This window comes from Pituophis catenifer, unplaced genomic scaffold (genome assembly GCF_029215685.1).
Source record: "Pituophis catenifer annectens isolate HBS135680 unplaced genomic scaffold, rPitCat1.0.hap2 SCAF_4, whole genome shotgun sequence".
NCBI lineage: Eukaryota > Metazoa > Chordata > Lepidosauria > Squamata > Colubridae > Pituophis > Pituophis catenifer.
Window position 1 is genome coordinate 118,910,149 of NW_027256884.1, and position 133,250 is coordinate 119,043,398.

The 133,250-nt window shown below is 41.2% G+C and overlaps 4 protein-coding genes across 4 annotated transcripts in view; all 4 read right to left on the minus strand.

Moving 5' to 3' along the window:
* Nucleotides 1–18,789: 18,789 nt before the first annotated feature.
* PIWIL4 (piwi like RNA-mediated gene silencing 4) lies at nt 18,790–61,589 on the minus strand. The gene is made up of 21 exons (XM_070942900.1): nt 61,510–61,589; nt 58,348–58,449; nt 56,482–56,563; nt 54,578–54,703; nt 51,324–51,538; nt 47,102–47,223; nt 44,938–45,018; nt 44,354–44,551; nt 42,093–42,204; nt 40,320–40,443; nt 37,220–37,337; nt 34,759–34,870; nt 34,339–34,523; nt 32,358–32,430; nt 31,433–31,633; nt 28,248–28,351; nt 26,373–26,443; nt 25,338–25,491; nt 24,213–24,338; nt 21,315–21,462; nt 18,790–19,151 (listed from the first exon to the last, which is right to left on the minus strand). The coding sequence occupies exons 2-21, from the start codon at nt 58,429–58,431 to the stop codon at nt 19,035–19,037; spliced, it is 2,553 nt and encodes an 850-aa protein (XP_070799001.1). The 5' UTR covers nt 58,432–58,449; nt 61,510–61,589; the 3' UTR covers nt 18,790–19,034.
* A 26,547-nt stretch (nt 61,590–88,136) lies between these two features.
* On the minus strand, nt 88,137–89,507 carry LOC139317071 (4-galactosyl-N-acetylglucosaminide 3-alpha-L-fucosyltransferase 9-like). The gene has a single exon (XM_070943995.1). The coding sequence runs from the start codon at nt 89,505–89,507 to the stop codon at nt 88,137–88,139; it is 1,371 nt and encodes a 456-aa protein (XP_070800096.1).
* Nucleotides 89,508–116,862: 27,355 nt separating this feature from the next.
* On the minus strand, nt 116,863–117,967 carry LOC139317072 (alpha-(1,3)-fucosyltransferase 4-like). Its single transcript, XM_070943997.1, is given in 2 exon segments — nt 116,863–117,279; nt 117,281–117,967. Coding segments are annotated over 2 exon segments (1,104 nt in total).
* Nucleotides 117,968–125,020: 7,053 nt separating this feature from the next.
* Nucleotides 125,021–133,250, minus strand: part of CUNH11orf97 (chromosome unknown C11orf97 homolog) — a 10,459-nt gene continuing 2,229 nt past the window's right edge. The window contains exons 2-4 of the mRNA XM_070943998.1: nt 130,983–131,087; nt 128,607–128,729; nt 125,021–125,100 (exon numbers count right to left, since the gene is read on the minus strand). Coding sequence (XP_070800099.1) covers nt 125,096–125,100; nt 128,607–128,729; nt 130,983–131,087 — 233 coding nt within the window. The 3' untranslated portion in view covers nt 125,021–125,095. The remainder of the gene's footprint in view (nt 125,101–128,606; nt 128,730–130,982; nt 131,088–133,250) is intronic.

Consider the following 133,250-nt stretch of genomic DNA (forward strand, 5'->3'; position numbering starts at 1 on the left):
CCCGCCCACTGCCCCGGATGTCATCATCAGCGATCTGCGCATGTGCAGAAGCTTCTGCGCATGTGCAGAAGCAAACTCGCATGCACAATCCTATTGCAAACCAGTAGTAAAGGTAAGTAGAACCCACCCCTGGTTCAGTCATGTCCGATTCTTGGAGACTGCCTGAATATTGTCTCATTCTTAGGGCTGAGAGAAAGTGACTGGCTCAAGATTACTCGCAGCTAGCAATGTGCTTAAGATGGAGGTAGACCTCATGGTCTCCTAGTTTCTAGCCTGATGCCTTAATCAAACTGGTTCATTCTCATTCTCTCTCTCTTTCTCTCTCTCTCTCTCCTTCCCTCCCTTGTTGTGGGCAGAGCATGCAGCAGTGGGTTTAAGATTATGTTATTACCGGTTCACCGCACACATGCACACTCGCTTCGTGTGCACGCAGGCTCGATTCGCATGGGCGCCTGCCTTCTGCGCATGCACCCAGCCTTCTGCACATGCGCTCTGCTCACACACGCACCTTCTGCGCATACGACTGGCCTCAAAAATGTGCCTAAATAGGATGGCATAGAGCCAGGGCGGGTGGGCAGGTAGGCAGGCCCACCTGCGATTTCTGCTACCGGTTCGGGAGAACCAGTATGAACCGGCTGAATACCACTTTTGATAGCATGATGCTGTTGCCACAGAAAACTATATATTATCTCTCTGCTGCCATTTAATGGTGAATCAGAGGTCTCCCCCCTCACAACATATGTTATTCTTGATTCTTTGGGCCTGGCTTTAACTGACCAATAGAGGTAATCTCCCCACCCCCAAAATAGCCACCTAATCAGAGTCCAGCGTCTGAGCCCCATTGGGTCAAGGATTATCAACATTCTCTAAGCCCAAATAATATGAAGCAATATTATACCCCCAATATAATAGATTATATTAGTTTTGGGGGAGGAAAATAAGGGGGAAAAATTCTGCTTACCAGGTATTCATCTGGCTAGGCCTTAGCCTGGTCAGCTTCAGCATATTAGTTCGCTCACTGGTTTTGAGGTTAGGGCTGGTTGGGGCTAAAAAACAGCTTCTAAAGCACAGCTGATTGTTGGAGGGAGCAGCAATTAGAAAAGCAGGCAAAGCACGGAAGATCGCTTTGCTTGCGTTGGGGCTGAAAAACAGCTTCAAAAGCACAGCTGATCCTCGGAGGGAGCTCCAGTGACTAAAGCAGGCAAAGCACGGAGGGGGTAAGAGAAGGCAGCAGCTGTTCCAGGTAGCCATCTTGGGCACCGCATGCGGTTACATTCGGAGTATAAGACGCACCCAAATTTTCAGCCTCTTTTAGGAGAGAAAAGTGTGTCTTATACGCCGAAAAATACGATAATCTACTTCAGCCACTAATGATGTTAGATCCTGGGAAGGAAGATTATAGAAGCTGCCTTCATCCCCTGAACACAAACTCCATCTAAATTAAGAGCCCAGAAATGATTAATCTCTGCAAAGAAGGTGACGCGGCCAAAATTTCTACACAGCGCACGACAACAAAGGATCCCTTCATTGTTGATACCATGGCTCTGATTAATTCAACATTTCCAGGCAGTTAATGAGAAACTAGTTAAGTCACAACTGAAGAGAATGGACGCCAAAATTGTTGTACAGAAATTCTGGGTGTAATTAAGGTCAGATAGATTGTTCTAAGTCAGAAGTTTTGGTTTTTCTCTTTTAATGTTTTAGTTTGTCACGAGCTCGCTCTCTGGTGTTTTATGCAGAATTTTGGCCTGCATAACCAGAATTAAAATTTCTTACATTTTCTTAAAACCTAAAGTAATTTTTTAAAAAATCTTTAATCTTTGTCTTTGATGTCTTTTCTTTTCTCACTTTATATTAGTTTGTTTTTCTCTTTTAAAAGAAAATCTTTAATAAAAATTTAGCGCAAAAAAAAAGAAAAGAAAAGAAAGCAGCTGGATTCCTGCAAAATTCCATCAATTTCAGCTTACTGCTGAAATGGTCTGGAAACCAAAGCACAGCAATCTTTTCTTCCTTTCCTTTTAAACGACTTTCCTGTAATTTCTTGCCGCCTGCTGAGATTTGGTTTTAATACATTTTTGTTGCAAGAGGGCGAGGGGAAACCGGTTTGTCGATTCCTGGCAGGCATCTCACACACAGCAACCAAGCCAGAGGCATTTGTGGCCGCACTTGAAATACTCCGCTAGAGAAGGACCAGTGATTTCATGCCCGTAGGATTTAGGACAGGGAGAGACTGACAGATGGTAAGTCGGTCACAGAACATGCCTGCTGATTTGAGTAGAGAAATTTTGGGTAAGGGAACTTTTTTTAACTCAGAGCAACTGGAAATACCCTATTCTAGATAACAGAATAACAAAGTTGGAAGGGACCTTGGAGGTTCGCAGGGGTTCAGGAGAACCTCTAGCTAAGATTCTATGCAGTTCAAAGAACCCAAAAATCCCACTTCTGGCTGGCCCTGCCCACCCCACCCCACCCCTCCCAGGAGACCCCACACGGCCTGTTTTGGATGCAGGTAAGTGCAGGGCACTCACAGAGGCTCAGGGAGGGTGAAAAACGGGCTTACCGGAAGTTCGGGAAGACCGGATCAGAGGGCCTCTGGAGCCTGTGGAGGCCTTTTTCGCCCTCCCAGAGGCTCGATGAAAACCTCCAAAGCCCGGGGAGGGCAAAGATGCCCCCCCCATGGTGCAGGAGGCCGACAAGGCCACGCCCACCATGGCCACGCCTACCCAGAAACCGGGCAGAGAACCCCTTGCTAAATTTTTTGAAGTCCACCCCTGCTTGGAGGTCTTCTAGTCCAACCCCCTGCTCGGGCAGTAAACCCTACACCACTTCAGACAAATGGTTGTCCAATCTCTTCTTAAAAACCTCCAGTCTTGGTACACCCACAACTACTGAGGGCAAGTCGTTCCACTGATTAATTGTTCTCATTGTGAAGAAATCTCTCCTTGGTTCTAGGTTGCTTCTCTCCTTGATTAGTTTCTATCCATTGCTTCTTGTGCTGCCTTCAGGTGCTTTAGAGAATAGGTTGACCCCCCTCAAATATTGGAACACTGTTATCATGTCACCCCCAGTCCTTCTTTTCGTTAAACTAAACATACCCAATTCCTGCAACTGTTCTTCATACATTTTACCCTTCAGTCCCCTAATCATCTTCGTTGCTCTTCTCTGCACTCTTTCTAGAGTCTCAACATTTTTTTTTTTTATATCGTGGCAACCAAAACAAGATCTAGGTAGGATTGCTAGCTCTGAGCCTTTTCATCAAAAACATTTTGGTCACTAAACCTTTCTAACACTGTGGGAATTTCCAAAAAGAGTATATTTAGCAACTATCATCCATTTTGCAGAAACATGATAAAAAATGTTCCATGCCCTTAAAATATTCCCATGCTGTAAAACACACTACATAAATTCTTTGGCCTCTTGTTCTATCCCACACTCTTTCTTAGGCCTTGTTTGCAATAGTTTGAACCTCATTTTCGTCCCACTCTTTCCAATCCCCCAAACATTGCCCATTGTCAGGCGCAAAGGATCAGGAACATAGGTTAAGTTGCGGTTCAAAGATATATTGCTCAAAGCCTATACATGAGAATCTAGTCAACTAAAGTTCAACACTAAATTGGCAGTAGATAAGGGCCAATGGAATTCAAGAGGGGTTGGACTTGAACTGTTTGTGGCAACATCACAAGGGGACGCGGTGGCTTAGTGGCTAAGATGCTGAGCCTGTCGATCGAAAGGTCGGCAGTTCAGCGGTTCGAATCCCTAGTGCCGCGTAAGGGGGTGAACTCTCGTTACTTGTCCCAGCTTTTGCAACTAGCAATTTGAAAGCAGGTAAAAAATGCAAGTAGAAAAAATAGGGACCACCTTTGGTGGGAAGGTAACAGCGTTTTGTGCGCCTTTGGCGTTTAGTCATGCCGGCCACATAACCACAGAGACGTCTTCCGACAGTGCTGGCTCTTCGGCTTTGAAAGGGAGATGAGCACCGCCCCCTAGAGTAGGGAACGGCTAGCACATAGTAGGGAAACCTTTACTTTTATCTTTAACAACTCTAAGCTGATAACATGCTTAACTCTGCCCCTCAGTTTCTTACTCCCATGGACAGTAAGCAACCCGAGTGGTGATTTGCCAAGGAAACTCTCACCCAAATGACCTCCAACCCACTTTCCAGTCTACCTTACAGTCTTGGGATTTCAAGGCCACCTCTCATCTCAAGGGTGGATCAGAATGCAGAATACAGAATAACAGAGTTGAAAGGGATCTTGGAGATCTTCTAGTCCAACCCCATGCTCAGATGTGATCCTGCTCACATCTGTTGTGTGAACAGCTATGATTGGTTAGGGGCTTCCGGTTAATTTAATCCACGAGGGAGATAGATAGTCTTTAAATATGATGTATAAATAAAAAATATAAAAAGAAATAATTTTAGGCGTACGTAAACGTAGCAGTGAACATCAACTTGGAAGAGGCTGCCTGATGTGTGTTTGAAACCAGGGTCCGTTCTTTCTTTTTTAAATAATTTTATCAAGCTTATCATAATATAAAATACAAATGAAAATGAAAATAGTGAGAAAATGAGGGAGGGAACAAGGGAGAGAGAGAGAGAGAGAGAGAACTGTAGGGAAAAGAGGAAAACAGAAAAAAAAGCATTGACTTCCAACTCTTTTTAGAGTAATAGAATAAAATCAGGGGTGGGATTCAGCTGTTTCGGACCAGTTCGGGTGAACTGGATGTTAATTTTAATCTGGTTCACCAAATCGGTAGTTGCAAGGAGTGGCTGACCCCACCCACCCGACCCCGCCTCTCCCAAGAGTCTCCACGCAGCCAATTTTGAATGCCAGATAAGTGCAGGGCCCGCACAGAGGCTCTGGGAGGGCGAAAAACAGGCCTCCTGGAAGTTCCAGAAGTCGGAAATGGGCCCGTTCCCTGCCTCCAGAGGGCCTCTGGAGCCTGGGGGAAGAGGCCATTTTTGCTCTCCCGGAGGCTCAAGGAAAGCCTCCAGAGTCTGGGGAGGAGGAAAATGCCCCCCCCTGTGGTACAGGAGGCCGAGTAGGCCACGCCCATCATGGCCACACCCACCCAGCAACCGGGCAGAGAACCGATTGCTAAAATTTCTGAATCCCACCCCTGAATAAAATAATAACATTATAGCCTAAACTTTTAAATTTTGCATTCTTCGTCTGTACCAGTGGTGGGTTCCTCCCGGTTCCACCCGGTTCCGCCGAGCCGGTAGCGGTGACGATATGATGTCACCGAACCGGTTCTGCCCCCCCTCTGCCCCCCCCCGCCATCCCCCCATTATTCTTACCTTTTATTTGGCCCCACCCCCAATCTATTGCTGCCTCCTGAGTCCCAGCTGATCGGCTAGAAGGAAAAAAAACTGTTTAAACTTTTGCCGCGGGGCTTCAAAGGGCCGCCCTACAGCTGATCAGTGTTAAAAGGCAGTGTGGTGGTAAACCGGTGCCTCCAAAAACAAATGAGTAGACCGGTACAGCTCTGCAAGCGGTTAAAAGCCTGGTAGACCAGTACTTCTGCTAAATCCTAAATAATTGTCACATGACCATCAAGCAATGCCCACAAAATAAGCCACGCCCACAGAACCAGTAGTAAAAAAATTTAGAACCCACCCCTGGTCTGTACAACATTTCTACAACAAACTGATCTAATCAGCAAAACCCAAAGTCAAAGATGAAACATTTCATTTTTTTCCCTCTCAAGCACAAAATCCAGAAATACTTTCCAAGTAGAAGCAAAGATGGCTGTGTTTTTCCTCCCCTTTCTTTGATCAGGGCAGTTAATTTAGCCATCTCTGCTATTTCCATCAGTTTTTCCAGGCTTTCATCCATTGTGAGAATAAAAGTATCTTTCCATTTGTGGTGCATAAAGCATTCTTGCTGCTGTCAACATATATAACAGCAAAGATCCAGGTTTTTTCCAGATTTTTCTGTCTCCAAAATAAGGATCTTTTTTTTAAAAAAAAGGCTACTATGAAGTATTCATGGTCTTGGAACTATTTGAAATAAGATTAAATGGGTCATCTTTTTTAAAGGGATCAAATAAATGTGGGTTAATTAAAGAAATTAATGACTTGAAATGCCAGATTTTCCTTCTTTCTTTTTTCCTTCCCCAACCTATAATTATTTCCCTCCCTTCACTTTCTCTTTTGTTCTCCTCCCCTTCGCTTTTCTTTCCGGTGTACAAAATTGACTGCAGTGTATGAATCACTATCTATTTGTATTTTGTTTTTTCCACTAAAACCTCTCATCTTTAAGAACTATGTGTCAAAGAAATGAGGCCAAGTGAGCTTGTCACTTAGAACGTTTCCAGTTTAAAACAATCTGTTTTAAACAGCTGCTGAATTTTATTTTATTTTATTTTATTTTTATTTATTTCTTTGGTCTTTGGGAACTCGACTTTTCCTCATCTATTGCCAGAAAAAAAAGAAAGTGGTACCCAAGGCAGATTTATGGGTTCTGTCCCCAGATTTGAAGATTTCTCCTATTTAGCTGCTTGGACACTAATTGCTGTTGAAGGAAGTTAGCACCCATCCCTCTCCTAGAAGAATGAAATATTTTAGGAAATATTAAAAAGGCAGAATATTATGTTTCCCTGGATGAGAAAAGGAGAAACATGTTTTAAAGACAAAGCAGCTCCCTGTAGCTCCCTGCTGCCCCCACCACCACCACTTCAGCTCCAGGGTGATGGGATTAAGGCATAGCCCTCAGGATATGTTAGAATCAGCACTCTACCCAGAGGTGGGTTTCAGCAGGTTCTGACCAGTTCTGGAGAACCCGTAGCGGAAATTTTGAGTAGTTCGGAGAACCAGTAGTAAAAATTCTGACTGGCCCCACCCCCATCTATTCTCTGCCTCCCAAGTCCCAGCTGAAGAAATGGGGATTTTGCAATAACCTTCCCCTGCAGTGGGGAGGGAATGGAGATTTGACAGTATCCTTCCCTTGCCACGCTCACCAAACAACGCCCACCAAGCCATGCCATGCCTACCAAGCCACACCCACAGAACCGGTAGTAAAAAAAATTTGAAACCCACCACTGATTCTACCCATCTAGCAACAGAACTCATCACATGGCACCTGGGAGTTTGCATCACCCAAGCCTGGGACACAACAACCTACAAAGCAGGGGTGGGTTCTACTTACTTTTACTACCGGTTCACAACGGGATCGCAGAAGAAGCTTCTGCGCATGCGCAGATCACTGATGACGATATCCGGGGCGGTGGGCAGGGCCTCCCGCCAGTTTTACTACCGGTTCTTGCGAACCGGTCCGAACCGGGGGCAACCCACCACTGCTACAAACCTAGCTAAGACCCCCGCCCCCTGGGAGTGTGACAGCCAATGGGATACATTTCTTGTACAGGAAGAGGAAGCCCCAAGGCGGGGCCCAAGAGAGAGTATAAAACTCAGGCTCTCTCAGCATCTCTTCCCTTTTTTTCCCCCCCTTCAAGATCTTCAAGGCATGTGATCCCCCTTTTCCACCAGGACCTCAAACCACGTGGTTCTGTCCACCATTAAACCATCCTTCCAAGCAGTCTCCACATTTCCAGTGTCTTTCTCCCCGTTTGGAAATGAACCCAGAAGGATATTTCTTCCAACACTGTCAATGGAGGGAGAAATTTCTTCTGCCAGAATCCGATTCTCTTATACAGGAAGTTGGAAAAAAAATATGCTGGAAGATATCCATGTTGTTGCAAACAAAAAAATCTATCAAGATATTTCTGTAAAATCTCCAGAAGTTGAACATTTTACCTTCTTATACCTTTCAAAAAGAACCAGATTCAGATAAGCTGGTATCGCAGAACCTTTCACACATACATAGAAGTGGGCTACAGTTGCCATCCTTAGAATAGAATAGAGTAACAGAGTGGGAAGGGACCTTGGAGGTCTTCTAGTCCAACCCCCTGCCCAGGCAGGAAACCCTACACCACTTCAGAAAAATGGTTATCCAACATCTCCTTAAAAACTTCCAGTGTTGGAGCATTCACAACTTCTGGAGGCAAGTTGTTCCACTGATTAATTGTTCTAACTGCCAGGAAACTTCTCCTTAGTTCTAAGTTGCTTCTCTCCTTGATTAGTTTCCATCCATTGTTTCTTGTCCTGCCTTCAGGTGCTTTAGAGAATAGCTTGACACCCTCTTTTTTGTGGCAGCCCCTGAGATATTGGAACACTACTATCATGTCTCCCCTAGTCCTTCTTTTCATTAAACTAGACATACCCAGTTCCTGCAACCGTTCCTCATATGTTTTTAGCCTCCAGTCCCCTAATCATCTTTGTTGCTCTTCTCTGCACACTTTCTAGAGTCTCCACATCTTTTTTACATCATGGCGACCAAAACTGAATGTAATATTCCAAGTGTGGCCTTACCAAGGAAACCTTGGAAACCTTTCAGTGAACATTTAGTTACAACTGAAGCCTGAATGTGGAACTCTAATGAAATAACATTCTTGCAGGCCAAAAAAAAAAAAAAAGCAAAGCAAAGCAAAGTAAAGCACATTTAATCTGTTGCTAAATCTCATCAGCACAAAATGGGGAATCAAAGCACAACTATTTCAAGGAAATGTTTCAAAATATCCACATCTGGTTAGGCTTTCCTTTTTCATAAATTGTTATATTAATACAAAACGTGTCACAAGTTTGTACATGATTTAAGGATACCATGCCAATCACAGGAAATATACATTTTCTTGTTCTAACCTGCACGCAGTTCCATTCCCAGTTATTAACTTCCAAAAATAGATGTATCTTCAAGTTGAAGATTGAAAGCCCCTAAATTGAAAAGTTGTCTGTACTTTTAGTGGCACATAATGGTGAATACCAACTAAATAACACAAAAGAACAAATTTAATTCCACACAAGATGCCTAACTACCCTGTTTCCCCCAAAATAAGACATCCCCTGATAATAAGGCCAATCGGGCTTTTGAGCGCATGGCAATAAGGCCAAGCGCTTATTTCAGGGTCCAAAAAAATATAAGACAGGGTCTTATTTTGGGGGAAACACGGTAGTTATTTGAAAGGTAGTTACTGTGATTTTGTAAACAAAAGTTTATGACTTAAAGTCATTTGTAAACATGCTATTGTTCAGCAAACCATTATTATAAGAAATCATAATTATTAATTTAAATGTATTGGTCGCCCAACTCCAGCAGACTCCGGAGTTGGGCAGCCAATAAATTCTGATTTAACATGATAAATGAACATAGAACCTATAATTTATTAAAGTAGGATTCCAAGCTTGGCACCATGTTCAAATATCAGCATTCAGTTAAATTTCCTTTGATGGAAATCAAAGGAATTCTCTGGAAGCTGGCAAGGTAGAAATATTAAAAATCAATTTCATGGCAGAAAAAAGACAATTATATTCTAGTCTTTAATTCAAAGTGCATCTTTCAGGGGAGATGACAGCATGGGTCAAAAAAGTCAAGATACATTTTGAAGCCCCGCCCAGTAGTGGGCTGCAACCAGTTTAAAAATCAGTTCAGTGATCGCGCACCTAACACGCTTGCGCGCAGCGTTCAAAATACAGCAATTTGAAGCTCAGCTGCTTACCTCTAAGGCAGTCCCGGTAAGTAGAACAGCGGAGGTGTGGAAATCAGCTGTGCCACGTGAATCAGCTGAGCCAGAAAGAAGGAAATATAGGACAGGATAGGGCGGGGCGGGTAGGAGGGGCCAGCTGATCTTTGGAACTACTGGTTCGCCCGAATCGGTCCAAATGGACAGCAGCCCACCCTGGCCACGCCCATTTTTTTACTTGCAAGATACATTAAAAGGGGGCGGGGCTTCAACTGTGTGATCATAGACACCATCTTGTTTTGTTTTGTTTTTAACTTTCAGATGCTCCTAAATATCGCAAAAATGACAAGGCCTCCTTTTCTGCTCCTTTTTACACTATTAAGCATCAACTCACAAAGCCATTTCAAGCTTCTGTTGGGCATAACACAGTTCTGAGTTGATGGCTCATTTCATACACTGTAAATAAAATTGTGAGGTATCCAACTGAGAATCGCACTCCTATGGAAAAAAAAACATTCTCTACACATACAAGGCTGGTATTTCAGGACTATTCTAAATACATTAGAAATCTTTTTATTTGGATATTTTTCCGCAATTGTTTTTTCTTTCTTTAAAAAAATAAAATGTGTCAAATCACATGACTAGACAATCCTCCCTTTCATACATCTAGAGACTCAAATGCATACAGTCCTCAAAAATGTTTCTCTACCACATTTCCTGCTTTTGTAATTATTACTGAATATGTCACAGGTTTGATGATTTGGGGAAAATATATACTGCCTTGAGTTGTGCAAATAAAGGCAGGATATAAATGCTATAATAATAGAAGGATATAAATGCTATAATAATAGAAGTGGAAGAACTGAAAATCACAAACACAATGACCTGCAAATAAAAATAGAGTGACCGTGGCAAAAGAAAGCAAAGGTAATACCAATATTAATAGGGGCCTTGGATGCAATCCCAAAACAACTGGAGCACCGCCTGACCACCATCGGCATTGACAAAATCATCATCAGTCAATTGTAAAAGGCAGCTTCTCTTGGAGTAGCTTACATCCGCCAACTATACCTTTAACACCATCAGACAAAATTTGCCTATCCCAGGTCCTTAGGAAAAACTCAATAGATGGACAAGAATGCCAAATTCAGTCTGAACATCTGATTGTGTGACCAACCATCACCACCACCACCACCACCACCACCACCACAATACCATAAACCAAGGCGTGCTCTTCCTGGCAGCCCACAATAAGCTCAATTACAGAGAATATTGATGTAATTAAGGGAACTAGTTTACATTATCCGCTGAGATTGACTTTTCCCATGTCTATCTATCTATCTATCTGACTGTCATCTATCTATCTATCTATCTATCTATCTATCTATCTATCTATCTATCTATCTATCATCTATCTATCTATCTCTATCATGTCTATCTCTATCTCTATCTCTATCTATTTCTTTATCACTATCTATCTATCTCTATCTGTATCTATCTCTATATCTATCTCTATATCTATCTCTATCTCTATCTATGTATCAATCATCTATCTATCTATCTCTATCTCTATCTCTATCTCTATCTCTATCTCTATCTCTATCTCTATCTCTATCTCTCTATCTATCTATCTATCTATCTCTATCTATCTATCTCTATCTCTTATCTATCTCTATCTATCTCTCTATCTCTCTCTATCTCTCTATCTCTATCTCTATCATCTATCTATCTATCTATCTATCTATCTATCTATCTATCTATCTATCTATCTATCTATCATTAGATTTATATAGCTACCTATCACAGAAATATGATTCTGGGTGGCTTCCATTAAAAAGAATCAAAAGATAAAGAAGGTGTAATTTATCTGACTACCCCCTCTTCTTTACTCGGCCACTAGAATATAAACTGAGAGCAAACCCCATTCCCTTCTAGCATTGATGATGTTATCTAGTTTGGGTAATGAAACATCTGCAAGGAAACAAGCAAGCTCAGAGAGCATCAAGGACCCCTGACCGGTCTTGGCTTAGAGGCGAAGTGGAGTTGTGCGTGGAAGAATATCAGGAGGTACCAGGGCTAGAGGCTAGACCACAATTTTAAAAAAATAAAACGTTCAGTGTTCCTGAAAGTAGATGAAGTACTTTCATGCCGTTGACAAAAGTATCATCTGGATACTCCCGTGAATCATAAGAAGTGGAACATAATGCCAAGGAGACTTTACTTTTTAAGAAAATATTGCCAAACAGCAGATTTCAGATTTATAAAGATTATTACAGCAAGTATCTTGATGTAGGAGATACTGTTAATCCATCTTTCCCTTTCCCTTGTGGGTTGTTGTCCTTTCTCATGGATTAAAATAGCTGTTTAATTTTTTTTTCTAAGGATAAGGGAGTTGTTCTAGGGAAAAATAGGAACATTATACATGCTGTCTTGAGCTCCTGAATAAAGGCAGGGTGAGCTTGTCGATCGAAAGGTTGGCAGTTCAGCGGTTCAAATCCCTTGTGCCGCGTAACGGGGTGAGCTCCCGTTACTTGTCCCAGCTTCTGCCAACCTAGCAGTTCGAAAGCACGTAAAAAATGCAAGGAGAAAAATAGGGACCACCTTTGGTGGGAAGGGAACAGCGTTCTGTGTGCCTTTGACATTAGTCATACCGGCCTCATGACCATGGAGACGTCTTCGGACAGCACTGGCTCTTTGGCTTTGAAACGGAGATGAGCACTGCCCCCTAGAGTCGGGAAGGACTAACACATAGGTGCGAGGCGAACCTTTACCTTTACCTTTATAAATCTTTTACTTAATAAAATATTTTTTAAAAAAATGCATTGAGTTGATTAATCAGCCAATTGCTATAATTATAATAATGGTAATCCTGACATTAAACGCAGATGAAATGGCAGGATCCTTGTAAGTATTTTGTGCAGAGGTGGTATTCAGCCCGTTTGGACCGGTTCGCCCGAACCGATAGCGGAAATCACAAGTGTGCCTGCCCACCTGCCCGGCTCTATGCCTTCCTATTTAGGCTTTTTTTTTTTGAGACCAGGCGCATGCGCGGAAGGCACACACGCGAGCAAAGCCCATGCACAGAAGGCTGGGTGCATTTTGGAACACAGGCATACGTGCAAACCAGCCATGCACGCGCACGAAGCAGGCGCGCACATGCGCGTGTGAACCAGTAGTAACATGATCTGAAACCGACCGCTGATTTTGTATCTATTTAGCGCGGCTAATTCTCTCGTTCCTACACCCAACCAAAATCTGCACTCAGTTCCAAAGCGAATGAAAAAAAAATTACGATCCTAACATTTTAAAGGCCCTTTCCCTCTGCTTAGCTGAATTTGCTCTCTACCCATCCTTGTGTGGGGAGGAAACTCTCTCTGCATAAAATTGATTGTCCCCATTGCCAATCCCTGATCTGCCTTTATTGACTCCGTTCTAGTCATTGCCATTCTCCCGACTTCTCTCCAAGGTCATGGGTGACAAAATATTTCACATGTTTTTCAGGCAGCTCCTGGGCAAGGCTGGAAGAAGGCAGGAAATGCAACATAAAACAGCAAAACAGACAATCTATCACACTCACGGGCTGGGGTTGTAGTGAAAGCAACATCAAAATACAGAATAATAGTTGGAAGGGACCTTGGAGATCTCTAGTTCAACCCCCTCTGCCTAAGCAGCAGACCTTAACACCATTTTGTACAAATGATCATCCAAATCTCTTCTTAAAAACCTCCAAGCGTTGAAGCACCTACAACTTTTGAAGGCAAACCTTTCCACTGATTAATTGTTTTCACAGGGGCATCCAGATGTTGCCAGGCATATTTAGATGCTAAGTGAAGATCCCAGGAATGCAAGTATTCGAAGTCATCAAGCCATGGTTCTTTTTTTTTCCTCCAGTAGGTATTGTAGAAAATAATATTTTCCGAGTTTTTTTTTTTCTTCCAAAAGAAGCTGTTTGGAAAGCAAAGCTGAACTTTTCTCAGGTTTTTTTTTTCCTTTTCTTTTTCTTCAAGAGTAACTGTGAGTTATTCTAAATCAAAGCAAAACCTTTTGTGATAAAAGCCACAATAGAAAAGGGGAAAATGTCTTACCTGAACGCTTCAGCTCCTGGATTGTTCAAGAAGCTCCAGGTTCATCCCTTTGCAAATTCTTTGTTTCTCATCCGGTGATGACTCTCGCGAAAATATGTGGCTGTTGCCCTGACTTGTTTAAGCTTTGCAAAGAGAAAAAGCAGGAATTTGATGTTCCTGCACTTTTAAAGAAAGTCGGAAGGCTTTTGACAAGATTTCCAATTGGCACTGTGGAATACTGGGGCAATCTTGTTGTATACATTCCCTCTCCAGAGCCATATAATTAACTTTAGAGAACTTAACCACTGTGGAAAGACGGAGGAGACAAAAGCTCCAGTTGTTTAAATCCTTAGGAGATGAGGGAACGCTGAGAGTTCAAGCACATCCAAAGTTTGGTATCCATTTCCTTTCGTTTTATTACTTCAGCTGGGTCATCAATTCTAGGTGCGGCAGATGGCAAATTCCTAACCCATTATCTACCTGCATTCCCATCATCCATTGCAAAAACCGCATTTTCCTAAACTGAACCTTTAATAGGTACTGCCCAGAGGTGGGTTTCGGCAGGTTCTGACCAGTTCTGGAGAACCGGTAGCGGAAATTTTGAGTAGTTCGGAGAACTGGTAGTAAAAACCCTGATCGGCCCTGCCCCCATCTATTCTCTGCCTCCCAAGTCCCAGCTGATTGGGAGGAAATGGGGATTTTGCAGTAACCTTCCCCTGGATTGGGGAGGGAATGGAGGTTTTACAGTATCCTTCCCCTGCCACGCCCACCAAACCACGCTACGCCCACCAAGCCACACCCACAGAACCAGTATTAAAAAAATTTGAAACCCACCACTGATACTGCCGTAGAGAGCTTACAACAGTTCATTTAATGACTGTTTGAAGTTTCAGTGGCACTGAAAAAAGGGATATGTCCATTTTTCACACTTACGACAGTAGTAGCTTCCCCGTGGTCATGTGATCGAAATTGGCAACTGATTCATATTTACGATGGCTGCAGTGTCCCGGGGTCATGTGCTCCCCTTTTGCGACCTCCTGGCAAGCAAAGTCAATAGGGAAACCAGATTCCCTTAACAAATGTGTTACTAACTTCATAACTGCAGTGATTCACTTAACAACTGGGATGAGAAAGGTCGTAAAACAGGGCAAAACTCACTTAACAACTGTCTGGCTTAGCAACAGAAATTCGGGGCTCAGTTGTAGTTGTAAGTCAAGGACTACCTGTATAAGTTTTGCAGCCACAGAAAGTATAATGGGGGAAGATGGAAGCTGAGATCCAACTGGGTCTCAGATAAAAAGGGAAAAAACTTTACTTTTGCCAGAGGTAATTAGCTTTAATTAAGGATCAATTTAGTAAGATTGACCAAACGTCAGATGGAAAAAAACCAAGGTAGTTATCAAAAATCACTTGGAAAGCCATCATGAATAATTACTACCTAGATGGTCACATCACTGTTTTCTCGTCTTTACTTCCCAAATTACAGGCAGTTCTCATTAAATCACTGCCCTGTTCGGTTAGGTTGAAGGTATAATAGTGCTGAAAAGGTAACTTTACAAATGGTGCTCGCACTTATGACCGCTGCAGAATCCTGAAATCACTTGATTACCATTTGAGAACTTCACTGCTGGCTTCCAACAAGCAGTCAATGGAGAAGCCATCAGTAAAATCACAAATCGTGGGCATGTGATACTTCCCTTAATCATCGCATCGCACAAAATTGCCAGTCCCTATTTCAGTTGTTAAGTGAGGACTACCTGTAGTTATTTCTAATTGGCCGTCTAGATCTATTACATAGCCAATCTAGGCCGTCCCTTTCTTTCTAGTTTTGCAAATCAGTTGGAACTGGAACTGTTTAGCTCATCTAGCAGTGTCCCAAAGGTGCTTTTTCAAGAGGAAACTGGACTTTCCTGTTTTTCTTTGAAGAAGCTTCTTGGACGAGAAGTGAAACGTCTTCAAAGAAAAACCAGAAAGTCCAGTTGCCTCTTGAAAAAGCACCTTTGGGACAACCATGACCTAGATGACTGAGAATCTCCATAGACATGGCCTTACATTGACTTTCTAAGATTGAAAGTCTAAAACTTTCTAAGATTTTTGGACAATTGGACTTCTCTGGTAAATATCTACTTCAAAGTAGAGATTGACATATTTTCTATTATTTTAATAACAGCGAGAGCAAAAGGCTTTCCAAGGTTCTTTCCATTCCATCTTATACTAAAGAAAATAAAACCAAGGTTATTTTGAGTTACTTTCTCACACTTCTATTTCATGCTGTGTGATTTATTCTCCAAGTCTCCTTTTAATGGTTCTTTCATACCAAGTGTAATCTCTAGGGTGTTTTTTTAATTTAGCTTGGGCACAAGGAAGTATTTCAGTTTGATCCCAAAGCTAGGAGCCACATAAAATCTTATTTTCTAAGCAGTTGATCAAATCACTAGCATTTCCTGTGATCCATTCATGGATGATTTAGATGACTGTCCACTCTTTTGTTAATTTTGAAATTTGATCACAGCACGGTAGAGAATCGTTATGGCTGAAAATAGGTGGAAAACTGAAAGAATATCTACAGGATAGATCCTCTGACGTGGACTGACTTTGTAAAAAGAACTCATTGATGTTAAACAGTCTACGGTACCTATCTCTAGATGCTGTCCATTCTTTCCCTACAAAAAAGCTTGGTTTCTAATATTGCTTATTTTTTATTCACATCACACCAAATCTACCACATTATACTTAGCACGTTGGGTGAACATCATTCTTTAAATCCCGTGCATAAGAAAGTAAAGATGCTAGATATAAATTGGTTCCACTTCACTGTTTTCATCCTTTTATTTCCGTTGGGATGGGATAATCCTTTTATTAACTTATCGATCTAACTTACATAAATTGTCCAAAGGATTACTGAAATATCTTGTTTGGATGTGTGCTAAGAGCTTTGCAGTGGTCCAGTAAGAAGAGGATCAGAAAGCCAATATTGCCTATGAAATGAAACATGATGAAATTTGGAAGAATTTTTCAGAAACTTGGAGGAGCAAGCGATAAAGCTAACATGTAAGCTGATAAATATATTGACTTGGCTCAAGATTGATGTTCTGAATTCCCTATTTAAGAGGGGGGGGTTGTAATAAAGTCTTGTTTGTAATAAAGTCTTTGTTTTCTGCACCAACAATATCCCAGTACATTACCTAGGGAAAGGAAAACTGTTCTGCTTTTCAATTCTAATGTCAAAAAAGAAAATCTGTTGAACCATACAATATGCCTCATGTTGGGCTTGACACTTATATATACACTAGCGCAGAGGTCTTCAAACTTGGCAGCTTTAAGACTTGTGGACTTCAACTCCCAGAATTTTCCAGCCAGCATAGCATAGCTGGCTGGAGAATTCTGGGAGTTGAAGTCCACTAGTCTTAAAGCTGCCAAGTTTGAAGACCTCTGCACTAGTGCCTGTGACTCTCACCTAGCAGAGGGAAACTCTGATTTTATTTATGTATGTGTTATGTGTCATTTATATCAGTCTTCCCCAATCTGGGAAGGGCTAGTTTAGATATAATACAATCATTTAAATACAGGTAGCCCTTGTCTCACGACCATGACTGGGCCCTGAATTTCCAGTGCTGAGCAAGACAGTTGTTAAGTGAGCTTTGCCCCATCTTATGACCTTTCTTGGCAGTCGTTAAGTGTATCACTGCAGTTGTTACATTAATAACATGGTTGTTAAGTGAATCTCGCTTTTCTAGGTGCTTTGACTTTGCTTATCAGAAGGTCACAAAAGAATAGAATAGAATAGAATAGAATAGAATAGAATAGAATAGAATAGAATAGAATAGAATAGAATAGAATAGAATAGAATAGAATGAGTTGGAAGGGACCTTGGAGGTCTTCTAGTCTAACCCCCTGCTCATGCAGGAAACTCTATACCATTTCAGACAAATCCAATCTCTTCTTAAAAACTTCCAGTGTTGGGGCATTCACAACTTCTGGAGACAAGTTGTTCCACTGGTTAATTGTTCTGTCAGGAAATTTCTCCTTAGTTCTAAGTTGCTTCTCTCCTTGATTAGTTTTCCTCCATTGCTTCTTGTCCTGCCCTCAGGTGCTTTGGAGAATAGGTTGCCCCCCTCTCTTCTTTGTGGCAGCCCCTAAGATATTGGAACACTGCTATCATGTCATCCCAAGTCCTTCTTTTCACTAACCTAGACATACCCAATTCCAGCAACTGTTCTTTATATGTTTTAGCCTCCAATCCCCTAAATCAGGGGTGTCAAACTCAAGGCCCAGGGTCCGGATCTGGCCTGCGGGGTGTTTAGATCTGGCCCGCAGGGCCACCCTGGAAACAGTGAAGGACTGGCCTGCAGTGCCTCTGCCAGTGAAAACGGAGCTCTGGAAGGCCTTGTGCTGCCCTCCCAAGCCCTGTTTTCACTGGCAGAGGGTTGCAGGAGGTCATCACAGCCAAAAATGGAGCTCGGGAGCCTCTTTTCCCTGGCAAAGTACTCGGGCCACCACTGATGCCCCTGACACGAGTGATGTCAAGCTGGCCACGCCCACCCTGGCCACACCCACACCAGCCCCCCCCGAGGTCAATCATAACCCTGATGCGGCCCTCAATGAAATCGAGTTTGACACCCCTGCTCTAAATGATCACATCACTTGGGGACACTGCAACCATCACAATTACGGGCCAGTTGCTGATCAGGTGATCAATTTTGATCACGTGACCATGGGAATGCTGCAACAGTTGTTAAGTGTGGAAAAAAAAGTCATAAGTCACTTTTTTCAGTACTGTTGTAACTTCAAATGGTCACTAAACAAACAGTTGTAAGTCGAGGACTACCTGTATTTTATAAATAAAATGTTTTCTTATTATAAAAAAAATTAAACGTTAAGGTTACAGTCACATTGCTGTCATGGTTATGTATATTTGTTGTTTTATTTGATACTAAGGTTTTTTTTTAAAAAAAAAAAAAAACCACTGTACTACCCAAAGCCCAATGCATCTGGAAAGTACCTACCTCAGGAAGATTGTTCTATATGCAATGTGAGAAATCAAATAAAATATTAACATTAATAATAAATATATGCCCAAGCACCCTTCAGCCAACAACAATAATCTAGGATTTAAGGCATGCTTTATTACAAACGTTTTAGTAACACAAATAAGGAAATTACAAAATATTTCTAAAATATTTCCATCTAAAAGAGAGTTGCACAGTCTTAAATACTCAGTTACAAGAATAAACAACACCTTGAAAGAAGGGGAGGTTTTCACACAAAGAATTGTCATTTAAAACATACAACAAACCAGCATGTTTTTTAAAATCCAAGGTTACAGATGTGGAGGCCAGGAAATGCCGCCCCTTCTCTTCCTGGAACTGAAGCAGCCACAGAAAAAGGGAAGACGGTGCTTTCCTTTAGAATCCAAACTCTTCCTCCCTGCCGTTCCTTCTCTTAGCATCTTCACAAATAGAAAAGCTTGTTTGCCAGTTCCAGGCTTGGCTCTCCGTGGATGCTCTGGCTGACCAAAAATGTCAGTTTGTTGGCATATTGACAAGGCGCTGGCACTCTGATTAACCCCTAGGAAGCAAGGGAAAAGAATGAATGGCGATGCCACTAACTTGTACTGCCACCTATGGCCAAAAGCGGTAAGATGTTTCTGGAATATTGTAAAAAATAGCAATAGCACTTAGACTTAAATACCGCTTCATAGTGCTTCACAGCCTCTCTAAGCGGTTTACAGAGTCAGCTTCTTGCCCCCAACAATCTGGGTCCTCATTTTACCCACCTCGGAAGGATGGAAGGCTGAGTCAACCTTGAGCCTGGTGGGATTTGAACTGCCAAATTGCAGGCAGCCGGCAGGCAGCACAAGTAGCCTGCAGTACTGCACTTTAACCACTGCGCCACTGAGGCGCTAAAAACAAGAGTGCCTAAAAACACCCTCCAGTCAAAGATATTCAGCAGTCTACTAGTTCCAGACAGAGATTGCAAGTAGAAGGTGGGTCTCATCTCGGACTGGCCATTTTCCAGTTGAAAACCCAGAGGAAGGCGCGACTGTATTTTTCAAGCTTTAGAATATTTCGCACTTCTCTGTCCTGGAAAGGGTTATTTCTAGCAAGCATTTCAACTGGTGGAGTAGCACCAGCTACCCTTCAATCCACTGTTCAGTGGGAGTTTAGAGCATGCAATTCCCTTAAACAACCTGCCAGCCTGGCTGCTTTCCTGAAGTACCTCATTCTGAGAGGCTCTACCAGAACAGGCAGCTTTGTAAGCCAGGGCAAATAGGCAAATCCAAGGAGCAACGACCTTGGACCAGGGGTGCTATTCAGCAGGTTCTGACAGGTTCTGGAGAACCTGTAGCAGAAATTTTGAGCAGTTCGGAGAACCGGCACATATCATCTCTGGCTGGCCCCAGAGTGTGGTGGGAATGGAGATTTTACAATATCCTTCCCCCAGGAGTGGGGAGGGAATGGGAATTTTGTAGTATCCTCTCCCGGGAGTGGGGTGGGAATGGAGATTTTGCAGTATCCTCCCCTGGGAGTGGGGTGGGAATGGAGATTTTGCAATATCCTTCCCCCAGGAGTGGGGAGGGAATGGGGATTTTGCAGTATCCTTCCCCTGGAGTGGGGTGGGAATGGAGATTTTGCAGTATCCTTCCCCCAGGAGTGGGGAGGGAATGGGGATTTTGCAGTATCCTTCCCCTGGAGTGGGGTGGGAATGGATATTTTGCAGTACCCTCCCCCGGGAGTGGGGTGGGAATGGAGATTTTGCAATATCCTTCCCCCAGGAGTGGGGAGGGAATGGGGATTTTGCAGTATCCTTCCCCTGGAGTGGGGTGGGAATGGAGATTTTGCAGTATCCTTCCCCCAGGAGTGGGGAGGGAATGGGGATTTTGCAGTATCCTTCCCCTGGAGTGGGGTGGGAATGGATATTTTGCAGTACCCTCCCCCGGGAGTGGGGTGGGAATGGAGATTTTGCAATATCCTTCCCCCAGGAGTGGGGAAGGAATGGGGATTTTGCAGTATCCTTCCCCTGGAGTGGGATGGGAATGGAGATTTTGCAGTATCCTTCCCCCTGGAGTGGGGTGGGAATGGAGATTTTGCAGTATCCTTCCCCTAGAGTGGGGTGGGAATGGATTTTGCAGTATCCTTCCCCCTGCCATGCCCACCAAGCCATGCCCAAAAAACTGGTAGTAAAAAAAATTGAATTCCACCACTGCCTTGGACCATGGACAAAATCCAAGGACCAAGGGCCAGTGGAATGCCTTGCCTTCAGAAATTGTGGGTGCCCCATTGCTGGAGGCTTTTAACTGGACAGCCACTTGTCTGAAATGGTATAGGGTCTCTTGCTCGAGCAGGGGGTTGAACTAGAAGACCTCCAAGGTCCCTTCCAACTCTTTCATTCTATGTTCCTCAAAACGATGTCTTATGTGACCAGCTGCTTAGCTGGCTGAAGGGTGAATGGTGATGCTACCACATCTGAATGGATGCCAAGGGAAATGGTGGAATCAGGAAGGCCAATGAGGTCGTCTCTCTCACTCCAGAGACTTTGGGCTACAACTTCCAGCATTCTCAGTGAGCAAGCTTTTGTTGTGGCTCCGTTACCTGAGCCGTTACCTGAGCTGGCTGGGTGACTGGGAGTTGAAATCTACCACATCTGGAAGATGCAATCTAGATTATTTCCTTCCTAACTTCATCAGGAGACGGGAAGGACTGTCTCTAGGTTGACGGAAATGCTACTTACAGGCCAATTGTAGTAGAGGTGACACATCTTGAAAGTGAGGCGCTGCATATGGTCTGGTTTTAACCGGTTGTCATCATAAATCACGTTATAGTACGTGGGATTGACAGTCCCTTGGCGGGCAAGTTGGCTAATCAAGAAAAAGTCATACCTGTTGGACAAAGGTAGAATTAGTCCTGGGAAAAATGTCGTGGGGCATGAACTGATTAACAGCAACAATCAAGGCAACAATTCATTGAGAGAAGGATTTCTTATGATTTCTATCCTGCCTTCCTAATCATTAAATTAACTCTAATGTTAATTGGAGATTAACTGCAACTAAAGTAAAAACACAAGAAATGTTTTGAAAACATAAAAAATTAATTTGTTAAGTCATTAGCAGGGGTGCTATTCAGCAGGTTCTGACAGGTTCTGGAGAACCGGTAGCGGAAATTTTGAATAGTTTGGAGAACTGGCAAATACCACCTCTGGCTGGCCCCAGAGTGGGGTGGGAATGGAGATTCTGCAATATCCTTCCCCTGGAGTGGGGTGGGAATGGAGATTACTGGTCATTAGTATGTATAACTCAGTGTAAAGGAGCTAGGTTCTATTTATATTATGTATCTATATTAGGATACAAGGTAAAGGCAAAGGTGCTCCTGTCCAGTCATGTCTGACTCTAGGGCACAGTGTTCATCGCCGTTGCTTGGCCAAGGGACTCGGCCTTGTCCAAAGACAATTTCCGTGGTCGTGTGACCAGCATGGCTGTACACTGAAGGTGCACTGAAGGTTGTTAGCTTCCCACCAAAGTGACACCTATTAATCTACTTGCTAAATATCTATGGAGATTCTCAGTCATCCAAGTCATGGTTGTCCCAAAGGTGCTTTTTCAAGAAATAACTGGACCTTTTGGTTTTTCTTTGAAGATGTTTTGCTTCTCATCCAAGAAGCTTCTTGGATGAGAAGCGAAACGTCTTCAAGGGAAAAGAAAAAAAAGAAAAAAAAAATCCAGTTGCCTCTTGAAAAACCACCTTTGGGATAACCATGACCAGCATGACTGAAGAAGCTTCTTGGGATGAAAGCAGGAGTGAAATCTAGCAGGTTCTGGAGAACTGGTAGCGGAAATTTTGAGTAGTTCGGAGAACCGACAAATACCACCTCTGGCTAGCCCCAGAGTGGGGTGGGAATGGAGATATTGCAATATCCTTCCCTTGGAGTGGGGAGGGAATGGAAAGAAAAACAAGAAAGTCCAGTTGCTTCTTGAAAAAACACCTTTGGGACTATTAATCTACTTGCATTTGCATGCTTTTGAACTGCTAGGTGGGCAGGAGTTGGAACAGGCACTCACACCATTGCAGGACACTCGGGTCTCAAACCCTGGCTGTCAGCTTTCCAGCTTTCAAGCTCAAGTGTCTTTAACCACTGAGCCACTGCATCCCCTTATACCAGGATAAGCAAATATTAATTTAGGAGGATTGATTGCATGTTCTGGATGTACAGCAGTGGCCAAAATTGTGGAAACCTTTTGGGAAAAATGTATTTTCTAAAACTAGCTAATAACATCACTTTTTTTTGGAGTAGTACCATAAAATTATATATCAATGGAAAGATAATTTAATCAAGAATGTAATGCAATAACTTTTATGAAGGATTCGCTATTAGAATAACAGTTACAGGATAAAGACGAAAAGTGAAACACATAGAAAAAAAACAAAATATACAAAAATTATCACCATAGAAAAAACGAGATATACAAAAATTATCACATCAGTTAATAGTTGGGTAACTTTTAGCATGAATTATGGCCTTACAACGTCTTCCCATGGAATGAACCAAGTCTTTTAGTTCTGCAGCTGTTATAATGTGAAACCAAGATTTAAATCTATTAACTGGATTTTATTACTGGGTCACTTCTGACAAGTTTCTTTAATTGGCTCCATAGATTTTCAATTGGGCTAAGGTCTGGGCTGTTCCCGGGCCATTCCTGAGGTGGAATATGATTATCTTGAAATTCCAAAAAAAGTGGTGTTATTGTTGTGGCTCCGTTGCCTGAGCCTGGGCTATTGACAGATGCAGACTCTGAGAGTGAGGAAGAGGAGTTGGCAAGGCCTCCCTCTCCAGGACCCTCCTCTCTGGCAATGCCTCCGGAGGACACTGAAGGCCAAAAGATAGGCTCAGAGCCAAGCACGTCCCCGCAGCCACAGGTGGACAGTGACGAAGGAGATAAGTACTGGCTGGACCCTCTCCAGAGGCACAGGGAGAAGCGTGCGCAGCAGAGGGGAAGGTGTGCCAGAGATTAGCTGAGTCACTGGACCACACCCCACAGGGTATAAATGTGGGTGTGGTGGCCGGTTCAGTTTGTGACGAGCAAAAACTAGAACTAATCCATGATCTCTGCGTTACTGGACTTTGCCTGCTTTATCAGACTGCATTTGGATTAATCCTTGTATTGTTGAAAACTCTGCCTGTTTTATCAGAATGCTGGCAGGCTAATCTTTGTTTTGTGTGAGTAAAGTCTGAATTGGCAGCTAGCCACTGGGTTGCTGCCAGCTTTATTTTCAAAGAATTTTGTTGTGTGGCTTATTAACTCCGGGCCGTCTGTGGGGGTGCGTGAGTGGAACGGGACAGAACAGTTATTAGCCATCAAACCTCAAAAAGACACTTTCCCCAAAAGGTTTCCACAATTTTGGCTACTACTATATACAAAGCAGTGCTTCACACACTTATATTCTTTTTTTTAAATCTTCTAACATCTCAAAATAATCAAAATTTCAGCCCAACCAACTATAGCGTCATATCACCAACCACACTCCTATGTAAAAATAAAAAATAAAAAATACGCCTCCTCCAACTGTAAAAGGTTTCTTTATCATTGTGATATATAGACCTAAGAAGGTATATATTGTGACAATGTATACTTGCCAGTTTGGTTGGGTGGCTTCTGAATCAATAACAGTTCCAACAAGAGGATTCCTTAGGCCCCCGTTAGACTCAACGAAGAAGCGAGAGAGGCATTTCTTTTTCACAATGATCAATGACATCTTGGGTCTTCCGGTATTAAAAGTAAAAAGAGAAGAAATACAATGAAAAAGCAGTGCATTTCTTGATTAATCACTCATTATTTCCACTGTGAAATGGAAGAATTTTTTTTTGTCTTTTAACAACCCATAATCCCTTGCGGAGTGGAGTCTCGGCAACTGACTGGAGCTGAGTGTTTACTGGCTGGATGCCCTTCCTGTCACCAATGCAGAGTTCACAGCTGATATTTACTCATTGTGCCCAGAGAGAGAAACAGTGGTGAAATTCAATTTTTTTTACTACCGGTTCTGTAGGAGTGCCTTGGTGGGTATGGTGTGGCTTGGTGGGCGGAGCAGGGGAAGGATACTGCAAAATCTCTATTCCCACCCCACTCCAGGGGAAGGATACTGCAAAATCTCCATTCCCACACCACTCTGGGGCCAGCCAGAGGTGGGATTTGCCAGTTCTCCGAACCACTTAAAATTTCTGCTACTGATTCTCCAGAACCTGTCAGAACCTGCTGAATTTCACCCCTGGAGAGAAATATCTGCCGCTACCTAGGATCAAACTCACAGCCTCCTGATTATGAGGCGAGAGCTCCACCTCTAGGCCACTGCACCACTCTGTGAAATGAAAGATGCTGCAGATAAAATCTGGCTCCCAACAACTGTTATTATTTCATAGTATTTTATTCAGGGATGATGGCTAAAGTTTTCATATTCCCAGAGAAGAAACAAATGCAAACATGATGCCCAGTCTCCTGCCTATACGTACTGAACAGAAATACCAGCACCCAATTTTTCCTCCTTTCTCTGCATGAATCCCTCTGTTTGCAAAAAGGGACTTGTTAAAATCAAGATAGTACAAATATAGCACTGACGAGGTGTAATCTAAAAAGAGAGAGAATTCATTCAGAACAGGGAAGGAGTTTGGAGAGTGAGCTGTTTGCATGAGGACGGAGCAGCATGGGGAAAATTGACTATGTGACATATTCTATCACCAACCTGGTGCAAGATAAGAAATATTTACCTGCACCCCCCACCGCATTCATCAAGGACACTTAGTAACTGTGGGACTTCATAATCCATCACCATCTTCAACTGCCCATCTCCTACGCCATCCCGGTATATGATTATGCGTGCAGGTGGATGCCCATTACACTTCTGCCAACTGTTTATAGCATCTGTAGAATTGCAAGAAGGAGAAATAAAAAAAAAACGGTTTCGGGTAACTGATGGAGGGAAGGGAACCAGCTGCAAGGTATACCTTATTATTACAGGGGAGTTAACTTTCAGGAGCAGCTTCTAGATAAATGAACGCAGCGCAAAAGGTATTACAGCTGTCCACATTTTAAAAAAAAACTTGCCACTTGCTTGAAGAAGTTATATTACTATGCTGAATACAGCTGGGGGCAATATTAGATTATTTCTCTGGTATCATCTTTACTGGAAAATGATCCGGCATTGCCCCCCACAACTGCCAGTTGATATACAGGCAGTCCTTGGCTTAGAATCACGTAAGTCTGAGACCAGATTTTCGGGTGCTAAGCAAAATGGTTGTTAAGTGAGTCGTGCCCAATTTTACGGCCTTTTCCCCATCTTTGTTAAATGAACAATGTGCAGTTAAGTGACTCACATATTAAGCCAGAGATCTTCAAACTTGGCAGCTTTAAGACTTGCGGACTTCAACTCCCACAATTCTCCAGCCAGCTGGCTGGAGAATTGTGGGAGTTGAAGTCCGCAAGTCTTAAAGCTGTCAAGTTTGGGAATCCCTGTATTAAGTGAATCTAGTTCCCTCTCCATTGACCTTGTTTGTTGGAAGTCGGCTGGGAAAGTCACAAATGACAATCAAATGAGCCTGGGACGCAACAATTGTTGTATATAATGCAAGTTGCCAAGCGGCCGAATTTTGAGCGTGTGATGGGTTGCTATGGGGGTAAGGTGTATGTCACTTTTTTTCCAGGGCCGAAGTAACTTTGAATAGTCACTGAACAAATACTTGTAAATTGGAGATTAACTCTAAGTGCAAGGCGTATTTCACACCCTTTATATGCTACTCTTTTACCTTCCATGCAGATCCTTAAACAATCTGCCATGCTGGTTCCTGCAGACTGCATAATGCAACGCGAATACCACCTGCACGCAAGAGAATGTCAGTTAGTTACAAAGCTCTCAGCATAGTTAAAAGAATAACGCAGGCCCAGGAATGGGGAACTTCTCTTCCAGATGTTACTGAACTATTGAGGAGTGCAGTGGCTCATGAGGTTAGGATGCAGGAGTGAGCCACAGTAGCGCAGTGGTTAGTACGGTACTGCAGGCTACTTCTGCTGCCTGCAGTAGTTTGGGTCTCACTGGCTCAAGGTTGACTCAGCCTTCCATCCTTCTGAGGTGGGTAAAATGAGGACCCAGATTGTTGGGGAAAATATACTGACTCTGTAAACCACTTAGAGAGGACTGTAAGGCACTGTAAAGCGGTGTCTAAGTGCTATTGCTATTGACAATCAGCAGCTTTGTGTTCGAGACCCGATCACTGCCACAGGACGGGTTGAGCTCCGTCACACAGTCCAGCTCCCATTGACCCAGCAGTTTAAAAATGGGAGACTGCTAATGGATAGATGAGTACCACTTCTGTAGGCAACTTAACAGGAGCCCCCAACTGGGCATCCATCGGGCAATGGTGATGTCACCGTTCAATCCTTTCAACCCAAAAGCACTTCAGTGCTCCGGACATGAATGTTGTAGTACTGAACTATGACTTCCTGCACCCTCCTTAATATTATGGGAAATGGCAAGGGAATGCTGAGAGCTATTCTTCAGCAACATTTGTAGTGCTACCACCTCCTCATCTACTTTTATTTATTTGATTTTTATTCCACTTTTATTATCTTGTAAGTAACTCCAGGAGGTAAACATACATTATACTCAGTGGTGAAATCTGAACCGGCTTGCCACCAGTTCGCTGGGTGCAAACACACGCTGTGCACGCATGCATAGTACACACCAAATGCACGCTTCCCACAAAAAAAGGAGGCTTGGGAAGGTAAGTAGAACAGCGAGGGGGGGAAACAGCTGTGCTGTGCTATTTAGATTCACTAGAAAGTAGGATTTCCTACTTTCTAGCGATTTTAAATCGTGCGGCACAGCTGTTCGTCAGAAATACCAGTTCGGAGGAAACTGTAGCTTTTTTTTACTACCGGTTCACCTGAACCTGTGCGAACTGGTAGCATTTCACCACTGATTATACTACTTTCTCCTGTTTTTCCTACAACAAGAGCCCTGTGAGGTGGGTTACGATGAAAGAAAATGTGTCTAGCCCAAAGACATCCCAGTTGGCTCTCATGCCTAAAGTGGGACTAGAACTCACACTCTCCTGGTTTCTAAGCCAGCACCTTAACCACTACAGATAGTCCTTGACTTACAGCCATTCCTTTAGTGACCATTCAAAGTTACAATGGTGCCGGAAAAAGTGCCTTACGATTGGGTTTCACACTTATGGCTATTGTAGCAACCCCATGGTCACATAATCAAAATTCAGGTGATTGACATGTTTTAATTACAGTTGCACTGTCCAAAGTCAATGGGGGGGGGGCAGATTTGCTTATCAACTGCACAATCCACTTAACAACTGCAGTGATTCATTTAACAGCCGGGACAATAAAAGTCACAAAATGAGGCAGAACTCACTTGACGGCCTTCTGGCTTAGCAACAGAAATTTTGGTTGTAAACCATGGTCATTAAGTTGAGGACCACCTGTATATCCTACTGTTAAAAAGCAGTTACAAATGGGGGGGGGTTTGCAGGTAATGAGACATGCTAAATAGGCAGGAAATTCTCATTAACAGAGTACCAGACGATGATGTGAAAATGACTAGTTTGCATTACCTCAGCATGGAGCTGCCATGGCAACACCTGAAACTTAATGGAAATAAAGAATCTTACTTAGTTATTGAGGCATTCAGGCTGGCCACAAATCCAACAACTGAATTTCCTTTGGTCAGGGTGTCTTTGTTGACATCAATGCCGACGACCATGAAGGAGGTCAACTGTCAAATAAATAAATGACTGAATTAGAGGATAAAACAAAACCTGATGTTTCTATGGAGATTTAACACGATCGATGTCCCAGACCCAGTCATGAGGCAAGAACTCTTGGGTTACAGGTAGCCTTCCATTTCCGATGGGTTAACTTAGCGACTGCTCAGAGTTATGACCGATCTGAAAAAGGGAACTTACAACCGGGATTCACAATTCTGATGCTTAGGCCCCTTCTGTGGTCATATGACGGAATTTTGGGCGCTCAGCAGCAAGGCCACATTTACCGCCATTTGCCACGTCCAATGCAGGGGTGAAATCTACTTACCTTCCCTACCGGTTCAGAAGTGCATGCGCGCCCGGACCCTCTGCACATGCGCAGAGGGTAACAAACAGGTTACTTCCTGGTTTTAACGATGACCGGGCAGGCGGGCGGGGCCTCGCGCTGCCATTGCTTCTCCAAATCACCTGCCGCCATCACTACCGGTTCAGCCGAACTGGTCTGAACCGGTAGCATTTCACCCCTGGTCCGGTGGCCACATGACCACATTTTATGATGGTTTTCCTGAAAACAGGCATTTACTTTCAGTTTTTGGCAAAACTACACCCATAGAGAGCCATTGGTTTGCTTAATGGACAGGTTCCATTACGGTTGTATGTTGAGGACTAGCTGTACACAGTTTGGATAGGGAATTCAATGTGGAATCTTTATGGGGCATGAAGGGAAGCTGTCAGCAACAGTCGCACCTTGCCTTAATTTTCCTCCTTCAGTGGTCTGATCAGGGAAGTAACAGAAATCATCCATAAATTTCTATTGATGAGAATTTACAAAATGAAGTGAATTGTAGGATGGAGTATGTTGGAGTAATCTTTGGTCAAAATTCTGCAGAAGTATATTCAAAGTATAGAGTATATTTCTGAAAATGGCATACCTAGGGTATACTTTTGGCTGTAGGTTATAGTTTTGCTTTAAAAAAAGCACCTGAGAAAATTACATTTTAAAGGTCCCATCAAGAACACTTACTGTATATAAAAAAAACATTGGAGAAAAGTATATAAAAAACTAAAAGTGTTACTAAAAGTATTTATGTTAGAGACTAAAGCACTGGAAAAGCCATCCAGTGTATAAAAACTATAGATTTTAGATTAGGGCGAAGTCATAAAAATAAAGATTTTTAAATTGAGGCTTTAAAAAGAGCCAGTAATGTCTTTAAAAACATGCCTGACAGAATTAGAAGACTCTCCTAATAAATTAGATAGCGAAATATAAGCTGCAGATATAGGTGCTCCTCCACTTACGACCACAATTGAGCCCAACATTTCTGTTGCTAAGGGAGACAGGTGTAAAGTGAATTTCACCTCATTTTACCATCTTTCTTGCCACAGTTGTTAAGTGAATCACTGCAGCTGTTAAAGTTAGTAACATGCTTGTTAAGTGAATCCGGCTTCCCCATTGACTTTGTTCGTCAGAAGTTTGCAAAAAAATGATCACATGACCAGAGACACTGCAAACATCATAAACATATGTCAGTTGCCAAGTGTCCAAATTTTGACCATGTCCGAACTTCGATCATGTGACCATGGGGATGCTGCAGGGGCTGTAAATGTGAAAAAGGGTCATAAGCAGTGGTGGGTTTCAACTGGTGTTACCAACAGTTCACTTCGCGCACGTGTGCCAAACTTGTGCTCTGCACAAACGCATTCCATTTCAGAACAGCTGAGGCATAGCAATCCGCTCTGCCGCGCCTATCAGCTGGGCTAAAAATGAACAAATATAGGTAGGTATAGCGCAGGGACGGGCGGGAGGGCCCAGCTGACAGTCTGTTGTGGCCCGTACGCAGCCTGTGCGGCTGGTGGCTGATTCAGACAGCGAGGAGGCTGGTGTGGTGCAGCGCCAGCAGCCTGTGCAGCTGGCACTTGAGTCGGACAATGAGAAGGCTGGAGAAGATGTGGTGCCAGAGGCGGGGATTCAGCCAGGGCCTTCAGAACCTCCAGAAGCTCCCTTAAGTGACGAGGACGAAGAGGACGAGCCTCTTCTCGATGCACGGGCGCGCAGAGCTGCCAAAAGGCAGGAGTGGCTCCTCAGGAGGAGGTCTCCTCGAGAGTAAGGCTTGGGGCTAATTGGCCACTCCCTTAGCCTATTTAAGGAGGAACGCCAACTGAAGCAATTTGTAGGGAACAACTTCGTTCACTTTCCTTCGTGCCTTGATCTTAGTTCTCTGCAAATTGCTTCTGGGCTTTCTGCCAACCATAGTAAGATTAAGATTATTTATTCTTTGGATTCTTGTAGGCTGTTAAGAAAGTTAATTAACAGCCTTTGTTTGAAAAAAAACCTGTTTAATTTAGTAAACTAAGGTTTATACAGACTTTGTGTGTGCTGCGTTCTTTGGGGTCCGTAGCTGGGGCAGAACAGTGTCGGAGCAAACCAGTTCGCTCTCACCTCACCCTCACCACTACTGGCTCGCCCGAACCAGGGAGAACCAGTAGCAACCCACCACTATTCATAAGTCAGTTTTTTCAGTGCCGTTGTAACTTTGAACAACCACTAAATGAACTGTTGTTAAGTCAAGGACTACCTGTATTGTCATTCCATTTCCTAGATGAAGAATCAATATCACACCTCCACTTCTTGACATTCCCTGCTTGAAAGGAATTATCAGACATTTTCAAGACAACAAATGCCTGACACGCTGTGTAGAATTCTTAGGACAGATTGGATGATTACGAAACAGTTTTACATGTCAAGAGATAGATGGACAGATACACAAACACACATACACCATGTGACTATAGTAGGACGGGACAGATTTCAGACGTCTTTCTTTTCTTTTCACTGAAATCCTGAGCCTGGTGCAAAGGTGCTTTTAAAGCTTGTTGAATGCCTGAGTTCTGTTACATTTTTGACTTTTCCATAATATTCCTCTCCTTTATTTTCAACAGCAAGTGTTAAGAGTGGGAAGGATTTAGTTCCTGCTGTTATCACAAATCATTGTTGATTACTGTAAATCATTTCAGGCTTAGCCAAATATCTTAATCTTAACTTCTGTCAACAATATATAGTCAACATCTAAGTTATAGAAAGAATTACTTACTGGTATTTCAACTGCCCAGAGCTCCCCTCCAAGCTTACAGATGATCTGCATAGCAATTTTTGTAGCCACGCTCATCATCATTCCTTGCTTAGACAATGTACGGACAAGCACACACTGGCTAGGGATAGGCTGGTGAAGACTCAGGAACTTCTTCACAGAATCGTAACAGTCCTTCTTGTTGGAAGACAATACACATAATACCTAGAAACAGAAACAAGATAAGCAGAACCATTCAAGGAGGGAAGACTTATCCCTACCCCTTTGCGTGGATACCTGTTCCCTACAATGCTGTCTTTTCATCCATCATGGCTTCATAAGCTAGGATTCAGATTCAGACTCTGTGGTCACAGCTGAGCCTGTGGATCGTCAACCTCAGGAATCTTTCAAGACATGATTCATCTGAAGAGGCTCATCAACCATAAGCATCTCCTGATTCTTTGGAGCAGTCAGATAATGAGGTGTGACCCTCCCCCCCAAGTCCCAGGTCTTGACATATGCCGTGGCAAGCATAGCATCGTCATTCAATAAGACTCCTCACCGTGCAAACGGTGAGACCTGATTCATTGCAGCCAGCTGTCTGTGAGAGATCTACAGTACGTAGCTGCTTTGGGTTCCGCCTTTGTTGGAAACAGCAGCTCAGTGTTCCAGTTTGTGGCTATTGTTCCTGCTTCTTGTTTGTGACTCTTTGACCAGCTGACTACCCAATTTAGCATTTTGGAACTTCTCGAATTGATATGGCTACTCTCTTGTTTCTTGAACTGTAACTGGCACTTTTCAGAAAAGCTGTCTCTGCTAGGTATTTGAATCACAATCCTGTCTGCTGATATCTGTCTGGATTGGAGTAAATACTTCAGATAATCAGCAGTTATCTTTTTCTCCACTGAATACACTCCAAAAGCAATTTTTATCCATTCTGCATACATACCAGCTGTAGCTCAGGATTCACGTGCTGTTGTAGGACTTTCACAAATGACATAGGGCCCTCTTTTATTGGCACACTGCAGACCAAAATGAGAACATATTAGAAAATATTACCCTTCTGACACCTTCTGACACAGGATGAAGCATATTTGCTAGTACACTATCTGCTTCTCAAAGATATGATACTAAATGTAAATTAAAGTTCATCACTGTCCTATCCATATAGTCAACATCTTTGCAGGTTATTATTAACCTACATTTACTTTCTTGTGAGGAAAACATAATCTATAGCAGTATTTCTCAACCTTGGCAACTCTAAGACATGCTTTTAACTCCCAGAGTTCCTCAGCCAGCATACTGGTTGGGGAATTCTGGGAGTTGAAGTCTACATCTTAAGAGTTGCCAAGGTTGAGAAACACTGGTCTATAGTGATGTAATTTATAGAAACAGATAATGTGCATGGGACCAACTAAAGTGCCATAAATTAAAATACTTTGTTTGTCCAAACTGAATTAGGATTCTCCATTAAGCCTGGTTTTTAAAGCAATGTGATCTTCAGATAAGGATAATTTCACATAAATGACTATTTCATGTCTTCTTTTTATTTTCCCAGGCTTTTTAATAGGCTTGTAATTGTATTTGTTTCTGAAAAGCTGCTGTGCTGCTGCCTAGTTTATGTCATGTTTTATTTATTGATCCAATTTATATGGCCGCCCATCTGAACAAGTAACTCTGAGCAACAAACAGGATTAATATAAAATAAAAACAATCCTAGAACTTCTAAAAATTAAAACACACAGCAGCCAAGGAACAATTTTGTATTTTATTTGATTTCATCTATATGTTTTTATTCAGAATGTATTTTTGGTGTATTCTTTTGTGGACCAAACAGAAAGCTTCAGCTGTGAGGCAAAAAGAGAGGGGTTAAAAGGAGAGAGAGAGTTTACAAGTGAGTAAAACCATTTTCTCATATCTTTTTAAAGTTTAATTTACTCTTGAAATAAGATACTTAAGTCCCTGTTAAGTATACAAATGTCAGTCTAAAGCAGGGGTGTCAAACTCGATTTCATTGCGAGCCGCATCAGGATTGTATTTGACTTTGGGGGCTGGGGGTGGGGCATGGCCAGGGTGGGCATGATGAGCTCGACATCACTCATCAAGGCTCTGTATTCAGTCGTGATGGCTTCATGCAACCCTCTGCCAGTGAAAACCGAGCTTGGCCTCCCCGACCTCCATTTTCGCTGGCACAGGACTGCAGGAGGATGTTATGGCCAAAAACGGAGCCCGGGCAGACCATGCATGGCCTCACTGAGCTCCGTTTTCGCTGGCAGAGGCATCACCTTTGCTGTTTCCAGGGTGGCTCCACGAGCCACATCTAAGTACCCTTTGGGCCAGATCCGGCCTGTGGGCCTTGAGTTTGACACCCCTGGTCTAAAGCATCTGCCTTTGGTGATCAGTCATGAATTTCACTATAGACATAAATTCTAGCTGGAACCAAGATGACTGATCTCCATGTTAACTTTCCTGCCCCAGCAAAGAGGAAGTATCAGAAGGAACCTATGCACGAATGGACTCCCTCAGTTGGTGAAGCTGGTCCAAGCTATGATAGTTATGCAAGATGGTCATTGGGATGCACCAACAGTAAGGGTTTCAATCATGTCGCTGCGACTGCCATCTTGATTTTTATGAGGGTTCTTCTTTCTGCAGACCCTTCATTCGTGGTGTGCCAATGCAGCATGCAGGCTCTTAAGTAATGTGGCCGATTAAATGTGGTGGATGGGTCATCCCGGTATTATGGAACAACAAAGCCAGGCCCCTTTATCCAGTGTACAGCCAAAAGCAAGCAAACAGCCCGTCCTGCTCCTCCTAAAATTTACCAAAAGGCCTATCTTATTTAGAAACCTAGGTTTAAAACGCTTGATAAGTACACATTTAAAAAAGCCAATTAAAATGCCTTAAGGAAAGAAGAATTCAACATAGCTCACATTCTGGGATATTGAATATGAAAATTCATGGGACCTCCTACTCTTCTCAAGCAGTTCAAAAAATTATGGGTCAGATCTGTGTGGTTGTAATTACACAGGACGAGCCATCTCTCCAGACGAGTCTCGCTGATCATCTTCATATTGCGCAAATCCCTGAACCAGTCCCCAGCGTTCACTGGAGAACACTGCAAGGGGGGGGGAGGGGAAGGAACAAAAAAAGCACAAAGACATCAATAACTGAAAAGCAGCTGTCCCAAAAAAGGGGCAGGGGGAAAATGCCATTTCAAAGGCTTTGAAGGAAGTACGTTCTGCAAATAACATTGCATGATGTGGTTGTCTCCCTTGGATGACTCCTCAAGATTCTTCCTCGGAGGTCAGCCCAAGGGTGGATGGCATAGATAACAAGCCCGTGTTACTTACTGTCTCATTCTGCATGAGGAGTTTCTCTGAGGTGATCACACGTCCAGTCAAGGAAGCCTGGCATCCCATCTGCAATCCCCAATTTTCTAATTCTAAGCGAGCGTCTTTATTTCTGAAAGAAAATGGCAACTCTCAAAACCTGACCATTTTCATCTTTAGTGGGATTTATCAGAAGAACACAGCAAGATTTTATTTTAAGACATTCAAGCACTCTATTGGGAATTTAACCAATGGTGGGACTTGAATAACTTAACAACTGGTTCTCTGGCTGGGTAGGCATGGCCAGTTGGTCATGTGACTGGTTGGGTGATGTCACTCATCACACCCAGCCCCGCCTCCTCACCTCAAAGGCAGAAGTAGGATTCAGCTGGTTGGTGCTAATCCCACCACTGGCTGACCCCATTCCTGCCCGTTTTTTGGCCTGGTTTTGGCTATTTTTTGGGCCGTTTTTGGGCCGTTTTCAGGCTGATTTGGTCAAAAAAATGGCCCAAAACAGCCCAGAAAACAAGCTGAAAAACAAGTGGGGGCGGGGCCAGCCAGTGGTGGGATTTGCCAGTTCACCAAACTGCACAGAATCTTAACTACTGGTTTGCCTGAACCGGTGCAAACCAGCAGCAGCCCACCTCTGATTTTAACTCAGGGACACCAAACTTCCCACCAAAGTGGTACCTATTTATCTACTTGCATTTGTATGCTTTCGAACTGCTAGGTTGGCAGGAGCTGGGGTGAGGACGGGAGCTCACCTCATCACATGGCGCTTGATCTCAAACCTGGGCTATCGGCTTTCCAGCCAACAATCTTAACCACTGAGCCACACGCTGCCCTCCATAAGCCCAGAGGACATCTAAATCAGGGCAGGTTTCTTCAAGTGATAAGTAACTGTGGCCCAGTTCTAGTTTATCTTGGAGAAAATGGCAGCTGGAAGAAATCCCAGGATTTACAGAAATTTAGGAACTGTTCATCATAATGACCAGCACAGGTCTGGTTTCATTGTGAACCATGGAAGATTTCAGAGTGACTTTGGGGTAGTCTTTCTTTCAACCCAAACAGCCATACAGGGGAGCTGTTTAGGTAAAAAAAAATAGGAAGGACCCCTACATAATGTATGCCATCTCGAACTTCTAAAGCTCAGTGGCTAAGACACTGAGCTTGTCGATCAGAAAGGTCGGCAGTTCAGTGGTTCAAATCCCTAGTGCCACGTAATGGAGTGAGCTCCCATTACTTGTCCCAGCTTCTGCCAACCTAGCAGTTCGAAAGCATGTAAAAAATGCAAGTAGAAAAATAGGGACCACCTTTGGTGGGAAGGTCACAGTGTTTCATACACCTTTGGCGTTTAGTCATGACCACTGAGATGTCTTCGGACAGCGCTGGCTTTTCAGCTTTGTAACGGAGATGAGCACTGCTCCCTAGAGTTAGGAACGACTAGCACATATGTGTGAGGGGAACCTTTACCTTTGTATATGTAATCAATAACATTAAACAAAGAAATAATAAGCATAAGACATTTCTGGAGAGTATTTTTCAGTACCGAAGGAATTCCTCTGAAACTATTCATTTGTATTTCAGACTATAGCCCTTGTTTCTGAAAACTGATGATACTTTAACTCCATCTAGTGGTTAAAAACGAAGGAGCCAATCTGTATATATTGAGTGAACTGAAGCTTGAATTCAGTGAGACTTCGCAGGAGACATGAATGATTTTGCTCCATCGTAAGTGCAATTATCGAGGTTGAGTGCTGATTTTTTTTAAAACCTCAAATCAATTGTCATGTTATGTCAATCCAAGCAGGACATAACCATGATTATTTCCTGAAACAAGACATGTTACCTGTTCTTATACTTATTTAAAATACTTCTCAACCGTTTTCCCCATCTGGATCCCTTCCAGGACCATAAGCAGCAAATGAGAGGCTACAGTAGGCCTTGGAAAGTGAGTCATACTGTTCTGTAAATCAGTAATGGATCAAATTTATCACTGCCCAGGGGTCATTCTGATAGATATGCAAACTGCAATCAGGATGGAGACACCTTGTTTTATATCTTGATGCCTCCTCTTAAATATCCAATTACCTTAATACAGGGGTGTCAAACTCATTTTCATTGAGGGCTGAATCAGGGTTGTCTTTGATCTTGGGGGGCAGGGGGGCATGGCCAGCTCGACATCACTCCTGTCAGGGGCACCTATGGTGGCCCAAGCCCTCTGCCAGTGAAAACGGAGCTCGGGATTGCTGCATTTTCGCTAGCAGAAGCACCGCAGGCCAGTCCTTCGCTGTTTCCAGGGTTTCTCTTGCAGGCCAGATCTAAGCACCCCGCAGGCTGGATTTTGGTCCTTGAGTTTGACACCCCTACCTTAATATAATGAGCAAACGACAAAATATGGGATATATAAACTTAGGAATTCATGGAGTGTGCTCATTATGGTCAGAAGTTGTGACACCAACCGATCTTGCTAGAACAATACCTCTGAATGTTGTCAGCAAGCCTAGTTAGCCGTTGATGTCTCTGTTGTGGGGGCAAGTGAGTGTGTTGAGCGAGATCTCTCATCAAGCGAAAGTCTGAAGTTGCATTTCTGCTAAGCCCTAATGTAAAAAAAAAAAAGAGGGGGCGAGGATATTTTACTAAACCAGTATGCGGCACACAGGATCAAAAGAATGGTGAAAACCAAGAATCAGAGATACGATGTCATTACAGCCCAAACCAGAGTTCTTCCCAGTTCAAGCTTAGCTTTCAATATCTACTTTTGTAACTTCCCAGCCGGAGTGTCTATGGAGAATCTCAATCATCCAGGTCATGGTTGTCCCAAAGGTGCTTTTTTTTCCAAGAGGCAACTGGACTTTCTGGGTTTTCTTTGAAGACGTTTCGCTTCTCATCCAAAAAGCTTCTTCAGCTCTGACTCCATTCCCCACCATCCAGTCGGAGCTGAAGAAGCTTCTTGGATGAGAAGCGAAATGTCTTCAAAGGAAAACCAGACAGTCCAGTTGCCTCTTGAAAAAAAGCACCTTGCTTTTTCTCCCAGCCAGAGGATGTAAGAAGATACAGGTGAAGCCCAACTCCTGATGCCGATCCAAAAATGCTTTGCTACAGCCTTCCTTCAGTCTGGTCTGGAATTTAATGGGGGGGGGAGAGGTTTCTCCTATACAAGTGTTAACCAGGTCTGGTTTTTAAAATCAGGTCGATGTTGTAACATAGCTGGGATCTTCTCCCTTCATCTGAGAGCTCAGACCCAGATGACTCCTCCATAGCATCTTCAAACATGAAGTTGGGCTCTTAATTCTAAAGTCACAGCAAGCACTTGTCCCCTTAGCAAATCCCTGACTCTTCAAAGCCCTTTTGAGGTCTTGCATGGTCATAGGAAGATGCTAGAACAACAGCTCTCCTGATCAGAGGTCTAATATCGCTTGTAAGTCACCTGCAGGGAACTCTCCAGGGTCCTGATCCTGCTGGGGATCAGGAACAATATTTGTCATTTGGGGTTGAAGCTGATAATGTTACCTAGTTTGGATAATAAAACTTCTGCAAGAAAACAACCAAGCTTGTAGTGATGCTGTTTGATATAATCTTCTACTAAATTGTTTAAGAGAAATATTCAGGTTATTGTGGAGTAACTGTATTTAAAACCTGCTTGCTCCCCCAGTATTCTGATTTGTAGTAGTCTAGTGCTCTGTCTAAACAGAAGACATTTGTTATATAATTTTGCCACTACATCCATCATATTAATAGGTCTTCAGCTGCTGGATTTAAGTCTTTTCTGAAGAGGGGAATAACAATACTGGTATAGATAGGCCTTGATTTATGACTGTAATTGAGCCTGGAATTATGGTCATAAGTCATTGCAGTCATTAAGCAGGTGACCACATGACCGGTTCTGGTTTTACAACCTCTTTTGTTAAACAAATTGATTTTACTTAATGGGAGCTTTTAGCCAGAAACCAGAATTTAAATGCCTGAAACTGGCAAAACACATCAAAAATCATGATCAAAAGTAAGGTTCTACATTTAGACAAGAAAAACAAAATGCACAGGTACCGTATATGTGGCACCTTGCTCAATAGTGGTAACTGTGAGAGGGATCTTGGAGTCCTAGTGGAGAATCACTTAAATATGAGCCAGCAGTGTGCGGCAGCTGCCAAAAAAGCCAACACAGTTCTGGGCTGCATAAACAGAGGGATAGAATCAAGATCATGTGAAGTGTTAATACCACTTTATAATGCCTTGGTAAGGCCACACTTGGAATACTGCATCCAGTTTTGGTCGCCACGATGTAAAAAAGATGTGCAGACTCTAGAAAAAGTGCAGAGAAGAGCAACAAAGATGATTACAGGACTGGAGGCTAAAACATATAAAGAACAGTTGCTGGAATTGGGTATGTCTAGTTTAATGAAAAGAAAGACTACGGGTGACACGATGGCAGTGTTCTGATATCTCAGGGACTGCCACAAAGAAGAGGGAGTCAAGCTATTCTCCAAAGCACCTGAGGACAGGACAAGAAACAATGGCTGGAAACTAATCAAGGAGAGAAGCAACTTAGAACTAAGGAGAAATTTCCTGAGTTAGAACAATTAACCAGTGGAACAACTTGCCTCCAGAAGTTGTGAATACTGGAAGTTTTTAAGAAGAGATTGGATAACCATTTGTCTGAAGTGGTATAGGGCCGTGATGGCGAACCTATGGCAACCCACAGGTGGCACGCGGAGCCGTATCTGTGGGCACACGAGCATTGCCCTAGTTAAGCTCCAACACGCATGCGTGCGCTGGCCATCTGATTTTCAGCCCTTCCGGGCCCACCGGACGTCAGGAAACGGGCTATTTCCAGTCTCCAGAGGGCCTCCGGGGCGGTTGGAAAGGCAGTTTTTGCCCTCCCCAGGCTCCTAGAAAGCCTCTGGAGCCTGTGAAGGGTGAAAAACGGGCCCACTGTTCCATCACTTGCCAAAAGCTGGGGGAGCGGGGGGGTCATGCACGCATGTGTGGGGTGCATTGAATTATGGGTGTGGGCACGCCTGCCCGCAAATCCCTCACGCTCCCCCCATTTTTGGCATGCAACAGCAAAAAGGTTAGCCGTCACTGGTATAGGGTTTCCTGCCTAAGCAGAGGGTTGGACTGTTATTCTGTTCTGTTCTGTTCTGTTCTATTCTATGATCAGATGACTGTGAGACATTGCAATCAGCCAGAAAGATAAGCCGGTTGCCAAGCAACCAAAATGTGATCTTGTGCTCTTTTGTCTATTTTCTCATGGATGAAGGCAAATATACATGCCCCAGGATAATGTTGCAAGATCAAATCTGGGTCAGTCACCGACACAGATTGGATCTTGTCTATATTCAAATTTTCATTTGACCAGAAACTTCATCTCTTAATTTCTGAATACTGCAGAATTGGCTAAATAGAAAGAATATAATTCTTTATTGGCCAAGTTTGGTCATACTTGGACATACAAGGAATTTGTCTCCAGTGCATAAAGTCTCAGTGTACATACAAGCAATAAGTGATTAAATCATGATCATAGTCATCATTAATAAAGACAAGGTCACAATGTTTGGATGAGCCCAATTACATCGATTTACCTGTCATGTAGCAAAGTTCTGGGATGAGATGCACCACACGGGGCTCAGCAGAACGGCTGCCTCTATTCTTCAATTGGCTAACAAGCATTGGTTGATTCAGATCACTCAAGATAACATCGTATTGCTGTTCACGGAAATATGAGGTCAGAAGAAAGCAAGTCAGCTCCATTCAAAACCCCTAGTGCTAGAGTTCAGCGTTCATCAACCTTCGCAACTTTTAAGATGTCTGAATTTCAATTCCCAGAATTCCCCATCCAGCATGCTGATCAGAGGTTTAATACTAGCATGCTGGTTGGGGAATTTTGGGAATTGAAATCCAGACATTTTCCACTGTTAACAGAACATGTTGTTGTCCTAAATACTTAATATGTTTCCTAAATATTTAATATATTGACTTAACTTGTTTTCTCCTATATTTTTACAGCTATTTTTCTAGGTTTTTCTAGGTTTGTGCAATATTCAAGATCCGAACACATAAGGTTGCTTTAAAATGCGTAAGAGAACTCACAAATTACCTGCCTACTACCTTTAAAGAAACTGTCGTTAAATTATCTTTAAATTATCCTGTGATAATCTGACTGGACCATAGCAATTAACTAATTCTAACAAAATAATGAATCGTTAAAAGATTTGAAAAAAAGTTGCTAGGAATTCTGAATACAGGTAGTTCTTGACTTACAACAGTTCATTTAGCAACCGTGCAAAGTTACAACGGCCCTGAAAAATGTGACTTGTGACCGTCTTTCACAGTTATGACCTTTGCAGCATCCCCATGATCACGTGATGGTTGCCGTGTCCTGAGGGCATGTGACCCCCTTTTGTGACCTACTGACAAGCAAAGTTGACAGGGAAGCCAGATTCACTTAACAACTCTGTTACTAATTTATCAATGGCAATGACTCACTTAACAACTGTGGCAAGAAAAGTCGTAAAATGGGGCAAAACTCCCCATTAACAAATGTCTCACTTGACAACAGAATTTTGGGGCTCAATTGGGCTCCTAAGACGAACGCTACCTGTAAACTGTTTCCATTTACGTTCAAAGCAATGCATAACCCAGTATTTTCTGGATCTGGCATTTTATCCACCTATCAAGTCCTTCCCAAGATCCTGAAACAGGCAGATGTATTAAAGGTTTAATGTGATTATTCTATTTAGCCAAGGCACCCGAAGAGGTTTTGTCAATCTGCCATCCTTCAGATCTGTTGGATTAGAACTGTAATGTGACCAGTTTGGGAATGCTAGAAATCAATACAGTTAAGGGTACCCATATTTATATGTACTACGCCGCCTTCGGTATGACCTAAGCATAGCTCATAAAATCATCTGCTACAATGTCCTACCTGTCAATGGCTACTTCAGCTTCAACCACAACAATACACGAGCACACAATAGATACAAACTTAAAGTGAAGCACTCCAAACTCAATTGCAGAAAATATGACTTCAGCAACAGAGTGGTCAATGCCTGGAATGCACTACCTGACTCTGTGGTTTCATCCCCAAACCCCCCAAATTTTAACCTTAGACTGGCTACTGTTGACCTCACCCCATTCTTAACAGGTCTGTAAGGGGCATTCTTAAGAGGTCTGTGCCTACCGTCCCAGTCCTAATGTTCCCTTTAGTTGTATTCATTTTATGTATTCAATTCATGCTTATACTTATATATATTATCTAATACGTACTCGACAAAATAAATAAATAAATAAAAAAAAGAAATAAATTTGCAAACATTGGAGCAGAGTCTTCATGCAATATCCAGATTCTCGATTACCTGTTTGTAATAATCCTCATAAGAGATCTGAGTGCCATCACGTTTCTGGAATGTATCTGTTGGTTTTATAGACCACTCAATATCATCAATACGATATGTTTTGTTGTTGTACCTGAAATACCAAGTTAAAAAAAAAAAACTAAATAATCTAGATATTCTATGTATTGTCTAATGGGCCCTGAGGTAATTCTTTCTTCTACACACCCACAAAAACCAAATGAATGGTAGCTCATTAAATATAATAAAATATAGGAGTGTAGGCAAAATTCCTGTTCTCTTGTGAAAAAAATACCATATTTTTTGACACTCAGCCTCGCAAATAGGAGTGACCAGATCCCATACTGAGGAGTGTCTGAGCAGCGAGGTGGAAAAAAATAGGGAAAAAAAATTCTGACTACCAGGTATTCATCTGCCTAGCATCCTTAGCCTGGTCAGCTTCAGCACATTAGTTCACTGATTTTGCTCGCACGCGCCTGGCTGGAAGAGCAGCCGCTGTTCTGGATAGCCATTTTGGGCACATTGCATTTTCAGGCAGTGATCAGCGGCAATGTGGTTTGGCAATCCCCACAGCCTTGAAGGCCTCTCAAATGGAGCGTTTGGAGGCTGAAAATGTGAGGCGCGGAGCCAAAAACACAAGCCATTGTCGGTGGCAATCTCTGCAGCAAGAAAGAGGATGCACGGAGGCCGAAGGATGGGGGCCAAAGAGTGGGCTGGGCTACATTTGGAGTATAAGACACACCCAAATTTTCAGCCTCTTTTAGGGGGAAAAAAAGTGTGTTTTATACTCCGAAAAATACGGTACATGCTGCCACTTTTCTGGAGAGACAAAAGTATAATTCGGCATGATAACTATTTTATGTGTTGTTAATTTGCTGGTCCAGATTTTTGTTTAAACATATTTTTATTTATTAGTCTTGTCGTATACTTATGAATAAGTTTGGTATATAAAATTTATACAGTTTCCTACTATGAACTATCCTTGCAGATACCAAAACAACATCATAAAAGTATTATTTACATTATGAGGAATTCAACCAGCATTACTTAAACAAAATAAAACCAGCCAGGATTTATTTTTTTCCCCCAATGCTGGAGAAAAACAGTCCTAAATATAGCAAGAAGGAAGAAATAACACCTGCAAGTGAAATTGTAGAAAAACAAATTTGCTTCTTCCCAACATTACTTCTTAGCTTAGAGTGGTCAGTCAAATTTCTGGATCATTTGCAAGCAGGGTGCAATACTTTCCAAACCCAAATGAGGATTGATATACTGTAAGCAGGAGATATACTGTAATAACAATAAGTGGGTTCATGCAAGAAAAGACAATGAGAAAAAATTTGATTTTTGGTCTTAGAGTCTGCATTGAAATACCTTGGTCTAGCTGAAAAAACATAAGATTCTAGTAAAACAAATAAAATGAATGAAATTTGACCAGATTGATATATGACTAAAAGTTGATATAACTGTTGCATATTATATTGTTTATTTGGCAGATGTGTGGAATTATTACATTTTGATTGTTGTTGGATTGGAAAGAATGTCGCTTAAGAGATAATTTTACGACTGAACCAACACATAAGCCAAAGGAAGAAATTAATCAATCAATCTCGCCATCCAATCAAGTGACTTTGGGCAGTAGCCAACAAACTTAAAAACAAAACATACAAATTAATATTATTAATATTTAAAAAAACTTATTAAAAGTACAAAAAAACAGAATAAAAAGAAATTAGGCAAAGAGGAAGTATTAATTACCCAGAAGCCATCTTAGTATGTCCCCAGATTCCTATGTAAGTGGAAGTATTAATTACCCAGAAGCCATCTTAGTATCTTAAAAGAGCCTGAGTGGCGTAGAAGGCTAATGCCTCCTACTAAGGCAGCATTTAACATCCAGCTGCCTGCAATTACTGCGAGTTCAATTCTCACCAGGCTCAAGGTCGACTCAGCCTTCCATCCTTTCTAAGGTGGGTAAAATGAGGACCCGGTTTGTGGGGGCAATAAACTGACTTTGTATAAAATATACAAAAATATGAAGGCTATTGCTTAACGCATTGTAAGCTGCCCTGAGTGTCTGGAGAAGGGCGGCATATAAAATAAAAAAAAAAAAGTATGTCCCCAGATTCCTATGTAAGTGAATTCTAAAATCTAAAATTCTAAAATCTGTAATATAAAACTACAATGGCTGAAGTTAGCAACCTAAGTGAATATGAAGTTACTAATGCTTAAAAAGATGTCATGGTTTCCACCGAGTTAAATTGTACCTGGTAAGAACAATCAACCCCACCAATTGCTTCTCGCAGTTTTCTGGAAAACGTGCCCTCTCTGAATTATTATACAGATCAGTCATGAACTCCAAAACATTTTCACTCCGAAGGACTTTATGGCTCACATCTGCACAGAGCATTACTTTGTTCTCAAAGTGCCCAACAGAAACCGCAAATCCTGGCCAGAGAGTCAGCCTAAAAGGGGAGGGAAAAGACATTTTGAGTTAGTCTATTTACACTAGACTCCAAGCAGCCAGGCAACGAACAGAAGAAAACATGCATACCATACACGTCCAAAGCAATAACAAAAAAAAAAAAGTTAAGGATAGAACATTCTGAAGTAGAAAAGGGGCCTCTCGAAACATTTTGAAGCAACATTTGCTTTAAAAAGAATGCCATGAAACCTAACATCAACGTTAGGCTACGAATAATATATGGATAAAATGGTATCAGTCAGATTAATGGATAACTTTGGGGGGAAAAAACCTCAACAGATAAGGAGCTATTCGTGGATGAAATAACTTAATTTGCCACAGAAATATTTAGGCTGCAAAGATTTCAAGGTGAGCTATCCCACTCACTTGTGTTGAGGGACTTCCACTGGATCAGAGGGACTGTAGAAGTTTCGTCCAATCTGATACATTGACAGCTTTTGTAAAACCCTGGTATTGAATGTAAATATATAAGACTGTATTAGTACACTGCAGCAAACGTATCATTTTCAACACTGATAAATCAAAACATCCACATTTTGCAATCTAATCGATTATTTAAAATAAAATGTTCATCAATGATGCCTCATCAAACTCGCCTGCTACCAGGTTTGGCCCGTAGCCAAACTTTTCAATGATTTGGATGAAGTGATGAATGAAAGCAAGATTCTGTTCTGATAGCCAACTTTCCATAAAAACTTTTGGTGGAGTTGATTTCTTTGTCTGGTCTATCTGATAAGGCTGACTTAAATCCTGCAAGTTTGATCACGCAGTATCTCCTCCCACTTCTTATACTCCTATGAATTAGGGAGGTATCTATGTGACTCTTTTCTGTCTATAACAGACTTAGGATATGTTTTATCTTGGACACTCATGTAATGGAACTTGTACATTGCTGTCAAGGTTATCTTCTTTACTATCTATATAGCAGTGATGGCTAACCTTTTTAGCCTCTCTAGGAGTCTCTGGAGACTGGGGACAGCAAAAAACGTCACTTCCTGTCCAACTGGGAGTTGGGAAATGGGCCGTTTCTGGCCTCCAGAGGGCCTCTGAGGAGGTGGGGAAGGCTGTTTTTGCCCTCCCCAGATGCATAGAGAGGACCTGGAGCCAGGTGAGAAAGAAAAACGAGCCTTTCCCACTCCACCTCCGGAGGCAGGAAACAGCCTGTTTCCCTACTTTTGGTGGGCCCAGAAGGCCCAAAAATCAGCTGGCCGGCGCGCGCATGCATGCCAGAGTTGAGCTGGTGTGCCCACTGATATGGCTACGGGTGCCACCTGTGGCACGTGTGTGATAGGTTCACCATCACGGATATATAGAATAGAATGAGCTGGAAGCAGTGGTGAAATCCTCTGTGGGTTGCCATCGGTTCACTGCCTGCGCATGCACGGTGTGCACCAAACATGTGGTGCGAGCGTGCATGCGCTATGCATGCCAAATGCACACTGCACACACGCACATGCACAGTGCATGCCAAACACACACTGCGCATGCACGCGGAGTACACACCAAACACATGCTACATGAGCGCATCCACAGTGCGCACCAAGCGCATGCTGCACATGGAAAAAGGAGCCATTTGAAGGTAAGTAGAACAGCGGGGGGAGGAGGAACAGCTATTTAGGATTTCCTGCTTTCTAGCTAATATAAATCGCGCGGCACAGCTGATCCTCGGAAATACCAGTTCAGACGAACCAGTAGCTTTTTTTTTTTTTACTATCAGTTTGCCCAAACCGGTGCAAACCGGTAGCACTTCACCCCTGGCTGGAAGAGACCTTGCAGGTCTTCTAATCCCCTGCTCAAGCAGGATAACCTACACCATTTCAGATAAATGATTCTCTAGATTCTTCTTAAAAACATCCAATGATGGAGTGTCTACGATTTCTGTAGGCAAGCTGTTCCACTGGTTAATTGTCCTCATTGTTAGGAAGTTTCTCCTTCATTCCAGGTTGCTGGAATGTTAGTTTCCAACCATTGTTTCTTCTCCTGCCCTCTGGTGCTTTATAGAATAATTTGACCCCCTCTTCTTTGTGGCAGCCCCCCAAATACTGGAATACTGCTATCGTGTCACTCCGAATTCTTTTCTTTATACTAGCCAAACCCAAATCCTGCAGCCGTTCGTCATGTTTTATTCTCCAGGCCTTTGATCATCTTAGTTGCTCTTCTCTTCTCCACTCTACCCAAAACAGAGTGGGCTTTCAATACCAGAGACCTCTCAAAAAGGGGATTTATGATTCCAGTCTTCGGATGAAAAATAATCTCCTGATCACAAATAGAAATCATTCCTATTTCCATTTGTAGTATGTCTAGTTCTAGGTATAGAATCACAGAACGAGACGGCTGGAAGGGACCTTGGAGGTCTTCTAGTCCAACCCTCTGTCCAAAGCAGGAGTCCTTATACCATCCTGGACAAATGGTTGCCCAATCTTTTCTTGAAAACCTCAAATGATGGAGCGCTTGAGTAAGAATTAAGCCTAACACTGGGACTTTTTCCTTCTCTCTACCTTCCGCCCCCACCATAAAAAGTAAGACTCACTTTTTAAAGAGGAGGTTTAAGAACTGAATGCACACAGGATTGCTGGAAAAAAGCTGGTGAGTTAATTGGACTGTTATCTTTACCATATCACCTCTTCGGGTTTCACAAGACAGTTCTGTGACCTAAGAGGAAGATAATGTGCAATTCAAATTCAATTACAAGAAATCAACTACAAACTGTTTTAAAGTACAATTCCTTCCTAGTGGTTGCTTTCTGACTAAAGTTTGTGGAACTTTAAAAAAAACCCAATCCTTTTATGAGTACAATAACCTTCCTTTGCCATTATATAAGGCAAAGTTCTGCTTTAAATCTGTTGTAAATAAATTACAGCTGTGCCAATATCATTTGTAACAATGAGTAATGAAAGATAAACAGGGTGAGGGTTTGAAGTTGAGCTGATTCAAGAGCCAAAAGAAATCATGGGTTATGGGACCAAACCAGAATAATCACATCTTTGCATGCTTCCCTGCCCTCTAAAAGGGTGTTCAACGAATTGCAAACATATCCAATTGTTCTGCTGTTTTATAATTAACTACAGTTACAATACAAGGTAGGCACTGCTTTATGTATTTGTTAGGCCCGAGTCAAAATTAAACAAATCAACTGACGGATTCAACTTATTTAATGCTGTAGAAGTCAGCACACGAACAGAAAAACAAGGTACAGGTTGACACCCAGCAGAGTATGAAGTGAAGGAAATTGGACAGGCCAAAAGATGAAGAGTCCTGAACTACATTTGTTCTGTCCCCTGAGTATTTGCTGCTGTGGCAGGACAGGATTAATTTATTTCTCTTTAACTAGCTTATAGGTTAAGTTTGGCAACCCTGTCCTTGCCGGCCAAAGTAGCTGCAGAATGTTCCTTCATAAGGAAATGTCCAGGGATTATAACTTACCTCCCCTTTCTCATCTTGTTACTTCCTGTTACAAGCACCGATGGGAAACAAAAGGGAAATGAGGCCACATTTCCCAATCGTACCACAACTAATCACAACGATCTACTTACATGTCACTTTCACGGAAGATACCATTGAAAAAGCATTACGCAATCTAAAACCATCTCCATCTATTGGCCCTGATGGATTCTTTAAAAAAGCTCCCAACCACCTTAGCAGAACCGCTTAGCATAATCTACGAAATATCTCTCAGAATCAGCTCCTTGCCTAACTTATGCTCACTAGCCACGGTCATCCCTATCTTCAAAAAGGGTGACCCCAGTCTAGTTGAAAACTACAGACCACTCTCATTATGTTGCATCACCTGCAAAGTCATGGAATCAATCATAAATCAATCCATTACCCTCTACTTAGAGACAAACAACCTACTCTCTAACAAGCAGTTTGGCTTCAGAAAAAAATTGTCCTGCAATCTGCAAATCTTACACTGCAAAAACATATGGACTTCACAACTCGACCAGGGTAAAGCAATAGATGCAATTTATATAGACTTCTGTAAAGCCTTTAATTCAGTAGTACATGATAAACTACTTCTAAAACTAAAATCTTATGGCATTTCCGGATCCCTGCATAAGTGGATAGCTGCGTTCCAATCAAACAGGCAACAAGTAGTCAAAATAGGGAAAGCCCTATTAAACTCTGCACCTGTTAACAGGAAGGAAGGAAGGAAGGAAGCGTTTTAGGACCCACACTCTTTATACTTTACATAAACAACCTTTGCGATCAGATTATAAGCAATTGCGTTCTCTTCGCTGATGATGTAAAACTATTCAACACCACTGACAATGCTGCTACCCTACAAAAAGATCTTGACTATCTGTCAGAATCTGACTATCTGACAGAATCGTCAAACAATTGGCAAATCTCAAGCAACAAATGCTCTGTCTTACACCTTGTAGACAACTCTCATTCTGTCAAGGACCTTGGAGTACTCATCTCAAACGATCTAAGTGCCAGAGCTCACTGTAACAGCATTGCCAAAAAAGCATTAAAAGTTGTTAACTTGCATAACAACTTGCATAGCTTCTTCTCCGGTAATATTGAACTGCAAACTAGGGCATACAAAATTTTTGCTAGGCCAATTCTTGAATACAGCTCATCTGTCTGGAACCCGCACTGCATATCAGACATTAATACAATCGAATAAGTCCAGAGATATTTCACGAGACGAGTCCTCCACTCCTCTGCTCGCAACAGAATTCCTTATGCCACCAGACTTGAAATTTTGGCCTTAGACAATTTAGAACTTCTCTGTCTTCGGTCTGACCTAAGCGTAGTACATAAAATTATCTGCTACAATGTCCTACCTGTCAATGACTACTTCAGCTTCAACCACAATACACGAGCACATAATAGATGCAAACATATGGTAAACTGCGTCAAACTTCATTGCAGAAAATACAACTTCAGCAGTGGTGAAATTCAAAAATTTTCCCTATCGGTTCTGTGGGCATGGCTTGGTGGGCATGTGAGTGGCTGGGCATGGCCAACTCAATGTCACTCCCACCCAGTCACATGACCCCCCCCAGCCACACCTATTTAGGTTTTGTGGCTCCTGATGTTTTCTGTGGGAAATGGGTCATGTGACTGGGTGGGCGTGGCCAATTTGATTGGTCTCACCCTTAAGAAATTTCTCCTTAGTCCAACTCACAATAAAATAGCACAATAAAATAGCACTGTTCCAATATTTAGAATAGAATTAGAATAAATAGAGTTGGAAGGGACCTTAGTGGTCTTCTAGTCCAACCCCCTGCTTAGGCAGGAAACCCTACACCACTTCAGACAAATGGTTATCCAATCTCTTCTTTAAAACTTCCAGTGTTGGAGCATTTACAACTTCTGGAGGCAAGTTGTTCCACTGATTAATTGTTCTGTCAGGAAATTTGAGGGGCTCCTACAAAAATGAGGGAGTCAATCTATTTTCCAAAGCACCAAAAGTTTGAATCTCTCCTTGATCAGCTTCCATCCATTATTTCTTGTCTGGCCTTCGGGTGCCTTGGAAAATAGCTTGACCCCCTCCTCTCTGTGGCAGCCCCTCAAATATTGAAACATTGCTATCATGTCATTTTCAAGAATTTTCAAAATTTTCAATATCAACAATTGCCCACCTGATGCTCTGAAGCAGAATGTGAGGACAAGTATCAGCCCCCTACTTGTATTGCTCATTAAATGGTACTGAGAGGCAGGAGAGTTATCATCCTGGAGGTAGCATATTCCATTATAATCTAATTATTCATGTATTTACCTAATTCCCTAGCAGGACCAATGGGAATGAAAATACAAAATAGTTCTCAGTTTATGATTGTAATGGATTAACATGAATACGAATTTTAAATGGGTGTATGTTAGTTTTAATTTGTGGGCCAAATTTTGTATATTTGATTTTAATGGTTTTTAAATTTTGTAAATTATGTGTGTTTTAATATGGCTGTACACCGCCCTGAGTCCTTTGGGAGAAGGGCGGTATAGAAATCTAATAAAAGCAAAGTAAAGTAATGGTCGTAAAGCAGATCACCTACGTGACTGACTCAGTTTTATGATTGTTTTAAAACAGTCAATAAATAAATGGTGCAATCGTTAATCGTTAATCAAACCTTTTGTTCACTGTGGGGTGGGTTTTGGTTTTTTTTTTTTTTTTTTTTTTGCCAAAACCTGGAAATAAACACTGGTTTTCAGCAAAAAAGCTGTAGATCGCAATCAGGTGATGGTGAGATTCTGCAAACAACTGTAAATGAGGGCAAATGTACCCAAAATACAGTCACAGGACCATAGAGTGGGGGAAGACAGACTGGCCATCGGAAGGTTGGAACCAGGTCATAAATACCTTTTTTTGGGGGAGGGGGTTTTCATCATAACTTTGAATGCTTACTAAGAGACTGGTCGTAAGTCAAGGACTCCATGTATATTAGTGGGTGTTCCTTGTTCTACGAACATTCTCCTGCTATGATAGTTACAAAAGTTCTTTAAGTGTTATCCTGTGCTGGTGCAGTGCTTAAAATACAGCATTGCAGGCTGACTCCATTCACTGCCAGGAGTTCGATCCTGACTGGCTGAAAGTTGACTCAGCCTTCCATCCTTCCGAGGTCGATAAAATGAGGATCCAGATTGTTGGGGGCAATAGGCTGACTCCGTAAACTGCTTAGAGAGGACTGTAAAGCACTATGAAGTGGTATGTAGGTCTAGGTGCTATTGCTATCATCTCCCTCCTCTCATCCATACATACTGTACATAGACTGCCTGCACACACACACACCCACACACAGTCTTACCTGGTTCTCAAGCTTGTGTGCAAGAAACAGGATTGCTCCATCAAATACTTTGGCTTTTCCAAGAAATTCAGCATGGTTATACAGCAGGGCAATCCGTAAACGTCTCGATTCCAGCTCTGGGTTAAATGTTACGTGGTACTGGTATAGTTGCCATTCCCTGGGCAAGCCTAAACTAAACAGGTTGGTAAGCACTTTCACAGGAATGCCACTGGATCCTGAAATGGACAAGATTATTTGGTTGGCTAGCAAAACAAAAAATACAAACTTCCGAGTTCCTTTAGTACGTAGACATTTTCTATTTTGCATATTTGCCCAAGTCCCCAAACTCTAGTTCCCCAATTCAGACAAAATGGCAAACTACTGAGTAAGTAATATAGGTAGTCCTCGATTTACGACCTAGATTGAGCCCAACATTTCTGTTGCTAAATTGAGACATTTGTGAAGTGAATTTTGCCACGTTTTACGACCTTCCATGCAGTTTGTTAAGTGAATCACTGCAGTTGTTAAGTTAGTAACCTGGTTGTTAAGTAAATCTGGCTTCCCCACTGACTTTGCTTGTCAGAAGGCCGCAAAAGGGGATCATATGACCCCGAGACACTGCAACCATCAGGAATATAAGTCAGTTGCCAAGCATCTGAATTTTGATTACGTGACCATGGGGATGCTGCAATGGTCATAAGTGTGAAAAACAGTCATAAGTCACTTTTTCCAGTGCCGTTGTAACCTCAAACGGTCACTAAGCGAACTGCTGCAAGTCAAGGACTATCTGTACTAAACTTCCTATTTTCTTGGTCTACTTATGCAATCACAAGCAAAAGTGGGCACTTATTTCTGCTTGTTGAAACAAACTATGATTTTGGGTGCATCAGAACCTGATCTTTTGCCTTCCAAAGTTTATAGCGCTAATTTTGTGTGCCTGTTTGTTTGGAGAAAGTGTGTTCATATGCTCTTAATATTGAATGTGCAAATTCCCCCAGGTAACTGATTAACTTTATCACTATTCACAGTCAAATGTGTCTTCTTCCATTACAGAACAATGGAACTGTAAGAGCCACGTTAACCATGGTGGAAAAAAAATAGAAGGGGGGTCTGGTAGCGCCTTTTCTAACTAACAAATCCTAGTAAAAGGCAGAAGTTTTGATGAGATGCAGCTCCTTTCAACATATGTACTGTAGGAAGATAGCCTTGTTAATTTATGGTGACAAAATATCCCAGGAGCCCTAGTAAACACCTTTTCCAACTAACAAATCTTATGACTCTAACCTGATTTTCCTCATTCATAGAATGGCTAATCCATACACCTTAAAGTGGCAACTTTAAGATGTATAGACTTGAGCTTCCAGAATTCCATAGCCAATGGGAATTCTGGGATTTGAAGTCCACACCAGGGGTGGGCTGCTGGAGGTTCGCTGGGGTTCAGGAGAACCTCTAGCTAAGATTCTGTGCAGTTTGGAGAAGCCGCAAATCCCACTCCTGGCTAGCCCCACCCACCCCTCCCCTCCCAGGAGTCCCCATGCAGCCTGTTTTGGATGCAGGTAAGTGCAGGACGCACATGGAGGCTCAGGGAGGATGAAAAACAGACCTACCAGAAGTTCAGGAAGGCCAGAAACAGGCCCGTTTCCAGCCTCCAGAGGGCCTCTGGAGCCTGTGGAGGCTGTTTTCGCCCACCCGGAGGCTCGAGGAAAGCCTCCAGAGCCCAGGGAGGGCAAAAACGCCCTCCCCCCAGCCGTGGTGCAGGAGGCCGACTAGGCCAGGCCCACCATGGCCACGCCCACCCAGCAAACAGGCAGAGAACCCCTTGGTAAAATTTTTGAAGCCCACCCCGGTCCACACCTTTTAAAGTTATGAAGGTTGAGAAACACTCGGCTAGACTAATATAGGATTTAAAGTAGAAGGGAGAGAGAGAGAGACCCAAAATCGTTATGCAAATACAGGTTACATGCTAGACAGATTACCAGTACCTTATCGGGTAAAAACTATAATGTGTTAAAACCCCATTGTGTTTGTTGAGACCTTCCGAGATTGCCTGAAACGTTGTGATGTATAGTGAGTTTTGCAACCCCTCACTCAACAGTGAAATTAAGACCCAGTTTTTCCCAAATGGTGGAAGTATGGGAAATATTACTGCAACTGTAATGTGGTGTCAATGGGAAATACAGGTTAGTCCTCGACTTACGACTACAATTGAGCCCAAAATTGATGGTGCTAAATGAGACATGTGTTAAGTGAATTTTGCCCCATTTTACTACGATGTTTCTTGCCACAATTGTTAGGTTAGTAGCGTAGTTGTTAAGTGAATCTGGCTTCCCCATTGACTTTGCTTGTCAGAAGGTTGCAAAATGGGATCGCATGACCCTGGGACGCTGGAACCGTCATAAATATGAGCCAGCTGCCAAGCAACTGACCGTAGGGATGCGGTCATAAGTGAGAAAAACAGTCCTTTTTTCAGTGCTGTTGTAACTTTGAATGGTCACTAAACAGACTGTTTGTTTATTTTTATGTTTTATTAAATTTATATACCGCCCTACTCCCAAAGGACTCAGGGCGGTGAACAGGCACAGAATAAAATACATAAATACAAAAGTTAGAAACAATTTAAAACCAAATTAAATAATTTAGCCCAAGACAATTAAAAATCCCAATAATAAAACAAATTAAAATTCCAGTTTAAAAAATTAAAAAGAAAGGAGAGAAAATTAGGCCAGGCTGGCTTGCTGGAATAGGAGGGTCTTAAGAGCACGGCGGAAAGTGCGCAGATCCGGGATCCTCCGTATCTCCGGGGGGAGCTCATTCCAGATAGTGGGTGCCCCCACAGAGAAGGCCCTCCCCCTGGGGGCCGCCAGTTGACACTGCACCCGGAGGAGCCCCTCTCTGTGAGAGTGTACCGGCCGGTGGGAGGCTGTTTGTGGTAGTAGGCGGTCCCGTAAATAACCAGGTCCTGAGCCATGGAGCGCTCTAAAGGTGGTAACCAAAACCTTGAAGCGCACCTGGAAGACCACCGGGAGCCAGTGCAGCTCGTGCAGGAGAGGTGTCACACGGGAGCACCATGTTGCTCCCATAACCACCCATGCGGCCGCACTCTGCGCCAGTTGGAGCCTCCGGGTGCTCCTCAAGGGGAGCCCCATGTAGACTGTTGTAAATCGAGGGCTATCTGTATTATTGTAACTGCTCAAAGAACCCTAGCATAGCATAGCGCTAGGAGCAGAAGAAAAAAAGAGAACTGTTCCTGAAGAAAACAGAACAATAAATTATACCTCTTTTAGAATCTTTTACATGTAACATTGCTTCTCTGGTATTCACTTCCAGGTCCCGAAATTTACACTGGATCCTCCCTCCTCTCTCCATCACCGTATAACCAGAAGGACCAACAGAAAAGCCATCTTGAGATGGAAACAAAAATAAAGCATTGGCATTCTCAAAAAAAAAAATAAAAATGAAAAGAAATGACAAAACTCAAGTTGTAAATCAATACTTTCAAAATTGGTGCACTGGTTAATTCATCACGAAAGTCTATTACAATTAATTTAATTTGGATGCTGAACCGTATACAGGTAGTCCTTGACTTACAACCATTTGTTTAGTGTCCATTTGAAGTTACAACGGCAATGAAAAATGACCATTTTTTCACATTTAGGATTACTGCAGCATCGCCATGATCTCGTGATCAAAATTTGGACGCTTGGTAACTGGCATGGACTTATGACAGTTGTAGTGTCCAGGGATTATGCAATCACCATTTGCAACATTCCCAGGTGGCTTCCAACAAGCAAAGTCAATATAGAATAAAAGAGAATAGAATAAACAGAGTTGGTAGAGCCTAGGTAGGAAAACCTACACCACTTCAGAAAAATGGTTTTCCAACATCTTCTTAAAAACTTCCAGTGTTGGAGCATTCACAACTTCTGGAGGCAAGTTGTTCCACTGATTAATTGTTCTAACTGTCAGGAAATTTCTCCTTAGTTCTAAATTGCTTCTCTCCTTGATTAGTTTCCACCCATTGTTTCTTGTCCTGCCCTCAGGTGCTTTGGAGAATAGCTTGACTCCCTCTTCTTTGTGGCAGCCCCTGAAATATTGGAACACTGCTATCATGTCACCTCTAGTCCTTCTTTTCATTAAACTAGACATACCCAGTTCCTACAACTGTTCTTCATATGTTTTAGCCTCCAGTCCCCTAATCATCTTTGTTGCTCTTCTCTGCACTCTTTCTAGAGTCTCAACAACTATTTTACATCGTGGCGATCAAAACTGGATGCAGTATTCTAAGTGTGGCCTTACCAAGGCATTATAAAGTGGTATTAACACTTCACATGATTTTGATTCTATCCCTCTGTTTATGCAGCTAGATTCCCTTAACAACTCCGTGATTCAGTTAATAACCGCAATGATTCACTTAACAAACACAGCAGAAAAGGCTGTACATTTGGGCATGACTCACTTAACAAATGCCTTACGTAGCAGTGGAAACTGAGTACTGTAGAAAATTAGCACTTACCCCACTCTGAGAAGAATATTTTGGGAAATATTAAAAAAGGCAGAATATTATATTTCCCTAAAGGAGAAACATTCTCTTGGAAAGCAGCCCCCACTTTTCTTAATAGCCCCAGCAGGACTGGGCCAGCCTATCTACAAGACAAAAGACCTTCAGCTCCAGGGTGATGACATTAATACATGACCACTCAGGACATAATAGGATTAGCCCTCTATCATCTAGCAGCAGAGTTCACCACATGGCACAAGCTCCTTCATTGCATCCTCTCCATTGCACCACACCCTGCAGGCTTCAACCAAACATGACCCCACATGGCCCCACGGGAGTCTGACAGCAGCCAATAGAATATATATTCTTGCACAGGAACAGGAAGCTCAAGTTCAAAGCCCAAGAGAGGGTATAAATACCTCTCTCTTTCAACTCTATGTGATCAGCTGCCCAGGACCTCAAATTTATGTGGTCCTGTTCACCAATAAACCATCTTTCCAATCAGCCTCCATGTTTCCAGTGTCTTTCTCCCCACTTGGAACTGAACAAGATGGATATTTCTTCCAACAGTACCAATTGTAAGGTACACAGTCAAGGACTACCTGTATTTTTAATATTTCCATATAATTTAGAGATTAGAGATTTAGAGATAAGAATAGCTATTGCAATTAACTTGCTTACATTTCAATGGCTCTTCTCCAGTTCTTACATGGCTGCTACTGGCCTCTGGCACACTGTAAGAAGCAGTGTCTCCTGAACCACCCTTTAAGGTAGAAATGATAAACAGTGACAAATTAAAAACTGTGAACAGATTATGCTTTTCTCCAATGAATTGATTTCTGGATTTTTTAAAAAAAATTGCTATTAAAAATTGCTCCACTGTTCTAAGATTTTGAGAATGGGAAGCTACAAAACACCACTAGTCTGACTCTAGCTACTTCCTGTTTTGTTGCTCTCAAACTTCTCCATTTTTACTAAACCATAAAAATCAGGTAAAATAAGATAAACCATTATGGAAAGATTAAGAAACAGATCAGCATCACTGGGTCTAACCGCACAACTAGTTCCATCCCTTTCAGATATCTCAAATATAAATGAACACTATCACAAATATAAACTATATTTCTAGGACAAACATTTTATCGATGTATAAATCATTCCAAATAAATTAGATTAAGTAACATTCCCTGAAAACTCTATATATTGTTTTCAATAGTTTTTTCTTATAGTTTTCTATCACTTGTTATTTGAAGAAAATCAGTCATTTGACACCCTTCATTTTAATTTTCTTTCTGAGTTCACTAACATTATAGCATCAATTACTAATTATAGCATCAATTACTAATCCCTCTTTTGTAAAAAATCTTTCCTGACTTTAATTCTGCTTGTGGGATTAAATAAATTTCTTTGGAGATTGTATGAATGATTCATTAGCAACTGTTCAAATGTGATGCTTTTTTAGTACATTGTTTTCCTAGGACAAAATATATTCAGTATTCAAAACAATAATTGCTTGGGCAAAAAATTATGGACATTCAACTGAGCTTGATAGATGGCAACAGTTATGGGAAAGGAACTATAAACTAATGATGTCTACTGCATATAAAGAGAATCAATATAAAATGTTTTATAGATGGCATATGCATCCGGAAAAATTGGCAAAAATGTTTAAAGACAAATCGGCTAAATGTTGGAAATGCCATCAAATACCAGGATCTTATTTTCATATGTGGTGGACATGCCCAGAAGCTAGAGATTATTGGAGCATAATTAAGACATGGTTAGAAGAAATGATCCAACAACATATTGATTTAAAACCTGAGTTGTCCCTATTGGGTATACTACCAGAGAAAATTAGCAAAGCAAATATATACTTGATTATACATATAATAACGGCAGCGAGGATAGTATTTGCACAAAGATGGAAAGCAGAGAAAATCCCTTTGGAAGGGGAAGTAATTAAAAAAATGTTAGATTGTGTAGAAATTAACAGATTAACTTTGATGATTAAAGAGAGAGAGGAAATGGACTATTAGAAAATATGGGGGAAATTTTATGAATGGTTAAAAAAGAGATATAGATAAAGATTGTGATAATTAAATAAGGAGAATGTTATATTAAATGTATTGTAATTTGGGGAAAATATCACAACAGAAAAATAGAAACTATCAAGGAGAAATGAAGGAGTAATAAAAAGAAGAAGTCACGGAAGAAACACCGAGGTGACACAGGGAAGGATTGATGTATTATGTTTGTTTGTTTTAAAAAATAAAAAAAAACTTTTATAAAAAATAATAATAATAAAAAATATATTCAGTATTCAGTCAGTGCAAGCAGCTAATTAAAAATACAGCCATTTATAAACAGACCACAAATATGTCTTAAACAAACTATTTTTTACAATCGTTTACTATGAATCATTAAATGTAGAGCTAAATAAAGGATGTGGCACATAGAAAAGGTTGGAAAACACAGTGGCCTAATGATACAGTTGCCCCATGAGAGAAGATCAACATTTTGTAAACAAGCACAGGCATAAAAACATACTGGTTTTGCGAAATCACTTTGTCCATATGTTTCTCTTCCAGGAAAGCATTGTCCTCTGGCTTTCACACGAGCCCGTCCACTCATTATTCCAGTTTTCACTCACTGAAATAAAAAAAAAAATTAGCATCTGAAGGCAGAACAAGGAGCAATGAATGGAAACTAATCAAGAAGAGAACCAATCTAGAAATAAGGAGAAATTTCCTGACAGAACAATTAATCAGTGGAACAGCTTGCCCTTAGAAGTTGTGGGTGGTTTTTAAGAAGAGATTGGACAACCGTTTATCCAAATACCGTAGTATATATTCTCCTGCTTCTGCAGGAGGTTGGACTAGAAGACCTCCAAAGTCCCTTTCAACTCTGTTATTCTGGTAACTCTAATTCCAGGAGGATAAATTTGGTGAATGGAAGAGAGGCACAAGAGAGCAGAGGTAGCAAAAACTTCAAGAGCTGACTTTTCCATATGAAACTCTCCATTCATATGTAGGATGATTCTGAAGAGAATAAAGGCTTAATTTGAGTTGTACCTTTCTCATTCTACCTTCTACATCAATAGGGCCTTATTATATTAAACATTATAAAAAGCAGGCTTAAAAAAAAAGTCAGCAGCTGCAACCTGGTGAAAAGCTGGCTATGTGTGTCCACCTATGTTTTACAGCAATCATATTGATTTGCTGCCTTTTTATCTTGCTCTTCAGCCATCAGTAGGAACCTGATTTTTTTTTTTAAAAAAAGATATTTCAACTGTGCTGAAAAACTGATCTTGTTTCTCAACATTCTTTGTTGAAGCTTTATGCTGAGGACCAGCGACTTAAGAAATTGGACCAGAAGCAGGGTCCACCTATAAGCAACTTTGGGCGTTAGCCCAACCCACCTCATAGAGGTTGCGGTAACGGAGAAAAATAGGAGAAAGAAGCACTGTGCGTAACACCTTGAGCACCTGTAGAAAGGTGGAAATTATTGGGTGAAAACTGTAAAATGATAATTGGCTAAGATGAAAAGAGTATTGAGGACAGACATGTATAACAGGTGTCTCGCTGCTCATCTATTTCACCTCACATAGCACCATGTAGCATGTACTGAATTATTTATTATTATTGCTGGAATTACGCTCCATGTGTTTTTGGGCAGCTAAAGATACGTACATAGGAATCTTCCTTTATTTTATTCCCACAATAAAATCTCTTGTGAAATAATCTGGCTGCCCATAGGTTACCTAGAGCTTTCATGCTGAGAACTGAACCTAGGTTTGAGAAATACTGCCTTAACCACTACCTCATACTAGTTCCTGCAGGAACTACTTCTTGATTTCAACCACCAGATTCAGTTTGTTTGTTTTTTTGCTAACACCAAAACAGTGCAATCTGAATTGCTGCAAATCTTCTGTACAATTACTGGCTGATTACCAAACAGTGTATTATTGTTGCGTGAATACAGGTAGCCCTCAATTTACAACCACAAGTGAGCCCCCAAATTTTTGTTGCTAAGTAAGACATTTGTTAATTTTGTCACACTTCACACGACCTTTCTCGCCATGTTTGTTAAATGAACCTGGCTTTTGTCAATGACTTTGCTTGGCAGAAGGTTGTGAAAGGTGATCACATGACCCCAGTCCAACCATAAATAAGAGTCAGTTGCCAAGCGCCTGAATTTTGATCACATGACCATAGGGATGATGCAGTGGTCATGTGTGTGGAAAATGGTCATGTCACTTTTTTCAGTGCCATTGTTAACTTTGGTCACTAAATGAACTGTATGAGGACTACTTGTATAACCCTTTAATTCCAATCATTCTTCCCCTCAATAATATTTCACAAAATATAGTGTGATGCATTAAGTAATCTCTAAACCAGCAGCTCCTGCCAAAGTAGCAATAACTTAATAAGGACTTCAGAAACATCTCAAGGGCCACAGATCCTTGTCCTTGTTTAAACTGTGACATTGAGAGTTGCTTCATATAAAAACCAGTTAAACCTACTTGAAACACAATGTTCTCCATTATTTAATCTGGATTAGAAATGCAAGAACAGCCAGTATAAAGGTCAGTATCAGGTCTTCTGGCGAGCCTTGGATTTGAATCTTTACTCACCCCTACCTTAGCCATTTTCACCTCAAACTTTTTCACAGGATCCTGAAAATAAAATGGTGTGTGTGTGTGTGTGTGATCCATTATGAAGGTCATGCTATTCCTTCACCCAGAAGATCCCGGGACAATGGACAATGTAATATAAATTTACATGGTAAATTTGGTTTTTATTGGTGAATTTGGATGATTGGGACAAAATGTATGATACCCTGAAAACAGCATGAATAGAAAGAGAGCAGGTTTTATAACAGATAACAGAATAACAGAGTGGGAAGGGGACCTTTTAGGTCATCTATTCCAACCCACCCTACACCATTTCTGACAGATGGCAGTCAGGTTGAAAGCCTCCAGCGATGTAGCTCCCACAACTTCAGCAGACCAAGGTTGATTGTTCTCAGGTTCAGAAAATTTCTCCTTTATTTCTAGGTTGAATCTCTCCTTTGATCGGCTTCCATCCATAATTATTCCTTGTCTGGTCTTCGGGTGCTTTGGAAAAAATAGATTTGACCCCCACCCCACCCCCTTCCTCTCTGTGATAGCCCCTCAAGTCTTGGAATGCTTGCTGTCACATGCTAGATGGCTCAGTGGCTAAGATGCTGAGCTTTTCGAGCAGAAAGGTCGGCAGTTCGGCGAGTTCAAATCCCTAGTGTAGGTCTCCTGCGTGAGCAGGGGGGTTGGACTAGATGACCTCCAAGGTCCCTTCTAAGTCTTGTTACCGTTATAATGTTTTGGAAGGAAGGAAGGGGGCAGAATCAGTCTCTGAAAAAGGTATTCCCCCCCCGCCCCTTCTGCGATGGGGGCTCAGAGACGTGACCCTCACCCCCACCCCACCCATACACACTTACCGTTAACCTCACGAGCAACGACCTAACCAGGTGAGGTCAAGAACTAACTAAATTATGCTTTATATGCGGGAAACCTGAAGGGAAGGCCACTAAAGAGGGACCCCCGGGATCAAACGTCACACTGGGCCCTCCAGCTACCGCCACCCACCAGCGATCACCCACCACCACCCTCAGATTGCGGACTCGCGCAGACACGTGTCTCGAGGCACCCTGCCTCGAGGGAGCCACGCCCACCCGAGGAGGCCACGCCTTCCTCCCTCCTGCGCTTTTCTCCTTTCCACGGAATGGGGAGTTCGTCCCGAAGAGCGTTTCCTTCCTCTTCGCCTGAAAGGCGCATGCGCGGGAAGCCTTCTCTCCCCCCCCCACCCTCCTGAGGAGGTTTTGACTTTCCGTTAAGTGCCTGAAAAGGAGAATAGGGCGACGGATGCGTCGGGTGGGGTCTCCAACCTTGGCAACTTTACGACTGGTGGACTCCAACGCCCAGAATTCCTCAGCCAGCCTGCGCTGGCTGAGGAATTCTGGGCGTTGAAGTCCACCAGTCGTAAAGTTGCCAAGGTTGGAGACCCCTGGGTTAGGGGTATTAATACAAATAGTCGCTGTTTACATGGTTTGCCAATTTATGCTCTGTTGAAAAAAAAAAAAACACACCACATTTGATAAAGTTCGCATAACATGCTATAAACCTTATCTGGTTGATTAGCCTGAGTAACAGACATTATTCAGTAGAAGATTATTTAATATAATCGACCATGGTATCATGCTGCGCCGGTTGGAGGGGTTGGGAGTGGGAGGCACTGTTTTACGGTGGTTCTCCTCCTATCTCTCCGACAGGTCGCAGTCTGTGTTGGCTGGAGGGCAGAGGTCGACCTCAAGGCACTTGGTTTGTGGGGTGCCACAAGGGTCGGTCCTCTCGCCTCTCCTGTTCAACATTTATGTGAAGCCGCTGGGTGAGATCATCCGTGGTTTTGGGGTGCAGTGCCATCTGTACGCTGATGACACTCAGCTGTACATCTCCACCCCAGACCACCCCAACGATGCCCTTGAAGTGATGTCCCGGTGCCTGGAGGCGGTGCGGGTCTGGATGGGGAGGAACAGGCTCCGACTCAATCCCTCCAAGACTGAGTGGCTGTGGCTGCCGGCGTCCCGATATAGTCAGCTGGTGCCATCGCTGACTATTGGGGGCGAGACATTGGCCCCCACGGAGAGGGCGCGTAACTTGGGTGTCCTCCTGGACGCACGGCTGTCCTTAGAAGAGCATTTGACGGCCGTGGCCAGGGGGGCTTTCTATCAGGTTCGCCTGATACGCCAGTTGCGCCCCTTTCTGGATCGGGACTCCCTATGCACGGTCACTCATGCCCTCGTTACTTCCCGCCTTGACTACTGTAATGCTCTCTACATGGGGCTCCCCTTGAGGAGCACTCGGAGGCTCCAACTGGTGCAGAATGCGGCCGCGCGGGTACTTATGGGGGCGGCATGGCGCTCCCACGTGACACCTCTCCTGCGCGAGCTGCATTGGCTTCCAGTGGTCTTCCGAGTGCGCTTCAAGGTGTTGGTTCTCATCTTCAAAGCGCTCCATGGCTTAGGACCCAGTTATTTACGAGACCACCTTCTGCCTCCGATAACCTCCCACCGGCCAACACGCTCCCACAGAGAGGGTCTCCTCAGGGTGCCGTCTGTCAGGCAATGTCGGCTGGCGACCCCCCGGGGAAGAGCCTTCTCTGTGGGGGCACTCGCCCTCTGGAATGAGCTGCCCCCAGGGATACGACTAATCCCGGACCTCCGGACCTTCCGCCGGGCCCTGAAGACTTTTTTATTTCAGCAAGCCGGGCTGGGTTAAAAAAAAAATTTTTAATTGGTGAATTTTATGGGTAACGGGGTTTTAAATTGGAGAAGCCTAAGATAATTTAATTTTGTTTTAATGTATTTTAATATTTGTATTGTGTGTTTTTAATTTTGGCTGTTCACCGCCCCGAGTCCTTCGGGAGAGGGGGCGGTATAAAAATTTAATAAATAAATAAATAAATAAATAAATAAATAAATATCTAAATATGCAATATCTAAGACAGACTACCACAAAGAAGAAGGGGTCAACCTAGTCACCAAAGCACCTGAGGGCAGGACAAGAAGCAATGGATAGAAACTAATCAAGGAGAGAAGCAAGCTAGATCTAAGGAGGAATTTCCTGGCAATTTGAAACAATTAATCAGTGGAATGACTTGCCTCCAGAAGTTGTGGGTGCTCCAACGCTGGAGGTTTTTAAGAAGAGATTGGACAACCATTTGTCTGAAATGTATAGAGTTTCCTGCTTGAACGGGGTTGGACTAGAAGACCTCCAAAGTCTCTTCCAACTCTGTTTTTTGGTTTTTTTAAGACAAAAAAATTGTATTGACTGGGTCAATATATTTTTTACACAATGCTGGCAATAATAATAATATACAATAATACATGTATACCTAATCTAATAATAGATTAGGTATACCTAATCCTAGTTTTCCAACTTCTGACCTTAACCTGCATGTTGTACTTACAAGCTTCAATAACATTTCTTCATGCAGTATGCTTGTTATCCCCTATTGAATCACTGATATTTTAATATTTCAGAAATTCCTTAATGTTCCACCATAAATCCAATATCCCAATTGTTTAAAAACACCAATCGTTAACCAAATTTAATCAATCCTGGGATTAAATCTCTAATCCCCTAAAATTATAAATTTCAATTTATTTTTACACATTATTAATAATAATAATACAGTTAGGTTACCACATCATAGACCTTCCAACTCTATTATTCTGTTTTAAAAAAAGCTTTAATCTTTAAGGAGGTCTGGCCCTCAAATCTGGTCCACCAGCACAGAAAAAAAGATGCAGAAAAGTCTTAATATTTAGATGCTTTTAATAGCCTAGAGTTTTGCACTCAAATGGGATACCTCTACACCCAATCCTGATAACCACTTGAATGAATCCATGTCATTTTCTTTACAGAAAAAGTTTTCTATTGACTTTCTCTGGGACATTTTTTTTCTATCTTGCAGTCTATCGTACAGCTCTGAAATTCCCAATGATCTCTATTGCAACACAAGTTGGTTGCCAAGTTTTTGACGAGGAACTGGAGAACGTATTGCTTTAGACCAAGTTATTTGAAGTTAATTGAAGTTTGAAGATGTCCAGAATTTTTTCAAAATAGATATTGGGATCTGAATAAGGGTCTGAACATAGTACATATAAAAAGCTAGTAACTTCAGGGTACATGAACAAAATATTCAGACTGCACTTTATTTCTGACACAGCCCTAGAAGGCAGTTAGCACATACTGAAGAAGTTGGATTGAACCCTTCTGCTGAATTTGAAGAAACATGGTTCTAAACAGGATGAAGGCTTATCTAATTCAGTTGTACCCATTGTGGTGCCTTCTAGATGAGTTGAATCAACCTTTCATCAGATTGAGGAAGACTAAGGAGTTTCTATATAAATGCACACCTATCATGCTATTTCTTTTGAGGGGGAAAAATTATGCAAACTGCAAAAAGAGCAAAAGTGGCTAACGAAAGATACTAAAGTCATGAAATAAGGAAATAAAATACAGCTATATCTAATTTACACAACCTTCATTAATTATATCTCACTATACTTTTCTGCCTTGGAAATGGTCCTGGAATCTTATGGTGTTCCCATAGTTGGATAGAACATCTGAAAAGATAATCAAAAATACCCAAGGAAAATGCCAAAGTCCTTCTTTGACCTTGCAGAAAATTTAACATTAGGTAATATCTGGAAATAAACAAAAAGGTTAATTCTAAAGAATATATTTATTTTTCAGAAAGACATCAATCATTCTTAAGAACAGACATGATATGAATTTCAAGAAATTTAATTACTCTGGACTCAAAGACACAGATTTTACCAAAGACTTTCTCCAACCACAATCTAGTTGAGATGACTTTTAAAAACCAATCAGCAAAGTTTAGATGGACACTTGATGAAACTTTATTAGAGAAGGATTGGATAGCAAAAGATTACAAAGAGAAGTTAACAGAATTTTCTTCAATAGCAATGATATATATGTGTATGGTAGAGAATTAGAGAATAAATTGAATTTCCTTAAACAAATGACCATGCAAATAAACCAGGAAGGGGTGGCTCATAAGTTAAAGAAGGAAAGAAATAATATGATTTTGAAACTCCAGGAAGTGATATAGTTGTAACATAATTTTGCAATACAAGGAAACTTTCATCATTATTCTTCCAATTTCTATAAAGGATCTGACATTTCTTTGGGAAAAAATAGGTTATCTCCACAACAAAAAAAAACAACAACAAAAAAAGCGCCAACTCAGAAAGCTCAAACTGTCCAAGGAGCTGCTGATCCAGTTCTACAAAGGAATTATTGAGTCTGTCATCTGCACCTCTATAACTGTCTGGTTTGGTTCTGCAACTCAATAAGAGAGACACAGACTTCAGAGGATAATTAGAACTGCAGAAAAAACAATTGCTACCAACCTGCCTTTCATTGAGGACCTGTATACTGCACGAGTCAAAAAGAGGGCTGTGAAAATATTTACAGACCCTTTGCATCCTGGACATAAACTGTTTCAACTCCTACCCACAAAATGATGCTATAGAACACTGCACACCAGAACAAATAGACACAAGAACAGTTTTTTCCTGAACACCATCACTCTGCTAAACAAATAATTCCTGTCAAACTATTTACTGTCTCCCATCTCCTCCCTCTTATGACTATATGACTAACTTTGTTGCTGGTATCCTTATGATTTATATTGATATTGTTTCCTGATTGCTTATTTGTAACCTATGACTATCATTAAGTGTTGTACCTTATGATTCTTGATGAACGTATGTTTTATTTTACGTACACTGAGAGCATATGCACCAAGACAAATTCCTTGTGTATCCAATCACACTAAATCTATTCTATTCTATTATAAATGTTTTGAAAAAGAATCATCACATACCTCCAGAATACAATGTCTTCTATTTTACAAGGTAACGGGATACCAGAATCATGGAAATAGGCCAATATCTAATATCTAAAGAGGTGCAAGACCGAACCTTAATTAAAAACTATAGACCAATATTATTATTAAACAGTGACTATAAAATATGTATCTATGTTGGTTAAGAGACTCAAGACAATTCTTCAAGAACTCATCCATCCAGATCAAAGTGGGTTTTTACTCAAAAGATAATTATTTATAGGACAGTGTGAGGACCAGTGGTGGATTCCTCCTGGTTCGGTCCGGTTCGGCCGAGCCAGTAGCGGTGACGATATGACGTCACCAAACCAGTTCTCCCACTCCCCGCCCTCCCACCCCCCCACCCCCACGTTATTCTTACCTTTTATTTGGTCCCACCCCCAATCTATTGCTGCCTCCTGAGTCCCAGCTGATGACTAGGGGAAAAAACCTGTTTAAACTCTTGCCGCGGGGCTTCAAAGGGCCGTCCTACAGCTGATCAGTGTTAAAAGCAAACAAATGAGTCGAGTCGTAAGTGCGAGGACTGGTCGTAAGTGCGAGGACCTTCCAGAAATGAATCTGACCAGCTAGCCACGCCCACCTAGTCACATGACCTCCAAGCCACACCCACAAAATAAGCCACACCCACAGAACCGGTAGTAAAAAAATTTAGAACCCACCCCTGGTGAGGACAGTTCTGAATGTCTTAGCACATCTACAGCAGCAATGGGGAATGATGGCCCTTTTATGACTGGAGAACTTCAACTCCCAGAATTCCATGCTGGCTCAGGTATTTTTAGAGTTGAAATCCACAAGTCATAAAGGGGCAATAGTTCCCCACCTCTGATTTACAGCAACACAAAGAAAATCAAGCTGCATTTTTTTAGATGCAGGAAAAGCTTTCAATAATCTCGACTAGCCATATTTGTTTATAACATATTGGAAGTTATACATTTTGGAGAGAGCTTGTAAAGTGGGTTAAATCAATATATACGCTACAAAATGCAAAAGGGAATGAGACTAGGGCGCCCACTACCCACTTTTATTCATATTAGCTCTAAAAATTCTAAATGGGGATATAAAGAAAGAGGAACAGATAAAAGGATTCTTTTAAAAAGGTGGGGTATAAATTAAGAGCATTTGCCAATGATCTGGTATTGATACTGAAGGACCCATTGAAAGGGACAGAATTTCTAATGAAAAAAACTAAAAGAATTTGGCACCAGGATTTAAGATTAACAAACAAAAGACAACAATTTTAACTAAAAACATGGGCAAAATGACCAATCAGAATTGATGAATAAAACAGGCCTTAAGGTTCTGAAAAAGATAAAACATTTATGTTGAATTTTGCATGCATTACCAAGTCATTTCAAGATTGTATCAGCTACAATTATCTTTGATGGAGAGAATATCTGTAATAAAAATGCAAGTATTGCTAAGAATGTTGTTTCAAACAATACTTCAGGTTTACCCCTCAAACAAAGGGAGAACGAGATACCCAGTTGTATCTGGCAAGGGGAAAAAACACCCAAGAGTTAAACATAAGCTCATATGTGATGCTGAAGAAGGGAGAGGTTTAGGCATGCGGGAACTGAAATTGTATTTTACACCCTCTTACCTTGTTTGATTAAAAGAATGGATAATGTTAATGGATGTAAGAGGTTATTTGATCTAGCAGGCCAGGACTTGAGATTTGGATACCGTGTGTACTTATGGTGCAATAAGTATTGGGCCATATAAGGGTTGGGCTATTTCCCCCTGCCCCTCCTCCCAAAGTGCAGCCTACCCATAAAGGCCAGCTGCCAGAACCAGCAGCAGCTTGTTAAGACAGACCTCCAGGCGAACCCCAGATTCCTAACGTATATATAGACTTAGCCGAAGCATTCGGTGAGGAGGAATGTAACCTCCTCCACCCTCATCGGCCCACAAATTGTGTCGTCGAATTAGAACGGGGAGCCAAATTGCCAAAACCCAGGATGTACTCCATGACACCTGCTGAAATGACCGAGTTGAGGAAGTACATTGACACACCAACCTAACCAGAGGATTCATCGAGCCTGCGAAATCCAGGGTGGCCGCCCCCGTATTGTTTAAAGAAAAGAAAGATGGTGGGATAAGATTATGTGTTGACTATAAGGGAGTCGATGCCATTTATATACAAAATACCTACCCCCTACCACTAATGAAAGACTTGCTGAACCACTTGTCAAAAGAATTTCACCAAGCTAGGTCTAAAGGAAGCCTACTACCAGGTTCACATAAAGGAGGGAGATGAATGGAAGACGGCTTTTAACTGCCCCCCTGGGCAGCTTCCAATTCCAGGTCATGCCTTTTGGACTCCAAGGGGCCCCTGCAGTCTTCATGCAACTGATCAACGAAGTTTTGCATGAGCACATGTAAAGGGGATCCTTGTTTACCTTGATAACACTCTTATATTCAGCGAAAATATGGAAGAACATGTCAAATTAGTCAGACAAGTGCTCAAAAAGCTCCTAGTGGCCAAACTTTATACAAAGCTGTTGAAATGTGAGTTCCATAAGGAGTCCTTGGACTACCTGGGATACAGGGTGTCCAATCAAGGAATTGAAATGGACCCGGGGAAGGTCAAGGCAGTGCTGGACTGGCAACCCCCACAAACCCATAAGCAACTTCAAAGCTTCCTGGGGTTTGCAAACTTTTACAGAAAATTCATCCTTTCCTGAATGAATTGGGAGCACAGGGGAACTGCCAGAGGATTGGAAGAGAGCTGATATAGTTCCCATCTTCAAAAAAGGAAAAAAAATAGATCCAGGAACTACAGACCTATCAGCCTGACCTCAATACCAGGGAAGATTCTGGAAAAGATAATCAAACAACGAATCACTGAACACCTAGAAGCAAACCAAGTAATAACCAAAAGCCAACATGGGTTTGTCAAAAACATATCATGCCAGACTAATCTTATTGCATTCTTTGACAAAGTGACAAAATTAGTGGACCAAAGGAATGCTGTCAATATAATTTACTTGGACTTCAGTAAAGCATTTGATAAAGTAGACCATAACCTAGATAAAGTAGAAAAATGTGGGTTAGACAGCATCACCACCAGATGGATTTGTAACTGGCTGACCAACCGCACTCAATGTGTAGTCCTCAATGGAACTGCATCTACATGGAGGGAAGTATGCAGTGGAGTACCCCAAGGCTCTGTTTTAGGCCCAGTGCTCTTCAACATCTTCATCAATGACTTGGACGGGGGGATAGATGGGGAACTCATCAAATTTGCAGATGACACCAAGCTGGCAGGAATAGCCAACACTCCAGAAGATAGGCTCAAGATACAGAAGGATCTTGAACATTGGGCGCTATCTAACAAAATGAAAATTCAACAGTAAAAAAAGCAAGGTTCTACATTTAAGGAAGAAAAACAAAATGCACAGGTACCGTATATGTGGTACCTTGCTCAATAGTAGTAACTGTGGGAGGGATCTTGGAGTCCTATTGGACAACCATTTAGATATGAGCCAGCAGTGTGCAGCAGCTGCCAAAAAAGCCAACACAGTTCTGGGCTGCATAAACAGAGGGATAGAATCAAGATCATGTGAAGTGTTAATACCACTTTATAATGCCTTGGTAAGGCCACACTTGGAATATTGCATTCAGTTTTGGTCGCCACAATGTAAAAAAGATGTTGAGACTCTAGAAAGAGTGCAGAGAAGAGCAACAAAGATGATTAGGGGACTGGAGGCTAAAACATATGAAGAACGGTTGCAGGAACTGGGTATGTCTAGTTTAATGAAGAGAAGGACTAGGAGAGATATGATAGCAGATAACACAAAGAAGAGGGAGTCAAACTATTCTTCAAAGCACCTGAGGGTAGAACAAGAAGCAATGGGTGGAAACTAATCAAGGAGAGAAGCAATTTAGAACTAAGGAGAAATTTCCTGACAGTTAGAACAATTAATCAGTGGAACAACTTGCCTCCAGAAGTTGTGACTGCTCCAACACTGGAAATTTTTAAGAAGATGTTGGATGACCATTTGTCTGAAGTGGTGTAGGGTTTCCTGCCTGGGCAGGGGGTTGGACTTGAAGACCTCCAAGGTCCCTTCCAACTCTGTTATTCTATTCTGTTCTGTTCTGTTATGTTCCTTCACTGAGATTGCCCTCCCCTTGATAGAATTGCTAAAAACCGGTCCATCTTCCACCAAGCCAAAACCTAGCCAATCCCTAGCTTGGACAATGGACTCAAAGATCGTTTGAACAATTAAATCGCCTATTCGCAGTGGAGCCGATCCTCCAGCACCCTGACCCAAATAAGCTATTTGTGGTTCAGGCAGATGCGAGTGATGTGGCGGTGGCTGCTCTTCTACTGCAAAGAAACACCCAAAACAAACTGTGCTTACGTATCAAGAAAGTTAACAGACACTGAGCGCAGATGGGGGGTATGGGAGAAAGAGGCTTTTGAGGTGCGATGGGCTCTCCTATCCTGGAGACACTTCCTAGAAGGAGCCTTTTGAAGTGTGGACTGACCACAAAAACCTCGAGGCACTGAAGACCCCAAGGAAGCTTTCCCCCAAGCAGGTTCGCTGGGCTCAGTATTTCAAACACTTTAACTTTAACCTGAAATACATTCCCGGCGGGGGGCGGGAACCTGTTAGCTGATGCTCTCTCCTGTAAGCCCCAGTTTGACAGCCAACTGGAAGAGATAGTTCATGCCATGATCTCAGAAACTCAACCAGATGCCCAAGCTTGCACCAGAGCGCAAATGTGCCATGGTTCCAATCTCCCTGAAGAGAAGTTGACAGCAGAGCTAAAAGCGGCGCTCTCAAATGATTCCTGGTTCAAGGAAAATGGACGGACCTAACCTTAAGAGAGGAATTGGCATGGAAGGGGAGTAAGATTTATGTGCCCCACAGCATGTGACTCCTGGTGCTAAAGAGGAGCCATGATTCTCGACTAGGAGGCCACTTTGGATTTTTAAAAACCCTCCATTTGACTAGGAGACAATTCTGGTGGCCAAAGATGAAAGCTGATGTGGAAGACTATGTGAAAAGCTGCGCCACCTGCACCACCAGGAAGTCCAGACCAGGGAAGCCCCCTGGGCTTCTCCAGACTGTGGCCGAACCCACCAAGCCCTGGGAGGAGATTGCTATGGACTTCATAGTTGAGCTCCCTGACAGTGAAGGGAACAAAGTGATTTGGACTGTCATTGATTTATTCTCCAAGCAAGCACACTTCACTGCCTGCACTACCATCGGCCAAGAAACTGGCAAAGCTTTTTGTAAAATATATCTACAGACTACATGGGGTTCCAAGGAGAATAATATCAGATCGTGGGGTCCAGTTAATTGCTAAATTCTGGAAAGAGTTCCTAAGGTCCATTGGGTCATCCCAGGGTCTTAGCTCAGCTTTCCACCCATCGACTAATGGATCAGCTGAAAAATTGAATTCAATGGTGGAACAATACATTAGATGTTATGTAAATTATCAGCAAGAAAACTGGGAAGACTTACTATCTTTCGCAGAAGTGGCTTATAATAATGCAGTACACACCAGTACTGGGTTGACTCCTTTTCAGATAACTACGGACATGGATTTTGTGCCGATGCCTGAGTTGCCTAGAGAGCCGCCCACTTCCATGTCCCTAACAGAATGGATGACCTCATTGAAAAAGGGTTGGGAGAATACTAAGAAAGCTTTAGCTGAATCAGTGGAAAAATATAAGGCCCAGGCCGACAAACACCGGTCTCTCCAACCACCTTTCCGAATAGGAGATAAGGTGCATTTGTCAACCAAGTACCTAAGATTGAGGTTACCTAGCAAGAAGTTTGGACACAAATTCATAGGTCCCTTCCCTATAGTGAAAGTGATTAACCCAGTGACTGTCCAACTTAGCCTCCCTCGCCTATTAGGGAAAGTACACCCAGTTTTCCACAGTAGCTTATTGAAAACAGCAAGTGAATCTAATTTAAGGCCCTTGCCATCTGCTCCCCCCTCCCTTGGTAGTGCAACGGGAGACTCATTATGAAGTAAAGAAGATCCTTGACTCTCTAGACTCTACAGGGGTCGCTTACAATATTTGGTACACTGCAAAGGCTACCCATTATCTGAAGCTACTTGGGTGAAAAGTTGGGATGTGAATGCTGATACTCTAGTGAAGCAATTTCATGATAAATTTCCTGAGAAACCAAAAGGTCCATCGGGGGGGGGGAGAGGGGGTTAAGGGGTCCTGTACAAAATGTTAACCTCTTCTTTTGTGTTTTGTCTGTTTTATTTTTCAGGATGTGGGTTTTTTTTAGGGGGGGATACCTATCAGCGTTGGAAGCCATATTAGGCCGGAAACTTCCATGCTGCCACCTTCTCATGTGTGGGGAAAGTAGGAGGGGGGATTTAGTAGAGAGGTTTTCTGCAGACATAATAGCGTTCTTCCTGTCGATCAAGGTCAGGCCGATCCTGCATCTGGAGAAGGAGTGGACGGAGTGATGTCTTGAGATGAGACGGTGGTTGATTGGAGCATGTGATCGACTGAGGAATGAGGGGATGGTTTGGGGGATTTTGATTTACTGAGGGAAAACCTGGACCTCTCAGATTTGGGTTTTCCCAGATGTGCCAGTTTACCTATTCTAATAAAGAGAACTTTGGAAAATGCTTGCTTCCGTGTCTTTACTCGGAGTGGGCGTTTTCTGGAATGCTGACACAAAACTCATTAAAACAAGACCATAATAAATTAAATTAATACAGGTTTCTCCTTTAGAATACAGGTAGTCCTCAATTTACAACAGTGCATTTAGTGCTTGTTGAAGTTATAACAGCACTGAAAAAAGGGACTTAGGGCCTTTGTTCACACTTATGACTGTTGCGTCATCCCCAGGATCTCATAATCAAAATTTCAACACTTGGCAACTGATTAATATTTATGATGGTGGCAGTGTCCTGGGGTCATGTGATCAACTTTTGCGACCTTCTGACGAGCAAAATCAATGGGAAGGCCAGATTCACTTAACAACCGTGTTTCTAACTTAACAATTGCAGTGATTCACTTAACAGCTATGACAAGAAAGGTTGTAAAATGGGGCAAAACTCACTGAACAAATGTCTCACTTAGCAACAGAATACAGAATAACAATGTTGTAAGGGACCTTGAAGGTCTTCTAGTCCAATCCCCTCCTCAGGCATGAAACCCTATATCAGTGATAGTTAACCTTTTTGGTGTCGAGTGCCCAAAGCGCGCAAATGCATGCACACATGCCACAATCCCCAAAATGCAATGTGAGCACTCCCCCACGCATGCACTCCACCCCCGCATATGCGCACACGTTCCCTTGCGCATGTGCCCCGGGCCCTTTTGGCTTCCAGGTTGGTGCAGGAGGCTTTTCAGGCCCAAAACAGGGCATGGGGGGGCCCTCACCATTTCCAGTTTCTCCCCTTATCGAGCCCTAGCTTTCTCCTGCCTTCCTGCCTTCCATGCCTTCTCTGATCTTTGCAGTTTCTACTCCCATCACGTCCTAGCTTTCTCCTGCATTCCTGACATGGAGAGGCACCTGCGGAGGCTTGAACCTGTGGAGATCGGGGAAGGCCCCACCCCCACGCAGCATAGACTCAAAGACCAGCTGGCTGATGGGAGGCGCGCACACATGCACAGTGGAGCTGGGCTGGGGCAATGGCTGGCATACCCGCAGAGAGGGCTCTGCCTGCCACAGGTTCGCCATCACGGCCCTATACCTTTTCAGACAAATGGTTGTTTCTTCAATCTCTTCTATAAAACTTCCAGTGTTGGAGCAATTACAACTTCTGGAGGCAAGTTGTTCCACTGGTTAATTGTTTTCATTGTCAGGAAATTCCGCCTTAGTTCTAGGTTGCTTCTCTCCTTGATTAGTTTCCATCCATTGCTTCTTGTCCTGCCCTCAGGTGCTTTGGAGAATAGCTTGACCCTTTGTTCTTTGTGGCAGCCCCTGAGATATTGGAACACTGCCATCATATCACCCCTAGTCCTTCTTTTCATTAAACTAGACAAATTCAATTCCAGCAACTGTTCTTTATATGCTTTAGCCTCCAGTCCCCTAATCATCTTTGTTGCTCTTCTCTGCACTCTTTCTAGACTCTCCACGTCTTTTTTACATTGTGGCGACCAAAACTCTCCACGTCTTTTTTACATTGTGGCGACCAAAACTGGATGCGGTATTCCAAGTGTGGCCTTGCCAAGGCATTATAAAGTGATATTAACACTCCCCGTGATCTTGATTCTATCCCTCTGTTTATGCAGCCTAGAACTGTGTTGGCTTTTTTGGAGGCTGCAGCACACTGCTGGCTCATATTTAAACGATTGTCCACTTGGATTCCAAGATCCCTCTCACAGTTACTACTGTGTTTCCCCAAAAATAAGACACTGTCATATATTTTTTTGAACCCCGAAATAAGCATTTGGCCTTATTTTCGCAGAGGTCTTATTATTTTGGGGCACGTGGAGGAAACCAGAGGAAATTTATTTATTTATTTATTTATTTTGATATGCTGCCCTTCTCCGGAGACTCAGGGCGGCTTACAATGCGTTAAGCAATTGCCTTCATACTTTTGTATATTTTATACAAAGTCAGCTTATTGCTCCCACAAATGGTGGGGACTGGCTGCGCATGCATTTAAATATTTTTGGGGAGGGCTTATTTTTAGGGGGGGCTTATTTTAGTGCATGCGCTCAAACGCCCAACTGGGCTTATTATCAGGGGATGTCTTATTTTAGGGGAAACAGGGTACTATTGAGCCAGGTACTACCTATTCCGTATCTGTGCATTTGGCTTTTCTTGCCTAAATGTAGAACCTTACTTTTTCTACCATTGAATTTCATTTTGATAGAGAGTGCCCAATGTTCAAGTCTGTCAAGATCCTTCTGTATCAACTGTGGTCGTTAAGTCAAGGACTACCTGTACAAGAATTACAGCAGTTGAATTTCAGCCTGACATGAATTTGTTTAAAGACACGTAGGTCCTCTAATAGGGATTTGTACATAGGCAGTTTAACTTTTGTGATTAGCTTCATAATGAAATCATAACGCAGTTTGATTGTTTTGGGGTTACTTCAGTGGTGGTATTCAGCCAGTCCTATCCGGTTCGGGAGAATTGTTAGCGGAGGCTGTGGGAGGCTCTGCCCGGCTGTCATCACGTCCTGTTTTTGATGCGCTACATGTGCGCAAAAGGTCCTGTGCATGTGCAGAGGTGTTACAAGCGGGCTTACATTTGCGAACCGGTAGTGAAGGTAAGTGAATACCACCCCTGGGTTACTTTATAAGTAAAATCAGAGTGCTGAATATCCATAATATTCCTTCCTCTTATTTGCCTCACACCAATCCTGTGAACTGGGTTGGCAGAGAATGACTGGCCCGAGCTCAAGTGTGCAATTTATTTATTATATATTGAATACATATAGTTGTGTTAAGCTAAAGTGAAGCTAACTTTTAGTTTACCCTAACTTTTAACTTTAACTGTTGTGGAGGGAAACTCAGAACATTCATATTTGGGCGGGCTTTTTAAGGTATTGTGATTGGTTGAGGTCCTGTGGGCCCAGAGTATAAAATTACAGGGATTTTGCCTGTTGTTCTTCAGTTCCAGTTTGAGTCAATAAATGCTGTTGTATCTATGCTGGTCTGTTCTTGCCTACTGCAGCCTATGACACAATTTAATTTAATTTAATTTAATTTAATTTAATTTAATTTATCGCATTTCTATGCCGCCCAACTCCTGAGGGACCCTGGGCGGCTTATAGCCAAAATAATGCGAACAATGAACATAGAAAAATTATTTTAAAACATTGTAAAAATATTTTAAAAACATTAAAAGCCCATGCACACCATTCATGGTCGGATCTTGCAAGATTGCAACAGCGAGATCAACGGCCCAAGGCCTGCCGGAAAAGCCAGGTCTTCACCGCTTTCCAGAAGGCCAATAGGCTGGGGGTAGTCCGGATCTCGGGAGGTAACTGGTTCCAGAGGGTAGTATTACTTAACTACCACCACATAAAAGGTTGTAAAATCAGGTTGGTCACATATATGTCATAACCATAATTGCCAGGTGCTATTACAGTCATAAATCAAAGATATATGCAGGATACACGAACGACTATTACAAAATAGCATTCACAAACATGTTCAAATGTTTCAAAAGATTTAGATATTTACATAAATATCAGGTGTGGCCCTTTTATGACTTGTGGACTTCATCACCTAGAAGTTGGCTCTGCTGTATATAGCAAAACATTTGGCACCTATCTTTCCCTCTAGCAGCTTGGTACTACATAAGCATTCTGCAGAAATAGTTACAGATACATGACCTTTTGGCTCAGAAGTTTAGCTGGGTTATATCTACCTAGAACCAGAATGGGTGATGCATGTCAAAAACAGGCAGTGGATTTGATTATGTGAATGTAGATGCTATTTTATTAGTGTAGACTCTCTCTCTGAATCCTTGATTCTTGACCCACTTACCAGTGGTGAGTTGCTCCCGGTTTGCACCGGTTCACAAGAACTGGTAGTAAAAATTTGTACTAGTTCGGAGAACCGGTAATAACATTGGCTGGCCACACCCCCAAACCAGTCCCCGGCCCGGTCGTCACTCACTTACCCCGCCCACCTCATCAGAGGCTTTTTTAAAAAAAACTTTTAAAAGCATTTTTTCTACAAGCTCTTCGACCGAAAAAATGCTTTTAAAAGTAAAAAAAAAAAGCCTCTGATGATCATGTGGCTCAGCTGGGATCATCAGAGGCTTTTAAATGCATTTGTAGAAAAAAAAATGCCTTTAAAAGCCTCTGGCGATCCCAGCTGAGTTGCCTGATCGTCAGAGGCTTTTAAAAGCATTTTTTTCTACAACCTCTTAAGGTTGTAGAAAAAATCCTTTTAAAAGTAAAAAAAAAAAAGCTGGCCACGCCCACCCGGTCACATTACCCCCCACCAAGCCATGCCCACAAAATAAACCACGCCCACAGAACCGGTAGTAAAAAATTTTAGAACCCACCCCTGCCCACTTACATATCACAGAGATAAGTGGGTGAGATCACCAGGAAATTTCAAAGAAATGTTACTTTTTAAAAAAACATTACTTGGGTAAGATCAATGTATGTACTAGAGCCGTGATGGCGAACCTATGGCACGCGTGCCACAGGTGGCACATGGAGCCATATCTGTGGGCACATGAGCATTGCCCTAGATCAGCTCCAGCACACATACGCGTGCCAGCCAGCTGATTTTCAGCCCGGGAAATGGGCTGTTTCTGGCCTCCAGGGGAGTGGGGAAGGCTGTTTTCGCCCTCCCCAGGCTCCAAGAAAGCCTCTGGAGCCTGGGGAGGGCGAAAGCCTCTGGAGCCTGCCACCGGGCCCACTGTGGCATTGCGTGCCAAAAGCAAGGGGAATGCAGGGGGGGGCGCAGGTGCATGCGTGGGGGGAGGGGCGCATTGAATTATGGGTGTGGGCACACGCACGCACAACCCCCTGCACTCCCCCCGCTTTTGGCACGCGATGGCAAAAAGGTTAGCCATCACTGTACTAGAGTTACCAGGCCTATGTGAACCATTTTGTGTGTGTTTGTGGGAAGCCGCCCCCCCCCCGCCCTCCTAAAGAATGGACTAAAAGAGGCAGAATATTATATTTCTCCAAAGGAGACATGGAGCAAAATCTTAACCAAGGCAGAAAGCAGCCCCAACAGCCTCCAGCAGATGCCTGAAGTCTTTAGAGATGGATATTTTGTGCCCATTAAGAAATCTGGGCCAATCTATTCATTAAAAAAACACCATCAGCTCCAGTTGATGGGATTAAGAAGGACAGGACATGACCTTTAGGGCGTAATAGGATTAACCCACCACCAATCAAATAATAAAAGCACAGAAAGCAAACGTCAAAATTACAAAATACTGTAAACTCTATAAAAATGCTTCCACTCATCAAGCTAATTTGCCAGCTGTCCCAGAACTACATCTGTTCATCAATAAACAGAATCTTTCTTTCCAATCAGCCTCCATTTTATTTCCAGGGCCTTTCTCCTGGCTTGGAACCAGACCGGATTTTTCTTCTTACATGTTGATTTTTTTTTTTTTTTTAAATCTGATTGCAATGTGCAATCTTCAAACATTCGGCAAATGGTAGTACGGTGGTCTAAGGCACCCTGTTATTAAGCTGGTTATTAAGACCAGCTGCCGGCAATTACTGCAGGTTCGAATCTCGCCAAGGCTCAAGGTTGACTCAGCCTTCCATCCTTTCTAAGGTAGGTAAAATGAGGACCCAGTTTGTGGGGGCAATAAGCTGACTTTGTATAAATATACAAAAGGATGAAGGCTATTGCTGAGCACATTGTAAGCCGCCCTGAGTCTCCGGAGAAGGGCGGCATATAAATCAAATTAAAAAAAAAAAAGTTAAAGAAGAATGAGCCTGTAAGGCAAAATGTTTAAATGATTCTGATCAAACAGATTTAGAAGTATTTTCTTTCTCTATTTCTTTTATTATTATTTTGGTAGAAATTTTGTATGCCGAGCGGAAAACCATAAGCAACTAAATGTTTTGTGGTACTATAAAAGATTTGTAAATTTGCCTCCCTCCCCCAAAAAATTGTGAGTGTGGTCTGCAGAGAATGTAAGTAGTTCACAATTGGGACCAGAATTTTGGCTTCTACAGTACAACCACTTTGCTTAGCACCACAATCCAGGCAGTCCCAGCTGCTCTTGTTAACTGAAAACCCCAGTTATGAATAGAATAGAATAGAATAGAATAGAATAGAATAGAATAGAATAGAATAGAATAGAATAGAATAGAATAGAATAACAGAGTTGGAAGGGACCTTGGAGATCTTCTAGTCCAACCCAGTGGTGAAATGTAAAATTTGTTACTACCGGTTCTGTGGGTGTGGCTTGGTGGGGGGGTAATGTGATTGGGTGGGTGTGGCCAACTTTTTTTTTTTTTTTTACTTTAAAAAGCATTTTTTCTACAACCTCTTCAGTCGAAGAGGTTGTAAAAAAATGCTTTTAAAAGGCTCTGACGATCAGGCAACTCAGCTGGGATCGTCAGAGCCTTTTAAAAGCATTTGAGGTTGTAGAAAAAATGCTTTTAAAAGGCTCTGACGATCCCAGCTGAGCCATGCGATCATCAGAGGCTTTTTTTTTTACTCTTAAAAGCATTTTTTTGGCCAAAAAAAATGGCATGGGGGGAGGGAGGCAGGGATTTTTCCTACCGGTTCTCCGAACCACCCGCTGCCATCGCTACCGGATCAGGCAATCCGGTCCGAACCAGGAGCATTTCACCCCTGATCCAACCCCCTGCTTAGGTAGGAGACCTTATAGTACCACTTCAGACAAATGGTTATCCAACATCTTCTTAAAAACTTCCAGTGTTGGAGCATTCACAACTTCTGGAGGCAAGTTGTTCCAGTGATTAATTGTTCTAATTGTCAAGAAATTTCTTCTTAGTTCTAAGTTGCTTCTCTCCTTGATAACTAGTTTCCACTCATTGCTTCTTGTCCTACCCTTAGGCGGGGCAACTTCTTGCCAGTTTCCCAACAATCAAGTCAATGGGGAAGGCAGCAGGAAGTTGCAAGAGTCAGGCCCTGACTGATTGGGAAAGGGAGTAAAGGTATGTGTGGGAGTGTATGTGAGGGCCTCAGAAGCACTTGGCTTTTCATCCCCAGGATGGAAGCTTTTGAAGCTTCCACTCTGGAGCTGAAATCCTCCATGGAAGGATTCCATAAAAATTCTCCTTGGATTTTGCTGCAGAGCATTTTCAGCCAGAAGGGAGGCGGTGGCTCAGTGGCTAAGATGCTGAGCTTGTCGATCAAAAGGTTGGCAGTTTAGCGGTTCGAATCCCTAGCGCGGCATAACGGGGTGAGCTCCCGTTACTTGTCCCAGCTTTTGCCAATCTAGCAGTTCGAAAGCATGTAAAAAATGCTAGTAGAAAAATAGGGACCGCCTTTGGTGGGAAGGTAACAGCATTCCGTGTGCCTTTGGTGTTTAGTCATGCCGGCCACATGACCACGGAGACGTCTTCGGACAGCGCTGGCTCTTCACCTTTGAAACGGAGATGAGCACCGCCCCCTAGAGTCAGGAAAGACTAGCACATATGTGCGAGGGGAACCTTTACCTATTTTCAGCCAGACCTCAAGAGTAGAAAGGACTCTCTTTCGTCTCTGGGAGCAGTCTGAAAGATATCCGCGGTGAAATCCAAGAAGGAATGAGAGCCAGTTTAGTCTAGTGGTTAAGGGCCCAGGCTACAAAGGAAGAGACTGTGAGTTCAAGTCCAGCCTTAGGCGTAAAAGCCAGCCGGGCGATCTTGGGCCAGTTGTTCTCTCTCAGCCCAACAATCCTCACAGGATTGTCATCTTGGGGAAAACAGAAGGAGGAAGTTGTGTTGGATGTTTGCTGCTTTGAGTTGTTTATGAAAATAATGAAGGTGGAATATAAATAAATAAATAAAAATATTCAAATCGTCCCTACCGCCTCGGCCGAGGTGGTTGAATTTCACCCCTGATCTGATCTAAACAACTGGCTGACTGTGTGACCAAGTAGAATAATAATACAATCTACAAATCCTCCGCCCTCCTCCTTATTTATTGATTTATTTACCCTGGATTACTATGTCTAATGGAGTTGTGGCGCTTCATAAACCTATAACCATCGTAAAACCCTGCTTACAGAACAGGCAGTCATCATAAACTCAAAATATTCAAATGAGATTAAAATAAGACAGCCACCACTATCGATGCCATCATACAAAGTTGAGAGCTACCTGTACAAGTTTAACATCTGTCTTAATGGTATGGAGATGGGAACATTTCAATACTTAAACCAACACAATCAACAGGGAAGTAACAACAACCACAAAAGAGTAAAATAAAAAATGTCTGCTTTCCTATTTGATATCCGTGCCTGAAGGAAAACTTCAAAGATTATTGTAAATTAATGTATATCATAAAATAAATTTAAATTTATTGTCCCTATTTGTTGTAATGTTTTATATGGTATCCTAGGCGAGATGGGCAGCATACAAGTCTAATAATTAAATTAAATTTTATTGAATGATTGTAAGAATCACCTTTGGTGAGATGGCAGCATGTAAGTTTAATAAATAAATACATATTTAAGAAACAAGGTCAAAAAAGACAGGCAAGTTTTGTATCATTTCATGGATTTTTATTGCATTTTGTCTGAAACATGATTGCAAATAACAAGTCTTATTTTTGATCAATGAGAATCGTACAGCAATAATTATTAAACTCCCTGAGTGATTTGAACTGCAAATATATGTCTCTGTTGATCCGGACAAATGAGAAGCTGTTAGCTTTCCTATATTATTTTTGTTAAGAATTCCATACTTTAAGAAATAAATGACAGCTGTCTCTAACACAGCAACTAATGTCATACTACACAACACTACTGCCCTAAATCATGCTTAGCATTAGCATGTTTTACTGAAGAAACCACAAACATAATGTGTATTTACTGAAAATTTGCTAGAACATGAGCAAAGAAATCACATTAAGCTTTAAATTAGTACATCAAGCAACCAAAACCAATATAGTTTTGCAAACAATATAAACAAGAGATTGATCATCTTTGAGGAGGCACACATTATATAGCAGGAAATAACATTTTGGGTAATAAATCATTCCAAAATTATTCCAAACCCAGTGCATGGAAGGAGGCTCTGCTAAAACAGTAACTCCCAAATCCTTATAAAAATGTACTGTAAACAGAATTTCACCATAGTAAAATATGGTTTATTAGAAACAAACCAAATACAGTACTGTATAAAAGTCAATTGTAAAAAGATATCAAAACTAAAAAAATTATCTAAGGAGAATCATATAAGAACATTAGTAAGTAAACCTCAAGTTTACCAATAGTACAGATAGTCCTCAATTTACAAACATTGGTGACTGAAGTCACAACGGCACTGAAAAAAGTGACTTTTGACTGTTTTTCGCACAACCGTTGCAGTATTTCTATGGTCATGTGATCAAAATTCAGATGCTGGCAACTGGCGTGTATTTATGACGGTTGTAATGTCCTGGGGTCATCTAATCAACATTTACGACCTTCTGACAAAAAAAAATCAATGAGGGAAGCCAGATTCATTTAACAACCATGTTACTAACTTCATGACTGCAGTGATTCATTCAACAACTGTGGCAAGAAAGGTTGTAAAATGAGGCAAAACTCAGTTAACAACTGTCTCACTTAGCAATAGAAATTTTGGGCTCGACTGTGGTCATAAGTTGAGGAATAACTGTATATAATGTAAGATTTCTTGCCTGTTTAGAGTTAACCCTGTATTATTATATTATGTTTCTTTATAAATAATAGCGTCTACATTTAACCTTATATCAGATCATTTAAACTTTCCATACATCTTATCAAAACCATTTTTCAAGCAAAAAGGTTATCCAGCCATTTCTATTATTGAACCAGTCTTGATAAATACAGTCCATCGATAATATTGATGTTACCTGAATATCGTTTTCTTTTTAGTTTTGGGTTGCTGTTTCTGATGTCTTAATGATCATTAAAACTGTGTCTCCCTTATCAAGAGTTGTCCAAAAGGAGATTGTGATTTAGCTGATGGCCCTCCTTTTCATGCAAGGAATTGTACAGGTAGTCCTTGACTTTTAACCATTTCGTTTAGTCACCATTTGAAATGATAATGGTACTGAAAAAGTGGTGTTGGAAGAAATATCCATCTGGTTCAGTTCCAAGCCGGGAGAAAGACACTGGAAACATGGAGGATGATTGGAAAGATGGTTTAATGATGAAGCAGACCCACATGGGTTTGTGGTTCTGGGCAGTTGACCACAAGGAGTTGAAAGGGGGTAGTTATAACTTCTCTTGGGCTTTGCACTTGAGCTTCCTATTCCTGTGCAAGAACATGTATTCTATTGGCTGTTGTCAGACTCCCAAGTTTGGTTGAAGTTTGATCTGCTGATGCAATGAAGGGGCTTGTTGGGCAATTCCTATGTTGGCTGAGGGCTAATCCTACCTTTATTCAGACCTTGCTGCAGGGAATTTGCTTATGAATAGAGCTATCTATCCCTTTGCCTCTAAGTGCTGATATCTGCTGAGGGCTATTAAGAAAGATGGGGGCTGCTTTCTGTCTCCAAGAGCATGTTTCTCAATTTCTCATCCAGGGAAATATAATATTCTGTCTTTTTAATATTTCTCAAAATATTTCATTCTTCTAGGAGGGCGTGGGTGCTAATTTTCTACTTAGGACTGGTCCCCCTGCTTATGACCATCACAGCATCCCCTTGGCCACAATATCAAAATTTGGGTGCTTATAAATTGTTATTTATAACAACTGCGGTGTCCCAGGGTTATGGGCGCCATTTGCAAATTTCCCAACTGGTTTCCAGCAAGCAATGAATTGGGGAAGATGGGTTTATTTAACAATCCCATGATTCAGTTAACAACTGCAGAAATTCACTTAACCGTGGCAAAAAAAAAATAAAAAAAATCATAAAATTGGGCACAACTCACTTAATAACCACCTGATTTAGCAGCTAAATTTCTGGTCCCAGTTCAGTGGTGAAATCCATTTTTTTTACTACCAGTTCTGTGGACGTGGCTTGGTGGGTGTGGCAGGGGAAGGATACTGCAAAATCTCCATTCCCACCCACTCCAGGGGAGGGATACTGCAAAATCCTTATTCCCTCCCCACTCCTGGGGGAAGGATACTGCAAAATCTCCATTCCCACCCAACTCTGGGGCCAGCCAGAGGTGGTATTTGCTGGTTCTCCAAACTACTCAAAATTTCCACTGCCGGTCCTCCGAACTGCTCAAACTTTCCACTACCGGTTCTCTAGAACCTGTCAGAATCTGCTGGATTGCACCCGTCCCAGTTGTATTGTAAACCAATGACTACCTGTATCTTTTTAAAAGCAATCAATATGACAATACCTGTGCATTTGTATGGGTCCCAAATTTTTAGTTTAATTTCTCAACCATGTAATTAAAGCTAAAGGGACTGTTAGAAGCTCAAGAACAAGAAATAAGACAGGACAAAACAAGGATGAGATATAAGACATATAAAATATTATTTCCCTATAAATTTCACAAAATAAGCAGGAGGCTTGCTTTAAAATGACCATTTGCAAAGAAGGTTTGTTAGGAATAACTTTCGACCAATACTTTCCCTCAACACAATATATAACCTTTTACAGAGCAATGATTTCCTGAAACTAACATCTTCACACGGATATTAGACAAACTTTCCAATTTATTCCAATAAGGCATAAAAAAGGACAAATAATATTGTGGCACTTTAAGGACTAGCTCATTTATTCCAGTGCAAATTTCCACAGACAGAATCTTTTCAAGATACAATGTTGTCTTTAGTGCAAGTTATTGCTCCTTATGATCATAAAAAAGGAAGGAAGGAAGGAAGGAAGGAAGGAAGGAAGGAAGGAAGGAAACCACGGCTTAATTTGTATTAAAAATTTTTGGCTCGCTGCCTTAAGTTTCATTTCCTTTAAAATATGTACTGTGTGCAGTAGGGGTGAAATGCTCCCAGTTTGGACCGGATCACCCGATCCGGTAGCGATGGAGGCGGGTGGTTCGGAGAACCAGTAGCAAAAATCCCTCCCCCCATGCGCAGCTGAGCTGCGCAATCATCAGAGGCTTTTTTTCTTTTAAAAGCCTCTGACGATCCAAGCTGAGTTGCCTGATCGTCAGAGGCATTTAAAAGAAAAAAAGCCTCTGCCGATCAGGCAACTCAGCTGGGATCATCAGAGCCTTTTGAAAGCATTTTTTAAACAACCTCTTTGCCGAAGAGGTTGTAGAAAAAATGGTTTAAAAAAAATGGCCACGCCCACCCAGTCACATTACCCCCCCCCCACCAAGCCACACCCACAGAACCAGTAGTAACAAATTTTAGATTTCACCACTGGTATGCAGTAACATTTGGCCAGTGGGAAAGCAAACAGGCTTAACCCTGCTTAGTGCTTTGATGGGAAATACCAAGGATACAAATTAGATCAGGAAGTTGAAAATCTTCCTGAAAGACAGCAGTGAATTTTCATTGTTAAAAAAATAGGTCATGTTAAGACTCCTTTCATTTCTTTCCAGCCTTTCCAGCAAACGATTTCAAAATTCCTATTTCAGTTTGCAAGCTTCTCTTCCCATCGCAGCATTTTCAATTCCACACAATTTCAGAATCCTTGATGAATTATTGAACCATAAAGATCTCTACAACTAATGCAAACGCAACAAAATGAAAATAAATTACAAGGATATTCTACCTATCGCTAATCAGTTTACATGAAATTTATCAATGGGTCAGACTGTGGCATTTATCCTGCATGGGCAAATCTGATTTAATTGAAATTGTAACTAACTTTTCCCCATGACAAGTCAGGAAAATTCCAACGTGTCTCCAAAAAAAACCAAAAAAACCTCACCCCACGGAAACCCTTGGTAAATCGGTTAAGTTGTTTGCTTTAATTTTTTTTTTCCTGCCACCTCTCCCCTTACTTGTCTTCTGGGTGCAAATACATTCATTTTTAGTGAAAGAAATCTTTCATCTGCTCCAAAGAGAAGTCTTGTTATAGCATTTTTTTCCTATTATGTAATTCATATCTACAGGCGACCTAGCTGAAAAAAACAGAGGTGAGGATATTTTGAGCCTGTTGCAACTTAGAAGGCAGAGACAAAAAACATCTTTGAGATTGTTGGAATTAAAACTGTGAAAACACACCAAATTCAATATCAGTTTATGTGCAGCTAATACAAATAGTCCTTGAGTTACAACTGTTGTTTAGTAACCATTTGAAGTTGAAACGGCACTGAAAAAAGTGACTGAGCTTCACAATTAAAACTATTGCAGCATCCTCATAGTCATTGAGGGAAAATTGGGTATTTGGCAACCAGAATGTATTTACAATAGCTGCTTTGCCCTTGGGTTATTTGATTGTCTTTTGCAATCTTCCTAACTGGTTTCCCACAAGCAAAGGCAAGGCAGATTACCTGATTATTCTCTTAACAATTGCAGTGATTTCCTTAATAACCGCTTGGCAAAAGTGGTCATAAAAGTGCCATCTTGTTTAGCAATAGAAATTCTGGTCTCGCCTGCGGTCATAAGTCAAAGACTACCTGTACAGTCCATGTCTTGATATTTCTAATAAAAAATAATAATAATAGATTCTGGCTGGGAAAAAAACTTAATTGGGTAAAGGTCTTCCACAGTCAGTTTGTCTGTTTATTCAGTGGGCAAAAATCTATTAATACTGCTTTGCTAACACTCATTGAACCGATAATACAGTAATATAAAATTTCAGTTTTAAGCAGTTTCCTATATTGCTTTATTTCTTAGCATACTCTATTCCAGAACAAAAGATCCTATGTATAAATTGTTTTTGAGAAAAAAATATTAATTTGATCTTTGGAAACTTTTCTCTCTAAATTAGCTGTTTTTAAAACATCTGGAAAAACTGTAATATACATGCCAAACCCCAAAGGATTAATTTTTTAAAAAGTGCACGGATCAAACAGCAGACCAACATTTTTTCTTAATTATTTTCCCAGTACATTTTTAATCAATTAAGTGGTGGTTTTCCCAAGTATCTAACCAGTAAAGTAATTCTTCTAGTTGTATAATTTATATTAGATCATCCAATGTGTGCAAACCATGCAAGTTGTATCAATGGTCAGAGTTAGGAAACTATCTTGCCTATGAGTCTATCAATTTTAATAAATTAGAGCTGTAATTAGCATTAATAACCTGAAAATGCTAACATGGGTCTAATGAATGCAATTATTTCACTTACAACAAAACAATTTTGACCTGACATTTTGTATCTTGCCAATGGGATCTGTTTTTCTGGCTCACCCTGGCAATAAAAGGTTTTAAAATATGTCTAAAATGAAAGAAGAACAAGTCATAATTTGAAGTTGTCTGACAATGAAAGGCATAACATCAGCAAATCTTGTAGTGAATCATCACAGATCATCCTCTTCAGACTATGCATATGGGGTAAAAAAAAAGTCTATTTTTTAAAAAAAATATTCTCCACTTTAAAAATTCTACTGCTATAAAAACAGGCACATTAGTGAAAGTTGAGCTCAAGTAGACGTATTAATTAGAATTCAGGATGGAGGACAAGAAATATCAAGGAGAAAGGGGAATGTGATACTATTTACAGTTTCTTACGTCTTATTCCCTGAGAAAAAAGCCTTTATAAAACTTCACTTTCATACAAGGCTAACAGCCTATTTGGACAGAAAATACAGAGGATTACCAACTACACACCTTTAACATATTTGCAATAATTTATAAGTGGAAGATTTGACCCATTATTTACTACATTGGAAACTTTATCAGGAATTCTGGTCTAGATTCATAATGCCCTGGTTAATCCAATTGAAATAATCTAGATTAGACGAAAAAAAAAGTTTTGGTTGTCTGATGCAGACAAACATGTAACAAAACATTACATTGCTTGCAATGGCTGCAAGGAAGCTACGAAAGCCTGACATCCTGCCCAATAGTGCTTTTAAAAATAGAGGGGATGTATTGAAATGATATGATCACTATAAATTTATATGTATTTTGCTAATGGTTTCGCTTATTTTGCTTATTTGCTAAGATTGCAAGTAAACGTTTAAATATAAATATGTGGCAGCCTGCACATTTTTGTGCTTCAGTTTGCTGAAGAACTGTATTGACCATAGGGGCCAAAAGAGAGGGTGGGGGGGGGAAGTCCATAAATGCGTACACACACACAAAATGGTGAATCTCCCCATGATTATTAAACCAAGCAATCTTAACTTATCAATTAAGTTAATTGATAACTTAAGAAAAACTGAAATATCCTTGATATATTTTCTTGTGCTTTGGTTGGGTAAATGCGTCAACCCAACCATCCTGCGTGGGAACTCAGTCAATCCGTGGACGTCAACTTTCAAACCACGTGGCGAGGTTCTGGATGGTCTTGGGCTGTTTCCCCACCTTTCTGATTACGTTACAAACCTTACAACAATGTTCGGTCCAAAAAGACGACACCTTCACATCATAGCGTTTCCTCCAGGCGAAATGCTTCTGGTACATGTTCTTGTTTTTATCTAGGAATTTCAGGTAAATCGCCAGCTCCATGGGGTTGGAGAAGTCATTGGCATGAATGAAGGCGTCGGAGGGGATAAACCGTTCGTAGTTGGCCCTCGGGGGACCCAAGACGATGGGCACGGCCCACGATTCAAAGGCGTTCCTCCAGAGTTTCTCTGTGATGTAGTCATGATGCTGGGAGTTTTCAAAGGCCAAATAAAACTTGTATTCCGAGACAGTCTTCACCACATTGTTGTCTTTGAGCGACAGTCTACGAGATCCATAAACATCAATGGGGAGATACTCTTTCAGCTGGTGGTAATAACGGACCCGGGTGTGACCTTCATTCCAGTTACTGATCACCCAGGCCACCAGCTTGGTCTTCTTGGGCAAAGTGAACTGGACCAGGGGCTGCGGCCGAAGCTTGAGGTACCCATAGGGTGTAAAGACATCCGAGTCCTCCCGGTAGGTCATAGTCCAGTTGAAAAGGCCGCCCAGGTTACTCAGGCCCCTGGTGTGGGTGGGCGACTCTAAGTTCATCCAGACCCACCGCTGCTCCGCCGGCCTCTGCCGAGGTAACTGGCCGAGGCCATGAGACTGTAGGTCCCGGTGATGGATGACGACCGCGTGCGCTTTGGGCTGGAGGCTGCGGTTGATGGAAACGCGGCAGGCGCTGATGTTGAATTGCCGGCAGTCGCCTGAGACGCCGCCGCTGCCGAATGGACGCCACCACACCAGCACCGTCACCGTCTCCATCTCCGTCGTCGTCATCGTCGTCTCGGGGTCTTCATCCTCCCGCCAGAGGCCTTCGAGCCCCGCGGAGTCCTTCACGCTGCTGGCCGTGTACCATCCGAGCAGGGTGCAGCAGGTCAAGCAGGCCACCAGGACGGGCCACTGCCGCCCGCTCGGCGCTTTCCACAAGGTTCGGTGGCCGCGGGGCTCCTCCGAAGCCGGCTCGGGGGGTTCCATGAAGAGGCGGCGCCTGCGCCACGGAGGCAGCTGGTCTTCGGCCAAAGAACCCAAGTGGCCGCCGGCGGATGGGAAAAGCTTAGCGGCGGCGGCTGCAGCGGCCCGAGTCCCCGTCCGAAGGGATGAACGCGGCTCCGGGAATGCATGCTGGTGATGGCGGGAGTGTTGGCGTGGCTGTTGGCACCGTCTCCGCCCGCCGACCTGCCCCTCAGGGTGAAGCTCGACCTGTTCGAACGAACTGTCCCGCCCCGCCATTCTGCTCAGCCCCCACGGAGCAGGAGCAGGAGCCGGAGCCGGAGCAGGAGCCGGCCGGGCTGGCCTAGCGGCAGCCCTGCCCCCTAACCTCAACCCACCTTCCTTGCGCGGATCCTCTCCTGGGAGAGCCGACGGACCTTTCCCCCATTGGCTCTCCGCCTGCCTCCCGTCTTCGGGCTCCGCGGCAGAGATTCCTCTGGCCAAGCATTATTATTATTATTATTATTATTATTATTATTATTATTATTATTATTATTATTATTATTATTATTATTATTATTATTATTATTATTATTATTATTATTATTTTGGTTACCCCTCCACAGTGGCTGCGCGGCCGGGCAGGGGGTCGTCGTCCCAGCTCCCCTCGAGGCGAATGCCGCCTTCCCATCTAAGAAAGGCCCCCGCTGGAGATTGGGGACGCAAGCCAGCGGTAAACCTATTTCTCTTGTTAGCTATTCCGTTGGGTGAAGCGGCCGAGGAGAGGAGCCGCCCGACTCCCCAGCAAAAGAAAGGCGTTGTGGGGGGGAGAGGAGAGAGGATGGAAGAAGACAGCTTGTCCACGTAGTCCTCGGCTTACAACAGTTCAGTTCGTTTAGGGACCGTTCGAAGTTACAACGGCACTGGGGGGGAAAGTGACTTACGGCCCTTTCCCCCCCCCCCCCCGCACTTACAACCGGTGAACAAAATCCAGATGTTTGGCAACTGATTCATGAGGGTTGCAGTGCAGTGGTGGGTTTCAAAAAATTTTACTACCGGTTCTGTGGGTGTGGCTTGGTGGGCGTGGCAGGGGAAGGATACTGTAAGATCTCCATTCCCTCCCCAGTCCAGGGGAAGGTTACCTCAAAATCCCTATTTCCTCCCCACTCCAGGGGAAGGTTACTGCAAAATCCCCATTTCCTCCCAATCATCTGGGATTTGGGAGGCAGAGAATAGATGGGGGCAGGGCCAGTCAGAGTTTTTACTACCGGTTCTCTGAACTACTCAAAATTTCCGCTACCGGTTGTCCAGAATTGGTCAGAACCTGCTGAAACCCACCTCTGTTGCAGTGTCCCTCATGCGGGGACCCCTTTGGTGACAAGCAAAGCCAACGGGGAAGCCAGATTCACTTAACAACCGTGTTGATAACTTAACAGCTGCAGTGATTCACTTAACAGCTGTGGCTAGAAAAGTCGTAAAATGGGGCAAAACTCACTTAACAAATGTCTCGCTTAGCCACAGAAATGTTGGGCTCAACTGTGGTCGTAAGGCACGGACTACCTGTAGACAGTCACTTATCTGAAATGGTATAGGTCAGGGGTCAGCAACCTGCAGCTCCAGAGCCGCATGCGGCTCTTTGGGCCCTCTACTGTGGCTCCCTGTCAGGTGATCCCACCATTGGCTGGCCCCGCCCCTCAGTCTCCCCTCCCAGTCACTCCTCGCCTGGCCTAAGAAGGTAAGGGCGACAGCGGGGAATGGAGAAGCAGCCAGGGCAGAGACAGAGAGATACAGAGAGAGGGGGAGAGAAGGAGGGAGGGGAGAGAGAGATATGTCAAAAGGATTGTGTGGTTCCCAGTGTTTTTTAACAACTGGTTCTCTGCCCTAATGACTGGCTGGGTAGGCGTGGCTAGGGAAGTCATATGACTGGTGGAAGTGAGTGACATCGAGTTGGCCACGCCCACCCAGGTTTTGTGGCTGTCAGTGTTTTCTTTTCTGTGGGAAACGGGTCCAAATGGCTCTTGGAGTATTTAAGGTTGCAGACCCCTGGTATAGGTTCTCCTGCTTGAGCAGGGGGCTAGACTAGAAGACCTCCAAGGTCCCTTCCAGCTCATTCTATTCCTATTCTTTGGAATTGCTCTTCATGGGGGTTATTTCCTGCAGGGACTTTGGTATACTTAACAAGTCTGGGTAAAGCCTTCCAGGAAATGCTCTTTGCTTGCCGTAAGGTTAAGGTTTTCTTCTTCCTGAAGTCAGTTTGTCTGGGACTTTTCACGAGTCTACCAATGAATGACTGTCTGTCCTCAGACAGACAGTCCTCAATTTATAACCGTTTGTTGAGTGACCGTTCGAAGTTACAACGGCACTGAAAAAAGTGACTTATGACCATTTTTCACACTTGCGATCTTTGCAGCATTCCCATGGTCATGCGATTTTCATTCAGATGCTTGACAACTGACTCACATTTATTTTTATTTGTTTTAAGTTTTTTCATTTTTATTTTTAAACAAACAATTCAGCATTAATCAATCAGTGTAACATCTGGGTACAAAAATTTTTTGTGTCCTCATATTCAACATTTATCATCATTTTCTTAATACATATTTATCTTTCTTCTTACATTTAATGTATTACAACATATTTTTCCCATATTTCTTACTTTTACATTGCCTATTGTCTATATTCAGTCTCTATCCATTGATAAAATGGCCCCCATATGTTGTAATACTCCGATTCTTCCTTCCCTTTAATTGCTAATGTTAATCGACTCATTTCTGCGCAATCTAATATTTTCTTAATTACCTCTCCCTTTGTAGGAATTTTTTCTGCTTTCCAGTTTTCTGCAAATACCATTCTTGCTGCTTTATTACATGTATAATCAAATATATATTTTCTTTACTAAATTTCTCTAGTAAGATACCCAGGAACAGCTCCGGTTTAAGATCAATATGTTGCTGTGTCATTTTCTCTAACCATATTCAAATTTTTGCCCAATAATTTCTTGCTTCTGGACATGTCCACCACATGTGATAATACGATCCTGGTGTCTGGTGGCATTTCCAACATTTAATTGATTTATCTTTAAACATTTTTGCCAATCTTGCCGGTGACATGTGCTATCTATAAAACATTTTATACAAGTTCTCTTTATATGCTGTAGCCATTGTTAATTTATAATTTCTTTCCCATAATTGCTGCCATTTATCTAACTCTATTGTGTATCCAAAATGTTTTGCCCATGTTAACATTGTTTCTTTTACTTGTTCTTCTTCTAGTTTAACACCAAGTAAATAACTATAGAATTTTTAAATCATTTTTTCATCTGTTCCTGTGAGTATCTCATCCAATTCTGTCATCTCCAAATAAAAACCATATAACTTTTCATCTTTTTTATATCTTGATTGTATTTGCAGTTGTGTATACCACTCCATATCAATCCCTTGTTTCATTTTCAATTCACTCTTTTCTGATAAAATATCTTTATATCTAATAATATTTCCCATATTAATAATATTTGGATGTACTAATGCTTTCATTGTTGAAAGTGATGTTGCTGTTTTGAAATAATGTTTTTCTCTAACCTTCTCCCATACTAATAATAAAGCATTCCTTACATAATGCCTTTGAAAATAACTATGCATCTTATTTTCCCCATACCATAAAAAAGCATGCCAACCTATTTGTAAATCATGCCTCTCCAAAGTCAATAGCCTTGTATTTATTAATACAATCCATTCTTTCATCCATGATAGTGCTGCTGCTTGATAATATAATTCCCAGTTTGGTAATCCAAATCCTCCCCTTTGTCTTGCATCTTGTAACATTTTCATATTGATTCTTGCTTTTTTCTCCTGCCATATAAATTTCAATATCATTCTATTCAGGTCTTCAAAATAATTTTTCCCAGTTTGATTGGTATTATTTGAAATAAAAACAACAATCTAGGTAACATATTCATCTTAATTACCTCTATTCTTCCCATTAATGATAATTGCAAATTTTTCCATCTTTCCAAATCTATCTCAATTTGTCCTTTCAATTTATAGTAATTATCTTCTTTAGTCATTACACATCTTGCTGTTAGTTGTATTCCTAAATACCTTACCATTTTATAATCTGAATGTCTAGTTTCTCCATTAAATCTCTTTTCTGTTTCTCTGTAATATTTTTCACCAATATTTTTGTTTTATCTTTATTAATTTTCAACCCTGCCATCTCTCCATATTCTTCTATTTGTTCTATCAGTCTGGGTCCTACATCTTGGGGGTCCTCTAAAATAAACACTAGATCATCTGCAAATGTTTGTAGTTTGTATTCTTCTTTTTTAATTTTCATCCCTTTTATCTCTTCATTTTGTCTTATATTTCTATTTAACACCTCTAATGTCACAAATAACAATGGGAATAGAGGACATCCCTGCCTTGTTCCTTTCATAATATTAACCTTCTTTGTCATATCTCCATTTATTATCACCTTTGCAGATTGCTTACTATAAATTGCCTCAGTCATATTTATAAACCTTTCCCCGAAGTCCATAGTCTGCAATTGTTTTATCATAAATTGCCAGGTCACATTATCAAAAGCCTTCTGTGCGTCAAGAAACATCAATGCCCTTTGCTTTTCTGGGTGTGCTTCATAATATTCCACAGTATTTAAAATTGTCCTCATATTATCTCTAATCTGTTTCTTTGATAAGAAACCATTTTGATCTGTATGAATAAATTCATTTAACAACCTCTTCAATCTATTCGCCATTATTGATGCAAATATTTTATAATCCGCATTTAACAAGGAAACTGGTCTATAGTTTTTAACTTGTTGTAAGTCTGTGTCTTCTTTCGGTATAAGAATAATATATGCCTCTATCCAAGAATTGGGTATTTTTGCATTTACTAATAGTTCATTAAATACTTCCAATATTGTATTACTAATTACATCCCGTGATATTTTATACAACTCTGCTGGCAAACCATCTGGACCTGGTGTTTTATCATTCTTTTGTTTTTTAATCCCCTCTGTTAATTCCATCATCCTTTCCTCCAAAGCCTTCTTGTATTTTTCTGGTGTTTTAGGTAATTCAGACTTTTCTAAATATTGCTTTATCTTCTCTTCTGATATTATCTCTTGTTTATAGAGTTTCTCATAGTATTTCTGTACTATTTTCTTCTTCTCCTCATTTCAATAGCATAAAGTTCCTTCCTCATCCATTAATTAATTAGATTTTTTTCTCTCTCCTTTTTCATTTTATAAGCCAATCATCATGCTAATCTTATTAGCATTTTCAAAGAAGTTTTGTTTGGACATCTTTATTTTATTTGCCAAGTCCTCTTTTTCAATTAAATTCATTTCATCTTTTTTCAGTTCCATTTGATTTTTAATCCTCTTTATTTTGCATGTCTTTTTGTAATTCCATCTCTAACTTCTTTTTCCATTCTCTCACCCAGTTTACTTATTCTTTCTTTTAAATCTTCATGTAAGGGCTGTATCATATTATTTAATTCCAATTGCATGGCCATAGTGTCCAATATTCTCTGAGCCTCAGGGCTTGAAGTTGTAGCTGTGGAAGGAAACTGTCTTCTTGTCTTCTTCATCTTGTCACGTCTTAATACTATAATCCACCAGGTTTGTAATCCAAGTTCATCTTTAATTTATAATCCAAATATCTAATCCACCCCGTTGGATGGATTAGCAAAAAAGAAAAAAGAGAAGAAACAAATAATAATAAAAAAATAAAAGATGAAAAGCTCAACCAACCCAAAAACCAAAAATGAAAGGGAAGAAGAAAGGAAAACAAAATAAAATCCAAAACCAAAAACTCCAAAACTTCTCACTCTTCAGATTCTTCTTACCTTAATCCAAATTTTAAAACATCCAGAAAACCAACCAGCCAAAAGAAAAAAACTGACTCATATTTATGATGGTTGCAGTGTCCTGGAGTCGTGCGATTACTTTTTGCGACCCTCTGACAAGCAAAGTCAATAGGAAAACAAGATTCACTTAACAATCGGGTTACTAACTTAACAACTGCAGTGATTCCGTTAACAAATGTGGCAAGAAAAGTTGTAAAATGGAACAAAATTCACTTAACAAATGTCTCACTTAGCAACATAAATTTTGAGCTCAATTGTGGTCGTAGGTTGAGGACCACCGGTACAAAAGATATCATCTGGTCCTGCTTCTTGTTTCACTCTAAAGAATTCCAGAGATATGGCTATAGAGCCAGGATTTGGAAACCTCCAGAGAAAGGAAATAGTATATTTCACACAATGTCTTTATTTGTTGACAATTGGGACAGTCTGGAATTTCCTTCTAACATCTAGCCTGAATCTCCTTTCTTGTAGCTTCAACTTGACCTTTATACATTTATATAATATTATATATATATTATATAAGAAGCATAGCTTCTTCTCTGGTAATACTGTACTACTAACTAGAGCATACAAAACATTTGCTAGACCAATTCTCGAATACAGCTCATCTGTTTAGAACCCGCACTGCATATAGGACATTAATACAATTGAGAGAGTTCAAAGATATTTCACAAGAAGAGTCCTCCGCTCCTCTGCTTGCAACAGGATACTTTATGCCACCAGGCTTGAAATTTTGGGCTTAAACAACTTAGAACTACACTGCCTTCGGTCTGACCTAAGCGTAGTACATAAAATTATCTGCTACAATGTCCTACATGTCAGTGACTACTTCAGCTTCAACCACAACAATACACGAGCACACAATAGATACAAACTTATGGTAAACCACTCCAAACTCGATTGCAGAAAATATGGCTTCAGCAACAGAGTGGTCAATGCCTGGAATGCACTACCTGACTCTGTGGTTTCTTCCCCAAGCCCCAAAAACTTTAACCTTAGACTGTCTACTGTTGACCTCATCCCATTCCAAAGAGGTCTGTAAGGGGCGTGCATAAGCACACCAGCGTGCCTACCTTCCATGTCCTACTGTCCCCATTCATTCGTATTCTTATCCTGTATTCATAATCATGTTTTATACTTTTATCTGTTATCTTATATATGCTTGACAAATAAATAAAATAATAAATAAATAGACAAATGACTTTTGGTTCTGAATGCGTCCACTCCTTCCTCTCTCCTTTTTAATTAATATTCAAACTTAAACTATTTTTTATTTAGACTTTGCCAGCATCAAAATGGTGTAGGCTCATGTCAGATCATCTTATAATTTCTACGTATCCTATGGGTTGACAGAAATCTTATTAACATTTATAAAATAAATAGTACACTCCTTCCTAAGTCCTGTAGAATGATGGTGCACCATGCTGGTTTTTCCATATAGGACTTGCCCAGGATTCAGTCTGAACGAGGAACAAAAACACTGAAGAGTATAACTATGTTTATTGTTGGGTGCCTGCTTTAGAACAAAGAGGGACCCTGAACAATGGAAAAGCAAATATTTTTATAGAAGTTGAAAGGTACGTTAAAAGCTGATGAGCCTCTGTGTCACAGTGGTTAGACTGCAGTACTGCAGGCTACTTCTGCTGATTGCTGGCTGCCTGCAATTTGGCAGTTCAAATCTCAACAGGCTCAAGGTTGACTCAGCCTTCCATCCTTATGAGGTTGGGTAAAACGAGGACTCAAATTGTTGGGGGCAATAGGCTGACTCTAGACTGCTTAGGAGAGAGCTGTAAAGCACTGTAAAGCGGTATATAAGTCTAAGTGCTATTGCTACAAGTCGGGGAATCCTAGGCGTCTGATTTGCTGGCCAGTTTGGAGAAATGAGACAGGTCCATGTTACTATACCGGGGGTGTGTGTGTGTGTGTGTAGATATGTTGCTAAGCAAAATGGATCTTTCAGAAGGATAGCAGAGTTGAAGAGCTTCTTTGTGAAGGACAAGGAGTATTGAGGTCATCAGCTAATGGAGAATGGAAGGTTGGGTTTTCTAATTTGCAGGCTGCTCTTGGGCTGTGTTGTTAACTGGTGAGGGGGTTTCTATTTTTTTTTTTTAATGGGACTGCAAAGGGTTTGTCTAGAGAATTCATATGATGTCTCTGAGTAGAGCTACAGACAAAATGTTATATGCCATTTTAATTGATAAATGACCCAAACGTTTCCTGCTTTGGATAATTAACAGTTTAACTGTCAAAAATAAAAAAAATCTGTTTCTTATTCAGAACATATTTACTCCTTCAAATGATCTGAATTTCTGTGAAAATTTAGTTGTGACATTCAATTCATAAATTTTCCCCTTCCCCAAAGAATCTTCCAAAATGATTCTTGTGCAGAAACTGAGGGGAAAAAATCCCCAAGATTTCCACAATGTTAATTGTGTTAATCATCCAGATGTTTTCCCAAATCAGTCTCCCAATTTTTTTCCCCCAAACCTAGGGAGGGACTTTCTGTATCTGTTTCTAATAATCATATACATTTTACAGATCCTGTTTTTAGTTTGAGATGGGTAGTTTTGCATGAACATTTATTAATATGCAATTTTGTAAACTATTACCCTCTCAGTACATTGAATCCATAAGAACTTTCTATATCGTAACTGGTGCTCTATGTTTTTTTTTTTTTGTTGTTGTCATAAGGGAAGAAATCTTTGTAAAACCTCTTATTCTGTATATCCCTTTCCACATTTTCACATGGTCAGCTCTATATTGATTGGATCACAATGGATATATTATTAGGGGTGGTCTTGGGTGTGTCCAGAGGTGGGTTTCAGCAGGTTCTGACCAGTTCTAGAGAAACAGTGGCGATAGTTCAGAGAACTGGTAAATACCACCTCTGACTGGCCCCACCCCCATCTATTCTCTGCCTCCCGAGTCCCAGCTGATCGGGAGGAAATGGGGATTTTGCAGTAACCTTCCCCCAGGAGTGGGGTAAGAATGGAGATTTTGCAATATCCTTCCCCTGGAGCTCTTCTGAAGTTCAGCCAAATCTTCTCTTCCTCCTCAGCCTCATATCACAGAGCAAACACACACAGTCACACATCTCACGGTGTACACACTTCATGGTGTGCGTGTTTGCTCACACACATTAAGGCCAAGAAGGAGAAGACTTGGCTGAACTTTGGAAGAACTTTGCCCAAGACTTCTCATATATTCAGGGGCTAGCCTACACCTCTCCCAACGATGAGTTTGGCGACAATCTAAGGAAATGTCTTCCAGCTCTTCAAGATCGACTTTAAGAGTGCCGAGAAGCCGAGAGTAAAAGTAGCAGCAATGGGGGCGACGGGTGTGTGTGTGTGTGTGTCCCTCCACAAGGACTTGGAGGCAGACACCGCGTCTTTGAGGAAAAGAGGTGCTGGCGATCAACTTTAATAGCGTCAAGAAGCCGAGAGCAAAAGTAGTGGCAGCGAGGGCAATGTGTGTGTGTGTATGTCCCTCTGCAAGGGACTCAAAGAGATGGCGACTGCCCGCAGGCTGCCAAGAAATCACAGAAAAAGCTGCTGAGTGCTGCTGTTGCCACCATATTCTTTGTGCATGCGCATCCCATTGGACTTGCAAGGCAATGGGATGTTCGTGCACAAAGAATATGGCAGTGACCAACATGGCGGGCGGGTTGAGCGACAGGTGACTGGGGGACCAGTTCAGGGGCGTGACCAGCCCGCCATCGCTACCGGTTCGGCGACCTTGGCCAAATTTCCACCAACAGTTTGCGCAAACCGGTATGAACCAGCTGAATACCACCTCTGATCTACAGCTCCTGGAAGCAAATTGTCCCACTGATTAACTGTTCTCACTGTCAGGAAATTTCTCCTTTAATCTAGGTTGTTTGACTCCTTGATTAGTTTCCATCCATTGCTTCTTGTCCTGCCTTCAGGTGCTTTGGAGAATAGCTTGACTCCCTCTTATTTATGGCAACCGCTGCAGTGGTGGGTTGCTACCGGTTCTCCCTGGTTCTTGCAAATCGGTAGTGGAAATTTTGAGTAGTTCAGAGAACTGGTAAATACCACCTCTGCCTGGCCGCGTCCCCAATCTATTCGCTGCCTCCCGAGTCCCAGCTGATCAGCTAGAAGGAAAAAAACTGTTTGAACTCTTGCCGTGGCACTTCAAAGGGCTGCAGCTGATCAACGGTAAAAGGCATTGTGGTGGTAGACCAGTGTGCTCCAAAAACAAATAGGTAGACCGGTACAGCTCTGCAAGCAGTTAAAAGCCTGGTAGACCAGTACCTCTGCTAAATCCTAAAGAATTGTCACATGACCATCAAACTACGCCCACAAAATAAGCCACGCCCACAGAACCAGTAGTAAAAAATTTTAGAACCCACCCCTGAACCGCTGAGATATTGCAGCACTGCTATCATGTCTTCCCTAGTCCTTCTTTTCGTTAAAGTAGACATACCCAGTTCCTAAAACCATTCTTTTTATATGTTTTAGCCTCCAGTCCCTTAATCATCTTGGTTGCTCTTCTCTGCACTCTTTTTTTTGTTCAAATCGGCCAAGATTCTGGGCCCAATTATGAGCATTAAGTAGATGGCTGCCTGTAATTTAGAAAGCATCATTTTTAACTGCGGCATTCAGCCTGGGATCTTAGAACAGCTTTTATTCCAGGGTTTCATTTTCTCGTTAATCTTTTCCCACATTGTCCTTTCTATATTCTTTTTTTTTTCTTAAACACTTAACAAAATCTTGACATTCAGGATATAGCCTCATCTGCTATATTGAGAAATTGGCAACCAACACCTTGAATCGCACCCGGAAGACCACCGGGAGCCAGTGCAGCTCACATGGGAGCGGTGTTACATGGGAGCGTCAAGTCATAAGCTATTGTCACAGGTGCCTGATTTTATTTGGGTGTGGATGAAAAATGCTTTTCGATATTTGCTTTTCCATTAGATATGAAAAGTAAATATAACAATTCATAAGGGTACTGCGCAGTGATTGTGTTGCCTCTTTTATCTTTCTCTTAGTTATTTCAAATGCTATTGATAATATGTACTTTATGTGCAAAGTGAAGCGTTTTGTGGCTCCCTCTTGCAGGCTCCTGGCAGAGAGCTCCATGCCTCATTGTAAACATTTCCAATTAAAGTATATTTTTCTTCTTTCTATTTCCTAATGACTTAATTTTTAGAACATAGAATAACAGAGTTGGAAGGGATCTTGGAGGTCTTCTATTCCAACCCCTTGCTCGAGCAGGAGACACTATTTGAGGTTTTATTTTATTTTAACAGGAGACCTTTCTTTCAAGTCAGCATGTTTTTCTCACATTAACTATTTTAAGGATTTTCTTAAACAAAGAACTTATGTGCTAAAGCTACTTCTAAGATATTAGATAATTTTTTTTGTACTTTGAACAGGTAAAGAGGCACAGATCCTTTTTTTAAATTAACTGTGAAACCTCATACTTCTGTAAAATCTTGCAGCTCCTTTTTATTTTAAATAGAATGCATTGCATTTGAAAGAGTTCATATTATATCTCCTCTAAATAAATAGAATATTTCCTCCTTATTATTTACCCATGTAACTTTGTCATTCGTGCATATGGCTACCATTTCTATAACTAAATTAAATAGAAAGAGGGGTGATGGGTATCCTTGCTTAGTACCCCTCAATAGAGTTTAATGTGGCTCATAATTATTAATTCATATCTGTGCCTTGATAGGTTTATAAATGTGATCTGTCATCTTTTTTTTCCAAATTTAATTTTTTGTAAGTTCTTTTTATAAACAGTTTTTGGCCTCCCCAGCCAACTGCAGCATTCTGCCAGCCGAAAACGGGCCTTGCAGGGCCTCTGCGCAGCCCGTTTTTGGGCTGGCAGAGTGCTGCAGGAAGACTGGATTGGACTGGATTACAATTATGTGGCCTCAAGTAAGTGCCTGATCTTACTCCTATGTTAATACTACAGTGTACTGCCAGATTTTACATACTGTAGGGCAGGGGTGGGTTCTACTTACTACCGGTTCGCAACGGGGCCATTCTACTTACTACCGGTTCGCAACGGGGCCGTGCGTGCAGAAGCTTCCTGATGACGTCGGGGTCGGTGGGCGGAGCCCCCCACCAGTTTTACTACTGGTTCTATAGAACAGGTCCGAACCGGGAGCAACCTACCACTGCTGTAGGGACATTTAATCGGCAATCAGCAATCTATAATTGACAGCCATTTCTGTTTACTATCCTGGAAATTTGCTGTTAGAACTTGTATTATCATGTTATTTATGCTATTGTATTTTTATTATTAGTTGAATATTGTGTTTTAATCTTTCACTGTATACCATTGGTCCCTCTGTGAGGGAGATGGGCAAATCCAAAATGTGACTGATAATAAATAAATAGATTTCATGTGCTCTGTGTGAACATGCCAGCTTCTAGTAATTGATTTGTTCATTTCTAGGTGCTCACATGTGGCTACTTGATTATCTCTTCCAGGATTTTCCCATGAATCGAGGTCAGACTGATTGGTAGTTTCCTGGACCGACTTTCTTCCCCTTTTTGTAGATCACATCAACTCTTTTTCAGTCCTCTGGTATTTCCCCTGTGATCCGGGAACTTTGAAAGATTTTGTTTACTGGTTTTGAGATCACGTCTGCTGGCTCCTTTGAAACCCTAAGATACAATCCATCTGGTCCTGACAATTGGAACTTGTCTAATGTGGCTAGTATTCTCTTACCATTTTCTTGCCTATTGCAAGTTACATTCCTATTCCGTCTCCTATGGTACTGCATTTGATAGGTTGGACTGTTTTTTTTTTCCTTTTGTGTGAAGACAATTATGCAAATTATGCAAAGAATAAATTAAGCAGTTCTGCTTTCTCCCTGCTACCGGTCACTTTCTTGCCATCTTTTCCAATTAGTGGGTTGATCATTCCCTTGCCTTTTTTCCTCTTTGTTACATGTTAAAATAATTTTTAAAAATTAAGTTTTGGCATTTGTTGCAAGTTTTAGTTCATTCTGAGCAGCTTTAGCTTTTCTAACTTCACCTTTGCAGATTCCAGCTATTTGCTGATATTCTGTTTTAATTATATGTCTCTTTTTCTATACTTGTCTTTTTTTTGTCTCTCTCTCTCTCTCTGTTTATCAGAGTGTTCTTTATTCAACCATGCTGGTTTTGTCTCAGGTCTCTGTTTGTCTTTCTCTGTGGTATTGTGTTAGATTGGGCTTTTACAATCTCATTTTTCAGAATTCCCCATGAATCTTGAGTTGTATTTCCCCCCCCCCTTTTTTTTTAATTTGATTTATATGCTGCCCTTCTCCGGAGACTCAGGGCGGCTTACAATGCACTAAGCAATAGCCTTTAGGATTTCCACCATGGAATCCTTCCTAAACTACCTCTTAGTTTGTTGAAGTCAGGTCTCATAAAACCTAAGACAGTAGTTTGATTTTATTTGATTATTTCTGCCTGTATTATGTTGAATTTCAGGATGAGTATGTCCCCCAAAGTTCTGCAACTTCATCCTCTTCTATCATTTCAACTCTGTTAGTAAGAATTAAGTCCAGTACAACAGATTATCTAGTCTCCTCTACCTTTTTGGTGACAAAGTTGTCATCTAGGCTCATCAAGAACCTTTTTGATCTCCACTTGGTGCAAAGTTTGTCTCCCAGTTGATGTCAGAATAGTCCCCCATTACTACTGTGGTGTGTTTCCTGCATACCTAAATCAACCGATTAGCAAAAAGTTCATCTATTTTGTCTGCTTGGTTGGACGGCCTGAAATAAACACTTAGGGAAATGTCATTCTTTTCTCCTTTTATATTAACCCATATGCATTTAAGACGGCTTTCATCTATGGTTTTATACATTTCTATAAAGGTATCATGATTTCTTATTATAATGCAGTTCCACCTCTTTTGTTAGCCCATTTCTTTTGAACAATTTATATCCTTCCAGCTGTACATTCCAATCATGAGTTATAACCCACCAAGTTTCAATAATGGCAACAATATCCTACTTGCCCTCCTGTACTAAAAAGTTTGCCTTGTTTGTTCCTCATACTTTGAACATTTATGTTCAAAGTCCTTTGAGTCCTTTATGTCTCACTCAGCTTTCTACCTCTTCGTTTTGTATCTGAACTCTTCTTCCTTCTCACCACTCCCTGTCTCATTATTTGATTAAGGGATGTTTGTTTTAGGGATTGTATTCATAATTAGATGCTAAAGATTAGTCTCCCTCCCCTCCCCTTCCAGTTGTAGCTTAAAGCCCTTCAGATAAGCCAAAAGTCATTTTCCAAAACCATTTTTCTCAATTCTTGTGAGGGGAAACCTATCCCCTCTTTCATGTGGTTAATGTAGACCATGGTTGAGGAATTTGAAGTTCTCTGGATGGCACCATCCTTTAAGCCAGTGATTTACTTCTAAAATCCTCTATTTCTTCATTGGATGTTGACTCTCTGTTGGAAGTGCAGATGAAACCACCACCTATGCTCCTCACTCTTTGGCTTTATGCAGTATGCTGAGCTACTCATAATCTCTTGATACCGTTTTCAGGCTTTTCGTAGCATCATTCGTTTTCACATGAAAGAGGAGAAAGGAATAATAATCTGTGGGCTTCATTATTTTAGTAAGTCTCTCACTCACATTTTTTATTTTTGCCCCTGGGAGACCTTCCTAGATTCATTGTCCGGTTGACCAATTCCTTTGAGAAGTGACTCTCCTATCACTAACACACCTTTTTTTTTTCTTGGAGAAGTCTGGCTACTTTTCTTCCTGTCACTGGAACACTTGATGAGGTCTCTTCTCCAGATGTCTGCATGCTTTCTATCAGGTTCCAGGCTAATAAGAAAGGCTGACACAAACAAACTAGGTTTGATGTTGCTTTTCCTTTTTATTACTGGCACTCACTGACATCCAATAAGGAACTATTGTTAGGGCTAACAGCCTATGCTTCCCACCACCTTTTATATGTTAGTCCCTTTCTTACCCATGCCCATGCCCATCCCCTCCTCCCAGCAGACCAGGCAAGAAAGTAGTTGCCCTTCAGTTCCCGCAAGAAAGCCTCCAGGCACATCCATCAGTACAAGGTAGAGGCCAGCAGTAGCGTCCCCCGGTCTAGTTGATCGGTCTGGTGACATCATCAGTACGTGGCCGTCTCTCAGCTGTGCAGCGGCTGCGCCACCGCCTACGAAGCATCAGGATGGCAGCAGGTGGGTCTGCGGCTTCCCCAGATGATCGAGCACACTGTGTGGGACCCTGGCCAAGTGGGTGGTTGCCTCCTCGTCTCCTCACCGAATGGCAGTCCCGGGCAAGGCAGCACGCCGGGGCTGACACTTTCTTCAAGGGGGAGGATGTGAAATTGATTGCTCAGTTCCAGCAGGGCTGAACTGTACAGAACTGGATAGCCAGGAACATTGTTTTTGTTTGTTGTTTTCTTCTATGAGTGACATATTGCCTTTCATCCAGGGGTGGGATCCTACCGGTTTAACAACTGGTTTGCTGAGTACACACATGCGCACAGTTTGGAGAAAACTCACCTTCCACATTGCTGCTGGTGAGGAAAACTGCTGAGGCGCAGCAATCCACTCTGCCGTGCCGATCAGCTGGACTTGGGAAATGGAAATATAGGTGAGTATAATGCAGATGGACATGTGGGCCCTCTTCAAAGAAAGAGTGAACCGGTTTGTTCATGGCTAAAAGTTGGAGCTAACAGTTCGGCCAAACCGGTCCGAACCAGTAGAATCCCACCACTGCATTCATCTGTCTCTAGGTTCGTCTAAAGCAGGGGTGTCAAACTCAAGGCCCACGGGCTGGATTCGGCTTGCAGGGTGCTTAAATCTGGCCCACAGGCCCAGCCTGGAAATATCAAAGGACCGGCCCCTTTTTGGCCTCCCCGACAACCGCAGCATTCTGCCAGCCAAAAACGGGCTGTGCAGGGATTTCGCAGGGCCTCCACGCAACCCATTTTCGGCCAGCAGAGTGCTACAGGAGGACTGGATTGGACTGGATTACAATTATGAGGCCTCAAGTAAGTGCCTGATCTGACTCCTATGTTAATACTACAGTGTAATACCAGATTTTACATACTGTAGGGACATTTAATCTACAATCAACAATCTATAATTGACAGCCATTTCTATTTGCTATCCTGAAAATTTACCTCTGCTGTTAGATCTTGTATTATTATGTTATTTATGCTATTGTATTATTATTATTATTATTATTAGTTGAACAATAAAAATACAATAGTATAAATAACTTTTTTCTATAAATTTTAGTATAAAAACCTGTTTTTTACTATTAAACAATGGGGTATAAATTTAGAAATAAAAAGTTTAGTGGAGTATGAAGAATAAGTAATAAATGTTTGCCAGTAATATCTGGTAGAAGAGATAGGGAAATGGTTATAGTAAAGAACTGTGGAAAGAAAGAAGGGGAAAAATGCATCTTGAGCTTGTGTCAAATGCCGCCATGGCCACGCCCACCCCAGCCACACACACACACACACACACACACACGGCCCTCTTGAGGTCAAACACAACCCTGATGAGGCCCTCAATGAAATCAAGTTTGACCCCCCTGGTCTAAAACAGCAGTTCCCAAATTTTGTGGCTTGGCTGCCTGGCAGGGTGGTGGGAGAGGGGAACCAGCCACATGAGCTGCAGGGCAGCACATGAGTGGCGAATTGCCACATGTGCACATGCGCAGTTCAACTTGCGTGAATGGCAGGCTGACGCACACATGCATCCAGCTCAACTTACACAACTAGATCTGCGTGTACGTGCATGCGTGGCAGCCTGCCACTTGCGTGGCCCAGTTGCAAACAGGCCATGGCCTGTTAGTGGGCCACGGCCCGGGGGTTGGGGACCCCAGTCTAAAGGTTCATTCCTTCTGGTAAATTGTTCCTTACTATGTTTAATTTGGATGCAATCTTCTTCTTTTGGTTGGAGTTTCTCATTTCGTTGGTTGAGAGCCTCAGAGTGGCTAGTCTTGCCTCGCTACCCTTCATTTTCTAGTTTATACCTGTTACACATGTAATTTGGGTCTTCCATGGGCATGAATACATACATGCCAGTGATGGGATCCTCCCGACTTAACAACCGGTTTGGCGATCATGTGCTTTGCGCACACTGCATGCACACCTGAACCTAACGCACACTGCGTGCACATGCGCAGTTTGAACAAATCTTCACTTCCGGGTTTCTTCAAAGAGTAACACAGCTGATTCGTGCGGCAATCAGCTCTGTCGCACGAATCAACTGAGGAGATAAAGGTAGAAAAATAGTGCGGGCGGACGGGTGGGCCCATCTGATCATCGAGGCGAACCAGGTCCCTTCCAGATGATCATCGGAGCTACCGGTTCGCCTGAACCAGTCCAAACCAGTAGAATCCACCAATACATGGCACATATTTTGCACAATCACAATAGTGTTAATCTTTTTTCCCATTACTGATTTTTTTTCCAGGACTAGGTTTCTCTTCTTACAACAGCTACAATTTTAAAAAATTCTAAACATTAATTTAAAAACTCAAAATTTGTCAAAAGTTTTTTAAAAATTATTTTTTCCAAAAATAATTAAAAATTCTAAGACTTTCAAATTCTTAAAAGTTAAGTCTTTCACTTCCTCTTGTGGCTAGTGCTGAAGTAAAACTTACATGCAAATGAGGTCTAGATACAGTTTGTAATCCACAGATGAATAAAAGAACGAAAGAAATAAAAACTCAGCTAAAAAAAATGAAATCTCACCTTACAGTTGGTGTAAAAGATTACGGAAAAATAATAATTGTTATAATACTGGAGAAGTCCCTTCTATCTTTTAATAATTTGGAGCCCTTGGACCCTTTCTTTTTAAATTTAAATTTAAAAAAAAATACATTTTAAAAATTGAATTAAAAAATTAAAAATATTTAAAAATTGATTTTATATGGGTTTTTATGTTTTTATTTTATTTTTTTAAACCATCTTGTCATAAGTAAATGCCTTATTCTATAACAAGAGATATGTATATATGTACAGGATATTAAGAGTTAATTTATTCCTCCTCCTTTAATGTATTCATGTGTAATCACCCCCTTCCTTGACTCCTCCCCTTTGATATAAATAGAGAGTGCTTTTACCTCATGCTTGCTTCTCACTGTAAATCTGACAGAATAAGTAGAATGCCTATTATGAATTAACTCTCCTTTAACTGAAGAAATTGCTTCTGAATTCATCATTGAGTCTGATCCTCAAAATATCATAACAAACTGGTAGCAGTCGATGGTTGAACTGACTCAATAAAATCCAACATGCCTAAGAAAGAAAACCTCAAGAATAAAAAAGAAAGACCCAATACCAGGGCAAATGATAAAGAAACAAAAACAGATCAAGAAATGATCGACGAACCAATAAATACAACAATCAAAGAATCTGAAGATAACACCACAGACATCGAAGAAACAGCAGATGAAACCGACAACCAAGAAGAAAACGAAATAAAAGACAAAGACCTCAGATCGGAGATACTGAGGCTAATAAAAAGTAAAAAAGATGACCACAAACTCATCGTGGAACTCCGAGACTTCTTGGAAGAAAACGGAGCAGCGAGAGAAAAAGAAATTGAAAAAGCCAAACCCGAAAATACAAAAATGGTGAGCGAACCTACAACGAAAGAAAAAATAACCAGAAGCAAGACCAGAGGTCCCGCTCAAAATTTTGAAAGGCAGCCATCTTCTCTTCAACCGGCCACAGAAATGAACACAGCTGAACCAATCAGAATGCACCATTCAAAAACTCTGGCGCGAAAAAACACAAAAAATAGCAAAAATTATATTTATTCTTCTGAAGAGTCAGAAACAGATACAGAAGAATCATCCACCGAACAAGAAATCGAAACATCCATGAGAAAACTATTTAAAACATTTGGCACAAGTCTAACAATTTCAAAAGAATCAATAAAAGCCGATAATGCAAAAATACAAAAGAGACGAAGAAATAAACAAACACCTCAAAGCCTGCACGACTCGATCCGGACAACGATGATGACGACGCCTGAACCCAGAGGGCTCTGCGAAATTTCCCCCACACCACAAACGATCCAAAGAACAAAATACCCCAAGCAAGAAAGCTCCAAAGAAAAGAGACGAACCACAGCTGCCAGCAGAACACCCAAGATCGAGCCGGAGACCGAATCATCAGAAGGAGAGCACTACGAGGGAGCTACAGCAAAGAGAACCTCTCCCAGCGGCTTCAGCAGAGAAATGACCAACGCGCATGCGCAGATGAACACAGAGAACTACAATGAACTTTATGAAAAGGAAGAACCTTTCAAGCTCATCAGCAGAATACCCACACCATTCTGCAATTTTCAACATCTACAAGACCATGGACTACCCACAGTTGTAAGTAGTGGGAATAGTAATATTGGGAATCTACCTAGTGATTTCCCAAAACTTAGAATTGATGGCATCAATTTACAGGAATGGTGTCAACAAATTCAGATTGTCTTTATGAAAGAAAATTTATTATTTTTTATAACCAATCCTCCCAAAAGACCTTGGACTCTAAAAATGGACTGCCTGCATCACAGAGCATTCTATTTAATAATTTCTAGCATATCACCTGCCATGTACTACAGTATTAAGCATAATCTTACTGTTTCTGAAATAATTCAATGCATGTTTAAATTATTTCATAGTGAGAGTGTAGCAACAACCACTAGAATGTCTAAAGATTTCTTTTCAGCCAAATTAAGATCTGGAACCACCATAAGTGAACATTTAATATCCTTAAACAAAACCAGAGCAGAATTACATCTAAGAGGAGAAATAATATCAGAACAGACAATGAAAAGCGTTATCCTTAACTCATTAGATTCATCATGGGATAACTACATATCACATTTAGACTCAATCAATCTAGGATACTTATCCATAGAAAGTCTGTCAAATAAGTTAATAGCTAAAGATAATTTGAGGAAAAGTAGATACAATGCATACACAGAACACAGACAGGCAAAAAGAGTAGCCTTCCAAGAGAATCACCAAAAAACAACTGAATGTTACAATTGTGGATCCAGAAAACACTCTAAGGGAGATTGCCCCATGTTTCATAGGGAAAGACAAAACCGTGATTATAGGGGTAGATATCAAGACAGGCAATCATCTATTGATAGATACAGATATAGAGACTCCCCAAACTACAGAGAACGCAGAAAGGATAGGGATAATTCAAGGGACAGAAAATCAGGATCATTAAATGGATTAGATAAACATAACGATGTCATCACACAAAAATCAAAAAACAATACTTGGCTCATAGATTCAGGGGCGACTAATCCCCCAACAAATAACAAGAAAATACTGTCTTCATTCACAAATGATAAATTTATGATAAGAGTAGCCAATCAAGAAAATGTTCAAGTCATAGGGAAAGGAGATGTAAATATACCTGGTTTAGGTAAAGTAGAGGGGGTATTGTTGATACCAGAAATATCACATAACATACTTAGTGCAGTGAAATTAAGCCAAGATTTCAACATAAATATAATCTTCTCTGGGGGAAAAGCAATACTAGAAAAGGATGGGACTAAATTGAATAGTGTAATTATCGAAGGGGGCCTACCCTTCCTTGTAACAGAAGATAAATGGTTGCATAACATCAATACAAACACTGATGACGACATTAACATAGACAGTGAACATAGTAACAACAATGACAATGAAGGACCCAATACACACTGTAACCACAAAGACACACCCACTAGTGATACACACAATAACAAAAGGCCCAATATAGGCAAACCAATTCATGATGAATGCGCACACATGTTGCATAGAAAATTGGGACATGCAAGTTTCCCTGTAATACAAAAAATGATTGAACATGCTGATGGCGTCAAAATAAAGGATTGTAAAAACTATTTGGAATGCTCAGTATGTAAATCCTCAAAACTCAGAACAAACCCAAAACCAAAGAGGGCAACAAGGACCTCTAACCAAATTTTTGATCTGGTACATATGGATCTGGTTGGTCCATTAACACCATCCATCACATACAAAAAAAGATATTTCCTAACTATTGTAGACGACTATAGCCGTTATGGATTTGTTTATACTTTAAAACACAAAGATGAAACTTTCCAAAAATTCAAAGAATTTTACAAACGTGTAGAAACACAACACAATATCAAAATAAAACAAATCATGACAGATAGGGGATCCGAATTCATGTCAAAAGAATTCTCACAATGGTTAAAAGACAAAGGAATGCTACACTTCACGACTAGCCCATTTTCTCCTTTTCAGAATGGTACAGCAGAACGAAAGAACTCGACACTGCAAACCATGATTAGATGTACATTAGAAGATGCTGGTTTAGGAAAACAATTCTGGTCAGAAGCATTACTATATTCAAACTATACCCAAAATAGGACCTGGTCTAGCATCCTAAATAAAACACCATACGAAGTAATGTACAATAGGAAACCAAAAATATCACACATGCACATATTTGGAGTTACAGCAGACGTACCAAAACAAAACAATTAAGACGTAAGGGAGATAATGTATCCAGAAGGCTCAGATTCATGGGATACGAAACAGGCACAAAAGGATATAGATTCATTGACAGTAATAACGAATTCATAGTCTCAAGAACAGCAGTGTTTCATGAACAAGCCAACTGGTCTAAGATACATCTTAACGAGATAATCCAAAATACAAAACCCAACATTAAACAACAAGACAGAATAGAAAGAGAGAAACATGAACATAACTCACATGATGACAAAAACAAAACATGGACAGGTAACCATACCAGGATAAAAACAGATTCATTAACCAAAAAGGAAGCAAGGTATCTACATGATAATGAGAGCATTCCAATAAGAACAATAAGGTGTAACAGAAAACAATTACCTAATAAGTATAAGGATTATATAATGTGTGTGAATGACGAAACACCAACACCCAACACATACGAGGAAGTGTTAAAACTTTCCATGGATGAAAGAGAAAAATGGGAATTAGCCATAACAAAAGAAATGAACAGCTTGCGTGAATTAGGTGTATTTACACCAGTCCCTGCCCCTAAGAACAAGACAATTATAGGCACCAGGTGGATATTCAAAATCAAAGATTTAGAAGAGGGTAATAAACTATATAAAGCTAGATTAGTCGCACAAGGTTATGCTCAAAAATATCCTGAGGATTACACTGACACATACTCTCCCACTGTAAGAACTGAAAGTGTTAAGACAGCTTTAGTCATAGCGGCTATACTCAATCTTGATGTCTTTCAATATGATGTGCAGACTGCATACTTACATGCAAAGCTCGACAAAGAGATATATGTAAAGGCACCTCATAGCCAATGTACAAATAGAAATGAGACCTGGTTACTTAACAAAAGCTTGTACGGATTAAAACAATCTGGCAAGCGTTGGTATGAATGTCTAGTCAGCGTGCTTAAAAATATGAATTTCAAAGCCACAACTGCAGACAATTGCTTTTTTGTTAGAAAGGAAGGTGAATCATTAGAATTTGTGTTAATCTATGTGGATGATATTTTGTATATAGGCAAACATAAAGAAAAGAAAGACTTATTTGTATCCAAGCTAAGTGAACATTTCTCTTTAAAGTCGCTAGGAAGGATAAACAAATACCTTGGAGTTCAAATCAATAAGACAAGAAAGGGATTCAAACTATCCCAGAGAGATAAAATTATAGAACTTCTGGAAAAATGCAATTTAAGAGATGCCAAGCCTTGCGATACTCCTATGCAGACTGATTTTCTAAGGAATATGGATGAATCTTCACCTGAGTTTGAGAACAATACATTGTATAGATCAATTATTGGTTCTCTCTTGTATATATCTAATTGGACCAGGCCTGATATAGCTCTGCCACTTAATTTATTATCTAGACATGTAAGTAAGCCACTTACGTATCATTGGGAAGCAGTTAAACGAATACTAAGATATCTAAAACACAGCATAGATTTCTGCCTACTCTTAGAACCCAATAATATTAAAGAACCTATTATCACCAGTTACGCTGATGCAGACTGGGCAGGTGATATCAAATGTAGAAAGAGCACCTCAGGTTATGTATTATTTTTAAATGATTGCCCAATATTCTGGTACACTGGGAAGCAAGATTTAGTAGCGACTTCCACAACAGAGGCAGAATATGTCTGTTTATCTAAAGCCTCAAATAATTTAGTGTGGTTTAATGATTTATTATCTGATATTTGGAAAAATCCAATACTACCATTTGTCATACATGAAGATAATAAGGCAGCTATAGAAATATCAAGATCTGATGCCATTGGTCAAAGGTCCAGACATATAGATATCAAATTTAAACACGTGAGACAATTATCTCAGGATGGATTCATTAAAGCAATCCACTGCGAAACCTCAGAACAAATAGCTGATATATTAACTAAACCTTTACCTTCTAAACAACACAAATATTTGACATCAAAATTACAAGTACTATATAGTTCTGAATCCGAATGCAATCATTGTCATATGTCGAATCGGCATTTAGAGGGGGATTTGTCATAAGTAAATGCCTTATTCTATAACAAGAGATATGTATATATGTACAGGATATTAAGAGTTAATTTATTCCTCCTCCTTTAATGTATTCATGTGTAATCACCCCCTTCCTTGACTCCTCCCCTTTGATATAAATAGAGAGTGCTTTTACCTCATGCTTGCTTCTCACTGTAAATCTGACAGAATAAGTAGAATGCCTATTATGAATAAACTCTCCTTTAACTGAAGAAATTGCTTCTGAATTCATCATTGAGTCTGATCCTCAAAATATCATAACACATCTTTACAATGCTGTATCCTCTGGGTTCCTTCCTTTTTAAAAATTGATCTTACTCCCTCTTGTGGTTAGCATTGAAATAATACTTTAAAGTCTTATGCCCTGTCTTATGACTAGTGCTGAAATAAGACTTAAGTGCAAAATAGATCAGCTTCAAGATAATGGTTTGTAATCTACACAGGGAAGATGAGAAATAGAAATCTTTTGCTCCAGAATCTTCTCTCAAATATTATTCTTTTCCTCATATTAATGGCTAATGCTGAAGTAGTGCTTCCGTATAATGGAGCTAAAGAGCCTCTTGATGCGGGTGAAGAAGGAGAGTGCAAAAGTTGGCTTGAAACTCAATATTAAGAAAACTAAGATCATGGCATCCGGCCCTCTCAATTCCTGGCAAATAGATTGAGGTAGTGGCAGATTTTATTTTCCTGGGCTCCAAGATCATCGCAGATGGGGACTACAGCCAAGAAATTAAAAGACGCTTGCTCCTGGGGAGGAAAGCTATGGCAAATCTGGACAGCATACTAAAAAGCAGAGACATCACCCTGCCAACAAAAGTGCGTATAGTCAAGGCTGTGGTTTTCCCAGTTGCAATGTCTGGCTGTGAAAGTTGGACCATAAGGAAGGCTGAACGCCAAAGAATTGAGGCCTTTGAACTATGGTGCTGGAGAAGACTCCTGCTTGGACTGCAAGGCGATCAGACCAGTCGGTTCTAGAGGAGAACTATAGGACAGTCAGAATAACCCTGACTGCTCTTTAGAAGGCCAGATCCTGAAGATGAAACTCAACCACTTTGGCCACCGAATGAGAAGGAAGGACTCACTGGAGAAGAGCCTAATGCTGGGAAAGATTGTGGGCAAAAGAAGAAAGGGATGGCAGAGAATGAGTTGGCTGGATGGAGTAACTGAAGCAGTAGGTGTGAGCTTAAATGGACTCCAGAAGATGTTAGAGGACAGGAAGGCCTGGAGGAACGTTGTCCATGGGATTGCGATATGTCGGACACAACTTTGCAACTAACAACAACAATAATGGAACAAGGGCAAATTACGGTAGGTTTTCTTTTTAAAGCACTCAGTCCTTCAGTTCACCGTTTACATCCTCAAAATATTTTCAGCCTTTGCTGTTTAGTTCAAAAATCTGTAGCCTTCTTTTGGGCTTAGTGTTTAAAAAGAAAGTAAAAGGTAAAATAAATCTGAAAGCCAGAGGATCATCAAAAGAGAAACATTATAAACCAAAGTTTGCAGTTGGCATAAAACAAGAGTGGAAAAGTAAATTTGAGTTGCTGTGATATAGTATGGTCAGTCCAGTATTTATAATCTTTATAAATGTATTTACAGCATTGCTTTGTGATTAGTGGAAACAAAGGCTTGATGTTCAGTGGTATTGATATTAAGAGTTTACAGGCTTATGAACTCACTTTATAGTCAGTGTAAACAAAGCTTATAATCAGAGCCAAAGGATCATTCAGTTCACAAAAAGACAAATGTTATAGATATATAGCCACAAAGAAGAGGGGGTCAAATTATTCTACAAAGCACCAGAGGGCAGGACAAGAAACAATGGATGAAAACTAATCAAAAGAGAGAAGCAACCTGGAATTAAAGACAAATTTCCTGACATTGAGAACAATTAACCAGTGGAACAGCTTGCCTTCAGAAATTGTGGGTGCTCCATCACTGGAGGTTTTTACGAAGAGACTAAACCAGTGATGGCTAACCTTTTTGCCATCACATGCCAGGAGGGCGGGATTGGGGGGGTTGCACTCATGTGCCCACACCCATAATTCTATGCGCCATGGCCCTGCGCATGTGCACATGACCCTCCCCACAGTCCCCCCCTGCTCCTGGCACGGGATGGCCTGGTAGGCCCGTTTTTCTCTCTCACTTGGCTCCAGAGCCTTTCGAAGAGTCTGGGAAGGGTGAAAATGGCCTTCTCCACCACCACCACCCGGAGGCCCTCCAGAGGCTGAAAATGGCCTGTTTGCCAACTTCCAGTCCCACCGGAAGGCCGTTTTCGCCCTCCCCAGACTTCTAGAGAGGCTCTGGAGGCTGGTGACAGCAAAAAATGGGCCTTCCCCATCACTACCCTGAGGCCTCTGGAGGCAGGAAACAAGCCTGTTTCCCTACTTCTGGTGGTCCCAGAAGGCCTGAAAATCAGCTGGTTGGCGTGCACATATGCACCGGAGCTGAGCTTGTGTGCCCACTAATATCGCTACATGTCCCACCTGTGGCACGCGTGCCATAGGCTTGCCATCACAGGACTAGACAGTCACTTATCTGAAATAGTATAGGTTCTCCTGCTTATGCAGGGGGCTGGACTAGAAAACCTTGAAGGTCCTTTCCTGTTCTGTTCTGTTCTGTTCTGTTCTGTTCTATTCTATTCTATTCTATTCTATTCTATTCTATTCTATTCTATTCTATTCTATTCTATTCTATTCTATTCTATTCTATTCTATTCTATTCTATTCTATTCTATTCTATTCTAATCTATTCTAGAATATTGGGCACTATCTAACAAAATAAAATTCAATGGTGAAAAAAGTAAGGTTCTACATTTAGGCAAGAACAACAAAATGCACAGGTACAGTATATGTGGTATCTCGCTCAATAGTTGTGAACTATACTACAGTTGCGAACTGGTAGTAAAGGTAAGTAGAACCGATCCCTGGACTGGAGGCTAAATCAGATGAAGAACAGCTACAAGAATTGGGTATGTCTAGTTTAATGAAAAGAAGAACTAGAGGTGACATGATAGCAGTGTTCCAATATCTCAGGGGTTGCCACAAAGAAGAGGGAGTCAAGCTATTCTCCAAAGCACCTGAGGGCAGGACAAGAAGCAATGGGTGGAAACTAATCAAGGAGAGAAGCAACTTAGAACTAAGGAGAAATTTCCTGACAGTTAGAACAATTAACCAGTGTAACAACTTACCTCCAGAAGTTGTGAATGGTCCAACACTGGAAGTTTTTAAGAAGATGTTGGATAACCATTTGTCTGAAGTGGTGTAGGGTTTCCTGCCTAAGCAGGGGGTTGGACTACTCCAAGGTCCCTTCCAACTATTCTATTCTATTCTATTCTATTCTATTCTATTCTATTCTATTCTATTCTATTCTATTCTATTCTATTCTATTCTATTCTATTCTTTTAAAATCTGCAGTTGATCTTATGAGTAGACAAAGTAAATTCTAACTTGTAGTATATCATAATGCCACTTCACAAATTATAGTCCTCAAGTTTCTTATGGCTTATTTCCCGAGAAAAGCCTTTATAGAATTTCTCTTTCAAACAAGGCTAACAGCCTATTTAGACAGAAAATATAGGATTACCAACTACACACCTTTAACACACTTGCAATAACTTATAGGTGGAAGATTTGACCCATTACGCATTACATTGCAAACTATAGCAGGAATTTGCTGTAGATTCATGATGCCCTGGTTAATCCAATTGAGAGAATCTAGATTAGAACAAGAAAATTGTTTTTTGTTGTCTGATGAAGACATGTAACAAAACATCGTATTGCTTGCAATGGCTGCAAGGAAGCTACGAAAGCACATACTGAAAAATTATGTTTTTAATATTAGAGGGGATGTATTGTATTCAATTGATATGACTGCTATAATTTCATACGTATTTTGCTAATGGTTTTGCTTATTTTGCTATATTTTGCTTGTTTGCTAAGGTTGCAAGTAAATGTTTAAATACAAATATGTGGCAGCCTGCACATTTTTGTGCTTAAGTTTGGTGAAGAACTATATCGACCATAGAGGCCATAAGAGAGAAACAAACAAACAAACAAACAAAACAGTCCATAAATATACACACATACACACACAATGGTGAATCTCCCCATGATTATTAAACCAAGCAATCTTAACTTATCAATTAAGTTAACTGATAACTTAAGAAAAACTGAAATATCCCTGATATATTTTCTTGTGCTTTGGTTGGGTAAATGCGTCAACCCAACCATCGTGCGTGGGAACTCAGTCAATCCGTGGACGTCAACTTTCAAACCACTTGGAGAGATCCTGGATGATCTTGGGCTGTTTCCCCACCTTTCTGATTACGTTACAAACTTTGCAAAAATTTTCAGTCCAAAAAGACGACACCTTCACATCATACTGTTTCCTCCAAGCGAAATACCTTTGGTACATGTTCTTGTTTTTATCTAGGAATTTCAGGTAAATCGCCAGCTCCATGGGGTCGGAGAAGTCATTGGCATGAATGAAGGCGTCGGAGGGGATAAACCGTTCATAGTTGGCCCTCGGGGGACCCAAGACGATGGGCACGGCCCATGATTCAAAGGCATTCCTCCAGAGTTTCTCTGTGATGTAGTCCTGATGCTGGGAGTTTTCAAAGGCCAAATAAAACTTGTATTCCGAGACAGTCTTCACCACATTGTTGTCTTTGAGCGACAAGTCTACGAGATCCATAAACATCAATGGGGAGATATTTTTTCAGCTGGTGGTAATAACGGACCCGGGCGTGACGTTCATTCCAGTTACTGACCACCCAGGCCACCAGCTTGGTCTTCTTGGGCAAGGTCAACTGGACCAGGGGCTGCGGCCGAAGCTTGAGGTACCCATAGGGTGCAAAGACATCCGAATCCATCCGGTAGGTCATAGTCCAGTTGAAAAGGCCGCTCAGGTTATACAGGCCCGTGGTGTGGGTGGGCGACTCTAAGTTCATCCAGACCCACCGCTGGTCCGCCGGCCTCTGCTGGGGCAGCCAGGCGAGGCGATGTCTCTGCAGGTCCCTGTGATGGAAGACGATCGCGTGCGCTTTGCGTTGGAGGAGGCGGCTGGTGGAGAGGCGGCAGGCGCTGATGTTGAACGGCCAGCAGTCCTCGGAGAAGCCGCCTTGCCCGAAAGGCTTCCACCACACCAGCACCGTCAGCGTCTTCGCCGTCGTCGTCTCGGGTTCTTCATCCTCTCGCCATTGGCCTTTGAGCGCCGCGGAGTCCTTCACGCTGCTGGCCATGTACCAGCCGAGCAGGGTGCAGCAGGTCAAGCAGGCCGCCAGAACGGGCCACTGCCGCCCGCTCGGCGCTTTCCACAAGGCTCGGCGGCCGCGGGATTTTTCAGAAGCCGGCTCGGGGGCTTCCATGAAGAGGCCAAAGAGCCCAAGCGATTCCGGTGGTCGGCGGCGGCGGCGGCGGCGGCTTCAGCGGGGACTGAGGGGGATAAGCCTCGCGGCGGCCCCGGCCCAAAAGCCCCCTCCAAATCAAAGAGGGTGATGTTAGAGCATAAGCGATTGTTACAAGTGCCTGACTTTATTTGGGCATGGATGAAACACGCATTAACTTTTGGATATTTGCTTTTTTTTTTTTCATTAGGGATTCAAAGGGAAATACAACAATCGATAAAGGTGCTGCTCAGTGATTGCCTCTTTTCTCTCTCTCTTAGCTATTTCAAATGCTATTGATAATATGTAAGTTGTGTGCAAAGTGAGGCGTTTTGTGGCTCCCTCTTGCAGGCTCCTGGCAGAGAGCTCCATGCCTCATTGTAAACATTTCCAATTAAAGTATATTTTTCTTCTTTCTATCTCCTAATGACTTAATTTTTAGAACGTAGAATAACTAGAGTTGGAACTTGGAAGGGATCTTGGAGGTCTTCTATTCCAACCCCTTGCTGGAGCAACCTATTTGAGGTTTTATTTTATTTTTTAACAGGAGACCTTTCAAGTCAGCATGTTTTTCTCACAAAGCCCATTAAATGTTTTTAAGGATTTTCTTAAATAAAGGACTTATGTGTTAAAAGTATTTCTAAGATATTAGATTTTTTTTTTTTTTTTTTTGGTTATAGTTGGAACAGATAAAAATGCACAGGTCTCTTTTTTAAAATTAACGATGACACCACATACTTCTGTAAAATCTTGCAGCTCCTTTTTTATTTTATTTTATTTTATTTTAAAAAGAATGTATTGCATTTGAAAGAGTTCATATTGTATCTCCTCTAAATAAATAGAATATTTCCCCCTTATTATTTGCCCATGTAGCTTTATCGTTCATTCATTCATTCATTCTTTTTTTTTTTTACTTTAATTTATATGCCGCCCTTCTCCAGAGACTCAGGGTGGCTTACAATGCGTTAAGCAATAGCCTTCATACTTTTGTATATTTATACAAAGTCAGTTTATTGCCCCCACAATCTGGGTCCTCATTTTACCTACCTTTGAAAGGATGGAAGGCTGAGTCAACCTTGAGATTTGAACTAGCAGTAATTGCAAGCAGTAGATGTTAATAACAGTGCTTTAGTCCACTGTACTATCAGGCTCTTGTTATTCATTCATTCATTCATAAGAGACTAGACAGTCACTTATCAGAAATAGTATAGGTTCTCCTGCTTGAGCAGGGGGTTGGACTAGAAGACCTCCAAAGTCCCCTTCCAACTCTGTTATTCTATTCTATTCTATTCTATTCTATTCTATTCTATTCTATTCTATTCTATTCTATTCTATTCTATTCTATTCTATTCTATTCTATTCTAGTCTGCAATTGATATAAAAAGAATAGATAAAGTAAATTCTAACCTTTTGGGAAAAGTGTATTTTTGAGGTTTGATGGCTAATCACACCACTTTTTTGTTTTTGGAATTTCAAGATAATCCTATTCCACTGCTGGAATAGCCTGGGAATAGCCCAGACCTTAACCCAATTGAAAATCTATGGAGCCAACTAAAGAAACTTGTTAGTCAGAAGCGACCCAGCAATAAAACCCAGTTAATAGAAGCAATCATTCCATCTTGGTTCCACATTATAACAGCTGCAGAACTAAAAGACTTCATTCACTCCATGGGAAGAGGTTGTAAGGCTATAATTCATGCTAAAGGTTACCCAACTAAGTATTAACTGACGTGATAATTTTTGTATATCTCGTTTTTTTCTATGGTGATAATTTTTGTATATCTCATTTTTTCTACGTGTTTCATTTTTCTTCTTTATACTGTAACTGCTATTCTAATAGCAAATCATTCATAAAAGTTATTACATTACATTCTTGATTAAATTATCTTTCCACTGATATATAATTTTATGGTATTACTCAAAAAAAAAAGTGATGTTATTAGCTAATTTTAGAAAATACACTTTTCTTAAAAGGTTCCCACAATTTTAGCCACTACTATAATTCTGCTCATTGGTAGGGCAGAGAATGTCACACCTCTGGTCTGCTTTCAGTTTCCTTCTGCTTGAGCTTTCAAGGTGGGACCAGAATTGATGAAGAATGACAGGTAGATTACAGAAGAAATTACAGGTAAGTCACATTGTTTAGCAACTGTTCAAAGTTGCACCAGACCTCCCTGAGGGTACTTATGAACTGGATTCAAAGTTGTGAAATCCCCCACCCCACCCTTGCCCAGTCACATGTCCACACTTATTTATTTATTTATTAGTTAAATTTATATTCCGCCCTTCTCCGGAGCCTCAGGGCGGCTTATAATGCATTAAGCAATAGCCTTCATACTTTTGTATATACCTGCTCAGTAGGGCTTTTTGGCCCCCCCGAGCTATGTTCTATTTTATACAAAGTCAGCTTATTGCCCCCACAAACCGGGTCCTCATTTTACCTACCTCGAAAGGATGGAAGGTTAGGTCAACCTTGAAGGACTTAGCAGCCAGACTGCAGATCTATGGCTATTTGCAACATTCTACAATCACGATTAGGTTTTATGATGGTTCTGCCAAAACCTGGTGTTTACTTCAGGCAAATCATTGCTTCACTTAAGGACTGTGGCAGTCACCTTATATCTGTGGCTGTCACTTAATGACCACCACACACACAAAAAAAAGTAGAATTGTAGTTCTACATATAATGTAGAATTCACATGAATTTACAACCAAAATGATTTATGACCATGATGGGCAGGCTCCATTTACAGAAATAATTCGAAGATTACCTGCATATCATAGCTAGTACAGATCACTAATGCAAAATTCTAGGATATCTTGTGAACACAAAGCATTCTAAGATCTTTAGGTTATTTTTTTAGTTTTTTAAAATTTACTTTACTTTATTGTCATTGCACCTCGTACCATGAAATTAAATGCCATCTTCAGTGTACATTATACATAAAAAATAGAACAAAAACACAAACACACATCCTTCACATTCTATACAATTGAATTGAAAACCCCTGATGTTGCATTAGTGTTGCACTGTCCAGTACAGTAGAATTCAATAAAGTTACTGCTCTGGGTTAGAAGCTGTTTTTTAGCCTATTTGTCCTTGTTTTTATTATTATCCTGTACCATCTGCCAGATGGTAATAGTTCAAAAAAAAGGGTGCCCAGGATGAGATGGATCTTTAAGGATGTTTTGAACTTTCTTAAGGCAGTGGGAGCTATAAAGCTCTTCCAAGGTGGGGAGAGGGCAACCAATAATCTCTGGGCAATGATGTTAACCCTCTGGAGCGCTGTTCTATCTGCCACTGTGCAATTGGCAAACCATACACAGGTGCAGTAAGTCAAACTTTAGATCAGGTTGAATGTGCCGTTTTAATACTGTTTTAATCTACTGTTTTTTAGCATTAGCATTAGATTCTCCCATAATAGGCAGCATATCGGGCAGCAAAACAATTATTTATTTACAATCTATTATTTACATTCACTTATTGTACCCTGCTTCAATATTTCGAATAATAGAAAGCGGTGTAGCATACAATTATATAAAAGAAATAACAAAAGTTTGTATTTTGACATATTTCAGTATTTGCCACAGAATTTGAGTTTTGTTGACTTTTTAGCATTTTTTTTTTTGCCAATTCCAACCCTTGCATTTATAAGCATGAATTGTTGGCAAGTCCTGTACCAAACTATAAGATGGAAACAAAATTGTTGTAATATGAGGACCAAAGAATGTGTGGTGAAGCAATCACAAAGAAATAAAGGATTATTTACTATTTGTTTTTATTTATGTGTGAGATATATATAGATATATATATATATTATACCAAATTTATATTTCGCTGATAAAGAAATAAAGGGAGACTAGTATAGATCTATTTCAAGCTATTTAGCTCTCATCAGCTAGCCATACCCTTACTATATATATGCTTGGCTTTTAGGATAATTGTCTCTTCACCTACAAAACAGTTTCTAAGTTATTATATTTAAAGACACATCAAAATACATACAAAATTATAAACTTAATTTACAAAGGTAACAATAAATACAACATGCAGTCCTACTCTGGGTTTGTTAAAAACAACACAGTTGTGAGATAAATGTTATGAATAAATGAAATACAAGTGAATTGAAGCTATAAAAGTAGTAATAACAGATGTAAGATACAGTATATTCAAATAAACAAAAGTAACTCGTACTCAAACAGGGATAGACTTAAGAGAGATTTTGGTCTTTTCTACGTGGTAACAGACATGTGAAATATATTTTTAACAACCAGTTGATTTTGCTGCTGTGTTTACCCAAAAAAGGAAAATCAGTTCCATTTCCCCAAATGAATTTATTTGAAATGGGACAGCCAACACAAATTTGTAAATAAAATAATAAAAGTGATATCTTTTTCCGTCTGTCTTTTGTAAGGTGCTTTTTCAACGGAAGGATATTATCGCCCTTTAAATAAATACGGCTGTGTATATTTCTAGTATTCACTCATTTCTTTTTCTATGTGTGGTAGGGAGTTAATATGTCCTCTTCTGCAAGGCAGTTCTAAGCTTGAGATTTGATCTTTTCCCATCTTAATGTTAGCCCCAGGTCTGTCACTTCAGATACACCATCTCAGATTGATGGGGGCAACCAGAAATATTTTCATTCCTGGAAGGGATTGAAACAAGAGGAAACTGGTTTGGAAGCCTTATCTAATTCCCCTGACATTAGATTAGCTTACAAAATTGGATTGCTTTCAGAAGAGGGGCTTGCCATGTACAACAGGGGTGCCCAACCTCTAGGCCATGGGCCGGAACCGGGCTATGGCATGCCAGAAACTGGGCCACGCAAACAAGGGAAGCCCCATCTGCGGGATGCAGGCAGAACGCGAAAGCATGCCCCCTCCAGTCGGTGGAAAAACTTCTCTCCATAGAACCAGTCCCTGGGGCCCAAAAGTTTGGGGGGCACTGATGTACAGGATTCTAGTTCTGGGATTTTTTTCCCCCTTTTTTAATCATTGGGATTTGAGAGAAAAGATAAGGGGTCTGTGGAAATATGTATAAAAATATATCTAGCAATGTCCAATTCAGGGCTAAACTTGAGCAATATCTCTAACTGGGAGATCGATGACCAATGTCATTAATTTTACTTCAAAACATCCAATAGAAACACTCTCTCTTTTTTTTTTTTACTGATTTTTAGTAGGATGTGTTCTCCCACCCCAGCAGAGGAAGCAAGAACTGTGAAGGTTCCATCACTCTTAACTTACCCTGGAAACGTAGTGCACCAAAATAGTAATCCTCTTTTCAGGAGCCAACAATCTTTGGAAGCAATGGGCCCTACCACATTGTAAAACTCAAAATAAAAATAAACCATTTAAAAATGTGTGTTTTAAAAATAATATATACTAAAAGAAGTTAAAAGTACTCCAAATGGGATTTGTTCATATAAGAAATAACACCTTGCAAAAGAGAAATGTATCTTGGGCATCATAGATGGTGAACAAGGAAATAATATAACCCAAAATATAAAGTTTCTCAACAAAACAATGAAATGGCAATTGGAAATTTATCTTCTCTAGCTTGTCAATTGTACTCATCTTGGTCCTTAATGGTGTCCACATGTTCACCATTTCCCCTTGCCAACATAATAGGACAAGAAAATCTTCAAAATAACAGAATAACAAAATTGGAAGGGACCTTGGAGGTCTTCTAGTCCAACCCCCTCCTCAAGCAGGAAACCCTATGCCATTTTCCTCTTTAGCAGATTTTCTCTACAAGCAGATGGAAAAAGAGGATTCAAAGAACTTTCCTTTCTATATTTAAAAAAAAAGTGATGGTGAAAAAAGCCACACTCTTTTAACAGAATGCTTGAAACATTTTTGGAATATTATTGAAGTTTCTCACCAGCAAAGGGAAACCTGTGACTGGGAAAGTCCACTATCCATTCTCAGACTGGAGTGGAATTAAATATTCCTCTGATATGGAACCAAAAACGAGGTCTAGTAAAAGGGGCAATTTTCATTCTGCTGTAATGGTAGATATTATAAGGCAGAAGTAAACCAATTCTGGGATTTCAGCCAGAATGGACTTGGAGAGGAGGGTACAAATGCAATGGGGACCATTCTTTTTGAGGAATAGATGCTGATTTCCAATCCCTTATAGGCAGGCCTTGACTTACAACCACAATTGGGGAGCAGAATCTCCGTTACTAAACCAGGCTTAGTTACTTAAGCGAGACATGCACTTTCTCTCACAGTTGTTAAGTGAATCAATACAGTTGTTAAGCAAATGACATGGTCATTAAGCTAATCTGGCTTCCCCCATTAATTTTGCTTGTTAAAAGCCAGCTGGGAAAGTTGCAAATGTCAATCAAATGACTTGGAACGCTGCAATTTGATCACGTGACCATGGGGGGGGGATCTGCAATGGTCCTAAGGGGAAGGACCAGTCATAAGTCACTTTTTCTGTGCTGTTGTAACTTCAAACAGTTGCTAAATAAATGATTGCAGGTCGAACACTTACAGTAATACTGATTACTGCTATCTCAGAAACCTTTTGCCTCCAATAGCCTGGAGGATTGAGTGTAAAAAAGGATGGAAAAAACCACCGAATTTCCCTTTCTCCTATCTCTATAAGCCTTAAGCAATTCATTCTTTACTGCACAGTTTAATCAATCAATAGTGTTTGAAAAAGCAGCACAGTTGTTCTCAGATCAAAACTGGCTTTGATGTAGGTCAGTATAAAATCGTACAAAGACCATGAGTAATTAAGCTCAAAGTTAATGTTTTCCATTTGCTCAAGCTGCCAGTGTGGTTTAACAACTTTGGAGGACCTTACAAATAGAAAATACCAACTTCAAATTTACTCGGAACGATCTGGAGAAATGGGACGTTTTTATTTTTGTTTTTGTTTTTGTTATAAATAGTGAATTATTTGGTAGTGAGCTAAGTCATAGACATAGATGATCATCTTAGATACACTGGTTGGCAGGTGCATAGCTTCAAATTTTATTTTATAAGCAACTTTATAAATACTAAAATATAGTTGTCTATGTTCGGATAAATGTGACAGCCATAGATTTCCTTTTCTTCCGTGACTTCCATCAGAGGAGATTCAATTTTTCAGAATGACTATCCTAGAAAGGAGAAAGTATCAAAATTGAGATTCGTAAGTATTGCATTTGTGGAGCAGTTCTGTGCCTTGTTTTAAACAAATAAATTTCACCATGAGTGGAAGGAAATCAAGTAATTCTTCCTAAATGGAAAGTGGAAATCTACTTAAGTTGTCATAGACATTCCTACTCATCCAGGGTCTTTTCCATTAAGGACAAAATATTAATGAAATATAAGTTATTAGGGCCCCAACAATGTAAATTTTTGGTAAATAAAAAATGAAGTTGTTCCCTTCATAAATCAGAGAAATCTGAACATGATTGTGCAATGGGGAATGCCCCCAATCGAAAACTCATTTTAAAACCTGATGCAATGAAAAACTAAGCAACTCTAATCATAAATACTTCCAAGTAAGTTGCAGGGAGTTTTATTCCCAGATATATCAGTTTAATTGTTCGATTAAAAGTGGGAAGAGTAGTCCCAAAGGTGTTTTCTTTCAAAGGGCAAACGGGCTTTCTTGTTTTGCTTAAAGATGTTTCATCTCTCATCCTAGAAGCTTCTGCAGTTTTGACTGAAGGGTGGAGAATGGAAGGATTTACCGTATTTTTCGGACTATAAGACACACTTTTTTGTCTCCCAAAAGGGGGCGAAAATGTCTGTGCGTCTTATAGACCAAATATTGCCCAAAAAATGGGCTGAAAAAAGCCTCGAAAATGGGGTGAAAAAAGCCTCAAAAATGGGCCAAAAAAAGCCTCGAAAATGGATTGAAAAAAGCCTCAAAAATGGGCTGAAAAAAAGGCTGAAAAAAGACTCCAAAATAGGCCAAAAAAGCCTAAAAAAGGGCCAAAAAGCCAAAAAAAATGGGCTGAAAAAAGCCCTAAAAACGGGCCAAGAAACCCTCAAAATGGGCCAAAAAAGCCTCGAAAATGGACTGAAAAAAGCCTCAAAAATGGGCTGAAAAAAGACTCCAAAATGGGCCAAAAAGCCTAAAAAACGGGCCAAAAAACTAAAAAAATTGGGTCGAAAAAAGCCCTAAAAACGTGCCAAGAATCCCTCAAAATGAGCCAAAAAAACCCCTCAAAAATGGGCTGAAAAAAGCCCAAAAAAGCCCCCAAAACAGGCCAAAAAAAGGCTGAAAAGGGGCTGAAAAAAGGCCCGAAAAAAGGGAGGACAAAAACTTTTTTTTGTTGTCTTCCTCTTCTAAATTTAGATACGTCTTATAGTCCGAAAAATACGGTATATTCCTTGCAACATGTGGTCATTTGGAGGTTTATCTATGCCCTCAGAGTCACCTGAATCCTGCAGTTTGCAATTTTGTTTCTGGAAATCCTTTCATACTCTTGCACAATTTGGTGTGCCAAAGGTGTTTTCTTTCAAAAGGTAACTGGATTGTCTTCAAGCAAAACGAGAAAACCCGGTTGCCTTTTGAAAGGAAACACCTTTGGGGCACCATGACCTGGATGACTGAGAATCTCAATAGACACCTGGAAGAGTAGTGTTCGTATCTCAGCTCAACCTTGAAGGTCATTGAATGGATAGATCAGTTGGGTCAGCTACTGTACATCAATCCTGAATATCAATGGGGAGATAGACGTAGCAATCAGGATTGGCCTAACATCTTATACGACAATAGCAATAGCACTTAGACTAATATACTGCTTCACAGCCCTCTCTAACCGGTTTATAGAGTCAGCACATTGTCCCCAACAATCTGGGTCCTCATTTTACCCACCTCGGAAGGATGGAAGGCTGAGTCAACCTTGAGCCTGGTGAGATTCGATCTGCCAAACTGCTGGCAGCCGGTGATCAGCAGAAGTAGCCTGCAGTACTGCACTTTAACCACTAAGCCACCGCAGCTCTTGTATTTATATACAATATTTCTGTGGGCTATAATAATCTTCCATTTAGTAGAGTTCACACATGAACTGGCTTCTAGTAATCAGGAACTAAAACTTCTAAAGATCTCCATCAAAAGGAAATGTATCCCCAAACCACAGAAGACAATCTAAAACTAGCCATGAATCGGAGGGCTGTTTTATATCTTCTGTTAGAAGGCATTCAAAAGAATCTGTGTGATATAACAGAGAAACATGGATTAAACAGCCTTTCTGTTCCAGCTAATCCATCATCAAAAATTATTCAGAATTATTCAAATTATTAAAACAGCTGTAGTCCATTGGGTTGGTAATATAAGGTATAAACCCAGTTGTGAATATATGCTGCAGATCTAACTAAAAAAAAATCATTGTATATATATATATATATACTGTAAGTTGGAAAACTATCTTTGGTTATCTGGAATTTCCGAATGCTGCTTTTGTGATTCAAAATTGCAGGTAACTATTCGAAGTAGACATTGCAGGGGGAAAGATGTATTAAGCCAAAAACCTGAAGCAATGTTATAACAATTTTTAGATTAACATTTTTTAAAAAATATATAATAACTTTCCTGAGTTATAGAGAAATAGGATTTTTTCCCTATCTCTTGGCTGCCATCTGGGAGCTTTCTTAATTTATATAGTTTAGAGAAAGTAGCTCTCTTCTATTTATTTATCTAGTGTATGGAATAGAATACATGAATAACAATAATAAGATATATATAAAAGGAGCACATGATACTATGATACACATATAATGCAAATAGGTTGTCAATTTTGTATGGTAGGAGGAATTCAAGAAATGAACCAATGTATTTCAAAATGTAACTTGTAACTTATATATAAGTTATATAGGTTACATTTTGAAATACATTGTACATTTTGAAATATGTTGGTTCATGAGAATAGAATAAATAGAATAAGACCCGTTCTTTTCTTTTTTTTTGATCTTCAAAAGAGGCATTAGGTCTTATTTTCGGGGGATGTCTTTTTAACTGTCTTACCTCGCGGCAGCAGCACCAACAGCCCTATCAAGCAGGAGCCTGTGTGGCTACTGCCGGCTCACTTCTCCTGCGGCCACTTGCCGTTCCTCGCATGCAGTGCCCCCTGGCCTCAAAGGCCCTGACAGCAAAACAAAAGCTGCAGAAGTGGGCTGACAAGACGAGTCAAGTGTCAAGGTGTGGGAGGCCTGGCTGCAACTGTCCTAAAGTAAGCGGGGGCACGTGGGGCAGCTCCACCCCCATCCCCACCCTAGCTTGATTTTTACCCGTGTGCCTCACCCAACCTTGTGCAACCAGGTGCTGGGTGGGGTGTTAACTAGGGCTTATTTTGGGGGTAGGGCTTATATTGGGCACGCATGTAAAATCAAGCTAGGACTTATTTTTAGGATAGGTCTTATTTTCAGGGAAACACAGTATATTAATAACTAGGCCATTTATCCAATTAAGAACAGTATTTATTAGTTGGAGAAAATCTACTTTTTTTTCCTGCATAAGCTCTGAAATAGCAGCTAGTCACGATATGATCCAGTGTCTGGCGAGCTCGCTTCTATGAATGTAATGAATGTTGGCAATCACTATGTCATTCTGTTGTTTGAAATGCACACTTTTGGTTTTGGGGAGCAGGAAAGAAAGGAGATACTACATTCTTACTTCTTATGACGGCATGCCTGGAGTAGTAAGGTTGAGAAAGGAAGCAGCTTTGATTCTGTGATGCTGGGTTGAAGGCTCCCACAGGAAAATTTCTTTTCAAGCTCCAAATTCTTTCCAGAGCCACTGTTCATAACATACAGAAGAGCATTATTATAATTGTATTGTATTGCAACCACAACCGAGACCTGGGATTTAATCGAGGCAATCGCTAAGTGGAACATCACAATTTTATGATCTTACTTCAGCCTTTTTGGTGGGGGGGGGGGGGGCTTTACAGAGCCATAAACAAATGGATTGCTTTGAAGCTTTTTGGAACACTGTAGGCAAAAAGGAAATGCTGAAAGGCCCCATTTAGGATCTATAATGTTTCATTTGCTCAGGGGCAGGAAGTGGTCCATGGCAGTATACATGTAGTCCTTGATTTATGACCACAATTGGGAATAGAAATCCAGTCGTAAGTTTTTGTGGTTGTAAGCTAAGGCTCCCACATGAGCAGAAATGATTTTATGAACTTTTTTGCAGTGGTCGTTAAACAAATGTGATAGTGATTAAGTGAACGTGGTGGAACGTGGTGATAAATGCAAATCCATTCATTCAAATAGTTTTTTGCTAGAAACCAGCAAAAAAGTCACAAATGGCAGTCACCTGACCACGGAACACGACGACTGGTTGCCAAGCGCCCAGTATGTAATCATGTGACCATGGGGGAGGGGTGCATGGCCATTTAAGAGATGCTTTACGGGCCTTGAATTCACCGTGACTTGCTTTGGATTCATTATTACCACACAGACCAGCTCCAACCCCAAGAGAATAGATTACACACATACAATAACAAATCTATTTTCCATGTGATTTTATATTTATTCCCTGAAGCAGATCTATATTTAAAATTCAACTTTCTTCACATTCACAACACTTTTCTGTACTTAGAAGTGAGAACTTGCCACATCAGTAGGAGGTTTTCAGAAATGAATTAAAACTGAATTATTCCAAAGGGTTTTGAAGAGCTAGCTAAATACCTGTGGTTTTGCTTGTGGCTGTTTTTTGCTGTCACTATATAATAATAATAATAATAATAATAATAATAATAATAATAATAATAATAATAATAATAATAATAATAATAATAATAGATGGTGATGATGATATCTAGGATGCTGGCAGCAACCCATATCAACCATTAGCACCAGTAAATGGTATTTGTGATGCATTTTTGAATTTTCAGTTGACTGAGTTTCATGTTTAATGAATAAAGTAAATATAATAATAATAATAATAATAATAATAATAATAATAATAATAATAATAATAATTGCCCTTGGAGCAATACCCAAAGGGCTACCCCGCTATTTAGAAATTCTAAAATTGCCGGACTTGAACATTTTGACTCTACAAAAAACCACCTTACTCGGAACAGCTTACATCCTCCGACGATACCTTAACAGTTCCTAGGTCCTTGGTTGGGACTCAAACTGCTGAGCTATTAACCAGCCTCAAAGGCTGTGAATCTCACTAAAGATTAACTAATAATAATAATAATAATAATAATAATAATAATAATAATAATAATAGTAATAGTAATAACAACAACAATAATAACAACAACAATACAAAATCCAGCATAGTTATCTCATTTGCTGTGTATATTGTCATTTTTGTGTATAATAATAATAATAATAATAATAATAATAATAATAGTAACAACAGCAGCAGCAACAATAACAACAGAGTTGAAATGGACCTTGGAGGAGTTCTAGTCCAAACCCCTGCTCAGGCAGGAAACCCTGTGCCATTTTAGACAAAGGTTTTTCTTAAAAACTTCCAATTTTGGAGCACCCACAACTTCTAGAGGCAAGCTGTTGCACTGATCAATTGCTTTAATTTTTTTGTATCGATGTTCAGAATACGAACATTGTGCTCCAAAGTACAAAAGTACGAAGATATGAAATCTTCCCATTGTAAAGGTAAAGGTAAAGGTTCCCCTCGCACATATGTACTAGTCGTTCCCGACTCCAGGGGGCGGTGCTCATCTCCGTTTCAAAGCCAAAGAGCCAGCACTGTCCGAAGACGTCTCCGCGGTCATGTGGCTGGCATGACTAAATGCCAAAGGCGCACGGAACGCTGTTACCTTCCCACCAAAGGTGGTCCCTATTTTTCTACTTGCCTTTTTTACATGCTTTTGAACTGCTAGGTTGGCAGAAGCTGGGACAAGTAATGGGAGCTCACCCCATTATGCGGCACTAGGGATTCGAACCGCTGAATTGCCGACCTTTCGATCGACAGGCTCAGCGTCTTAGCCACTGAGCCACTGCGTCCCATTGTAAGCACTTCCAAATTTGAATTTCCCCCCCAGTTATCTTGTTTTGCAAAGTTTACCTTCTGAAGGGTGTCTGATTCTGCATTCATCCCTCTGGAAATACATCTCTTCCTCAAGGACTTCCCTCACTCTTCTTGGTGGTTCAACATACACAAACTTCTTCCCTGTTTTAGAAAAGACAGTTTCAACAGATGAGCTGAGGAATTTTCAAATGATATGCCGTGTTCTATCAAAACAAAATATTTAATCAAACCTTATTCTGATATTTTCTAAATATTCTAAACATCTTATGGTGACAAGACATAATATTTAGGGAAAAGTGACCTGAAGAATAAAACATGTTTTATTTCCTTTTGGAGGAATTTATAAAAGCCAAGTTTGGGCATTAAGAACAAGAAATGGGGGGGAAAAAACATTAAGTAAAGCTTCTATTGGTATGGCAAAGCAATTATTATCAGACTTAATCTGCGGAAGAAAGGTCTCTGAGACTGACTTTGAGGCTGGGAAAGAAGCAGAAATATCTCAATATATTGTTATTGGTCAACAGACTTTTCAACTCCCTGTTAAAAAACAGAAAGATTAGCTCTTCAGTCTTGCATTCTGGAGAAAAACTGGTTCAAACAGCTCTCAGAGACCTTTGGTGAATTCAGTAATAAATAATTGCTACAGATGGGACTTATTTGGTTTCTTAGATTCTGTGTATTAATCCCTGAATAATAATCCAAACAATAAATCAGACTAGACCTGGAAGAGACTAAGGAGGCCATCTAGTCCAACGCCCTGCTCAAGCAGGAGATCCTATACCCGTGATGGCGAACCTATGGCACGGGTGCCACAGGTGGCACGTGGAGCCATATCTGTGGGCACATGAGTATTGCCCTAGCTCAGCTCCAGCGTGCATGTGCGCACCGGCCAGCTGATTTTTGGGCCTTCCAGGCCCACTGGAAGTCGGGAAATGGGCCATTTCTGGCCTCCGGAGGGCCTCTGGAGGGGTGGGGAAGGCTGTTTTCACCCTCCCCAGGCTCCAAGGAAGCCTCTGGAGTCTGGGGAGGCCAAAAAACGGGCCTACCGGGCCCACCATTAACCTTTTTGCCATCATGTGCCAAAAACGGGGGTAGCGCGGGGGGATGTCGCATGCAGATGTGCGGGGGTGCGGGGTGGCATTGAATTATGGGTGTGGGCACACACGCGCACAACCCCCCCGCTCCCCAGGCTTTTGGCACGCGATGGCAAAAAGGTTAGCCATCACTGCCCTATACCATTTCAGACAAGTAGCTGTCCAGTCTCTTCTTAAAAACCTCCAGTGATAAAGCACCCACAACGTCTGAAGTCAAGCTATTCCACTGATTAATTGACAGTTAGGACTTCCTAACAGTTAGGAAGTTTCTCCTCAATTCCAGGTTGCTTCTCTCCTTGATTAGTTTCCATCCATTGTTTCTTATCCTGCCTTCAGATGCTTTGGAAAATAAACTGACCCCCTCTTCTTTGTGGCAGCCCCTCAAATATTGGAATATTGCTATCATGTCACCTCTAATTTTTCTTTTCTCTAGACTAGCCATACCCAATTCCTGCAACTGTTTTTCATATGATTTAGTCTCCAGGCCTTCGATCGTCTTAGTTGCTCTTCTCTGCACATCCCAGCTAGGGTGACTCATCATGATTGATGCAGAACAGAATGGAATTGGATATCAGATTGAACAAACTTCTCAAACCAGGTGCTGTACAGAGCATCAAATCCCATTATTGGAGGAGACCAAGTGTGGGATGATATTTATCTCTTTGTAAAAGAGACAGAACAAAATCAGACCTGTTCACTTCAACCGTGGTGAGGACCTTACCAGGAGACTGTAAATTCTAATCCCACTTTAGGCATGAAAGCTGGCTTGGGGTTACTTTGTGGACCAGTCCCTGTCTATCAGTCCAACCCACTTCACAGGGTTGTTGTGGTGAAAATAGGAGAAAGGAATATTTTATTTTACTGCAACCAATTTTGGTCACCACACTACAAAAAAGATGTTGAGGTTTTGGAAAAAGTTCAGAGAAGAGCAACTAAGATGATAAAAGGCCTGGAGACTAAAACATACGAAGAATGGCTGCAAGATTAGGGTTTGACTAGTCTGAAGAAAAGAAGAATTAGGGGCAACATGATAGCAGTATTCCAGTATTTGAGGGGCTGCCACAAAGAAGAGGGGGGTCAAATTATTCTACAAAGCAACAGAGGGCAGGAGAAGAAACAATGGTTGGAAACTAACCAAAGAGAGAACCAACCGGGAACGAAGGAGAAACTTCCTAACAGTGAAGACAATTCACCAGTGGAACAGCTTACC

Excerpts from the sequence above, each read along its gene's own strand:
- PIWIL4 (XM_070942900.1), bottom strand. The coding sequence starts at position 58,431 with ATGAGTGGACGGGCTCGTGTGAAAGCCAGAGGACAATGCTTTCCTGGA. Across the intron at positions 47,224-51,323 it reads CACACAAGCTTGAGAACCAG|GTCACAGAACTGTCTTGTGA; the intron begins GTAAGACTGTGT and ends TCTTCCTCTTAG. Across the intron at positions 31,634-32,357 it reads TGAATCCTGAGCTACAGCTG|GTATTATGTGTATTGTCTTC; the intron begins GTATGTATGCAG and ends TTCTGTTTCTAG.
- LOC139317071 (XM_070943995.1), bottom strand. The coding sequence starts at position 89,507 with ATGGCGGGGCGGGACAGTTCGTTCGAACAGGTCGAGCTTCACCCTGAG.